We start from the raw sequence: 142,960 nt of genomic DNA, 5'->3' as shown, positions 1-142,960 counted from the left end.
TTTACTATGATTTTCAATTTACGGGGCCGGGAGCTATCAATTTCAATTTTCTAATAATTAGTGTACAATAATGTTTTCCAAAAATAGTACTTTCGAGCTATAATTATTGTTCATGATGCTCGATTTCTTATTAGTTCTTTGTAATTACTGTCTCAGTATTTTTTTGTGCAGAGATGGATCGAGAGTGGATGCATCTGTCCCGAATGGACAAGCGGTACATGCATGGCGTCAGCCAGTTTATCACCGATGTCAAAGCCCATGCTGAGAATAGGAACCATGTCTTCTGCCCATGCAAAGATTGCAAGAATCATAGGAACTTTCGTTAAATTGAGTCTATACGATTGCACTTAATTACCAGGGGGTTCATGCCAAACTATACGATATGGACTATGCATGATGAGGTTGGTGTGAATGTTCTGCAGGAAAACAATGATGATGTGGACATGCCTGACGTAGCCATCCACGATGCTGACAAGGAACCCGGTGTCAATATGGAACCTATGGCCATAGTTAATAATGTGCTTAGGAACACGCTAGCTGACGACACCAAGGATAACGATGGTATTTCTCAGCTGCTACATAATGTAGAGACCGAATGTCTTAGTGAAAGACGGCTGAGAAAGCTAGAGAAAACGAGTCAAGATGGCAAAACACCATTGTATAGGAATTAGTCCAATGAGCAAACCGGAAGCCGACATCATGCTGTTAGAGTTTAAATCGACAAACGGATTGAGCGATAAAGGCTTCAATAAGTTGTTAGGTATAATAAGAAAAATGCTCTTAGAAAAAAATGAGTTACTAGAAAAGACATACTTGGCCAAACAAATGATCTGCCCCATCGGCCTCGAGGTTGAAAAAATCCGCACGTGTTCCAATGATTGCATATTGTGCCGTGGAGAAAAATATAAAGACTTGGACAAGTGCCCTAAGTGTGAAGCTCCATAGTACAAAGAAGGGCTGTCAGATGAGGGTACCAAGACCAGAGGAGGTCCCGTAAAAGTCGTTTGGTATTTCCCTATAGCTTCTTGGGTGCATAGGTTGTTTGCATGTGCAAAGTCAGCCAAACTATTGCGCTGGCATGGACAAGAGCGTAAGAAAGATACAATGATGAGGCACCCCGCCGATGGGCATGACTCGAGGACTATCAATACTATGTTCTATTAAGGACATCGATGGAGAGGTAAGGCACCTTTGGTTTGCTTTGAGCACAGATGGGATGAATCCTTTCGACCAGGTTAGAAGCAATCATAGCACCTGACCAGTGACGCTCTATATATACAACCTTCCACCTTAGGGTCTATATGAAGCGGTCATACATCCAGATGAACACTACTAATCCAAGGGCCTAAGACAATCTAGGAATGACATTGATGTGTTTCTAGGAACCAGTGATCGATGAATTAGTGAGATGTTTGAAAAGGGTGTGCCAGATATTTGGGACGAGTACAAAAAGGAACATGTCACGATCAAGGGAGTACTTATCGCTACAATCACCGACCTGCCAGGTCAAGATTCATTGTCAGGAGAGAAGACAAAAGGCTATACTGGATGTGTCGAGTGCTTGGATGACACCAATGAGGATAAATCTACCAAATAACTCAAAGATAGTTTATATGGGACACCAGTAGGTTCCTACCTAAGGATCACCCTTACCGTAGGAACAGAAAAGATTTCAACGGTACTATTGAGAAATGCTAAGCTCCAAAATATCGAGACGGGTCCTGAGATACTTCGAGAACTCAACAAACTAGAAGGTTGTCCTTAGGAAGGGGGACAATGCAGTTGCAGTGCCTGATGGGAGCGTTTGGAAGAAAAAATCAGTTTTCTAGAAACTACCTTACTGGCCATTTTTGAGTGTACGCCACTGTCTTGATCCCATGCACATCACTAAAAACGTGTACGCTAACACTCTTAACACCTTGATGTACACCGGGGAGACATCGAAGGATTCACTAGCCACACACCTAGACATGCAACACTTGGGAATCAAGAAGGAGCTGCATCCCACGGAGCTAGAGAATGGCCAGTTCGAACTTCCGGTTGCATCATGGACATTGAAGAAGGAAGAAAAGTGTGCTCTTATTTCTTTCTTCAATGAACTCAAAGTCCTGACAGACTACTGTGCGAACCCGAAGAGGCTAGTGAACATGAGAGAACTCAAGTTCAACTATGGCCCTATGAAGGCCCATGACTATCATGTTATTATGACTCAGCTGCTCCCTGTTGCCCTGCATGGTATCCTCCCCCCAAAGGTTCGCGCCCCAATCATAAAGCTTTGCTTGTTCTTCAACGCGATCTCAAAAAAGATCATTGATGTGTCCACGCTAGAGCAGCTGCAGCGGGACATAGCCAAAACTCCGTTAGGCTTGAGATGCATTTTTCGCTGACTTACTTTGATATCTCATTGCATCTGCTCATTCATCTTGTTGACCAAATTAGAGCCCTTGGCCCAATGTACCTGCATCAGATGTTCCATTTCGAAAGATTGATGAAATTTTTCAGGAGTTATGTTAGGAACAGATTCAGGCCAGAAGGGGGCATGGTTGAAGGATGGTATGGGGGTATGGCCCCCGATATCCACAAGACAAGACATGGGCCGCACTATCATAGGTGGCCCAGCCCACAAGATCAAGGCGTGCACGGTGCTGCTCGACGTGCACCATAAGATATTGTATAATACCAAATAGGATACTTTTCTTGTAACCCTACCCCTCCAAACTATATAAGGAGAGGTAGGGGTCCTCTAGTGGATAGACAATATCAAGATACATACATATGCAGACACGCAATATCATACGATAGCTAATATAAACCAATAGACCCCAGGAGTAGGGTATTACGCCATACTGACGTCCTAAACCTATCTAACTCCTATGTCTCTGTTGCGTTCTTGTTCTTAATCTCACGCTTCTCTGCCGATCAATCTACCTTCATGGGATACCTCTCGGAGGACTGCCGATGATATTCTGTCTACAAATTTGTATTGCAGGATCATTGTCCAGGTGATCAGATCACCTGGTGCTCGGACTTCACCACCGATCAATTGGTTGGACCGCTAAGATCATCGACTTCGTTGCCGACCAATTGATCGGACTGTTCACTGGTCGCTTGTACTTAATGCTCACTTCACTGCTGATCAGTTGACTGGACTGTTCGTCTCTTGTGCTTCATCGCCAGATACATCGGTTACTCCTCGGTGCTCGGATTCTTCATGCTCGAGGACTAAGTGGGCACACTTCACCGCACAGACGTCGCCAGCTACGCTGAACATCGCTAGCTACGCTGGGTACTCCTCGGTGCTTAGACGTCGCTAGCTACACTGGTGTTCAGACATCGCCAGCTACATTGAGGACTCCTCGGTGCTCAAACCTCGCAAGCTTCATTGGGAAGTCCTCGCTGCTCGGACGTCGCTAGCTACTCCGGGGATTCCTCGGTGCTCGGACATCGCCAACTATACCGGGGACTCCTCGGTGCTCGGACGTCGCCAGCTACATCGAGGACTCCTCGGTGCTCGGACATCGCCACCTACGTCGGGGACTCCTCGATGCTCGGACATCGCCAGCTACGCCAGGAACTCCCTTGGTGGTCGGACATCGCCGGCTACGCCGAGGACTCCTCGATGCTTAGACATCGCCAGCTACGCTGGGGACTCCTTGGTGCTCGGAACTTGCTACGTCTCATCGGTGTGCTATCAAGCTGCTCCTTGTTGTTCGGATTAGGGTGCTGATCTTGGGCAGCACGTCTGGGGTCTTGATACGCGCATGTCAGACGATGTCCCCAAGCTTTTAGACTTCTTTTTCTTTGACCCTGCTATAAGATTCATTCTTCATCTTCCAGCAGGCTTGGGGACTAAGTGGACACACTTCACCTTCCGGTGAATGTGTGCTTTTCTCATCTCATGGCTATGCCCGAGGACTGGCTGCCTGCTCGGCTGGTCTTCTACTTTCTAACCCTGGCACCACGTGACTACGTCACCTACTGTCAGGCTCGGGGACTAGCTATGGGGGTATGGCCCCCGATATCCACAAGACAAGACATAGGCCGCACCATCAGAGGTGGCCCAGCCCACAAGATCAAGGCGTGCATGGTGCTGCTCAGCGTGCACATCAAGATATTGTATAATACCAAATAGGATACTTTCCTTATAACCCTACCCCTCCAAACTATATAAGGAGAGGTAGGGGTCCTCTAGCGGACAGACTACATCAAGATACATACATATGCAGACACGCAATATCATACAATAGCTAATATAAACCAACAGACCATAGGAGTAGGGTATTACATCATACTGATGGCCTAAACCTATCTAACTCGTGTGTCTCTGTTGCCTTCTTGTTCTTGATCTTACGCTCCTCTGCCGATCAATCTACCTTCGTGGGATACCCCTCGAAGGACTGCCGATGATATTCTATCAATAGATGGTCAACGGAGGAGGCCATTGAGTTCTGTAGATATTATCTAGACATCAAAAGGGTTGGAGTTCTAGAATCTCATCACGAGGAAAGACTACGTGGTAAAGGAACAATTAGGGAGAAATCTATTACAGTAGACGACCCTATTTCTTTCAGACAGGCATAGTTCGCTATTCTCCAACAAGCCGAGGGTGTGATGTCATACATTGACAAGCACAGGCAGTCGCTGTAAACTCTGTATCCGAGCATGTCACAGGCTTGGCTAGATAAAAAACATAAGGAGGAATTTGTCAACTGGTTGCGACGTCGCTTGCTTGGAATAAAGTTGGGTAATCAACTGGATGTCTTAGCCAAGGGACCTTCGAGTACATATCTTAAGTACCAAGGGTATAAGATCAATGGATTCATATTTTACACAAAAAAGCAAGATGGAAAGAGCACATACCAAAATTATTGTGTTCGTTTTGATGCTCACGACGAAAATGGCAACATGCAGGCGACATACTATGGTTTCATAGAGGAGATATGGGATCTAGCCTATGGTCCATTGAAGGCAGCTCTTTTTTGCTACCAGTGGGTTTGGCTCGAGGAAATCAACACTGACAACGAAGGTTCACTACTGTTGATCTCACTAAGACCGCATACAGAGATGACCCATTCGTCCTTGCAAAAGATGTTATGCAAGTCTTCTATGCAAGGGACAACAAGACAAAGGAAGGCTAAAAGGAGTCCTAGAAGGGAAAAGGAAGATTGTCGGTGTCGATGGAGTGACGAACAAAGAAGACTACAAGGGGCTATCAGGAAATGCCTCCATTCAGGGCGAACGTACCCCTACCTATCCTTCAAGAGGGTGACGAACCTTCTTACGTATGGCTTGATCACAATGAGGCCCTCATTGTTGATGCACGTAAAGATAGTTAGATTATTGTTAACTATGTAATCATTATGCACATAACCGTGAAGGATGGTTGATCCTGATGAAACTCTCATCTCCTCTCTCCTCCTCGTCAATACTCTGCCAACTCAGCAAATATGCCGACGTATCATAAGCAATTAATGAGAATGAAAGTTATTTAAAACTACCATTGAGACTCATCTTATTACTATTCAAACACTCGATTAGACACCGGACGTAACATTTCTATACTTTACTCTCTGAATTTAAACACCAACTAAATATAAATATATATGTCTTAGACTTCCGATAGAAGGACATTGGGGCGACCATTCTCTTCTGATCTACTACTAGTAGTGAGGGATCCATAGCTCCTCAGCGCCATTAGTCCCCAACCAGTTTGTAGTCCCTGCTCGCAATACTCGAAGGAGCCCAGCCCACAGTCGGCATTGAGCAAAGGTGTAGTAGCTCCATTCCTCCTCCAACCTTCATTGACCATTGATGTATGTGCTCCTGGAGATGTGAATGGGAATGCATGTGGCTTGTGTGTTGACTGTTGAGTGATCCATTTACTTGATGCATGTACTGTTCTAGTCTCCAGATTAGGCCGAGATGAAGAGGAACGCTAAGAAGGCCATGGAGAAAGAAGGTGCATAGAGAAAATTCATTTAATAAATTATAAAATAGAACAAAAAATTTGGGTCGCCTAGGACTCGAACACGGGTCTCAGGGGCTAAGTTGAGGGGTCTTAACCGTTGCGCCAGTAGGAAGAGTTCAAAAGAAATCTAAAAGTTATCCTACTTAACACCTAACTGCTACACCACATCACTGCCGGTTTGGAGAATGGCCCGGCAGTTATGTACCCCATCACTGTCGGTTTACAATCAAAACCAGCAGTGATGAGCTATTTTTGAAGTAAAATAATAATTTATTAAATAGACCAAAAAAATTTGCCGCCTGGGACTCAAACACGGGTCTCGGGGGCTAAGTTGAGGGGTTTTAACCATTGTGTCAGTTGGAGGAGTTCAAAACAAAACAAAAAGTTATCCTACTTAACACCTAACTTAACACCTAACTGCTACACCACATCACTGCCGGTTTGGGGAATGAACCGGTAGTGATGTACCCCATTAATGTTGGTTTACAAGCAAAACCGGCAGTGATGTACCCCTATTTACTGTCGGTTTTTAAACTAAAACTGACAGTGACGTGTAGATGCTCCTCACATGCCAACAGTGCTCCCACTGACCACAACAGTTGGAACACTGCTCCAACCTACCCCGACAACTTTAGTTCAGAAATAAAAATATACCACGACTGCTAGCCCCTATAAAATGGCCCTCGTCCAGGAGCTAGCCTCTTCATGCATGTTGGTTTAAGGCAGGCCTTATCAGCCATGATACAATGTTTTTCTCTCACAACAAACCACAGATATCATTATGCGTCGTAGTCCACCAAAATGGTGCACACAAGAGGTACTAGAAGCATGCTACTGAAGATAGAGCAACGCCGAAGATTGGAGATGCCACAAGGTTCACAGAGCCATCCGCTGTGGTGCGCATCTGGAAAAAGGCCATGTACAGATAACGCGGGTTCATCGATGCCACCTTGTCATCTCCAACCGGTATAGCTCGTAGACCACCTCGGTGCTACTGTTTACCCCTAGTTGGTGCTAGAAGAATGCTACTAAGGTGGTTACATTATAATGTATTGATACACATTGATTGTAACATTAATCTGTACGCAAATAGGTCTTTGTTATCGTATATGGAATTTTATTGTAAGGTCTTTGTTATCGTATATGTAATTTATTTCTAATATTTTTGTTATTTTTTGATGTATTTCATTACTATCTAAATAAATATATCATTTTGTTAAAACTTTCCCACTGTACTATCTAAATAAATATATCATTTACATATATGCATCTTCACTGTCGATTCTACTTACAAACCGGCAGTGATGTCCATGCCCCCCTTTATAAAACAAACCGCCGACCACATACATCGATCCCACCCACCCACGAACTCTCACAGTCTCATTTCTCACGTTTCACTCTCACTTCTCAAGAAATCCACTCTCTCTACGTGATTTGGTCATGGCTCCTGCATCTTTCATTGGTATTGATATGTTGTCTTCTCCAATATTCTATCTATATTCATTTGATATATATTTATATTCATGTTTCTTTGCATTCTACATTTATATATATTCTTATTCCTTGCATTCGATCTATATTTAATTATGTTGCCACATTTTACTTGGAAGAATTTTTTGTGCATATATTTTATGTTCATATTTTTTTGGCATTTTATCGATCAGGTGGTATGAACAACGGACCTCTCCCACCACAAGAACTAGGTTTTCACACTGGCGATGAGCCATTCGCTCCTAATGTGGTCATTCCATGGTTCCCTGTTCCAGCTATTGTATGAAATATTTTCTAATATCTTTTGTTTTTTTATGCTAACAAATAAGTGTAATTAGTTTAATATCATTGTTGCATACATATATGTCGCAGACTATATCCCCAATAGATTGGCTGCGAATAGCACTTAGCTGGTTCTTTATCTTAGACATCTTCGAGAACACGGCATCTAATGCAAGTGGTCAGCTATGGACGTGTGAACTCAGTTTTTCCATCCCTTTGAGGGGTGTAAATCATCGGAACCATATCCACGAGACAGGAAGACAGAGCTTGGACTGTGATAAGCGCCCAATTTAGTGTCGTGCGCATCTGTTTAGAGGCACTTTCGACATGTTTGCTATGATGTGTCCTAATTTCCACCACTTAAGGCACTTGCTTTGAATGCTGGTGATATCCACGTCCCACAAGCAAGCGAATGGTTTACTGAGCTACAACCATGGGGATGTAGGTAAAATGGTCACTTATACCTTGAGTCATGGTTATTTATTGTTTATTATTGTAATAATATTCTCTAATTTTTTTTCTTTTTCTCCGCAATGCAGATTACTGCTCCAGGACCTTACCTATGCTGCATGTGGCTTGTGGGCCATTCTAGACCAAGCTACAAAGTAACTCGGGTATGATTGGGACTTCTGCAATGGTAACCTCGGTCAGCTCACTATAGAAGGATGCCAGTACTGCATAAGGATTACCAACAGGGGCAGTGGTAGTTCAGTAGGTTACATCTATGGCCGACCATTCTTTCGATATTGTGAGGCACGAGAGAGTACACTCATACGGGCAATGGACTTCATCGATACAAGCGGGCAACTAGAAATATACATTCTAGTGTTGTATTTATCTCAAACTTTTTTCGGCTTTCACGTGCCATGTGTGAAGGAAACACCTAGTTTGGGATTTTCCGGAGATGGTTTGCTACTTTCTGAGGTTTAATTGAATTTTCGTGCGACGACACCGTTTAATTATAGGTTGAACTGAGTCTACCCATGAAATGATCCAAAATGGCGCTAAACTTTTACAGAGACTCTAATATGCTCTAGGGATAAGAATTTTGTGGAGGCGGATGACAAAATCTATTAGGTCCAAGATGAAATTCATCCTCTTTTGTCTCATTTAGCACAGAGAAAAATATAATAAATAAAAAAACTGATTAAAAAAACCTCAGATCTTATGTGGGGTCTTAATTTGGGTGTACATGCTTCCCAAAAAAAAATTCAAGCCATTTCGACATAGGCAGAGTATACATGCTTCACAGAGGTACATGTGCCCTTTCATCGAACCATGACTATACACATAGGTTATAAAGTTTTCTGTAGTTCATAGGCATTCTAGTGTCATATTAGTCTAAAACTTTTTCTTAGGCTTGCACGTGCCACGTGTGAAAGAAACACCAAGTTTGGAATTTTCCAGAGATGGTTTGCTACTTTATGAGGTTTAATTGAATTTCCACGCGACGAGACCGTTTAATTATAGGTTGAACTAAGTCTACCCACGAAAAGATCCAGAATAGTGTCAAACTTTTACACAGGCTCTAATATGCCATAGGGATAAGAATTTTGTGGAGGTGAATGACAAAATCTATTGGGTCCAAGATGAAATTCATCATCTTTTGTCTCATTCGGCATAGAAAAAATATAATAAATAAAAAAACTTATCAGAAAAACCTTAGATCCTGTGTGGGGTCTTAATTTGGGTGTACATGCATGCCAAAAAATTTTCAAGCTATTTTGACATAGGCGGAGTATACATGCTTCATAGAGATACATGTGCCCTTTCATCGAACCATGACTATACACATAGGTTATCAAGGTTTATTTGGTTCATACGCATTCTGGTGTTGTATTAGTCTCAAACTTTTTCTTAGGCTTGCGCGTGCCACGTGTGAAGGAAACACCAAGTTTAGGATTTTCCGAAGATGGTTTGCTACTTTCTGAGGTTTAATTGAATTTCCACGCACGAGGCCGTTTAATTATAGGTTGAACTGAGTCTACCCATGAAAAGATCTAGAATGGTGCCAAACTTTTACACAGGCTCTAATGTGCCCTAGGGATAAGAATTTTGTGGAGGTGGATGACAAAATCTATTAGGTCCAAGATGAAATTCATCCTCTTTTGTCTCATTCAGCACACAGAAAAATATAATAAATAAAAAAACTGATCAAAAAAATCTAAGATCCTGTGTGGGGTCTTAATTTGGGTGTACAAGCTTGCCAAAAAAATTTCAAGCCATTTCGACATAGGAATACATATGCTTCTATATATTCAGTATATAAAAGAAATTTTTTAATATATATAAACATCACTGTCGGTTTCAAAAAACCGGCATTGATGAGAATAAACCGACAGTGATAATCACTGTCGGTTTATTTTCAAAACTGACAGTGATATTTAAAAAATTAAAAAAATTATGCCAGCCCTCGAGTTCAAGCTCAGGTCTTGGGCTGTAGAGTTTAGAGACTTAACCGCTACGCCAGTATAGGATGTGTGCTTAGGGTTATTTACTTTTTCCTTTTGACCTTGAGACCGCTTAATAAATTATAAAATAGAACAAAAAAATTGGGAGGCCTGGGATTCGAACACGGGTCTCGGGGGCTAAGTTGAGGGGTGTTAACCGCTACGCCGGTAGAAGGAGTTGGAAACAAAAAAAAAGTTATCTTACTTAACACCTAACTACTACACCACATCACTACCGATTTGGGGAATGACCCGGCAGTGATGTACCCCATCACTGTCGGTTTACAATCAAAACCGACAGTGATGAGCTATTTTCCTAAATAAATTAATAATTTATAAAAAAACAAAAAAATTTGGCCGTTTGGAACTCGAACATGGGTCTCGAGGGCTTGGTTGAAGGGTCTTAACCGTTGAGATAGTCGGAGGAGTTCGAAACAAAACAAAAAGTTATAATACTTAAGACCTAACTGCTAAACCACATCACTGTCGGTTTGAAGAATGACCCGACAGTGATGTACACCCATCACTATCGGTTTGGGGAGTTACCCGACAGTGATGTACCCCCATCACTATCGGTTTTGACTTACAACCGGCAGTGATGAGATACTGGTATAAAAGGGGCGTGGGTTGAAATTATCCAAATTCATTTCAACCCCACGCCAACCCCTCCCCTCGTGCCGCCGGAGCACCACCCCACGCTGGAGCACCGCCCCATGCCATCCATCGCCCCACGCCGGAGCACCGTCCCACGCTGGAGCACTGCCCCACGCCGGAGCACCGCCCCACGTCATCCATCGCCCCAAGCTAGAGCACCACGCCTTCTGTGCCCTCGTTCGTCGTCCACAACGTCGGCCGTGCCCCTCCTCCTTCCTGGTGAGTGCATTCAGGAGCACTCCCATCGCCGAGGCCTTCAAGAGCGCGCAGACTGCTGCTTTCCCTCCCCCACGGTGAGTGCATAGCTCACTACCTGTTGTGTGTTTGATGAAATACACCACAGCGTTAGCGCCTCATTGTAGCGCTTCTCCCTCCTAGTTCCTACCTTCCACCACAAATGGCTAGTAACATTGCTGATTCTTTTGTATCACCCACATCACACATATAATCATGGTCATCTCAACTCCATCTTCTATGAGTATTAGTGGTCTCCTTAGACCACGTAGGCTCGGATGTCAGGTAAAGGAAAAAAGCAGGGACCTCGGTGGCTTCGTGGATTGCTAGATAGAGCACGGGATGAGTAAAGTGACCGAGTCACAAGATGGCATAACATAGAGTGGTTGGGACAAGAAGAAAGTGACAAATATACACTGTGTTAGGAAAAATTAGTTCTAATACATCCACTCCTATGTGTATTATAGTTTTTTAAGACCGTTGATAGTGATGTCCACATTGATGATGCTGTTAGGGTATGTTTGTTTGTTCAGGCAAGAATCCTAGGCATCCGATTTTTAAATTTCTGGAATGAAAAATAAAGAACTACCTTGTGACTTCGGGGAGCATTTGCTGGTTTTTATGAGCTTTCTAGCATCTTTACTAGGATAGTCTTTTCTAGCAGATTTTAGATGATTACTGATGATGATGTATTATGTGATCTTGATACAAACACTGTTGCTACGTATTTGATGTTCAAGTACAAATTTGTGTGCTCTCGCCTCTCTGTTAGTCAGGAGAAGAAATGATACATTTCACTGGCACAGATATGCACCAGCATCCCAAAAATGCATCTAGTTGATTTTTTAATTTCCTGGAAGATGTGGTTTTCTATTATTTGTTCATCAACCCTTTTAAAGCAAAAGCCCCATTAACATACCTACAAATATTGTTCATTAGAGCAGTGGTATCCATAGCCTCATGTTTCATGTAGATTTCGATATAACAGTGTGTGGATTACCAATGCATCAATGAGAGGTTTTTTTAGATACTAATGGCAATGTAAAACATGACATAGATAGGTGACACCTGAATAAGTGGATTTTATTAAGATATGACTATATAAGTCAATTTCAGCTTCCTCCAAAATTCATAAACCAATCGGTATAAATGACTATTGGGAGCAATAAAGAATTTGGTTATTCATCTTGCACATGAGCAATACTGACAATGTATTACCAAACAATGTTCTTACTCTTAAGCTTCCCTAGTTCAGTGAGTTACTATTACCACTTACCACATGCCTAATTTACTTAAATGTATAGGTAACCATGGCATGATATGTAGTGCATGTTGGTCACATGCCTGGGATTTATCGAACCTAGAAAGATTGCTATACTCAAGTTAATCGCTACCCTGGTAATTTGCACAAAAAGTACAACACAGAAGCTGAAGCTTTGAGGGCCTACTATAGTCATCCGGCCTACCTTACAAACTATGGGCAACCAGCCTACTATGGTCCAATGAATGCAAACTATGGCCATCCGCTGGCACTGGAGATTGAAGAGAAGCCACCCGCCGAAGATGTGAAGATTAGGAGAATTGCTCCTTGGTCTTGAAAGATGTCATGCTATTATTTATGGCTATAGTCATTGCTTTTCTTATTTGGAAGTTGATGTAGGCTTAGTTTCATAGAACAGTAGGTGGACTTTGTTGGATGTGGTCAATCAAACAATGAATTTGTTCTAGGTGAACATATACTATTATTTGACTTTGTTGTATGTGGACTTATTATTAGACTTTGCATTAAACATATTATATATATATGTATATATATGAACATATGCTATTAGTAGTTGTCCGCATCCAAAACTAACCACAATCGTGTCACAGCCATGACTCATCATCGCCTGTTACCCCATCGTCGAAGAACAGATCGACAACAAGAAGCGGCTAATATCGCTGGGACAGAAGAGCCGCATGATTTGACAAACGGTGACGATGTTAATCAGGATAATGAGAACGAGCAACCATGGACCCCATCTGGCCTGCTCGATCTGGGTCAAAATGACCAAGATGGCCAGATAACTTTGGTATCATGTGACTATGTAGCCACACAAGCTAATCAATTGAGAGGGTTATAACTTACTTGGTGTCTCTAGCAGGAGCCTCCGTCGACCAAGGAGCCAGAGGGTTTAGGTAGCAGGAAGGCCAGATCCAAGCGAGGTGTGTTAAAGATTCCTGTTGGTAGGAATGCACACTGGCACATTACTGAGTTCAATGAATTCAGGGATCCACTCTAACCGCCTATAGCTTTGACCAAATACAAGACTATCCTCGGGTTACTTGTTAGGGACTTCATCCTGATTAGGTACAGGAAGTGGATTGGAAAAGATGATGACCCATGGAGGGTTCCCAAAAGTGAGAAGGATTACATATGGAATGTCAAGATCCTAGAGTATTTCACTTTCCCAAGGGAGTATGATAGGGAGTTAGTCAAGAAAAAAGCAAAAGAAATCATGGGGACATGCTTCAAGAATTTCAAAGGGACATTGTACAAGAATTTTGTCCTCCAAAATAAAGAGCCAGATTTTAATAGTGGATAGTTTAGCAAGCAGAAGGACTTCTAGCAGGATTTTAAGGAATACAGGTTATCCGAGGAGTACTTAGAACTGAGCAAGAAGAATAAGGAGAACTCGTAGAAAGCGATGAATCCTCATCATCTCGGCTCTCGTGGCTACGCCAAAAAGATGTCAGAATTTGAAGCAGAACTTCAAAAGATAGATTGCCTTGCTGAGGAAGGCGTTCAGGTTGAGACCACCGATTGGGAGCCCTAGATCGGTAATATACTATATGGGGAGGAATGTATGGCATGCCAAGGATAGGAGCTTTAGCTCTACAAATGAACCCATGAGCGAACTCATCCAGAGAATCTCCCTAGTAACTGAGGAAGGTGAGGTAAGGGACTCGCACTTCTAATAGAGAGAAAGACGTGCTCACCCAAGTACTCAGAAACTAAGGAAGCACCTTGGTCACACTAGAGGAACCTGATGTTGATCCTTGGAAACTAGCATTTCCCTAAGAATCTAACACTTACTGAAGCCGCTCGAGGGGTAGAGCAGAATAGGAGGCAGAGTATTTGAGGCTGACTAAAAGAGATGGAAGACATAATGAAGCACGGAATTGAGGCGACTGTTGAAGCGCAAGCTGAGCAAATTTTGCTATCCAAGGGCTCAGGAGTACCATAAAATCCTACTCCTACTGCCTTTAGCCCATAGTTTAGGGGTCAGCAGCAAGCTACGGATCGACCCCGCTCGACGAGGAAGAGACGAATGTGCCTCATCCGGTGGACGGCATCACTGAACCCATCAATGTCAAGTTGTACATCTATCAGGAATGGATAAAGGACAAGGTGACACTTGGCCAGGCCTGGCCTACGGGAGATGGGACAATTAATGGCCGCCCAATTCCACAGGGGTACGCTTGCGTCACCATTGACAGAATACTTGATAAGAAGTATAACAAGATACCTATTAAGTACCACATAGCGGAAGACAGGCCGAAACTTGGTCAAAACAATGGCTCTCAAGTGGCCTGGCACAAGCGCTTCATTAAGCTTGACCATCAATTGTCCTCTGATGATGACGACGATTGTGAGTCTTCGCCCACCCGCGATGATCACTCACCATCTCCCAATAGAGATCACTCCCCTCCTCATCTGGAACCATCACCCCAGAGAAGACAGAGGTCTCCTTCTATTCCTCCTCGTCTGACTCAATCTTCATCAGCCCCGAGAAAAGAGACTTCTCCTCCTCCTCCATCTTCATCAGTGTTGGGAAAACAGAATTCTCGTCGTCATCCTCCTCCTCCTCCTCCACCTCAGCCCAAAACAAGATCAAAGACATCCTCGCAGTCGTAGAAAAAGGTCCTTGGATTCGATCGCTAATGCTCCCAAAGTGGACCAACAAAAAAGAAAAAGGTCGTTCAGTGGCAGCGTTACCACCTTGATGAAAAAAAATTACAGCACGCATCTCGAAGGAAGATTGTGTTAGTTTCTTCAATCTCTGTGCCTCACTGTCTTCGTATTTGTTGAAGTCCGAATTCGAAAGGCAAACACAGAATAAATACGCTACAACAAGATAAAGAAATACACAATAAAAATTTAAGGAACATACAAAAGTACGTCGAAGATAACTCAGGATTAACCATGGAAGAGGCCGCAAACATCTATTTTGATGTACAAGAGACGAGAACACCGGTAATGAAGTATGAAAGGGGCAATCTTTTGGTTCCCGATCATGAGTATAAAAATCTGACTACATATGTGCACCAGTTACATGAATATTACATGGCTCAAGCAACAGAGATGGACGACTTTGGTTTTGAGGTTATTATCCGTTCGCCACATATTTTTCATTATCCTGAAGAAGAGAAGTTCGATGTCGAGTGGGAGTGCTTGTTCCAGCTATACCAGAAATGCTCTCTCAATGTTTAAATGTTGACGCTGTGGACTATGTAAGTACCCTACACGCACGATATTACAATTAACTACTCTCTCGAGACATAAATTGTTAACTTTTGAGCACTTCCCATGATTTTATGTAGGTATATAGTAAAATTTTGCATTCTAAAAAGTAAATAGGATTACATAGGCTTCTTGGACCCCTTGCGAGTCAATGAGAGGACATGTCTAGGCATCCATGGATGTGACGTGGAAGATCTAAAACAGAGATTGATTGCTGTTTTCGACGAATTCACGATGAAGAATAAAACCCACATACTTCTAGCCTACAACTGCGAGTATGTGTTCTTGGCTTTTAATTTTATGCTTCTTTTTTCGTTAAGATTATTCGATAATTAGGATTTTATGATTACAGCAACCATTTCGTCTTTATTTGTGTGAATCTTGCTAAAAATCTGATCGAGGTGTGGGACTCGAAGAAAAAACCATTTCATCGTCTAGATGCTCTGGTGGTAGTGCTGAATTAGTAAGCGATCCTAATAACATATTATTTTTTAATCACACATACCGCTTTCTAATGTTTCTCCCTTTAATGTTGCTCAATGTCCGAAGAAGATATATCGATGGGACGCAGGTCCCATTTAAGGTTGTCGAAATAGAGGGGAAGTACATATCGCAGCCGGCAGGAAACAATGAATGCGGGTTTTATGTAATGTGGGCAATGCTTCACTACATCGGCGAGAAATCGAAAGAAGCCGATAAGTTGGTGTGTATAATCCCCATTTCATTTATGTCTGTTAATAATTCAACAAAATGATTTGTTATTCTTCTTTGGATATCATCTTTTTTGAAAGACAACGCAAAAAATATAACAACGAAAGACTGTTAGACATAGAGATCGTCGCACTGCAATCGGAGCTGGCAAAATTTATCTTAGTCGAGGTATTCGAAAAAGATGGAGTATTTTCCATTGCACAATCCATGAAGTACAAGGACCAGTATGGCACAGAGCGGCTCACCAGATTATTGTAAGAAGTCCGAGAAGCATTGCACAATCTGTGAAGTCCGAGAACATTTCTTTTTTTTATTTTGAGGGATCAAGATCTAGATAAGAACATTTAAATTGTAACCGTAACATTTATAATGTTTAATATTGATGTACATGTCGTCTACATAGCGTATATAGAGCGAAACCCGATTTCACGAAAAAATATATATTAAAATAAATTATAAAACAATAAAATACGAACGGGTCCTCACTGTCGGTTAACAACAAACCGACAGTGTTGTCGTAACCATCACGTACTGCCGGTTAGCAACAAACCGGCATTGTTATCGTAACCATCACTGTCGGTTAGCAACAAACCGACAGTGTTGGCTTGCTCAATATTGCTGGCTTGAGCCATGAACCGACAGTGATGGTTACGACAACACTGCCAGTTTAAGCCATGAACTGACAGTGTAGGCTTGCACAACACTGCTGGCTTGAGCCAAGAACCGACACTCTTGATGCGACCTTCACTATCGGTTGGGACTACAAACCGACAGTGTTATTTAACTGGATACTGCCGGGTAGACTCAGGAACCGACACTGTTGCCTGTAGATCAGTGTCAGTTTTTAAGAACCGACAGTGATATCAACCCCCATCACTGCCGGTATACTACTGTAAGTTCAAAATCCAGCAGTAAAAGGGGTTTTTGAACCGACAGTAATATCCATATATGGGGTAATGTAATAAAGCAGAAGAGACATATAAGTGGTGTTTAAATCCATGGAGTAAAGTTTAGAGATGTCACATTGGATATCACATCAGGATATCACATGGGAGTGTTCGGACAGTAATAATAAAACAAATTATAGAAGTCATCGGTAATTCATGTGATGAATTTATTAAACCTATTTAATCCGTCGTTATCAGTATCACGTGGCGTTGCCGCGCGCGCGGTGTAAAAATTTGGGAGGGTGGCGGATCAGTCAGGGAGCTCAGGAGGTCGTGGACGCTGGCCCTTGTGCCGGCCGCTGCCACCACGGCAGAGCGAGCGGCCTGCTGCCGCGACAGCAAGGAAGTCCAAGAGCGCAAGCCATATGGTATGGCGACGCGTTACATGTGTTCACACGCATTAGCTACGCAGTACCTGACTACCTGCTAGCAGTCCGTGTGCCTGTCGGTACCGTGCAGGATCTCTAATTTAACCCCAATCGTCGGCGGCTCACAGTAATAATCACGCTTTGCTTATATATGCTGAGTAGTAATGGCAGTGATGAATCTTTAAGGATTTGATCGAGCTAGTGATCGATCGAGACCATGGACGATGCTTCTTGATGAATGGCTTGAAAGCCGCTGCTTCCCCTGTTCAAACACTTCAACCAGCGTTGTTTCTCTGGTTCACAGAGAACTAGTATAATGCGCGCGGACGCCATGTTTGCAAATGATAACGTGCTTAATTAGCATCGATAATAAAACAATTAGGTTCGATGTTATCTCTTCCCCCCGGACCCCGGTACTATTCAACACCGGCGGAGTTAGGCCTCATTTGGCTTACCCCATATTCGACTTGTTTGACTTGTTTTTTCAGCCGCAATATTATTTTTCTCTCACAACAATTCAGCCAGAACAGTATTTTTCAGCTAGAGCCAAAATTCAGACCAGCGAACGGGGCCTATATGCAAGCCAAAGAGGGCATGGCCCCTCCTTGCTCACTGAAAACTCCATTAAGTAGCTATTAAATTGGTGACTAAAATCAATAAATATGCATATTAAGTAAGAAATTAGTGCTGGTAGTCCCCTCTTGTTTTCCCATCAGGCTCCGCCACTGCTATTCAATGCGGATCAGCTGCTCTCCCGGCTTCGTCTTCCCCACGTCAGACCTGCTGCACCTCTCGGGTCTCGGCTCCAGTGCATGCCCACTCATAAAAAATACCACCACCGAACTGCCGATCGAAGGCGATGCGCTTGCATGCCCACTGCCCACTCATAAAAAGCGCATGCAACTTGTTCGAGCAGCGCTCAATGCTGGCGCCCTATATGCAGTCCATGGTCCACACCTCTCCTGGACTCCTGGCATGCGGTCTTGCGATTTCTACATTGAAGTACACACATACATGCATGCATGGTATGAACGGTGTCAGTCTCCAAAACTCCAGATTAGCTTCGCCAGGACTCTGTGACCTAATGCCCAAGAGGGACTGGGGCGGGGGATGGTACCGCGCACCTCATTTCTTTCTTAGCGTCTCCACCAGATTTTATTTCCACTTTCCTTTAAAAGTTGCTACAGGAATTAAGAATACAGGAATTCTAACTTTAGAGGAAGATTTTTTTTTCAGCATATTAAGAAAAAAAATCAATTCCCTTAAACTTTCTTACATGTGGAACCCACATGTAAGTGGTCATCTAGTACTCTCTTCCCTCTCTTATCTACGGTGGCTCTCCTCTCCCTCCGTTGATCAGCAAGGAGGAATGGCATCAGCAGTAGGCGGTGGCACGACCGGTGACCCGCGTGCTGGTCTGCCCGGCACGGCGGCGGCGCGGCTGGCTCACACGCTCATATCGGTAGCATCAACTCCACCTGTGTGGCCCCATGATGTCAATGAGTGGAGGAGAAAAAAAGGGGGGATTGAGAAAAATGGTGGCAGATCCCCTTCATTTGAGGGTTTGAGAAAAAAAAAGGAAAACAGGATTGGAAAAGAGATTGGAGTAGGGTTTTTTTGCTTCAATCCTCTTTATCGTTGGTTATAGGAAAATAGATTGGTTTTTCTCAGTTTGGTGGAGATGCTCTTAGAAAACTAGCAAACATACCCATACGGAAATGACTTATAGTTGGAGCTTCATTTAGCAATCACACCATGTGTTTTAATTGGTCTAGTAATCGAACTCCCACTATTACATGTCTACATATCACTGTCGTGTCCAAACCCAACATCACTACCGAATTGGACCTGACAACAGACAATCGTTAGTGATGGGGCTTGCCTATCACTATCAGACCCTAGCCCGACAATGGTTAGAAGATATCATTGTCGAGTCTAAACCTTAGTGGCTTTAACCAGGTTTATTTCCCTATTTTTATATATTTATTATATTTGAATAGAGGTAACTACCTTATATTTTACATTTGATAGTCACTATTATAGATTCATACATCACACTGTTCGGTCTAAATCCAGCATCAGTGTCATCATTGAATCCGGCAGAGGGCGATCGGTAGTGATGGGCTTGCTATCATTGCCGGATCCGGACCTGAGAGTAATAGGACCATATCACTGCTGTTTCTAAACCTGATAGTGATAAGATGATATAACCACAAGGAATCCAACTAGCTTACGCTTCTATTGTTTTTATGCATTATGCTGCATGCGTCGATCATGAGAAAATACAATGAAAAAAAACCTTCACTGTAATCTCGGCACCAGTGAAGCGATGAAGAGCCGAAAAGGTGCATGTGTGCATATACGTACGTCTAGCCGGTTTAGGGAAATTTACTATTTGATTTGAAGCAGCAGTTTGACTCCAGCAGTATGCAGTATATATGCTCTAGCTAGTATACGTATGTTCTGCCGGAAACCCGCCCGCGCACAGGCCGCCGGTACGTGTAGAATTAGAGTCCTGGTACGTGCAGGAAACCCGCCCGCGCACAGGCCGCAAGGGCTCAAGGGCATGCAGCAAGATTCTCGCGTCATTTAACCGCACGCGCGTTGCGCGTACGTGCGTATCTTTTGGTGTGCGTGCGTGGCGATGCTTCTAAACTTTTTTGGCAGCTAACAGCCTAGCTAGCTAGCTATGGCCTCCGTCCAAAATAAAAATTCTGGAATAAGCTAAGTATTAAGCTAACGATTCAAGTTTCATCAAATTTATATAAAAATATTAATATTTAATTTATCATATTAAATAAGTATCCTTAGATTCGTAATTAGACAAATTTTTATAGCATCTATAAACGTAGTTAAAATTAAGACAGTCTGAATTTGGTCGAATTGTATCTTTGATTTTTGGGACGGAAATAGTAGATGTATAGTAGTATTATTATAAACTTTCAGAATATCTTCTCGCCCGTATTATATTCTGTCGGGTATCGATATTAGGGATATCCAAAGTAAAAAAGTTAGCGATCCTGGATAGCTCGAGACGTATTAAAATGCCTCGCCCGACCCTAAGGCCGCGGGCTCCGTCTCGCCCGACCTCAAGCACAAGGGCTCTGTCTCGCCTGACCTCGAGGTCGTGGGCTCCGTCTCTCCCGACCCCTTGGGTGCGGGCTCCGTCTCGTCCGATCTCGAGGCCGCGGGCTCCGTCTCGCCTGACGTGGACCCATACCGCCGCCAACCACTCCAGGTCCAAGCGTATGGGCCTGGGTCAAAATTCTAACGCTAGGGAAGAGGCTGGCACGCCTCGATGTAACCCGTGGCCATGACAGGCCATACCTGGGGATTCACATCAAGAACAGTGTCGGACGTGCCGGTGCTATTCTGCATAATCATCGTACGGACGCTGACAGGCGCGTCAGTTCACCACGACGTCCGCCGGGTATGAGTGAAACGCTATGACCGGCAGATGACGCCTGCGCGTGGCGCCAGTGACGAACAGGGCCGTGACATGGAGCCGTCCCTGTTGACATCTACAGGATCAACGGGACCCGCATGAAGGAGAAGAAGGACTCGACAACCCTGAAAGCCTTCTTCTCTCTCGTTCTTCTCAGTTTTCTCTCATATAACCCGCGCTTTTCCTTCGCCTACAAAAGGGGAAGCAGTGCGCCCCACACTGGGAGATAAAAAAACACAAGAGCGCGACACGAGCACACGGCTGAGCGCAAGCGAGCTCTCAGCACCCGTTCACTTTTTCCACTAGAGACTTGGGATCCTCTCCCTCTCTCGCCTATTTGTAACCCCTACTGCAAACCAAGTGCCGGTAACACGAGCAGCAGTGAACTGGACATAGGGACGTTCCATCCGAAACAGTATAAACCCTTGTGTCCTCCGAGCACACTATCTAAGTCTGATGCGCAAATACAAATTTACTCGCCGGTGGTCCGAAAACACCGACATATTCATTCCTCTGTCCAGGAAAGATTTTGATTTCTGAATACTCTTGACCACACGGTGCGGTGATGTGGTCTCACTCTCACAGATCGATCAATTCTCATCACACGCACTTGACTCACTGTAGCCGTCGCCTTCGGTACTGAAATGTGCGTGCTGTCTCTCTTTCCCTTTTTTTTTTTTTTGAAAACCACCAGCGAAAAAATCGCCGGGCATATATTAATAGAGAAGGTGCTGTCTCTCTTTCCTGCTGCAGGACGGATCAAAGCAACATGTCTCGATCGAGCTGGAAGTTTATCTATCACGCAGACAGGAGTAAACATCTCTAATTATACGTGAAGCGGTCATTAATGCGGAAGAGTAAGTTAATCACTGACTGACTGCTGCTGGGGCAGAGAGCGAGAGTGGTTAATTTGATGCGTAATGTTACCATAAAGTAATCGAGACAAGACAAACTCATTAAGGATGGCCACGTGACGACAGCCAGCTGCATAATTTTTAAGGGCGTCGTGTTCGAAGACCGTTAAAGAAACTACACATCACACACCACTTGCTTATGCGTGCGTGCATGGTCAGGCTTGCAGCAGCCAGCAAGTGATTCCGATCCCTGCTGCATCTTTTCACAATCACACGATTACGATTTCTGAATATTTTTGTCCAGCCGCATGCCGTGCCATCCAATGCCAACAACGCCCACAGGCCGGCCACACAGAGCATGCACGTTCAAGCATGTGCTTCGAAATCTAGCTAGCATCGTCGTACAGATAAATCTCATCACGCACTGGCTGGAAGCTGGAGCTTGATTAGGAGCTAGTGCTCGAAAAAATACCCGCGGCTCGCCAGTTCGCTCAACTCATGTCCGGCTCGACTCGGCTGGTTTTAACTTTTTCACGAGATGAGCTAGAAATCTAGCTTGTTGTTTTAACGAGCCAGCTCAAGCCAACTCACGAGCTCAAATGAGCTAAGGCCTATCAACCCACCACCATGAATCCAGAAGATAATGATACTCAGGGCCGGCCCTGAGGGCGGTCGGACGGGGCAGTCGCCCTGGGCCCCCAATTCCCTGGGGCCCATCCCAGGTATATATACCGTATATTGCGTGGTTAAGGGCTAAGAGCTTTAAGCAGCGAATAGTTTCCGTCGTCGCTACCTGTAGGTATGCTGCCTCTCGCTGCAACTGCAACAACCTGACGATATTCATGCGAGCTATTTTTGTGAAGTCGTTTGGTTACTGCAGATAAGCGCGGTGGGTCCTGATGGCTCCAACATATAATTTAGGCTCAGTTATTATATATATAATATTATATATATTATTATTCTTTATTAGAGATAGCACATTACGTTGCATTTCATGTAACTGGCTGCTAACTTGCTTTCTTCATCTTCTTCTATTAAACCAAAATTTACTTTACTGCAATTTGCTAGCTTCCTTCACTATCTTCTTGCATCTTCAAAGCGCACATGATTATGCATGCACCCGTACAGTAAAATCTTAACCTGCTTCTTTTATTTCTTTTTTAAATATTTTGTACAAAATCTAGTCAAACGGAAAAAATAAAAAATGAGTATGAGTAGATGAATTAATACAATCACACAGAGAGATTTATAAAGAAGTTTTTTAAGAGTAATTCAAGCGCTTCAAGAGATCCAAACAAGATGGTGATATGGTTGTCAAGGAACCAGAGTATACCATCATTATAGTGACAGAAAATTTGAAGGTATTTTAATATATATATATATATATATGTGTGTGTGTGTGTGTGTGTGTGTGTGTGCGTGCGCGCGCGCGCGTGTGTTGTTTCTTTGAATATCGCTTTTGTATATGTAGCTAAGCGTTTATCATTAACTATTTTATACATATAAGTGTTTAAGCATGTGTATATAAGGGGCCCCTAGATTTTGGTTTTGCTCCGGGCCCCTAAAAACTCAGGGCCGGCCCCCATGGCGAGGTCGGCACACTCGGACACTCGGTAGGGTGTTGGCAATGACCTCCCGTGCCGCCCGCATGCAGTACTCTAGGTAGACAACGCCGTGGTCGTGTCTCAAAGGTCGCGCCTCTCCCTCCCGTTTCATGCCGTGGCACGGTGGCAGCACCGACGCACCGTAACGCACCAATGCTGCCTCCGCCACTCATCAGTCACCTCCCTACTCAGGGCCGGCCCTGAGGGCGGGCGGACGGGGCAGTCGCCCTGGGCCCCCAATTCCCTGGGGCCCATCCCAGGTATATATACCGTATATTGCGTGGTTAAGAGGCTAAGAGCTTTAAGCAGCGAATAGTTTCCGTCGTCGCTACCTGTAGGTATGCTGCCTCTCGCTGCAACTGCAACAACATGACGATTTTCATGCGAGCTATTTTTGTGAAGTCGTTTGGTTACTGCAGATAAGTGCGGTGGGTCCTGATGGCTCCAACATATAATTTAGGCTCAGTTATTATATATATAATATTATATATATTATTATTCTTTATTAGAGATAACACATTACGTTGCATTTCATGTAACTCGCTGCTAACTTGCTTTCTTCATCTTCTTCTATTAAACCAAAATTTACTTTACTGCAATTTGCTAGCTTCCTTCACTATCTTCTTGCATCTTCAAAGCGCACATGATTATGCATGCACCCGTACAGTAAAATCTTAACCTGCTTCTTTTATTTCTTTTTTAAATATTTTGTACAAAATCTAGTCAAACGGAAAAAATAAAAAATGAGTATGAGTAGATGAATTAATACAATCACACAGAGAGATTTATAAAGAAGTTTTTTAAGAGTAATTCAAGCGCTTCAAGAGATCCAAACAAGATGGTGATATGGTTGTCAAGGAACCAGAGTATACCATCATTATAGTAACAGAAAATTTGAAGGTATTTATATATATATATATATATATATATATATATATATATATATATGTGTGTGTGTGTGTGTGTGTGTGTGTGTTGTTTCTTTGAATATCGCTTTTGTATATGTAGCTAAGCGTTTATCATTAACTATTTTATACATATAAGTGTTTAAGCATGTGTATATAAGGGGCCCCTAGATTTTGGTTTTGCTCCGGGCCCCTAAAAACGCAGGGCCGGCCCTGATGATGCTGACCTAGAAGTGTACACATATTCCATTGATATGTAATCCTTATTTTCAGCTGTTTCATATGAATTTTGATTTTATAATTGTTATGGTACTTAAATGTTGATTTATGGATTGTTTTCCAGGAAGAAGATGATTATGCTGACATTGAATTTATGGACTTTCCTAGGTCCGTGGTGGGAAGCAACTAGTAAGTATGCTGGAACTGCATGGATTATGGATGAACCAACTATGTTGCATGGTTCATACTTTTAATGAACCTGATATGTATTAATCGTGTATGATTGCATAATAATGGATGTCACCTTCTGAAATTATTATGGCATGAACATTATAAATATGTGTGTCCTATTTTTTAGTAGCTCACGAGCTAAACGAGCGAGCTCGAGCTCACTAACGAGCCGAGCTAAGTTGGCTCTCTAGCTCGTAATATTAACGAGCCGAACCGAACTGGGTCGTTAGGCTAACAAGCCCGCTCGAGCCGGATCGAGCCGAGCCAAGCTGCTTTTTTTTTTCTCTCCCGCGCTAGCTCGTCAGCCATAATAGCTGATCGATTCACTGGGATTCTCCTCTGACTCTGATCGTGAAACAGGTATGCATGCACAGTTGAACAACATGGGAGTCATGGGACGGCCGCAGCACACACAAGAGGGAATAAGAAGCATCGTCCTACCATGTGCCACCTAAGCATAGCATGCATACTATAATACAACATGCAGATAGTACAATTAATTATACGAGTACTTGTTAATATATATACTTAAATAAGTAGCTGACACTGACTGTTCATTTGTTTTATATTTAGAGTATAATTAAGAGCACCGTGTGTCGATCTGTTCGTTGCATGTGCTGTACTTCTTCCGATCCTCTCTCTGCAGGCATCCCGGCATAGAAACAGTACAGTGAGCTTTACGGTTCACTGATTGCTCACTTCTCAAGTTTATCGACTATCGAGCCTAGTTTTTTTTTCAATTACATATAGGTACTTAACACAGAACGATCTCTCGCGATCATATCCATGTGTAACGAACTGATTTATGTAAGTGGTGACTTAAGCGATGTTGTCATGGTTGTCGTCTACAGAATGTGCCATCAGGCTTATTATTACAATTCCAAATGCTCATATATATACCATGTGATGTGCGAGACCCTCAACGATCGAATTAAGCAAAAAAAGGCCTTGTTTAGTTTTGTTCACATGCATGCATTCTCACCTTGTTATTTTATTTCCTTGGGGAAGGATGAATGAAATCAATAAATATCTAGCGAAAACGGTGTGTCTGTGTGTGCATGATCATCCGTCCACTGCAATTTCTTTACATTGGCATCATGTCTGGAGCAAAATTTAAATGATGCAGTATGTGAATGCAAAAGGCTATTTTTGTTTGTGCACTCTTGACTTGTGCATGCTTATCCTGACGACAAGCCGTATCACATTCGTTCAGCCACTGATTATCTTAGATTAGTTACAGATCAGTCCAAATATGCTTCCGTAATCACAACATTAGTTATTTCCACCAAGATATTGATCGTTGGTGTTTTCATTCAATTCTCCACTCTAATCAATATCTATCGATCGATGTATTATGCGAGCATATATGAAGAGACCCCTTTGCATGTCGATGTATACCTGACGTAGTGACGTCGCTTTAGCTGATAATGCTTAATGTTTCAATAATTAGTTAAAATTAAAACTAGGAAAACAAGTTGGTAAAGCCAAAAGATGTTTCTTAAAAAAAAGCCAAAAGATGAACATATAAAAAGTAGCTTTTAAAATTGTCTTCTAAAAGTAAAAGATGTATTGCTTTTTGTTTGCTTATGGGAGATTATATTTCACAGTATACATCTCATTTAATTAATAAGAAACCAATAATTCAAAAGAAACTATTTGTTCTCCTCGGATGAGCTTTTCATCAGAATTTTCTAAAGAAAACATTAACCTAGATAAATAGACCCTAAGTGTTCAGTGGTGTCAAGAAGTTCATGTAAACCCCGGCAGGGGAGTCGCTGGTACAGAACTGAGCATCAGTCCCGGATGGAAAACCCCTTTTAGTCCCGGTTTTCCAACTAGGATTACGAATCTGGGACTAAAGCCCCCTAGTCCTGGTTCTCAGAACCGGGACTGATAGTGGACCTTGAGTCCCGATTGCTATTACCAATCGGGACTAAATGGCCCCTCAGACATTGCACCGGGACTGACATGTTTAGTCCTGGTTGGTGTTTTCAATCGGTACTAAAGGTTTTTTTTTCATTTCATTTCTTTTCATTTTATGATTTCTTTTCAATGCAATTCTTTTTCAATGCATTTTATACAAATTCTGCGCTGCTAATATACATCCACGTATAAGGTTTCGTTCGAGCATTATACATAAATAACACACTAAAATGTATGAAACTACATACTCCCTCCATACTAAAAAATGAAGTCGTTTTGTACAAGGTTTGGGTCAAACATCGGGAATATAAATCATGAATAACTTTTAAGTTGTTGAGTTTGGAAATGTGAAAGCCATATGTATAGATTTGTCTTGAAAAATACTTTCACAAAAATTTACATATATCACTTTTTAATAAATATCTTTATAAAAATAAGTAGTCAAAGTTATGCTTTGGAGACCGTGTCGCTGTCCAAAACGACTTCATTTTTTAGTATGGAGGGAGTATATACAAATATTTCAAGAGGTTGTACATGTATGGAATATGTACATAATAAAGTCACAAAACCTTGTACTCATGTCCTTGGGATTTTATTCAACCCTAATCTTCAGTCGTATGGCTACTAGGTATTAATTCTTTAGGGTCATAGTGGTACGCGCCTTTGGGATCTGACACCTCATCCATAAGAAATCCTGACAATGCCTCTTGAAATGCTTTAATCTGGTGACATCGCATAACCTTTTGCTTCCTCCATTCAATCTTCAATTCGAATGAAAGGAAAAGTATGAATATATATATATATATGATTATATATATCAACACAATGGTAATAAATAAATTGTGTATATTTTTTACGTACTTCGAGGATCTCTTCACTTGTTCTCCTTGAGTACTCCATGATGAACTCGTAGACGTAGTATTCACATAAGTTGTTCCCTAATCCCTGCTGCAGACACCACTTTACGAGAAAAAGATTCATCATCAACCAAGGAAGCATGGTAATAATGAATTGAACTAAATAAAAATGCGGTGACCTAGCTAGTATTTACTGGGTATTGGACTGCATTCAAAGGCACATTCCATTGACCATAATGGCGTTTCTCGGTGAACCTTTTCCAAGCACTACCCAACAAAATAAATAAATGGAGTTATATCAATAAAATGGCATAAGAGAGTATACAGTGTGCGAGACCAAAATCACCGAAGAATATCTATCATTTCTTGGTAATCTTCTCGGGGTTTTATCGCTGAGTCAAAGATCTTTACAATACTCCTGGGTATATCGATGACCAGCAATATCCAGTGATAGCTGCATGTTTATAAGCAGACATAACTCATTAACTAAAGTCAACATGGAGTAAGCAAAATAAAATGGACACAAGATATTAACACTTACTTGAAGTTGTAAGGGAAGAGTATCAGTGTCTTGTCATGTTGATTATCTAAGAACCTAAACAAATTATTCTCCACTTGAGGTCGCCATCTATCATATCGAGTAAGCGTGTCCTTGAATGTGCATTTCGGATCCATAAAACCAATATGAGTTAACCCTTTTCTCTTTAGTTTCAGCATCTCATATCTACATTTATATAGTACAAAAGAATATTAGTGTGAGGATAACTATATATAGACAACAAACTAACATGCAAGTTACTTCAATTGTAGAAAGAATCACTTACAGACACCAACAGTTGAGGAGAGATTTGTCGAGAGCATCCCGGTTTAATAGTTGGTGTAATTCATTGAACTTAATATGTAAAACATCATAGCCATTAAGTAATGCTCTAGTCTAATTCTGACAATAAGCCATGCCTCATCGTTGTCACACACTCTTAAGTACCACTTGTTTATATTAACAAGAACATTTGCATACCCAGTGATGACAAGGACATAGGGTTGACAAGACTCATGCCATACTCATAGGTTCGGTAAATATCAAAGTTGGTTATTGGTATCGATCCTCCCCCAATGAGTTGTTGAGGTGTGAGACCTGTTGTGATCATGAAGTCTTGGAGTGTCTCCCTTTCGATTTGGACCACCTTGTGCTGCTGTACAATCATCCTCAAAAACTAGCGGGTCGATAGATTGCTTAGATTGCAGCCCGAGCTGTACAACATCTTTTCCTGCTCTCTTCGCTTTCTGGGATGTCTTATATGACTTTATCGAGAGAGCGTTCATAGTCCGATAATGGCGAGAGCTTACATGCATCACGCTGCTTTTTCTCGCACTCATTGATTTTTTTTCCTTAGTTCTCGTTGAGCTATGTAGTGCGGCTTTGGCGGGTTTTTTCTGAAGTTCCAACCTCGTTGCTTTTGATTCTGCTAAACTTTTCCGCCAGTTATCCAAATCTTTTTGTGCCGCCGCTTTTTATTCCTCTTCAAACTTCTCATAAGGTAGCTTTTACAATTTTTCTATATATATATATATATTATACTACACTACAATATTTCTATCTATTTTTCTATTTTTTCTATGCAAAAAAAAATAACAAGCACATCACACACACACTCACTTGCTCTCACTCAGTCACTTACACACACTTTATTGATCATCACTCACACACATGTACAACATGATCATCATATTATATCACACATATATACACTATATACTCACCCACTTCAGCAAGGACGAGGAAGGAGAGGATGCCCACGTACAGCGTGCGTGGACGACGGTGGTGAGGCCGGTGGGGTGACGAGCACGAGGTGGGGCCGACGTGGGGTGACGAGGCGAGGCCGGTGTGGGGTGATGCGAGGCATGGCCGGTGGGGTGACGAGCAAGGATGACACGAAGACGAGGCGGTGATGGATCGTCGGAGATGATGCAGACGAGGATGACGCGCTCCGACGACGGGGGCGACATGCGGTGAGGCGCGCGTGCTCATGGAACTGGGGATGAAGAGCGTGCGCGTGATGAGGTAGTCATGGAGGTGATGACGAGGACAAGGCGCTCCGATGAGGACGAGGACGAGGGGCTCCGGCGAGGACGAGGGACGAGCGGTGAGCGGCGCGCGCGTGGACTGCTGGCTAGCCTGAGAGACAAGGCGCGCCCATGCGCATGGAGCCAGGGACGAAGTGTGCGCGTGGCGAGGTGGTGCTAGAGGTAGGTGTGTGGAGCCGACGATGACGAGGACGAGGATCGATGATGGTGGCGAGGATGACATGGCGAGGGCGGTGGTGGATCCAGATCAGATCTGGGCGAGGACGAGGACAGCGATAGATCTAGAACTGGGCACCGCGCACGGACAGGAGAGGCGCGAGCCAGGCCACCGGTGGAGATGGCAAGAGAGGTGCGCGTGTGTGGAGGAGGTGCTGGAGACGATGAGGAGCGGCAGTGGCGCGGTGGCTCTCGATGAAGAATGAGATGATGGAGGGGGAGAAGAGAGGAGGCAGTATTTAGGGGGACCTTTAGTCCTGGGTGAAGCCACGGCCTGGGACTAAAGGTCTGACACTAAGGGTTTGACCTTTAGTCTAGGGTGTAGCCACGACCCGAGAGTAAAGGGAATTTTGGCGAGCCGCGAAAACGCAACCCATCTTTAGTCCCGGGTGATTGATCCACCCAGGAGTAAAGGTGGGTTGTAGTTTGGTTTCCCGTCAGTTTTAAGAAGTTTTTTCTTTTTTATATATTTCTTTTATATATATATGCAGAGAGTTGTTAATTGCCTAGTAAATAAAATATTAGCCAAAAAATACAAAAAAAATCCTGGACCTGATTTTGCATTATTGTACACAAGAAAAATGTGTAACCTAATCTCTTTTGTTTTACCATATAAATATTTAACATAGTGTAAATAATAATCACAATTTTCACCATGCAAAAATGTACTACTTAATTAAAATCATTAAAACTATTGCTTTTCGATAGAAAATTAGTTTTCACATCTTATTAGTGTTGATCATTTGATTTTTCATCGCACATACTCCACAGGAAATTCACCGTCAAGCAGAAAATTCATTTAAACCATAGAAAATATGAAAATACGACAAAAAATCTGAAGTCACAATTATTACATAACATGTCTAATACATCACCATATCAAGTGGGAACAACAATAAACTTCGTCTTGACGTATGTCCCTTGGTTATGATCGTGTCGTAACCATGGAGTGTCCTCATTATTTAGCAGGATGCTTGGGTCACTGTTTACTATAAAGGGTGGAATTCTATCATTCTTTTCATAATCTTCTGATATGTTAGATCTGTCCTCGATTCCCACGATGTTTTTCCCTAAAAGAACTATGTGGCGCTTTAGCTCATTGTCTGAGTCGTTGTCGTTGTTTTTTCCTTTCTTTGGTTTAGTAGACATGTCCTTCACATAGAACACCTGATTCACATCCTTGGCTAAGAAGAATGGTTCATCTCTGTACCCAAGATTGTTGAGGTCCACTGTTGTCATTCTGTACTGATGGTCCACTATTACCCCACCTCCGGTCACCTTCACCCATTGGCACCAAAACAAAGGGACCTTAAAATAAGGTCTATAGTCTAGCTCCCATATCTCCTCTATGCGTCCATAATATGTTTCCTTATTCCCATTTGGGTCAATGACATCTACGCGGACACTATTGTTTTGGTTGGTGCTCCTTTTATCTTGGGCTATCGTGTAAAATGTATTGTCATTTATCTCGTACCCTTTGAATGTCAGGATATGCCAAGATGGTTCCCTAGACAACAAGTATAGTTGCTCATCCGGACTCTCATCACCCTGACATCGTTTTTGCAACCAACAGCCAAAAGTTTCCATGTGTCGACGCATAATCTAGGCTTTAGTCCTCCCCAAGAATTCGGATCATACAATGTCCTTGTGTACCTCGATATACGGATCCACCAAGGAGGAGTTTTGCAGAACTATGTAGTGTGCTTTACGGAAATAATCATCCTCCTTGCCAATATATGCTTTTCTTCCCTAGTGTTCTCTTTTCACTTAGTCTCTCCTCATGTCATGATTCAGGAACACCAATCGGGTCGAGGTCAGTAATAAAATTAACACAAAACTCAATGACCTCCTCTGTTCCGTAGCCCTTGGCTATGCTTCCTTCTAGGCAAAAATGGTTATGAACATATTTCTTCATGACTCCCATGAACCTTTCAAAGGGGAACATGTTGTGTAGGAACACAAGACCGAGAATACAAATCTCTTTGATCAAGTGAAGTAGAAGGTGTGACATAATATTAAAGAAGGATGGTGGGAACACCAACTCAAAGCTAATAAGACATTGGACCATGTCATTCTGTAGCTTTGCTTGATGCGTTGGAATGATTGCCTTCTAAAAAATTACGCTGAGGAATGCACATAGTTTCACGGTGGCTAATCGTACATTTGGAGGTAGAATCCCTCTCAATGCAACCGAAAGCAATTGTGTCATAAGTACGTGGCAGTCATGAGACTTTAAGTTTAGGAATTTCTTCTCTACCACATTTATTATCCCCTTTACATTCGAGGAGAAGCCATATGAGACCTTGATGTTGTTTAGACATTCAAACATGCTTTCCTTCTCTTCTTTGCTAATAGTGTAGCTGGCAGGACTTAAGTACTGGCGTCCATCATCAACCTTCTCTAGATGCAGGTTCTCTCATTCTTTCATACACTGTAGGTCCTGTCTTGCTTCCAGTGTGTCCTTTAGCCTTCCTATACACACCCATGAAGCCTAGCAGGTTCACATAAAGATTCTTCGTCAGGTGCATCACATTGATCGCATTGCGGACCTCTAGGACTTGTCAGTAGGATAGCTCCCAAAATATGGACTTCTTCTTCCACATGAGTGCATGTATGTTAGCATCATTCAGAACAGGTTGGCTGTCAAGTCCCTTCCCAAAGACTACTTATACATCCTTGACAATATTGAATACATCCTCACCACTATGGTTGTCAGGCTTTGTTCGGCGCTCTGCCTTACCTTTAAAATGATTGCCTCTCTTTCTTAGGGCGTGATTCAATGGAAGAAATCGATAATGGCCCATGTACATGACCTTTCAATATTTTTTCAAAAATATACCTTCTATGTCATGAAAACAGTGCGTGCATGTATTATATCCCTTGTTTGGCTGTCCTAAAAAATTACTAAGAGCAGACCAATCATTGATTGTTATGAACAACAATGCTCACATGTCAAAGTGTTCCTATTTGTACTTATCCCACATACGTATGTCTGTGCTGCTCCACAAAAGTAGAAGTTCCTCAACAAATGGTCTCAAGTACACATCAATGTCGTTTCTAGGTTGCTTTGGGCCTTGGATGAGCACTGGCATCATAATGAACTTCCGCTTCATGCACAACCATGGAGGAAGGTTGTAGATACATAGAGTAACAGGCCAAGTGCAATGACTGCTGCTCTGCTCCCCGAAAGGATTCATGCCATCTGTACTTAAAGCAAACCTTAAGTTTCTTGCATCATCTGCAAACTTTAGGAATTCTCTATCGATTGTCCTCCACTAGGACCCATTAGCGGGGTGTCTAAACATATCGTCTACCTTATGGTCTTCTTTGTGCCATCACAACAACTTTGTATGCTCTTTGTTTCTGAACAAACATTTCAAGCGTGGTATTATAGGAGCATACCACATCACCTTAGCAGGGATTCTCTTCCTGGGACATTCACCATCGTCCTCAACATCACTAGGGTCATCTCGTCTGATCTTATACCGTGATGCACGGCATATCGGGCATGCATCCAAATTCTCGTACTTGCTGTGGTAGAGGATGCAGTCATTAGAACATGCATGTATCTTCTGGATTTCTAATCCCAGAGGGCAGACGACCTGTTTTGCTGCATATGTGGTGGTGGGCAATTCGTTTACCTTTGGAAGCATCTTCTTTGTGATAGTCAATAACTTCCCAAATCCCTTGTTAGATACACTATTCTTTGCCTTCCATTGCAGCAATTCAAGTGTGGTACCCAACTTTTTTTGCCCCTCTTCACAAGTCGGGTATAGCAATTTCTTATGATCCTCTAGCATGCGCTCGAACTTGCTCTCATTTTCACTTTTATAGTCTCTCTGTGCATCACAGATGGCCTGACCAAGATCATCAGTGGGCTCATCTTCTACCGCTACCTCTTCTTCAATAGCTACCTCTTCTTCAGCTTCCCCCATTGTAGTATCATCAAAGGCACCGTATTCTGCAAAACCATGAATAATAATGTTTTCATCATCCCCTTCTTCTTCTTCATCTCACTACTATAGATTTGGACATCATTGTCGGCCTCATCACTGTTGGATTCGTGAGAACCGGCAGTGATGTACGCTTCCAAGCTTGAAAACAAGAAAATAATTGAGTCTGGGCTAAAACCAACGTTAAAGGACCACATCACTGTCGATTGTTAATACAAACCGGCAGTGGTGTCTATTTACTATCGGTTGAATTACCAAACCGGCACTGATGTGTACTTCCAGACCCAAAAATTTTATCAATCCCAGTTAACTCCGCATGTCTCCCAACTCCCTCCCAACTCCTAAGCCGGACGAATAGATAAAGCGTCTGAATAGATTAGAATAGGCAACCCAACTCCACCGAATCTCCCCATGCCTCCACACCACACCCGCCTCCACTCCATCGAATCCCTTGTCGGAGAGGGGCTTCTTCCTCCACCTATCCTCGATGAGTGGTGCCAAGCCCCCACGCCTGCTCCCGCTCTTCTACATCACCTCCGCGGCGGCACCGTTCAAGTGAAGATGGAGGACGCTCAGCCATCTTCGACGGAGGTGCTCGAGCATGTGGTGCGGACCCATGGAGGCCGCGGTAGTGACGTGCGGGCATGAGGCCACCCCAGCACAGTGACGTGCTGCCATGGGGAGGCCGGATCCGACCTCCACGCCATCGGATCTGGCCTCCACGCCGCTACTGGAGTTGGAGGGAGAGGAGCGCCGCCGTAGGGAGGCCGGATCCAGCCTCCACACCATTGCCGGAGTTGAAGGGGAGGAGCGCCGCCATGGGGAGAGGGCCACCGCCACCACTCGCTCGCGTTGCTCACGCTGCCCGCACCGCTGTCGCCTCACCCGCTTTCGGATCCGGCGGTGAGGGCGAGGAGGAGCCTAGATCTATCCTCCCCACCACCAGATCTGACTTCCTCGTCACCGGATCTGGCCTCCTCGCCCGCATCGCTTGTGGGAGAGAGGGAGGGGAGAGGGCCGTCGTGCCAGAGGGGAGGAGGGGCGCGCTCACCAAAGGAAGAGGAGGCAGCCACATGTGCCCGCCGGAGAAGGAGGAGGCAGTCGCACTGTGTCTCCTCAGTAATCTCCCTTTCTAGTGCTCCTGTGTCTCCACCGGTGTAGATGAGTTTTTTTGTTGTTGTTGAACCCTGCTCCTTTGTTTGTGATGTACGAATCGATTTATGGATGGGTTGATTTGTGATGTGTTGAACCTTTATCTTTCGTCTGCGATGCACAAATCAATTTGTGGATGAGTTTTTCTGATGTTTTGAATCCATTCTTGGATGAAATGCTTAATGTAGTGGCAGTGGTAGCCAGCGAGCATGGTGGCGGTAGCGGCGGTAACGAGCATGCTCCAGCCAGCATGCTTGTTGGATTGTTTTTTTTTTGTTTTTCTAAATCTTATCACTACTAGGTGAAGCACCGGTAGCAGTAGCCAGCGAGCCTCACTGCTGACATGCCACTGCCAGTTCAAAACCCAGCAGTGAAGGCGGATTTTGAACCGGCAGTGATGTCGATAACTGGGGTAGTGTCTTCTTCCATTACAACACCTCTTTCTCCATGCTTAGTCCAATAAATATAGTTTGGCATGAAACCCGACATGAACAGGTGTTCGTGCAGGATCCTTGAGCAAGAATAATTCATCTCATTCTTACATAGAACACATGGGCAGCTGAAAGCTCTAGTTTGGTTTTGGTTAATTGATGAAACCCTAAGTGCTAACCTAATTTATCAAAGTGATTATGAGATAGGTAGCACTACTCCAAGTAATGAAGCAATGGCGAAGATCATGATGATGGTGATGGCATGGTGATGATCAAATGCTTGAACTTGAAAAGAAGAAAGAGAAAAACAAAAGGCTCAAGGCAAAGGTATAAATAGTAGGAGCTATTTTGTTTCGGTGATCAAGACACTTAGCGAGTGTGATCACATTTAGGTTAGATAGCCATACTATTAAGAGGGGTGAAACTTGTATTAAAATGCGGTTATCAAAGTGCCACAAGATGCTCTAACTCATTACGTATGCATTTAGGATCTAGTGGAGTGCTAACACCCTTGAAAATGCTTATGAAAATATGCTAACACATGTGCACAAGGTGATACACTTGGTCGTTGGTACATTTGAGCAAGGGTTAGAAACTTCACCGATGGAGTGTCCGTCCGTAGAGTGCGGATAGTCCATCGGTGCCACCGGCGCCCTATACAGAAAAGACAGGGGTTCATAGAGTAACCGAACGCTGGTGGTGCAGTGACCGGATGCTGGGTTCAGAGTCTGGTCAGTGACAGCAGTAAGCACACGGTCTTGGTCTTGTGACCGGATGCTGGCGTGTAAACTGACCGGACACTCATGGTCTGAGTCCGGTCAGTGCTGACGTACGCTGACGTGAGGCGCACAGAGTAAACTTTGAGTGACTGGACGCTGGGTGAGTCCGATCAAGCATGACCGGGCATGTCAAGTCGTGAAATTTCGTGTTTGGAACCTTACTAGAAACGATCGGACGCTGGGGTCCTACGTCCGGTCACTTTCTAACTGACGCGTCCGATCATCACTTGACCATTGAGATCGGGCGATTGGCGTTTAAAGCCAATGACACATGGCAAGCATCGGGCGACCGGACGCTGGGGTCCTGCGTCCGGTCGAACTGACCGGAGCATCCGGTCACTCCATGTTGTGCCCAGTGAAGGGGTACAACGGCTCTATTTCGTGGAGGCTTCTATTTAAGCCCCATGGCCGGCTTAAGCTCACTCTCTTGGCTATTTGCATTGACATAGCAACCTTGTGAGCTTAGCCAAAGCCCTCTCACTCATCTCCATCATTGTTTCATCATCATTGTGAGATTGGGATAGAATCCAAGTGCATTGCTTGAGTGATTGCATCTAGGGGCACTTGGTATTCATGTTTCGCTGCGGGATTCACTTGTTACTCTTGGTGGTTGCCGCTACCTAGACGGCTTGGAGCAGCGAGGATCGTTGAGCGGAGGTTGGTGATTGTCTCCGGCTCTGATCGTGGTGATTGTGAGGGGTCTTGTGCCTTTCCCGACGGAGAGCCAAAAGGTAACTCTAGTGGATTGCTCGTGTCACTGAGTTACCTCACTTGTGGGTAGGTTCTTGCAGTGTCCAATTGTGTGGACGAGATTCGTGCAACACCTCTTAGCCGCCGAACCACCAAGTATTGGTCGACACAACGGGGACTAGCGTGCCGGCAAGCACGTGAACCTCAGGAGAAAAATTGGTTGTCTCTTGCCCCTTGGTATTCTCTTGGTGATTGATTTAGTATTTATCTTGTGATTGGTTCACTCCTCTACACGACGGTATAATCACCCTACTCACTCATTTATATTCTTGTAAACTAGTTGTGGCAAGCTCTTTAGTGTAATTAGAATTGAGAGCTTGCTTTGTTATTTTAAGTTCATCTAGTGGAGCTCTTTAGATTAGCAAGATTGAGAGCTCTTAGTGAGTAGTAACATTGCAAGTTGTGTGCCTAGTAATCATTGCAACTAGAATTGTTGGATAGGTGACTTGCAACCCTTGTAGAGGTAAGCAAGTTTATATTTCGCTATTTGTCATACTAATCAAATTGCTCTAGTTGATTTGTAGATTTTTAAATAGGCTATTCACCCTCCCTCTAGCCATATTAGGACCTTTTAGCAGCACATGAAACCATTTCGCGTGTTTGCCTTGGCCACATTTATGAATTCATGCACGCCCCTAATGAACATTGGGGAGCGATGATCCGTGTTGTATTGCCGATTCATCTACATTACATGACATACACCACATCAAAAACTTGAAAAACCCATATTATACAACATGCATTAATTAAAAGATCCAAAATATCCATCAATCAACATGATTAATTAATATCCTATACCACACAGCTGTTTCACGTACTCTCGAACATTAATTTATTAAAGCCTTGATACAATGTAGACAATCCCAAATAGCACTAAACAAACTAAACCTACAATGCACTTCAGTAGAATAAGGATTTCGGAACCAATTCCAACTAAAATAGATAGATCATTCTTCTGCTGGTTCATTGCCATATCATACAAAGGTGCACTCTCATTAGTCGCCTTAGTAGCCTTTGCAAGAGATTTTTGGACGTGCTCAACATACTCTTCCTCCCAGGACAAACCGTCACATGATCCAGTGCCATCCCACTAAAATTACAACAATAAATCAAGAACTTTAATCAAAATTATCATGAAAAATGGCTACAAACCATAACAAAATATGACAAAAAAATAACTCACTTCGTGATCTGGAGATGTGCAGAAGATGTGCCCTTGGTTGGGACCCTTCTTCTTCACCCTGTACTCCCTCACAGTCTTCTGCCCACACTTGTCGCACACAATGAGAGAGAGGTCCGGCCTCAATCGCTTAGAGACCCCATGTGAGGCCGAGGACCCGGAAGCAGTCGTCATCTATGACTCTCTATACTCATTTTCATCAACTACTATAAATTTCTTATTTTGTGAACTATGAAATTAAATGAGCTATATACTAAAAAAATCTTATATTTCTCTATTTATAAACCATGAAATGAGGCTAGGTGCATACTATCAAGTGATTTTGAGCTCAAATGGCATATAAATAAAAAATACCCACCATTATTCCCAATCTAGAAAACCAAAAATTCCTATATTTCTAGACCATGAAATGAGGCAATGAAAGGTGCATACTAGTTTTGATGTACTACTATAAGCTTCCTTCATCTTCATATTCAAGCTATCAAGCGATTTTGAGATCAAATGGTGTATAAATAAAAAAAATCCACCATCATTCCTAATAAAAAAACCACAAATTTCTCTATTTCTAGACCACGAAATGAGCCATGCTAGTAATGAAACATGGGAGGATGAAGTTGGTAACCTTTAGAACCGAAGAATGGATGGAGGAATGAAGTCTTCACCAATCCCGCAAGCATGAACTCCTTCCACGAGGAAGAACAGAGAGCAGGCAGAGAGCTTGAAATGGCTCGGGCTGGGGGAGGAAGAAGAAGAAAGTATATAGCCTAGGACATGTAGTCCCGATTTGTGGTATAAACCCATATTATAGGTAGAATTCTAGTCCCGGTTGGAGCCACCAACCGGGATTAAAGGTTTAGTCACGGCAGGTAGCTCCAACCGGGACTAGAGGGTGACCTTTAGTCCCGGTTTGAGCCACCAACCGGGACTAATGGTCCCCTCCTGCTCCCCTCTTGCAAAAGCTACGCCTCTAGCCATTGGGCAGGGGACTTTAGTCCCGGTTGATAGCTCCAACCGAAACTAATCATTTCTTTAGTCCCGGTCTAAAAATCACCGGGACTAAAGCCTTACACCGAAAGTCTCTTCTCTAGTAGTGAGTCATCTCTCCAATAATAAATAAGGAACATTAACATGCATGGTTTTCAAAAGAATACTTTGGCCAGTATTTGTTTGTTACATATGTTTAAAAAAACATTGTACAAGTATACTTTTATGAAACTAAATTTCAAAACAACAAATATCCGAGGTCAAAACATATAAAAAGTAATAATATACAACCAAAGTTTGGAATAATTGACTTATGACACCCTGAAAACATCAGTTATTTAGAACTGGAGGGACTAATAATTTAATTATGTATCACATCCCTTGGTGCACATATATTTGCCATCTCTTCAGATCTAGCAATTAATACGCAATATTCTTGATTAGTAAGCTAGGTGGCTAGCTAGCATATATATATATAGGCAAATCGTACTTTAGTGTCAAGGATAACTGTATAGCTAGCTAGCTAAGCATCACACATTATACAAACTGAATAATTAGATTATCTCTTGCCAGTGGGTAGGGAGTATAATAAAATAAACTAGTGACGCTAATGAGTGGGGTACATCACCTATCCTGTCCATACGCCAATGCCCTGTTCACACTTAACTAAATCTGCCCGGGTTCTGACGTTGCTCCGAATACGTGGATCAATATTCCACTCAAAATGCCCAAAGGTGCTTGAAATAAAAAATATACTACTGGTTTCAGTCACTTGAAAATTAGGAAAACTGCCCATGAAGTTTTCCCATAAAACTTGTGTTGTGTGTGAAGCCCAATTAAATACTACGATCGATGGATCTGTCCCTGTACTACATCGATCCTTGCATTGGTGTCATTTCGATCTGCAGCTGATTAAGGCACGCGTGAATCGAAGTGCCTTGCGGTGAGACCAATATATGGAGTGATCCAGCTTGCCAGCTTGGGGAGGCGTGTGAGTACATGTGAAGCACGCACTTGATTTTTGATTAGGTTGCCGGGTTGGTTTTAATTAGGAAGAAGAAGACAGCGGAGGTCACCTTTGCTTCCAATGACAGGCATCTTCTCCCCTCGATTTCAGCTTCTCGAACTGAGCTCCAGATCCTTAAAAATCGTTGACTTGGGGGGCCGGGAGCAGGAGTCAAAACCTGGACCCCAAGTCCGACTGGATCGAATAGACTGGGCTTTCGAAGGCCTTTGGGGTCTCTGGCTCAAGAATGATAATCCGTGGGCCCTAAGTTCAAAGCCCATGGACATATATAAGCAACAGGTCCATTTTACCTCTGTATTGTCATGGTCAGATTTTCCTTTTTAACTTAAAAAACTAGGCATCTTCCCCTAAAAAACAAACTAGGCATCTTACCCCTCAACAACTTTCAAAAACCATTTACATTATATCCTTGATCAGGTTAGAAGCCGTTTGAGACGGGTTTACCAATTTTTTTTCAAAAAAATCAGTAAATACATGATAAAATTTTTAAACCATGAAAAATGTCTCTAAGGTTTCTAAAATTTATGAGAAGAATCTTAGAAATATATTGGGACACAAAAAATATAAGTAAAATATTTAGAGTTTGTGAAACATATCTCTAAAAGTTTCCTAAATATATATTTAGACATAGGTAAATGGGAAAATATCTAGAAAATTTTGAAAATTTTCTAAAACATTATAATGATGTCTAAACATGTTTTAAAAAACTTTTCACAATAGAAATATGTTATGTAAATATCAAGTATTCTACATTCATTTAATGATGAATGCATTGATGCTATTCATTCATGTTGGTTGTAAATTTCAACACATTCTTATTTATCAATTAGAATGGTCTAGTAATTTTCTAGATTTTTTAGATGTTTTTCCTATTTTCCTAAAGCTAAATCTAATTTTTGGAAGCTTTTAGAGATACTTTTCAAGCTATAACTATTTTATTTGGGTTTATTGTGTCCCAATATACATGTAGGGCTTTTATTGGAACTTTTATAAGGTTAGAGACAATTTTATGGTATTTATTGGATTTTTCTACTAACAAAGGGTGGACCATCTTAAAACCCACTTTTAACATGAGTAAGTAGGCAATTTAAATGGATTTTGAGAGCCGATAGGATAAGACATCTGATTTTGATGCTTATAAGAAGAAAAAATATAATACAAAAATGGATATAAAAGGACTTTTTTCCTGGACATAGGTCCTGTTTGGATGAGCTAGGGTTAGTTGTTAGTTGGACAAAAAAATAGATTAATTAGCCAAGGTTGGCTAAAAAATAGTTGAAGACTTTTCTAAAAAATTACCCTACCTATTAGCTCTCCTATCTAGATGCAGGTACCATAGATAGAGTATAAACAGCCAGCCACAGATAAGTGCCCAGTGCGCACTTCCTCGGGAGCCCATAGCCCAGTGTGCACAGAAGCCACCGTAGCAAAAGGAAAAAGTCCATTTTGCCTATCGCAGAAATCAGTTTTTCCTCACTGAACTCTAAAAATAGAAATAACTCCTCCCTCATCTTAAAAAACCGGCCACTTGACCCCATGGTTGTTTCACTGGGTGGTTTTCCTTTTTCTTTTATGTTTATTTCGACTGAATTTTGAAAAAACGTAGTAAATCACAGAAAAATCATAAAATAAAAAATCCAATTGTGTTGGACTCCGCATGATTAGATCTACACAGTGAACATATGATATGGTATGTTTTAGTATAAAGTTTTTGCTGTAACTTTAGATCTATGTTTTTCTATAATTAATTCATAGTTGTAGTTTCTCTAGTCCAACTATGGTGAAATTTTTACGGTGGGCTATCATTGCATGTTTGAGTTGTAATAAAATTTTCATGTTCATTAGATCATGTATCATTAGAGTTCCTGGACATAGGTCTTGTTTGGATGAGCTAGGCCTAGTTGTTAGTAGGACGAAAAAACAGATTAAATTAGCCAAGGTTAGCTAAAAAATAATTGAAAACTTGTCTAAAAATTGCCCTACATATTCCGCGCACTGCCTTCCGGCCCGTTTGGCCCAGCACTTGACAGTCGTCCGTCGCCTGAAGTCGTCATCAACGTTAACGTTTGGCCCAACGCGGCTGGGCGTCCCCAACGGTTGTCCTGCCTGCTAGGAGGAGCAGCTGGCCAATCACGAAGAAAGATAAATCCAGAATCCATAGCGCTAGCGAGCTAGCAAGAGCTAAGCTCGTACAGTTCCCAAAAAATTTGTACCACTATCTGACTTCTTAGTTTTTTTAATTGTTTTAGGCTCCACCTCAGCTAGTGTTTTGGAAGGCCTGTTGAGGACGCCTGACACCAACGTCCAGTTCGCTTAAAGGAATTTTAAAGAAAATCTGGATGCTTGCGAAAGAAAAACACTATTCTAAAAAAAAAGAAAAAAAGGGATAAGTCGGGTGGCACGCGAACGGCCGCAGGACACCAACGACACTCCACTAAAAAAACCAACTACAGTGGGAACCACAGTGGGGCCACCAGGGACCGCGCACTACCTAGGCCTCCTTTAGTTGCCCGAAATCAGCAGCGGCAAAATCAATGCACGGCACTTGCCGTGTAGTATTTTATTTATATTTGGTAATAATTATCCAATCGTTGATTAATTAGGCTCAAAACGTTCGTCTCGTAAAGTATAACTAAACTGTACAATTAATTTTTGATTTCATTAATATTTAGTATTCCATATATGTACCATAAATTTAATGTGACGAATAATCTTCTTCTTTTTTTTATAGTATCAAAGTTTAGATTTTGGGTAACTAAACACACCCCTAGCCTTCCTGCGACGCGGAACCACAATGAAACCGCTTGAGACACATATGCTCACCGCCGGCGGGCCCACGATGCCGGAGTTCCGCGACTGGGGCGGTCTGCCCGAGCTGCCCCTCTCGGAGTTGCTGCGCCGCCTCCTCCCCTGCCTCCGCTCGATCTACGCCTTCGCGGCCACCTGCCAGCCCTGGCGCCGCCTGCTCCGCGCCTCCGCCGCCGATCTCCTCAGCCCCGGCCTGCCCCCGCTCCTCCTCGATCCCAGATCCCGCAGCGTCGTCCCCTTCTCCCAGGCCGTCCTCGCGCAGCCGCTCGCGTACCGCGCCGACCTCACCGCCGCGGAGGGCGCGAACCTTCTGTCTGCCTCTCGCGGCCACCACCTCCTCCGCCACCGAGGCGCATCCGATTGGGAAACTCGCATCATCATCATCGACGCTCTCACCGGCGCCGAACGCCGCGAGGTCACGCTCCCGTCCCCTCTCTTCGCGTACCATTACGCCGCCCTCACGGCGTCCCACCTCCTCGTCTTCCACTCCAAGCACGCCTTCTTCTCCCTCCCCTTCCCCGACCCAAACCCCAACCCCAACGCCAGCGCCTCCGGTCCCAGGTGGACCAAGCACAGCCTCCCCCGTTCCGCCTCCTACGTCACGGGCGTCCTCGAATTCCGCGGCCGCGTCCTCGGTTTGACCGATCGCGCGCAGCTGCTGGAGTTCCGCCTCTGCGGCAGCCCCCAGAGCCAGACCGTCCAAATGCTTCCCGCCGCCGGCCTCCCGGACGCCACCGCCTTCAATCAGTGGTGCTTTGGGCCCCGTCTGGCCGCCGCCGGGGACCGGCTGCTGCTGGTGCTCTTCATGCTGGAGCCGAAATCAGGCTCCATCGTGCAGACGAGGAGGGTGAACAAGGTGGCCGTGTACGGGCTTGACATGGCGCGCATGAGGTGGGAGGAAATGGAGAGCATCGGGGCGTACAGCTTGTTCGTGGACTGCACTGGGAAGACCGCTGCTGCGTGCCGAGATGTGGGGAGCTGTGGCGTGGAGGAGAACCGAATTTATGTTGCGTTTCCTGGGCGCCGCTGGCGATCATTCCCTCCAGGGTGGGAGGTGCCTCCCGGGGACGCTGTGTTTGGCGTCAGAGCAATGGCAAGAGCGATGGGTACATGTATATGGCCATCGCAGATATTGGTTTACCCACGGCTCTTCTTTTGATTTATCTGTGTGGCCAGAACAGTACTAGTACATGATGCTTATATGAAATGTAGAACAACTGATCTGTATTCAGCTGCTGTATTGATTGCTGAAGATGTTTGCTTTTACAGTTTTCGTGTGTGATACTGAAACGATGAATAATTTTGAGTTGTTTTCTTTTTCGCTACTCTCCAACGCCTCTAATGGTTTTCCATTAGTTGTTTATCTCAACATATTATGTTCTGTACCACTTCTGTCTTGGAGAGAATAACTCAATAAGCTTTAACCATGATCTTTCATGACTACTTAGTGAGTACTGATCCACTGTTACTTCATTGTCGCAATTCTGGATCCACATAATTGGATGGGATGGCCAGAACATCAATGCTCCTCGTTGCACCACTTATTATGAATTTACTCTCTATTTGTCCATAAAAAGAGAAGGTTAACCAACAATTTATTACATTTCTAGTGTATGAATTTATTATGACTGGTCTTGCACGAATGTTGCCTCCTGGCCAGAGAAATAACCAAGAGCGAGAGATCCGTACCAAATGCAATTTTCCAAAAAAAAAACATAAAATAGCTACCGGAGAAAGGATTTTTTTTTTTTTACTACCGGAGAAAGGATTTCCAGAGACGAACAGTAGACACATCAATAGTAGGATGACAGCCTTTGTTAATGGTCTTAATCCAACTTTATACGAGAAAATTATGGATTATTTTTTTACTACATCTATTTCTAGAGCTAGACCTCTCACAGTATATCCGTCTTTGTTGATCTATTTCTGGAGGCGGACTCTTAGAATTCCTTCCTTTGAAAACGGTTAACAGAGGTGGGATTTTACCTAAAGGCCACCTGAAAATTTACAGAAATGGTCTCTAGATGCGCCCATCATGAGAGGTTGTCTCTTAAATCATTATTGTACTAGTAGTGCCACTTCGTCGCGTTTTGAGCTGAGCCTCCGTCGCCTTGGCCTTTCGGTACCAACCGGGGGTGGCATGCCGGAGTACTTGCCCAGTTGCCCATGGCGAGGTCGGCACACTCGGACACTCGGTAGGGTGTTGGCAATGACCTCCCGTGCCGCCCGCATGCAGTACTCTAGGTAGACAACGCCGTGGTCGTGTCTCAAAGGTCGCGCCTCTCCCTCCCGTTTCATGCCGTGGCACGGTGGCAGCACCGACGCACCGTAACGCACCAATGCTGCCTCCGCCACTCATCAGTCACCTCCCTACTTGGAATCCTGAGAAAGACACCTGAAGGCTGAAGGAAGCGAAGAACATGCAACAACACGGTTTCGAGCAACTTCCAAGCTCGAGGCCTGCGAGTGTTTGCCCGGGACATGAGGGCCAAATCTTTGACAAAGTTCAAATTTCGCCATAACTAAAGATGCAATTTCGTTTTCTTTCATGTTATTCCGCATTTAATGAAGAGAGTTTATTTCTTACTATTAGATAGTGCCATGTCAGTGTTTATAGGGCAAGGCAAGTGCATATGTGCACTCTCCAATATAGCATAACTTTGTCTTTGAAACAATGCATTGGAGCTATTTCAACTACTCCGTACTAACTAAATACTGTACCTTCTTGCTTATTATGTGACACACTTAAAACACATCCGCTTTGAATGGCCTGACGTTTAGTTTCAACCTCTCCTCTCGGCTAGCAAAATGGTTCCAAAAATCACCCCGTGCTGGTTTATTTCATCTGCATTTTTTTTTCAATAATAATTGTCAACCAAGCCACGTCAGTAGTGTTGCAAGCAGCAGCAGCAGCAGATGTGAATCGGTCGTGTTGATTCCTTGCACAAGTACTACTGGATTTGTTTATTCGCACATCTCACTGGTGCGACGATCCTACTGGTGTACCAGAAGATCCTAGTGTGCCACCACCAAATAAAGAATGGAAATACAGTTTCAATCAATCGGCAATTCGGCATACACATGACCGTGGTACCAGAAGAGCTCCACGGCCCCACTTTACATCAACCAGCCCATGATTTTTTTTTAATTTTAACCCCTTTTTAAATATAATTTTAAATCTAACATTGTCGTTTTTTTTTAACTAATATTTTTGGCCGCGCCTATTGCCCTGGTGCGGCCAAATGCCTGTGCCGCGCCATGCATGGTGGCGCAGCATAGGGCTAACGTGGCGTGGGCCGGCCGGGGGGCCACTGACGTGGCGGGTCCTGCCACGCCACCGATCATAGCGCGGCAGTGCCGCGCCCTGATCTGTGGCGCGGCAGGACCAGATATATACTGCGCGTGAGCCCGCCCGACGCCCGAACGCCACCGCCGCCGCCGCCAGCGCCCTGCCTGCAGCCGCACGCGCTCGCGCCTGCTCGTCCACGCCACGCACGCGCCCGCCCGGCCTCGCCTCGCCCCGTCCGCGCCCGCACGGCCCGGCCTCGGCCGCTCGCCCACGCCGCGCCCGACCACTCCCACCGCGCAGCGCCCTAGCCGGCCAAGCCACGAACGCCGGCGCGTCAAGGCCGCCCGCTCCTAAGGTACCTCCCTCTCAATTTCATATTTTTTTTATTATTATGTAGTATAGTTAGTATTTTTTGTATCTACTATTAGTGTCTTTGACCAAATTTATATAATAGCGTACTAATATTTATGATACATAATATGTACTATTACATTAAGCATGGAGTATACTTTCGTAATAAACTTATTAGGAGATAAAAATATTGATACCGTTTTTTTAGTTTTGATCAAACTTAAACATATTTGACTACTCGAGAAGCAAGATGTGTATTTATTTTGAGACGGAGAGATTACTTGTAATTTTAGAACCAAAGTTTTATATGGATTGATTATGTATTTATTATCTAGTATAGTTAGGATTTTGGGTTTAGAGATTTAGGCTAGTTAGGTTAGTGAATTTGTTTGTACACTTACTAATGTTAACTTGAATTTTGTTAATTTGAATACTCTAACGCTTTGTTTATCAATTTGTAACAGGATGGCCCCTTCCACGCAGCATCCGACGCAGAGGTGTCCTTGCCTCCTTTGAGGCCCCGCACTCACACCAGGGCGCATCAGTGGGACGAGCGTTATACGCCGTACATACGGCGTGCTGGCTTCCTCGAGCTTATCCGTGTTGTCAACCACGGTCTTTCGCCTCTTGATCCAGCACTACTTACTGTAGCTGTAGACAGGTGCGAGTGCATTCTTTGTACGTAAACTTTCTTGTAACAAATTGGAGATAACTAATAGTCGTTCTATTCTTATAACAGATGGAGGCCTGAGACCCACACGTTCCACCTACCTTATGGCGAGATAACCTTGACGTTGCAGGACATCAAGGCTATTTTAGGCCTTCGGTTGGGGGGACTTCCCGTGACAGGGATAGTTGACAACGATCACTGGAGAGAGCTGGTGGCTCAGTTTACTGGTTTTCTTTCACCGGACGACGATGCTTCTAAGAAAAATATGTGAGTAATTCAACCCTATTTAATACTTGTATTGCTTTACAGCTGGCATCGGGTCTCATTTTCTTTAACCAATTACAGGAAAAGTTTCGGTGTTTCGTCGTCCTGGATCATAAAGCGCTTTGAGTACTTAGACCCACAAGCTGAGAAGGCACAGATCGACGGGTTCGCTCGAGTGTAGCTCTGGCACTTTCTTAGTGCTTTCCTCTTCCCAGACGCCTCGGACAACACCATCAGCTGGATCTTCCTTGACATACTTCGTCAGCCGTGGGAGAACATAGCGGGGTACAGCTGGGGCAGCGTAGTCTCGGCATGGACGTATCGACAGCTATGCGTTGCATGCCGTCGCACCTTAGGACATACGAACCTTGGGGGTTGCTCCTACCTACTCTAGGTTTGGTGTTGGGAACGATTACCCGTTGGGAGGCCCCTTAATAATGGTTTACCGGTAAGTACTTCGGTTCATTATATTTGTCGGGGACCTAATACCAGGGTACCCCAGAAGGTGGAACCAATAACCATCGAACGTTAAAAACTTCTGGACGGATAAGGGCGCCGCTATGTTCCTTGCCCGAATGACGGGAGTTTGGTTCCGCCTCGCCCGACACCTTTGGGCCAGCCCCGCCTCGCCCGAGGGCTAAGGGCTAGTCTCCACCTCGCCCGACACCTTTGGGCCAGCCTCGCCTCACCCGAGGGCTAAGGGCTAGTCTCCGCCTCGCTCGACGCCTTTGGGCCAGCTCCGCCTCGCCCGAGGGCTGAGGGCTAGTCTCCGCCTCGCTCGACGCCTTTGGGCCAGCTCCGCCTCACTCGAGGGCTGAGGGATAGACTCCGCCTCGCCCGACCCCCGAGGGGCGGGCTCAGTCTCGCCCAAGGGATAAGGACTGGTCTCCGCCTCACCCGACGACCGAGGACAAACCTTGCCCCGCTCAATGTCTAAAGACTAGTTTCGTCTTGCCTGACAACTTCTCCCCGTTCCCTCATGATGATGGGTACAGGGCAAGACAAGACGTTTAGGTCAACCATGGCTTCAAGGACCATACCCTACGCCTCGGCAGGAAAGGTACTGCCAGGGACGATGGGACGGGGGCTTTAGACCCTTCCGGGCATAGCAGAGCCTGAAAAGTATTTGCAAGTGCGTGCTCTTCGCCCTGTAGAGTTGTAGGCGTCGCCTTCAGCTCTGGAACACGGAACCCGACGAAGATATACGAAAACCACTACGCTTCAGAAAAGGATTTACGATCTTCATAAATGACGGATATGCCGTCACCACGTTATGGTCCCAAGGGAGCGGCGCCTGCTTCCCGCCCCCTCGGGTTCACCGGATCAGAGCACACGCTTCAGCCTCCGGACGCCCTCTTTGATCGGAAGACCTTGCCCACAGCGCTACTCCAGACCCCGACCCCACGTCCCTCCAACAGAGATTCATAGGAACCAGAAGGCGTGCGGAGCAAGACTGGGCAAGGCTCATAAGTCAAAGCCACTATACTACAGTCCATACCCTATGAGGGGCAGTACTCTGTAACAATCCTGACATTCTATAGAGGCATCGATAGTATTGTAGGCGCTTATCATCCTTCCGCACCCATCAGAATGGGTAACTAGGCTGGGTAGACACGAGCCACAAGGCTAGGTAGAGTACGCATCCTAGCCCTCGCACTTGTAAAGTTGTTCCCTTCATCTATAAAAGGGGATGCGCTTCCTGCAACAAGGGGACCGACTTTTGACGGCACAACACACACAGTTAAGCTGCTACTAAGCTCTTGGCCTCTGTTCGACCCTTCCATCAGAGACTTGGAACCAGTCCCTCTCTCGATCGTTTGTACCCCTACTATGAACCATTTTCGGTGCTAATAACACAAGCAGCAACAAACTAGACGTAGAGACATTCAGCCCGAACCAGTATAAATCTTGTGTCCTTTAGCGCACCATTCGAGCCTAACGCGCATCACTATAAATTTACTTGCCGGTGCTTGTACGAAACACCAACAATATTCTTCCAGGCAGTTAGATATGATGATATTATTTGTTGCTAATTCATTATCGTGTTCAATGCAGCAATGGAACGGGTATGATACACTCCATACAGCTCTGTATATCTAGACGGAAGCACAATTCGTTAGAGGGAATGCGTAGCGCAAGTACAGGGAGTATACGAACGGTCTCGATGTCCTGACACAGCACCAGGTTACGCTCTCTATACTATCGTAGCAGTGTCTTCTTCGATGTACACTATATCACAACCTAACACAATTACGAAATTTCAGGTGTTTTGGTGTCCTTGGAATTCTTTGGAGCTCCAAGACTATCTGAGTCCTGTCACTAGGGACGAGTCACACGAGTATCGATGTGATGTCTCTCTTATTTTCATCCATGTGGTCAAGATTCACTTGTCCATTCGGGTCAGCAGACAGTTTGGAAGAATGACAGGCTGCCCACCACCGCTTTACTCCATCAATCAAGTATTGCACGGGTGCGTTATCGATTAATAACAATGTTATAATTTAGATGTGTGTTTGGTACAACTAATATCGTTTTGTTGCAGGTTTGACCGCACGAAGAGGTACAAGACCAAGGATTGGCGCGTGACACACAGCTCGTACATCCATTTGTGGTAGACCAGGGTACCACATGCGGTCCTTGCAGGTCCTCCACACGACCAGCACACCTTCGATGAGTACCTGCAGTGGCTTCATAGGTCTACGAGGACACATATCAAGCCTCCGTACACTGACGTGGTGATTGACGAGGACTCGGAGGAAGATATCATCAAAGATGTGTACGACGTTACCACTAGAAAGGACACACAGCTACAGAGAGCCCCGCTTCAAAGATACGTGGTAAGATACTTGAATAGTATAATTTGTTATCCTTTTGGTATTAAGTATGTATACTAAAACTGTCCAACCGCGTTTCTGTACCCAGGCGACACAATTGGCAAGGTTGTCCAATGAAGCAGCGTTCCAGCTTCACGAGTTTAGAGGGCAGGGGCCAGACATTCTCACGGTTTTTGTGGAGGTAAACATAAACTTGTCCGTTTCGAAAATATGTCTTTATTGTATATGCGTTTGGCTAATGAACTAACTTTAACGTCTATTTATGCAGAAGGTGAAGAAGAGCTGTAGGAAGCTAGCTCAGAAGTTAAGCTGCATGAACACTCCTTATGAGGAACCGCCACTCCCCGCGTGGTCGGATGGCACGTCTTCAGCCTCTTTGAGGACACCAGCCGACTCTTCTCAGCCGATGACGCAGGGTGCCACTTCCGCGGTGCGTATACCACCACATCATAGCGCTGAGAAGAACCCTGCAACCGAGGACGAGGAGGAGTACGATGACGACGATGACGAACCCCTGGGCTTCCGCGGACAGCACGTCTAGTGGGATGAATGGCCGCAGGACAAGATCGACATGTCTCAGCTAGGTGGTGTCCCGTGCATGGAGGCTCACAGGTACTAACAAAGATAGTTTGTTTTAATACGTAGGCTCCATGAACTAACGATCATAAAGAATTATAAGTAATCGTGTGTATCATATACCTACAGGGTACGAGTCGTACGCACCGTCGACGCGACCATACCGACGTTGGCTACACTCCCAATGTGTTGCCAATAAATCCGAAGAGACAGAGGCGTCCGAGGGATCCTTATACTCCTAGGTCTTAGTTTGTTTAAGTCAAACGAATATTGGCATCCAAAACTTGCGGGGTTATTTGGTTATGTTATGTCAAACTTATGTCAAAACAATGAATATGTTATGTGGCAGCTTGTCAACTTGCTTCTTGTTCGGTTTGTTGAGTCGTGGCAGCACTGCCGGCGAGATTAAGTACCCTGCGTTCGGGAACCGGCAGTCCCGGCGTATCTGGACACCGGTGGCAATTTTTCGTATTTGATTAGTTAAAATGGTGCATAACCGTATTATGAAAGACAAAAAACTAATCATTGACTTATCAAATTCTGTATTCGGCCGTGAAAAAAACTCAATAAAATACGGGCGCGACGCGTTTCAATTCTACCATCCAGGTAGCCCGGGCCGGCGACAGGCGCAGCGGCCAGGTGGTGTGGCTACTCGTGCGGTATGTTTGGTCCAACCATGCCACGCAACAAGACGCGACACTGCCGCGCCAGGGTCGAGGGCGCGGCAGAACCCGCCACGTCAGCGCCCCCCTGGCCGGCCCACGCCACGTCAGCCCTATACCGCGCCACCATGCATAGCACGGCACAGGCATTTGGCCGCGCCAGAACAATAAACGCGGCCAAAAGTGTTAGTTTTAAAAAACGACAGTGTTAGATTTAAAATTATATTAAAAAAAGGGTTAAAATTAAAAAAAAAATCCCAATCGACAACCTACAATCCTACATGGTTGTAACACCATGAGATGAGATACTCCCAAACAGCCCACTCGTCCAGCAACACTTTCAAATTCCTTGAATCTCCAGAAGAGACTTGAGCAACACACTGGAAGATGCAACTGTACAGATTAGTACATACATACGAAACTACATATTTATCCGGACGTAGATGTTTATATAACAGAGGCACATAAGTTATTGGACTGGTGCAACAGGGAACAGGAGGGGAAGCGACCAACAGGTTTGCAGTTTTGCGCAGCCATAAAAGATCGGCACATCTAGAAATGCAGCTGCTTGCAATGCGACGCCACAGCCTCCGAGGGGCAGTAGGGGCACTTGAAGGGCCTCGAGCTGCTTTTCGACAGCTTCATGATGGACTGCTTGGAGACAACATGTCCACAAGGCATCCGCATTGGGGGGTTCTCGTCACTGGACTGCTCCCTCAGCACCGGGCACACAAAGACAGAGTGATACTGAAATTCTGGCCCGATGTCTATGGGGACAGGGAGCTGCTTCATAACTTGCCATTCCTGCTTCTTCGCAGCCATGACTTGTGTCAGCTTCAGCAGAGTCGGTAGTCCTTGAAAACCAGCTGATACTGCAACACTCAGTGGGCTCTCCCTAGACTGGCCCAGAAGGCTACAGAATTGATAGGTGAGCTCCTCAGCTAACTTCTCCCAATGCGCGGATGACATTAACTCAGAATATGGGGATTGATCCAACCGGCCAACCCATAGAAGGCAAGCCATTAGCTTCTGGAATTCTTCCTTGTGCACGGCTGCAAAGGGGACCAAGTGAGTCCTAGCATATAAAAGAGCGTCATCTTTGGCCTCATCCCTACTTCCTTTGGACAGTATTTCAACAAACTGAAGCTGATAAAGCTTGAACTCCAGCATAGACCCATTCTGCAACAGCTGGTCATGGTTTTTGGCAGCCCAACTGAGGGCAGGCTCGAGGTTTCTCGCTTTCATGGCTTCAAGGATAGCATACATCTCCTGAAATGGTAGCTTCAAGGAAGCTCCACCTAATTCCCCACAATCATGGACGAACGTATCACCAAGATCAAAGAGGCCTTGGCGGTAGAAATGATTCGCTATGATATTGTTTACTGTATGAACCTCAAAATCCACATTTCTGTATGCCTTAGATATATCTGGATTGAAAGACTTCTCAAGGACCTTGAGATATTTGCTCAGGGCACCATTGAGCTCCTTTTGGCTGCCTTCAAGTTGGTTTAAAGGTGCCATTTCATTCAGCTTAGCTTTCAGTTCTGCGAGGATAGATGGGTGGTCAACATTTCCAGTAGAATCTGTATTCATCATCTGCAGCTTCACAATAGCCTGCTCAACTTCATTCACTATTTGATCAACAGCTTCCAGAGCTTTAGCAGAAGATAATGAACGTTTCTCAGCAACTCGATCAAATCCCTCTCTGAGGTTGTCGATCTCCATTAGCAGCTATCTGGATATGACCAAAAACATGTAACCAATTATTTCATTAAGAAAATCACTATCAAGAACATTAGAAAGATGCATCACATAAAATCAAACTGCTAATAGATCACTATACTTCAGAAATAAAAAATCATAGCATAGGTTCAACATGGAGACCAGCCCAATGCATGACTGACCTCGAGTCTATCTATACATATGTCAGCAGATAGGCTAGCATACAAGTATACGGTCTGCATTTTAAACAGCAGATAAGTTTGCAAATCACATTAACGCAGGAACTAATATGTTTTCATGAAGAATATTTAAGAGCTACTAGAAAGGTAACAAAGCAATGAATGGCCAATGGTCTTAAGGTTGGCAAGGCAAGAAATGGTAACAAATGCCTACGTGACACCATACACATTGTAAGAAACAGCAAAACAGAAGCAGGGAGAGAAGGAGAAGAAAAATGAAAAGGAGAAAAGTGAAATGGCTTGCTTGGGACTGAAGGGTTTTGTTGCTGTACTAGTAAAAAGATGAGGAAGGAAAAGAGATGGGGCTGGCCCAGACCATACTTTTAGCAATAATTTTGTGCGTGCATGAATGTGTCCAGGTTCAGCAAGTGTCTAGGTTATTTGCTATTATTGCTACCTAGATTTCAGCTTATAGATAATAATGGGCAGATCATAAAGGCATTGAATGCGTTAATTAGGATATTATTATACCATACTTGAATGTAACATTCAGCTCTGTATAAATAGAGGAAAAAACAGAAAAGCTGCAGGCATTCCACCAGCAACAATCCAATGGCCGTGTTTGGGACCGCGTATTCGGCGGTGACGGCAGAATGAATCGAACGATCGCGCCAAACGTCCTGCGGCCGCGACGATTCTTTCAACCGCACTCAGCACGGGAATCGCGAAAATGAACTAGCAGCTCGCGGTGCTCGCGTTTACGCCACCATGGCTCGGAGCTCGCGGTGCCCATACCGCACCGCGCGGTCGACGACCGCGGTCCCAAACACGGCCAATGTCCGTTTGTCTTGTGTGAGTGTCCTGGGCATAATCTTGGAGGGCTGTGGCTGTCAAATAAACCCCTTAAACTACAGTAGATATGATGTAGGCCCCGACCTTCAAGCAGCGCTTTTGCCTCAATGCGATTCAGCGCCACCACACCACCACTCCCCTCCTCACCCCAGCAGTCCGACCATCACTCATTTTCCTGCTGCTCCCCCCACCCCTCACCCCAATGCCACCGACAGGATGACTACCCCTTCTTTGATTCCCTCTCACACTTCTTTCTTCTACACTCTTCACTGCTTTGGCAAACTATCAGGAACACACCCAGGCTTGTAGGAGAGCCTTATCGCCTTAGGGAACAACACCCACGAGGGGATAAACCTTGCGCAGTGGTTAGATGAAACTATGCATTGTGTTCTGGTAAGTAACTCGGATTTACACCAACTCCCATGTCCCTCTAGAATTTCCTTCACGTTTTTAGCACCAGTATACTCGGAAGTATGCACTGACCTCTTCTCATCATTCAGGCATTCAAGTATGGCAGGAACAATGATAAAAAACAATTCATCATCATCTTCTTCTTCCATCTGTATGAATTTCCTAATTTTCTCCTTCCTAGAGCCCATTATCTAAAAGTTGCAAATAGAAACAAGCTGAGATATTGGCCTACTTACGTATTTATAAATTTAAAAATTAAGCTAGCTGACATAACTAGCTACAATCTGCAACACAAACTGAACTGCAGAGGGGTCAAGTTAGACTCCATCTGCAACCAGCAAGAACTAAACTTAACTAGCGCAAGAAGAGACAAGTTAGTTGTTGTTTCGAAAACTATTGTTTCAAGTTGCTGCTGTTTCTGAAAATTGCTGTTTCAGAAACACCAAACAGACAAGAATGCATAGTCTTAATTTTTGCAGAAATAAAAAAAATGCAGAAATCAATAAACAAAGAAATCAGCACAGAGAAATCAGTGACCAAGCCCTTTAAATAACAACTCAAGTTATATAATAGCACATAAATGATCAGGTTGGCTAGTTAGTTTACACATGGCACTTTTAGTTCTCCAACAGCAACCAAAATAACGTGTCTAGGAAATATATACAGTGAGTGAAGTACTGCTGTTTCAGAAACACCAAACAGACAAGAGCACGACTTGATAAAGAAAATATTAATTGGCATGCATAGTCTTAGTTTTTGCAGAAATCAGCAGCCACTACTAGTAATGAACACAGAGCACATCAATCAGAACTGAATTACACTACTAGTATTCTAGTAATGAACACAGAGCACATCAATCTGACCTTGGCCCTCTCCTTGATGCACAACGAATATCACTTGGTAAGCCTCACCTTCCTTTGGTGGATCAGGAACACGAAATTAATCTGTAAAAGTGCACAGGAAAGCGTCACATTCAGCTAGCTTGTACACAAACAAGATCCACTGCTTTTAATCATGATCAATATGTGGCAACATAACAAATATGTGGCAAAAGTTCTTAATCAGTCAATTAATGTAATTTCTGGGACCCACCATCTCCTGCTGCTAAAGCTTGCAAATTTCTCCAGAAAAAGCTTACTAACGCCTGACTAAGGTGTTTTTTTTTTTAAAAAAAAAGAACCGTAGTGACCAAGCCTTTTTTGTGCTCTCCTACAGTCCTACATGTGTACATGTATTGGACATAGACTGGAAGGACCTTAGCCAGCAATCACGCAATGCAGTAGCAAATCAGCACTTGGAGCGACTCAATAAAACCTACTGGATCAGACTGGAGTTCCTAATGATAGTGCAAAAAAGAATATTTTGTTCAAGATAGACGCTTGCTTGTGGACTGTTTAATATATACTAGCCTGCAATAATTGATCGATAGCTAGGCACACATAAATTAGTTTGTTCAAGATAGTTAGCAGAGGAAGACGGCAGGTATGTAACGATAGAAAATGGTACTGCTGGAAATAATAGATGAACACTATTCAGAGGGGACAGTACCGCAAGCAATTTGCTCTTTCCAGTGAGGAAAGCTTCAATCTTGCGGCTTCTATCTTGTCAATTTGGCTACCATGGTTGCCCAAATGAGTGAAAATCTCTAAGCTCTATATATAATGGAAGAAGCCCTAGTGAAGCACTAGTAATTGCAAGAACCACCGCCATTCATCCATGCATATATAGCAGATCTATCTAACAACAAAAATAGAATAGATGAGGACGCGTCCAGCATGTGACTAGCATACCACACACGGGTCAACTGGCCGAGGATGTAGCGGCGGCGGCGCGACGAGGGTCGCAGCTGATGGCTTGGAGACGTAGGGAGCAGCGACCGGTGGCGTTCAAACCCTAACCCCCATGGCAGTGCTCTGCGAGGAAGACGAATTAGAGATCTGGAGACAGAGGGAGCGGAGATGGGAGGCGCACGAGTAGGAGAGAGGTGCCGCTCAAACCCTAGCCACCATGGCTTACCGTGCGAGGTGAGAGGGCGAGCAGGCGACGCCGACGTCGCACGCGAGAGAGGAGCGACAGGACGGGGAGGAGAGAGAAATTTTGTATTTAGCCCCTCAGTTCCTTCCAATTCGCAAGCCCTTCCGACCCCGTGCACGCCTCTTTCAATCTGAAGGGATTTATTTTCCTCTCTTTTATTTCCAAATATCTCTACCCACTCCTCAGGGCACGGGAAAAGACTGAAATACCCTTTTCTCCTGTGAGGGAAACTGGACGCACGCCCAACCATCGGTTCGCTCGCCGGCACCTCCCTGGCCGGCGGCGGGGGGGTCACCCAAGCGTCGGTGCAGGGTGGCCGCCTGGCCGGCGCGGGTACTGCTACCCTAGCTGCGGGCCGGCGGGGAGAGCGGGCGGGGGGGCGCGTGAGTAGAGCAGACAGGTGGCCGGCGGCGGGGCGGCGGGCGGGCAGGGGCCGGCGCCGGAGTAGCCCGCGACGGCAACGTCGAGCGCTAGCGGCCGCCAAGTCACGCTGCCCGCGACTCTGAGTCGAGCGAACGAGAGTCCCGAGGCAGTTTAGTCTCTTTTTTTTCTGTGGCCGGAGTACAGAGGATAATATGTTGGAAATAAAAAATAAGGGTAAATTTGAGAAATCCCTTAGATATAAAGAACTGGCCTGCACACGGTCAAATTTCGAAAGGTTAAGGAATCAGGTGAGGCGTGCAAATTGAGGGTTAAATATCGAAATCTCTCGGGGTGAGTTTTTTAGCCTGAGGAAGGGATGGATGTGGATGTCCCAGATATCCAAAGTATCGGACATCCGAATCTGCTTTAGTGTAAATATGGCATCCGTATTCATATTTGATTTAAATATGGATTTTAAATTGATGTATTTGTATTTGTTTTGTAGATTATTCTCCATCTGAACTACAAATTATTTTGAAACCATCTAAATCTTATAATTTTGACTAATTAACTATATAAATAACAATAATTCTAATATAACAGATGGTATGTATCATTATTTAAATGTCATCTATGGCTAATGTAATTTAAATATTATAAACGATATATAAATCTTAAGTTTGTCCAACACAACGATGATATATGTGATAGATTAGGGGTAGCATCAATTGAAGAAAAGCTTGTCCAACATCGGTTGGGATGGTTTGGACATGTTCAATGAAGACCTCTACGTAGTGGAATCCTAAGCCAGGATAGTAACGTAAAGAGAGGCAGAGGAAGACCGAAGTTGACTTGGGTAGAGGCAATAAAAGAAGACTTGAAATGATGGAATATACTCAAAGACTTAGCCTTAGATAGGAGTGCTTGGAAGACAGCTATCCACGTGCCATTGCTTCTGCTGGGTTTCAACTCTAGCCTACCCAACTTGTTTGGGACTTAAAGGCTTTGTTGTTGTCGTTGTATATAAATCTTAAGTTTAATAATTTTAATATGGCTAATCATATTAATTAGTATTTTATTTTTAAAATCTTAAGTTTAATCAATTTTAATATGTATCATTATTTAAATGTCCATAAAAAGAGAAGTTTTAACCAACAATTTATTACATCTCTAGTGTATGAATTTATTATGAGTTCGTTCTTGCACGAATGTTGGCTCCTGGCCAGAGAAATAACAAACAATACAAGTATGAATTCAAATTCCTACACTTGATAGTAGTAGGCACTTTTATTTTAATTTCTTTCTGCAATGAAGCATGGAAGAAGATATACGTCTAAACAAGTGAAGAAGCGATATATAAGACCGCCCTCCAAGGAGAGGGATTTCTAGAAATTCCATTGCACGTGGTTTTCCTGAGTTTCTGCAATGACATTTCTTCTACCTCCTCCTAGCTTGCCATATATCCGAACTAATTACAAGAGATGTGAAGGTTGTTGTTCTCATTGAGCTTGAAGAGTTGTAGTTTTAGGAGATCTGAATGCTTGCATCATTAAACTTTCGCTGCTTCCGCTGGTACACCAGCCCTCTCAGCAACAATCTGTTCATAGAGATCCCTGATCTTCAGCCCAATGATGGTCTGGAAGAGACCTGTTCCGTTGTTGCTTCCTGGGAAGTCTGCATGCTTTAGCATTTGCTGTGTCACCTCTCCGTAGAACTTGGTTGAGAGGTTGCTTAGATGGCTCTCCACGTAGATGAGCTCATCTAGCTTGTCAAATTGCCCATCCATCTCCAAAACAGATACCTGAACACATCAAGCAAATGCTGACTCTGTAAAGCTAGCTTTGGGTCAGCCAAGCAAATTCTTGCTCACTAGTTTAAAAGAGGTAATTTAGACTACCAGCTCGGTTGCTATCAGTGTCAATTTAGTTTCCAATTCCAAGTAACAGAACTAATTTTTGCATGAGCGATTGAATGAAGAGGAGAAATAAACAGAGATAGATTACCTCATTTCCAAAGTAAGTGTCTGGGCCGTAGGCAAATTTGATGCCAGGGTAAGAGCATGTGAGCTTTCTTCCACAAGGCACCCAGCTGATGCTCGATCCTTCATCAAAGAGATAAACTGGGTTGAAGAACTTCACCCCTTCTTTCATGATGAGCTTAACACGCAGCACCTTTCCTTCATTGTCACCGGGAATCAACTGGGTCGGCAGAACTTCAATCACAGCATCAGCATACTGCTTCTGCGGATCTGTCACACACCAAATGGCAAGTAGTAAGCTCTAACATGTCTTCATTTGTTGACTATGTATTTGATTAATTGATTGATGCGGCATTTTGCTGTATATATATGCTAGGTTTATTCAGAAACACTCTATGCTGATTATATATAACATAGTTGGAAGAATGCTGTACCAATATAAGCATCAAAATCTGGTTTCCTGGCCTCGATACTGGCCTGGATGCTTTCAAGGCTGTGCCCACGCTCTGCCATGTCCCGCTGCCAAAGCAGTACCGGTAATCTTTTAGAGGATAGTAGAAAACAGCAGAAAGATGGATACCCTTTACTGACTCATGTGGTACAAGAAACATAAAAGTATTTCTGCTCAGCTGACCTGGATTTTCCATGCAAACTTAACTTCATCACTGATGTCCAAGTAGATGCTGAAATCTAAGAGGTCCCTCACACGCTGATCGAACCTGGTTTAAGCATATAACTAGTTGTCATGGCTTGTATGTAAAACAATCTTGTTATTTCCAGTTGTTAGATTTTGTGTGGGGATCGAAAGCTTATTGTAGCCATTTTTACCTGACAACAACTAATCAATCAAATATACAGTGAAGAAACAAAACAACATACACAATATTCTATGACAGAACTGACAGGGGTATGCAGTAGCGTAAGTGGAGGAGCATGGGCATAGACCGTGAGCTTACATTGGGTGCAGACCTTCAATGACAAAAATCTTTGGTGGCGTGATAAGCTCCGGTGGGTCGAGGAGGCCAGTGACATGGTTGTAGATCGGCTTCTCGACTGCCTGGCCATCTTTGATCGCTTTCACCTGCTCATACATGAGATCAAAGTTGTTGGCCCTTGGGTCGAGGGCGGTCACACCATACTCCTTCCTGCCGTTTCTGTCCAGGGAATGGTAGTCATCGAGGCAGATCACTGTGGTGGTGTCACTGATGAGCGTGTTGGAGTCTGGGTTCCCGCCCTTGGGTGGCACCGCGGCGCCACCAAAGACGCTGGTGAGCCGGCGCATGAAGGTGCTCTTGCCGCACCCGGAGTCTGCCGCCAGACCAATCACCACCGGCTTGTCGACGGAGCATGAGACCTGGAAGCAGGTCCTTGCCCCTCCGTGCCTTCTGCCGCCGCTCCTCCTGTTGCTGGTGAAGAAAATGACTTGCCTCTGTCTGAAGCCTGCGTTCGAGACGGTCGTGCATGGGGAGTGCAGGGAGGTGGTGGTAGTGTGCGCGCTGCAGATCGCCATCTCTGCGTGCGTGCCGGCGTCTGGTTCTTGGCTAAGCGGCTAAGCTTGTCTTCTTCCCTCCAAGCCAAGCCGGGGAGTGGGACTTGAAGAGAAGAAGAGAAACAGAATGGGATGGTGGATGTGGAGCTACAAGCCCACATACAAGAACATAAGGACGAAATGAGGATGGCAATTATGTGGTGTCCCTATTTTTCAATTTCTTTTTTTCCCTGATAGCTTATAGTGAGCTGAAAATGAGTTCTTCCTTTCATTCATTCGCAGCTAGTGTATTTTGTCACTATTGAGTTCTTCCTTTCATCCATTTTCCTTTCATTCATTCGCAGCAGCGAGTGTGTTTTGTCACTATTGAGTTCTTCCTTTCATTCATTCAATTCGCAGCGAGTGTACTTTGTCAGTATTGAGTTCCTCCTTTCATTCATACGCAGCGAGTGTATTTTGTCAGTTTTCCTCCTCTGGACACTAAATTTTCTTGTTGAGAAAAGGCTTCAATATTTTCATGACCATCCTTCCTGGCGATGCTTCTAACATGCCGTGGCAATAGCGAGTTATATGCAGAAAATCTTTTGCTTATTGCTCGTCTGCTAACTGCTAGATGCGACGTACATCGTACACTACGTATTTGAGATTTCCGTACTTGTCTGTATTTTTGTGCCATGGACATTACTTGTGCTTGATTTTTTTTAATCCCATTGCTGATTAGCTGATGCCTGGCTAGTGATGGCCACGGACGCTTGTGGGAAAGCGGAAAGCTTGGTCGAGGTTTCATGAATTTAGATATGGTTTCTCCACGTGGCGGCGCAAGGGTGGCTGGTTGCAGATGAGGGAATGATGGGTGGCTGGAGGATGTTGCTGATGATTGCCCCGTAACATGCTGTGCACCATTGTACGTCACTCGACGGCCAGGACTTCGGCAGCGTCCACATCACCTGATGTCCCAGACCTGTGAGAGAATTTCTCTTTCGTTCTTTTTTCTTCTTTCGAATGCGCCAAACCAAATCATCTGTGTCGTATATGCATCGAGGGAATTGCATTAAATCGATTCATGTGCCTTTATTACAGGATCCTATAAATGACATTCGTTTGGATTCATGAGCCCAAACAATACGTATTAGCTACGGGGTACATTTTGTCTGTTCGTCACACAACACCCTCCATATATAAAAGAAGTAACACGATCATGCCTCCACTGTGGACAGGTAGGGATGCTGGATCAATCTGCGCAGCCTTGGTAGCAAACAGAAGTGCACACAAAGCGCAATTTGTATATATGGGCAAAGAATTGGGGTTTAAAACAGACCAGTCCAGAAAGACACTACAATATAATCGTATATACCCACCGCCATACAAACTTTAAAGGGAAAAATATACATTATCATAACATACAACGACAGACATGTACTTATGTGTACGCACAAAACCACAGAGCAATCAGATTGTACTTGGTTGACTATTGCAAGTGCCTCCATAGCCTACTTGTGCCCTCTGAAGTACATGTATACTTTCTGCATGCACCAAACGAGATAAAGATCAAACCAGTGTTGGTATCAGACAAACCAAGTTCTTCAAAACATGTTGACAATTTAAAGAAAAAGGGAACATCGTTCACAATGACTGACTCCTGATGTGACATCCTTGCCCAACCTACCTTTATTTTTTTACGAAATATGTGTGTGTTCACTTATGTACACTTGCACAAACCCTTATTAAAACAAATACTATGAAGACAAATTAACATAGAAACTGCAAAGACAAGAACTAGAAATAGAAATAGACACGCTGACATGGAAACGCAAAGCTGCTATTGGAACTTATGAACCATCCAAAAAATTCCAAATGCAAAATAAGAAAAACTCACAGATTCATAGATTTAGAAATTTTAACTGTACTGGACCCTAATTTTCTAATTTTAAGAGAACTTCATTTTGTTGAGAACTATGCGTAGATTTGGATAGCTAGAAGCCTGGAGATAAATGTAGTCACAGATAATAAAAAGGATACTTATTCTATAGAAGATTATCAGGTAACAGCAAGATATTTGGAAGGCATTAATTGTTTAAAATTTAAACATTTCCAGTTGTTCCATCCGTAACTATATTAATCCCAAATGGGCATAACAAGAAACAGAACACATACAAATCACTGTAAATGATCACCAGTGAATACCCATGTGCCCCATGTGCAACAGGTACCAAGATATAACATAAAGGATTTTCCTAATACCATGAAAATTAAGAAATAAAAGGAAAATGCATAGGAGGGAAGGGATATACTCGAATGGCAAACATGAACAATGGATAGGCTACATACCTGAAGAACCCATATGCTCACAAGTGTCTCCAAGCAAAACAAGGCAAATCCGACAAAGTAAAAGATCTGAAGGGGAAGAATGATTTACATGTCAGATTCTTGCACTTTTTACCTTCTAAAATTGTAATGAAAATCCTTTACAGACTAAGAGCATAAAGCTCCTTGAAGAAAACAAGTACAATTGCTCGTTTTTATAGCTACGAGGTGAAAAAGGATTAAAGAAACGTCTCTAGATGTACTCACCCCAACTATTGCATGATCAGAAAAGGTGTCAATTGCAGCCAGTATACCCCTGATGACAAACAAAGTATATTTCTCTTAGAGCAGGATAGACAAACCAAAAACCTTATCAATCTTGCATAAGTACAGAGACAGCTAATCCATCTGAATAGTAAGCATTAAGAAAGGTAAATAAAGATTAAGCAGATAATAGACATCACCCTGTTTGGCAGTTGGGACAGCTTATCCCTCAGCTTTTTCACAGACTAAGCAGAAGCTATGCCAAGTGGCAGGATTTGTAACAGCTTATCAATAAACAGAAACCAAGAATGAACTAAATAATACTTTCAAAAAAGAATGAACTGAATAAGACGAAATTGCTTTTGACAAAAAATTTCCAAAAAGCATATTCTGTAAAATCACAAGCTGTGCCATAAATAGGGTCTCATAGTAGAGCGAAATGAAGCTCAAAACTTAATAGCACAGCTGTCTAGGTGCTGCTAATTGGTATTATGTAAGAGTGAGCATACAAAATACTGTGGCGATTATATACAGGGGATGGTGGATGATGAAATTTCTTTACTCAATAAATGTGCAATGCAATCTGTAAGGAAGCTTACGTTAATGATTTTCCGCGGAATACCACTGGAGGAGCAATGGCAGCAAATATGCAAAAACCAATGTGGAGCTGTGCACAACCAAAGATACACAAAGTGACTAAACAAGGTTTATAGCATAAATAGCATTTCAATGTCAAGAATGTGGAAGTCATGTCTTGATCTAGAAATTACCAGGTAACAAAGGAAAAACCATCCAAAGCTGAAAGCACTGTCAGTTCTGTTAAACAAGTTGGCAGAGAATTAGTACAAAACCACTGGTAGTGCCATAGAACATAAAGCAAAGGTCTATCAAGTCAATTAAAGCTAAATGCATCTGTCAAAACATGTATCCTACTTGACTTCAGTTGGATCAGAATATCAATACTGTTCTATAAAGGGCGTACCCAGTGCAGAGCGCTCTGTGCGGGGTCTGGGGAAGGGTGTTAGTGGCAAGCCTTACCCTCGCCTGTGCAATGCGAGGAGATCGCGACTCGAACCCGGGACCTTCCGGTCACAGGCGGTAAGACTCTACCACTTGCACCAGGCCCGCCCTTCAATATCAATACTGTTCTATCGCCTAACTAAAATGTTATGCATGCTCAGCTAAAAGGAAATGAAATACATAAAGTTAGCATCATGAACTAGTGTATATTAATCAGTATTTATGGCACGAAGCATCAAGCAATAGCCATATACCTCATTGCTCGGTATAGAGGTCTATACCACATCAAGTAGGACAAAGGGATGCCAAGCATACCATAGATGGTAGCCAGGAAAAATAGTTTGGAATCTGCAAGCATAAAAATATCCATGATTTAGAGGTCTGCTGAGCTAAAGACATAGCAGTGCAATAAAAATGAGCACTTGTCTTTATTTAAACTGCAGGTCTAGTACAATCAGTGTAGTAAATGCAGAGGTGCAAGGAGAAACAGAAGATATGAACGGTACAAACTAGCTACAATGAAATGCTGAGCTTACCTCCCCCTCTGATCCAACAGACTATGACAGCAACAAAATTCCAAAAGAGGCAAAGCACAATACCTGTACATCATTGCAATAAACAAACATCCTCCGTGAGATAGTAAGTACAACTGTACAACAATGCAAACTCCTGAAAACACTACTAAACATAGAAATCCAACTATTCAGAATGCATGTATACCAAGCCAGCTCGCGAATGCAAGATACTGCAACTTCTGAGCGTTTGCCGGTATCTCATTGGCAATATCATGGTGGATGATTGGGAAGAAAGGCGGCCAGTTCTTGTCCTCCATGGGCACCCCAGCTACAACATCAGGATACAATAAGCCAACAATACAAGACTTCATATTCATTGTTCCATGATAACATAAAAGACAACCATTTAGATAAGTTCAATTTGCATAGAACGCGGAAGCATACCGCTCTTGAGAGCTTCCTCCCTTCTCCTGATATCCTTGACCCCCGAAAATTCCAGCAAAGAATAGAATATTCAGTCAACATCCATGTCATGAATAAATTAATAGCGAGAATCCAAGGGAACAGCAAAGCAAGCACTCATACCGACTCTCGCCTCCTGAGATCTGACTCCCACTGAGACAGCTCCTTCGCCTTGCCCTTCGAATCCTTCATCCCAAAACAGAGCCACATTACCACGCACGCTCCGTCGCTCCCTCGATCACTAAGCAAGCAACAAGGTAGTAAAGAGAAGGAGGAGCAGGAGCCTCGCTTACGTTCATGGTGTCGAGGGGGATGTCGACGGTCGCATCGCCCCTGCCGCCGCCGCCGAACCCCGCGGGCTCCGCCGGCCGGAACCCGTACTGCGACTTGACGCCTCCGCCACGCGCTCCTCCGCCTCCATTCTGCACAGCACCAAAACAGCACCTCATTAGCACGCTCCATAAACCTAACGCCCCCGGAGCCAAGTGAGATCTCTCTCGTCCGAGATCTGCCGGCCCCCTAGAGCCAAATCCACGCAAAATGTGTGCGTGTTGGTTGGTTGGGTGGGTGGGTGGACTGGAGGAGGAGAGAGAGAGCAGAGCAGAGAGGAGGGCGGTCAGGGGTTACCGAGAAGGGGTTCTCGTCGGCGCCCTCGTCGAAGGGATTGGGATCGTGGTGCATGCTCGCTGCCGTGGACAGCTCGGCCTCGGCTTCTGGCGGAGCAGCGAATTGATCGGTGCTCGGTGGGCTGTGGTCGTTGGCGCGGGGAGAACTGGAGAGGGAAGCGGTGGGAGGAGTGGGCGTGTCGGGCGTGGTGGAGTGGACTGACTGACCGACTACCCAAGTCGCTTCCGGCTCAAGTTGCTCTCATCTCTTTTCTCTGTTTTTTTTTTCCCTTCCGTTTGTTCGCAGTTCTCAGACTTCGCGCTGGCAGGCGGGGGAGGCCCCGGGAATCGGACAGGACACCTCACCGTCATTTCCGTAGTTTTCAAATAGATTTAGGGAGTGTTTGGTTTTTTTTTAGTCACTTCTAAAATTTATATCACATCAAATGTTTATAGGCTAATAAGGAGTATTAAATATAAATTAATTACAAAATTAATTACATAGATGGAGGCTAATTTCCAAGACGAATTTTTTAAGCCTAATTAATCTATCATTAGCATATATTTACTGTAGCACCACGTTGTCAAATCCTGGACTAATTAGGCTTAAAAGATTCGTCTTGCAAATTAGTCGCAAGTTGTGCAATTAGTTTCGTAATTAGTCTATATTTAATACTCCATGCATATGTCCAAATATTCGATATGACAGAAATTTTAGGAGGAGTGGAAGGAACCAAATAGGCCCTTAGAGCATCTCCAAGAGTTTCTTATTTTTTTCTTCTAAAAACACGTAGTTTCCAAACTTCTAAAATGGTATTGGAAGAAAAAAAAAAGAAAAGCATCTCCAGCAGTTTCCAATGAATAACTTTTAAAAAATGAGGAGGCTCGCCGGAGTGGGAGGCTGGCCGTAGAGCTGAGCTGATGCACGTCTTCCTCCGTTCCCAATCCAAGAAGCTTGCACGCTACTCCACTGGACCATTACTAATGCAGTCAGATCAGCGAGTGACAAGCCATGTAGCCGTTGCAAAGCCACGAATACGGAGCCATGGACGACGGCGCAGCCACCACGTTCGTCCAAGGCGGCGACGGTGACGGCTGCGGCGCGCACGTCCTGCTCCTACCGTTCCCTGGGATGCAGGGCCACGCGAACCCGATGCTCCAGCTCGGCCGGCGGCTGGCCTTCCACGGCCTGCGCCCGACCCTGGTGGTCTCCCGCCACGTCCTCTCCACCACCTCCACCTCCAGGTCGTGCCCGTTCCCCGTGGCCGCCATCTCGGACGGCTTCGACGCCGGCGGGATCTCGTCATGCCTGGACGTCGCGAAGTACGTGCGGCGGATGGAGGCCGCGGGGTCGGACACGCTGGCGGCGCTCCTGGACGCCGAGGCCCGCGCGGGGCGGCCCGTCCGGGTGCTGGTGTACGACTCGCACCTGCCGTGGGCGCGCTGCGTGTCGCGGGCCGCCGGCGTGGCTGCGGCCGCGTTCATGACGCAGATGTGCACGGTGGACCTTGTCTACGGCGAGGCGTGGGCCGGGCACGTGGTCTTGCTGCTGGCGGACGGCGGGGAGCTTCGCCGGAGTGGGAGGCTCGCCGTGGAGCGGGAAGCCGTATCCACGCGAGGTCGCGTCCGCGTAAAGTTACGTGGAATGGGAGAAGATTTACCAAGTGCGTAAATTTTAGAAAGAAGTATTAGGAGTTGTTGAAGAGGGTATTTTTCTAATCTTTCTAAAAACTAAGAATTAGGAGGGCATTTAGGAAACTCTCGGAGATGCTCTTATTATGGCCCTGTTCTTTTCCCGCGGCTAAACTCATGACTTTAGTCATTGGCCCCGTTCGGCTTGCTGAATCTTGGCTGAAACTGGCTGAAAAATACTGTTCTGGCTGAATTGTTGTGAGAGAAAACACTGTTCCGTCTGAAAAAACAAGCCGAATATGGGGTAAGCCGAACGGTGCCATTTATATTTGGTTCTAGTGATTAAATACCATTAAAGTAGTTCAACAAAGATCAAATTATCCCTAACGAATGTCCTAATCAAGGTGGAGGATAAGCAATAATGAGGGGCAGCCCTTGTTCATTGGACACTTTAGCCCACTTTTAGCTACTCTCGGATGACTAATGTGACTAAACTACTTTAGTTCCTTTTTATTCAGTTTGTTTGGTAGTTTAGTAGCTAAAGTGACTAAAGTTTAGTGAAGGGTATATAAAAATATTTTGTAATTAAATTGGTGATACTTGTCACATAACATAAATATTAATAGTTACCTAAAATATAGTCAAATTTAGTATTATTTGATTCCCCATGACATATTTTTTTTTTGAAAGGAGAAGAGTAAATTAGTACTACCTCTATCCCAAAAAAAAATGTAACTATGAGTTGCGTGCCATATAGAGTGGTTTATGTTTGACCAAGTTTTTAATGAATTATATTCATGTTTATGTCTATATTTTTTTATAAAAATATAATTCGTAATTAATCTAATAATATTTATTTGATATCATAAATATTTATTTATTTTATTTATAATTAATTAAATTTAAAGTACTAAAATATAATACTGTGCTATAATTATATTCCTTCTGGTACGGAGGTCGAAGGATTGGCGGATCCAAGAATTTCCTTGACCTGGACAAGTACAATAGTGGGTCTTGTTCAATTGTCAGTTTTCTCTGCCTGACTGAGCTATGCAAGTATGCTTCCACTAAAAAAAGGAGCTTGTGCAGCACCCTACTAGCGGATTCTAACAACTACCGTTAAGAGCAACTTCAACGGTCATTCTAAACTCATTCGTGAAGTTACATTTAGCAATCGTGGAAAAAAAAGAGAGAGTCCACAGTCTTTGTATCTTGTTTTACTTTTTTTTCCTGCTCGGTATCTAAGCAAACTAATTGTCCATATTTTCCGAGTTGCTCCTACTCGCTATCCACGGCGCCGTGCGACTCTCGCGTGCGCCCTTTTCCTCTCCCGCATGCGTGCTTGTTCTGCCGAATTTTTTACTATTTGGCTATTTTTTCGAAAGTTTCTCACAAATAGATCCCTAGCGGAAAGAATTCCGAAAATGGATCCTTGGCTCGGCGCCAGAGTGAATAGCGCCGAGTCACCTGCATTTAACCCAGCCCACCCTTCTTCCCCGAGCGTTCTTTCTCTTCTTTCTCCTCCATCTCGGGTTTTTCTCTCGCCACTTCACCCTACCTTACGAATCGACATATTGGACCTTGAAAATCTTGATTTGATCCGTAGATCTTCGAGAGCAAGGTATACTCGCTCACCTCCTTATTTTTTTCGCATCGATTCGGTACATATTAGTCGGATTTTTGAACCTAAGAATCGTCATCACTTAGGGTTTCATTGTATCCCTCAATATATGTATTATACAACCGTATGTTGATTCCAAGACGTGAAAAAAGCTAGCAAACAAAGCCGCATGTAGTTATGTTATGGGTTCATTGTTGTGGATCAAATGAGAAACCCTAGGTTTTGGGTTTAATGTTAACTGCTTTTGGTTCTTAGAACGAAATTGGTTGTATTGTAGTTATAGTTCTCATTGATATTTATTTGTGATGTTTTGATTTATGTTTGTTAAATTACATCCGTTTTGTTAGATGCAAGAAATGTTTCGGGAGGAGTTTTGGCGAAAACGGGGTCGTCCTCGAGAATTATACCCCGACTCGTCTAGCAAAGATGCCCCCGTCCCTCTTGACCTTCCTGTCCCTAACTGTGACTGTGGTTTCCTGGCCCATGTTTTTTAATCGAAACATCCGGACACAGCCGCGCATTGCTTCTACACATGTAGTCGGTTTAATGTAAGAAATTGTTTGTACTATCCTTTTTCTTTATTTGTTTAAGTATGGTACTAATATTTTGTTGGAATCTCGTTGTGTAGAACTATGAGAGGTGCTTTTTCTTTCAGTTGATCGATGGTGCAGACAAGTTTGATCCTAGGTACCTCTTTTTTTACGATTGGTTTAGAGGGAGACATCCATGTGAGCACTTCAAGCGGTGGGTTCCACCCCCCTAACCCTCCGGCAATGACGGCTAAGGAGAAGCACCTAGCCGCAGTTAGACGACTCGAGGAACCTCCTCTGTGCGATTGCGGAGATTGAGCTGTGATAAACCCTGAGAATACGTTGGAGTTTGTATGTCCAAACAAGCATAAAGTAAGTGCAAAGTGTATGTGTTAAAATCTTGAGCTATATGTGTTCATGTACTAATGTCTCATTATTTAGGTGTATTCAATGGCGAAGTGTCGTTTTAAGGAGTGGTTGTATGGTCCTAAGAACCAATAGCCGGAAGAACCACGGAGGGTTAAGGAAAAGAAGAAAGAACGGGTAATCTACAAAGCACCTCCTGTCATGTGTGAATGTGATGTAAAATCTAACTATGGCCTAGTCCCTTCGGAGCTTGGAATAGGCCATTATTGCGGCCATATGATTGGGTATGATGAGGTTCGTTATTTTTCTAGTAAACATAAAATCGTATTTTGTTTGTTTTGCTAAGACATATATGATATAATATTTCTTTTGAACAGAGCACTAGGAAATGCAGTTGGGAATGTTATGATGGTCAAGCTAAGTTCTTGAATGAACTGAAGAAGAGACAACTAATTGCACAAAAGAGGGGATATAGACCTGACTACGTCAACCTATTCATTAAACATCACAAAGAAAAGATGTGTAAGTTTGCTAGACAGCGCGGTACTTATAACCCGATCGATGTTGGGCTTAACAAATGAGGATTGGAGAGGCGGATGACGTTAGAGGAGGAGAGGGCAAGGAATGAGGCAAAGGAGGAGACAAGAGTACAGATGCAGGTCTTGAACGAGCATGTTGCTACATTATGTGCCAGTGAGTGCTTGAAAACCTTTTTTCGTTGCCTGGTTTTAAATATAATATAATCACATTGCTAACTGATTGCATTTTATACATGAAGGGATTGGTTGCAGCGGGGAACATGCTGCAGAGGTGGCTTGTGCAAGGTATGAGGAGAAGAAGTTAGATGGCCATAGATCATGAGCTGGTTGCACCGTTCAATCACCGATTGTGTTGTGTGATGACGGAGACGAGGATGAGGATGACACTGGCAGACTAAGTGAGCTCATTGCTCTAGCAGAGGCGGGCATATAGGCACAGGAGGCTGAGGACAACACTAGCAGACTAAGTGAGCTCGTCTCTCTAGTAGAGGCGGGCATTTAGGTGCAGGAGGCTGATGATGACACTAACAGACTGAGCGAGCTCATCGCTCTAGCAGAGGTGGGCTTACAGGCAGAGGAGGATGACGACGCGTTCTTCACTCAGGCCATAGCGACCGCAGATGAAGCAGAGACCGCTTACTACAAGCGACAGGTAGGTCAGAGCAACACAGTTGAGCCTAGCCACAGCAACAGGGTTGTAGTAGAGGGCTGGTACTCAGATGATGAGTTGCTTACTCAGTACGTTTCAGACTAAGGATTTGGAAGTGCATTTACCCCTATGTCTACTGTCGGCACGTAGTTGTAGTATTAATATGTTGTGTAATGCGGCATAGTATCGAACTTTTCATTATGTGGTTGTTTTCATTATCAATGGTCTTAATATTCCGCTTAATGATACGGACGTATTTCCATTTGAACACGTGCTGCAAAAAACACTTAACGACGTACGGCATTATAGAAATCAACACGCGAAACACATTAAATGGCATGTGACTACATGTATCGAACCTGGGTACAAAATTTTCTTTGACTAAACCTAACATGCCTTAGGTAATTAAACCTAACATGCCTTAGGTAATTAAACCTGGGTATATGTGAAAAAGATAAAGCCATCCTAGTAGTGTGGCCACATAGCAAATTATGTTGCACCTTCTCCATAGTAGCCTCCCATTGTTGGTGGTGGTGGTGGTGGCGGGGGTGACAGGGGAGGCCCCTTTTTCTTGTGGTTAGGGCAGGTGCAATATGGATCATTGCAGAGTGCCTCCTGTGAATTGGCACCATTGTTGTTGTCGTCCTGTTCGTCGTCCTTATAACCGCTGCTAACTTCCCTTTCTAGATCAAAGATACGGTCTTGTAGGTAGTAGATGTACTCCGCATGTGGATAAATAGGTCGAGGATCGACCCACCTACTAAACCCACAGTTTTCTTCAGCCAAGGAAGACTACAAAAAGTATGTCATGTAAGTGATATACAAGACAAACATATTGAAGAAACAAATAGTAATAGCAATTACCCATGCTCGCGGCATTTGAAGAAACGACGACCTCCATCTATTCTCTCGGTGGACATCTGCACTAGGCAGTCCTCACCATGCATGCATTTTGGCCACTCTTCTTTCCTTTCATCGTATCCTCTCAGTGGTGCCTCTTTGGTGAAATCACTTTTGCTCTCAACTGGGAACCTCTCATAAAGAGCTTTCTTAAAGAAATCAAGACCAAGAGGACCCTCCCACCCCTAGGTAGTTTTTTTCCCCTTTCCTCTCCCTCTGGACGACCCTCTAGACATTGTTACTACAATGAAAGCAAATGTTGAGGAGTGTTCTTCTTCCTTGTTGTTTGTGTGAATGAGAGGGAGTGAGTGATTATTTATAGATTGAGAGGAGGAATGGAGGCCTGTCAATGTGCCATGTCAGCGATCCATGTGCCTCTTCACCTCAGCCCTTGGATCAAATAGTCATAAGATGGATGGTGGAGATAGAGTTGAGTTGTGCTTCCTTGCATGTTGTCTGTGTATTTAAAAAGTCTATATCAGTGATGTGATAATTCGATGCTGTCTGTGTATCTAAAAAGTCTATGTTTATTGTCTAAAAAGCATAGATTCGTTCACTGTTGCTTGGTAATCCTAGATTCTTCTACACAGCATATGTACAAAATATTCTTGGATTATACACATAATAAATTTATAGTTAATCTGTGTACTACATTTGTGCCTTTGTACAAGTGTAGTATGATTAAAGGTTCACGCAAAAAATTCGCAAGATACGGTCTTGTATTAGGAGCATCCACAGTTACAAACAGAGACATCAATATATATTCTAAATATTTAATCATCCAATGAGCATAATGCAATCACAACGAATATCACAACCAACATAATATGTCATGCAAAGTCCAAATAGTCCACAATGTTCATACAGTCCCGAATAGTTATAGAAAAGTAAATACAAAATTCACAATAGTTCATAGTAACACCTACCACGTCCCTCACTGTCTCCTACTCTTGCCCCTACCCTTGTGACCCAGAGCGCTGGTGCCTGGAGTGTAAGGGTCATGCGGACGGCGTCGCCTAGTGCCTAGAGGCAGTGTAGGATGAGTCGATGGAGCGTCATGAAGCTGAGAGGGCCTAAGCTCGTCGTGCCTCTTGTCCATGTCATCATCATCATCGTCCTCCTCGTCCTCATCCCCATCCCCTGTAGCTGCTTGACTAGAGGAACCCAAGGCTCCTCTTCCTATGGAAGGATCGTACACGTCATGCGTCGTGTTTGTCCTGCAACCACAACGACCAGCCGTACGACGTAGACGACGTGACAGCCTCTGTTGTACAAAACTATATTAACTGAAAGAATATAACGTATTAATGATTTGTTTGAAAGAATATTTTAAATCTTATGTCTAGGAAGCCAAGTATGTAGTCGTCATTGACTCTCGACCGAACGCGCTCGATCTCTTCAACTGAGCTTCTTAGTGTATTGCCCTGCAGCAAAGTTTTCAATAATAAGACTTCTGAACAGATAGCATTTAGTTTTGTTTTCTTTTGTATAAGAATGTAACTTATTATAAGGGTTATATGGCTCGAAGGTTGCAATAACTACAATAGATAACTCCTAATGTCGGTCCAAGAACGCATAATATATTGTTATGTAACTCAACATAACAAAATAAGGCGATTGGCTTACCACTCTGTCCAAGATCGGTCCTGCCTCCACCTGCCTTCCTACACGAGTGGACTGGTCGTACGTCATGTCTTCATCGTCGGAGGACTCGATGTCGGCGTAGTCAGTTTCAGTCCACTATAGCCTGAGCCTGCACCGTTCGTGTGTGGCTCGTTGTTGTCGTCCAGGTTGTCATGCATCTCCTCCCATTCCTCAATGTAGGACTGGTGGTGTCTCTCCTAGTCAAAAATCTTCTTGTTCCTCTAACGATCCAACCTGCACGTATGTCATCGTTACATTAATCCATGTATGTGGCACCATATTATAAGAAATGGACCATCATCATGAGACATTTGAAATATCAAAACACTTGTGTAAGTCAACGCTAGTCAAGAACAGAGGCATAGGCCAAAGCTGTCTCGCTCCAAATTGGTGTGCAACCCTATCTGGCAGGTGGTACTCGACAGCATAGAAGCAGATTAGAGGGCACCTCATCCTATAGAAGTAGTCGTTGGCCCCACATACGTTGCTCAGCTGAAAAGGAAGTGCGTCCTCTCCACCATACGACTCTCACTCCACCTGCAACATGTCCAAATAAGATGTTAGATGGTATACTGATCCTTTTCAAAGCAGCATGGAAAATAAAATTTACTTACACTAGACACCGTCAGCGAATCTAGCTCGTTCGTGTACTCAATGTATGCCCAGTCTATCCTTGTGTGCGGAACCCTGACCTGGTCTCAAAGGTACGCCCACATCGGCTAGCGACTTAGAGGCTGACCTTAGAACCACTCACGATGAGCCAGAACCTCTGGACGACCAACTAGAAAATGAGCCCACACCCACAGCTGTAACAGGTACACGCATCCACCAAGTGACGGGTTCACCATAGACTGACGACACCCCTCGCATAGCTGCCGATATAGAAAACACAAGACTACAGAGCCCCAGCTGTACTGACCCACCTGGTCCCAGTCACTGAGGCAGTGGATCCACATCTAGGACGCATTGTCACCCATCGCGTCAGGAAAGAGAACGTAAGCAAAAAGGTGTAGGATCCACGTCCGGCAGTAGTACCCAACCGTCTCCTCATTTGCCTCCTTAGGGCACTGTGCGAACTATGTACGTAGCCATGAGATGGGAACTCCAGAAGTGTGAGCCCCTTGCAGCTGGCTCTTCATAGCCGATCTCACATAGTTGTCTCACTGATCCGCACAACCAATTGAGATCATTCACCTGAAGATGTTCGGAGGACAATCTAGGTGCAGTACACCATCAACTGCAATGTCATCATCTCCAAAGCAATGCAGCTCCTCCCGAGCCCTTGCAACCATCTCACTAAATGAAGGCCTATCATTGAATAGCACAGGCACGCTTTGCATGTTAAGAAACTCAACATATCCATAGCGATCGCTTTCAACCGTGCCTCCATGATATATGGTCACTAGGTTGTCCATCTATTTAAAAAATGTAACGAAACACATGTCGTTTAGTCCAAATTAGACGATAGATAGTACCTAACAAGTACTTTCTAACTACAAACTAAGTAATCAAGATAATAACTATGTATATATAGTGTACTCACTAAATAGCTAGATCATATATAGTTAACTATAAATATAACTACATATCTAAATAGCTATCTAACTATATCTATTTACCAATGTATCTAAGTTTCTATCTATCTACATATATATCTCACTAAATCAACTAACTAAGTCATCATAGTAACTAGTAAATAACAAACACCAACTGAAACAACCCGATTTCCATGAAGGGAAATCCACAGAGTCGAAGTGTAATAAGACCGTTGTACATCATATTACCCAAATTCCAGTCGAATATCACATCCATACAATGATAATATCAGAGTACAAATAGTGCGGAAATACATAAATTATTACATCGCCGCATTAGCGGAATCCAAAAAAAAGTAGCATTCATTCAGAACAGCTTGAAGATAAGATCGCCAAACTAGAGCGTAGGAACGAACCTCTCAACCGTCAAACTCCTCAGAGCTATACTCCTCAGTAGAACCTATGTGCCAAAATTTATCAGTACGATTTGTACTAGCCACTCCCAACCCTATGAGCATTGCTTTGTGGAAATTAGATGCAAGTTGGATATAATCAAAAGGAACCTATAAGGCTGGGGTTTCCTATGTTATAGCATATCAAGTATATAATAATAGTTGGTCAGGTTTTATCACCATTCCCACACACATTCCACACCATTCCCGTCCAGAGCTAGGTTTCGATCCTGGGATCGATATACCACCATCTCCACACCATCACCACATTTCCACCATACCATCCCACATCATCTCTACACCATCGCTCAGTCGACAAGCCAACTCCCTCTCGGCACTGTCTCAAGGCCCGTAGCCCCTGGCTACGACCGACACTCTCTCACGGGGGGAGAAGAGAAGGACTCATCTCGCTATCTAGTTTAAGCGAATCCTAGGAAAGGTCCATAGCCGACAAGTCGGCATATGTATCGATCGATCAACCAAACACTCTGCAGAGGTTTTACATGCCCACAAGATTAGCCATCCTTGGAGTCTAGAATCTCCTAGGTAGAATTCTGGTCGCTTGCTAGCCTAGAACGATGCCACCCTACCTCTCAGCCCTGGAACATCCCAAGTCTAGTCTAGGATGGCTGATACTGTGAGTCGTAGATAGAGACGGGGCCCTCCGGATGTCAGGAACCAGGTCCACAAGGCCTCCTAAAGTCTCGGTAGGGTGTGGGGGGAAACCGCGCACCCCGTACCTCCTTGCACACGTTCGCCTAGCAGTAGTGGCACCGCTCTACCAAGTAGTCCGACCATCCCGCACCATATAGGGCGAGTGGGATGTAAGGCTTCCCGGTGAATCTGAGTACTAGTAAGTCCTTAGGGATGACCAAGCCAGAATGTCTTCATCAGGGTTTCCAATTACCGTGCCACCACAGCACCTCTACCCCGGGCTCCACCTCTCCGAGGTTCACACCCGAGGCCACCTCCAATTATCATTTACCTACCACAGGTATTCCATATCCAAGTGCCCAAGTAGCACCATATGGTAAGACTCACCCTAGGCTTGTCGTTATTCTAGCTCGGTCGACACAACCCTCACCCTCCACGCACCCAAGTCACACATGCAGCACTCTTCCCATAGTCCAGATAACACCAGTTTCCTACCACGCATCATTGTAATGCAAGCATAGTAGTAGTAATAAGTAATGAAGTATAGCAGCGAGCGTGTGACTAGCCTAATAGCAGGGTGAGCAAGGGTAAGGTTGCGTCAAGGTAAAGGCCATCAAGAAAGCATACTACCATGCAATTCCTATCATAGTGTGTATATAACATTAAAGTAAAGTAATAGCAGTTCTACGTAAGCCATGCGTAATGGGTGCTATGAGATTAGGTGGGATGTGGCACCTTCAGTGTAGTCGTCTCCGTACTCCTCATGGTACTCTCGGTCCTCGTCCATCTAGTTCTCCTCTGAGTCTACAAACGATCGCATTATAGTCACGTTAGCGACATCTATAGAATAGCACAAAGAAGCAATAAGAATTCGAAAGAGCCAGATGCACTCAAACATGGGTTCATTGCGTAGGGCTCAATGAATTTTGGTCCTGGTCTGGTGTTTTTCTAAGTTCGTATGAATTTGTTATGAATTTCTGAAGTTTTAATCATTTCTGTTCAATGGGAAAAAGGTTGAACTAATCTTGGGCTGACATGTGCCACGCTATGACTAGTTCACGTGACGTGTGGGAACTTGGAGTGGTGAAACAGCTGGTGAGGTGGTCGGAGAGGTCACCGAAGTGGTCGGAGGGATCGCCGAAGTGGTTGGAGAGATCACCGAGGTCCCCGACGCTGGCATGGTCACATCGTCGGTATGACGTCGGCATGGCGTTATCAGGGCTAAACCTTGGCTGACAGGTGGGTCCTGCTAACGGTGTCACTGACATGTGGGTCTGGTCTAAGTGAATGTCAAGTCAACCGGTGAGTCAACATTCAACGAATCACAATCACTAACATGTGGCCCCAGTCAATGTTGACCGGTCAATGGTCAATACAGGCCGGGTCCAAACTAGGCTGGTTGAGCCTAGATATGGGCTAGACCTTGGTCCACCACATGGCGCGTGCTGGTGCGGCCACGTCATCTTGCTGGGCCACTAATGGGCTGTGGTCCACGGGCGCAGGTGAGGCGCGGTTCATGGTGAACCAGCCTGTGTTGGTCCATAGATCGCAGAGCCGGTCTATGAAGGACTTGGTCCACTTACTCCTTCCTAGGGTTCAGTTCACGTGCATTTCATGGTCATGGTTGGAGCTCGGCAGAGCTACTCGGGGTGTGGTCGACGTGGTCATGGTCAGAGTGGTCGGCGTGGTCGACGGGGTCATGGTCGGAGCTGCTCGGCGAAGCTACTCGGGGTGTGGTCGACATGGTCGTGGTCGAAGTGGTCGGCGTGGTCGACAGGGTCGTGGTCGGAGCTGCTCGGGGTGTGGTCGACATGGTCATGGTCGGAGTGGTCGGCGTGGTCGATGGGGTCATGGTCGGAGCTGCTCGTCGAAGCTACTCGGGGTGGTCGACATGGGGAAAATCCCCTCCTCTTCCTCGACAGGGCTTCCACCGGCGGTGAGGTCACCAGCGAGCCTCTCGGGCAGTACTAGTGCATGATTAAGGTAGGCAAAAGCATCACCAAGCCTCGGTGAGTGCAGTGGTGGGGTCATGGTGGCGGCTGGGGCTTCCTAGGGTCCTGGCCACGGTGAATGGCGGCATGGGTCTGTCGGCATGCATGGACAGGGCTGTGGTGGTAACGAGAGTCCAGTTGGAGAAGCATGTGAGCTCCATGGTGCTTCTACGGCCATGGTGGGCATGTTGAAGGAGCTCCTGGTGCTCCTGGTGGCTCTGGCCATGGTGGTGAGGGCAACACAGAGGCAGTGGCACTCCGACAAGGTGTGGTGCGGTAACGCAGGGCTCTGGTGGGCTTCTTCCTTGGCTAAGGTGAGTATGGCGTGACTCTCGTCATGGCAGGGCCAGTCGGTGTGTCAACGTCGCCTTTACCGCGACGTAGAAGATGTGGTTGTCTCGCCATGGTTGTGCTCTCGGCCATGGTGATCGTGCTCGTGCATGTGCGCTCCTGCTCTGATTTACTATGTCATGGCTGGGGTCCTCCTTTTGGCTGATGACAGCGCGCACGGTGCGTCCTGGGTCTTAGTACGCATGGCCATGGTGGTCTCCCTAGCTAACCAGTTGGGCTAGGCCAGAGCTCGAAGCTTCAGCAAGGTTTCAATCATGGTGGTGCGCGTTCCATTTGGCTAGGGAGGTGGTCTCAGCAAGTTGGCTCACCATAGGGTTCATGGCGGTAGGATGGCGGTGCAGTGGCGAGGCGAGGCCATGATGAGGCGATGCAGTGCCGTGCCGAGCAGCTACGTCGCTGTAGCTGATCGGGGCGATGCTCCTAGATCTAGCGAGCTCCTCCTTGCAACGGCCTCGTTCTCCTCCGTGCTTCTCCCACCTCCCTCTCTCTCAACTTGACGCAGTGTGGTGCTGTGCCACCAGTGGCGGCGGCGAATGGGCTGAGGGTTAGGGTTCATGGACGTTGGCTTTTATAGCCGAGCTCCAAGGGCTTCAATGGCGAACAACGATGGGCGGTGGTGATGCACCGAGCGCATCCGACGGCTCACGTGTGGTAGCGTAGGCACGGCACAAGGGGAAAATAGGGTCATGCGATTTGCGTGACCCTAGGCCTGCGCCTGCTCTGTGGTTGGCTCCCGATCGCATGGTGGAGGGAGCGTGGGGAAGACGACGATGCTGTAGCTGGGCGGTTGACAGAGGGGGCCCATTTGTTAGCTTGTCCTGATGCGGCGGCATGCGGTGCGTGATGTCTGACAAGCAGGTCCGGCTCGTCAATGGATTGTGCGCGCGCGGGCGGTAGGGCGTTGCTGGGTCAGCTTCGTGGGCCACGTGCGCATGTGGGAGGGCAGGCAGGCTGGTTCGCAAGGCCGAGTAGGCCTGGGCTGCTGCTGCTCCCTATTCTTTCCTTTCTCTTTTATTTATTCTTTCTTCTATTTTGTTTTCCTTTCTCTTTTATTTGCACAACAAAAGATCAATAAAAAGCAACTCACTTGTTTAGAATTAAAATGCATGCAAGAATGTAGGTGTTAGGGATTCTAAACACACACCTATACAACAAGTGACATGCTATGCTTATGACTAATGCAACACTTAGGGTTAGCTCCTACAAATGTTACTCATCATCACATGGGGTTAAAAACAGAAAAATTTTGTAGTTGGGATTTTTGGTGTGTGGATTTTTTTGGGTTGTTACAGTCCTACCCCCTTAACAGAATCTCGTCCCCGAGATTAAAGCGCAATGTACTGTTTGAAGAGGTAAGGATATTGTAGCTGGAGGTCAGACTCTTTCTCCCATGTTGCTTCTCTCTCGGTGTGATTGCTCCATTGGATCTTGCACATTGGAATAGTTTTGCTTTGGGTCTCTTTGGTCTCTCCCTAGAATTCTGATAGGATGCTCTTTATACTCGAGAGTGTCTTGAATGTCAAGTGCATTAGACGGAACTACTTCATTGGGCACTCTCAAACACTTGTGTAGCTGTGAAACATGGAATACGGGATGCACACCCACCAATTCCTCAGGTAGCTCAAGTTTGTAGGCGAGCTTTCCAATCCTCTTGCGAATCTTGTATGGGCCAACAAATCTAGGGGCAATCTTTCCTTTCACATGGAATCTAACAGTTCCATGTAGCGGGGATACCTTAAGATAGACAAAGTCTCCCACATTGAACTTAAGTTCTCTTCTTCTTTTGTCAGCATAGCTCTTGTATCGACTTTGGGCAATTCTCAAGTTCTCCTTTACTTGGACAACTCCTTCTTCGGCATCTTGAATCTTAGTAGAGTCAAAGAACGATCTTTCCCCTAGTTGAGACCACATCAATGGTGTCTTATAAGGTCTATCATATAGAGCTTCAAACAGTGACATCTTGATACTGGCTTGGTAGCTGTTATTGTAAGAGAACTCTGCATAGGGTAGGCATTTCTCCCAATCAGAGCCATAATTCAGTACACTAGCACGAAGCATGTCTTCTAAGATCTGATTCACTCGTTCAGTCTGTCCATCTGTCTATGGGTGATAAGCGGTACTGTAATCAAGTTTAGTTCTAATGGATTTGTGTAAAGCTTCCCAGAATCGGGACACAAACTGAGGACCACGATTAGATACAATACTAGAGGGAGCTCCATGCAATCTGAGAATATGCTCAACATATAGATCTGCTAATTTTTTGGCATCGGTCCTAGTCTTAACGGGTACAAAGTGAGCAATTTTGGTCAAACGATCAACAATCACCCAAATGGAATCATTGTCTTTCTGTGAACGGGGCAATCCAACTATGAAATCCATGGATATGCGCTCCCATTTCCACTCGGAAACGTCAAGAGGCTTTAGCAAACCTGCAGGTCTTTGATGTTCAGCCTTGACTCTATTATAGGTGTCACATCGTGCCACATGTCCCGCAATGTCTGTCTTCATGCCTTTCCACCAGAAGTGTTTCTTCAAGTCTTGATACATCTTTGAACCTCTAGGGTGAATACAGTACTTGGAATCATGAGCTTCTAATAGAATTTCCTCTCATAGTACTGGGTCAGATGGAACACAGATTCTATTCTTGAATCAGATGGTTCCTTGTTCATCTTCTTGGTGGTTGGTCTTGTAGCCTAGTTTTATCAGACCACGGAGATGTTCGATCTCTTCACAACTTTTCTGAGCTTGATGGATACGATCTATGAGATCATACTGTATGCGGAGCTCATTCAACAAGTCATGCGGTAGTATCTCAAGTTGGAAATCATCAATCTCTTCCTTGAGCTCAGGTGGTACGGATTTAGTGATAAAAGTGTGACAGTAACTCTTGCGACTGAGGGCATCTGCGACTACATTAGCTTTTCCTGGATGATAGTGAATTTTTAGGTCATAGTCCTTGATCAATTCTCACCATCGGCGTTGCCTCATATTTAGATCTTCTTGAGTGAAGAAGTACTTCAAGCTCCTGTGATCGGTGTAGATATCACACTTGTTGCTTATCAAGTAGTGCCTCCAGATCTTCAATGCATGCACAACTGCTGCTAACTCAAGGTCATGGGTAGGGTAATGGTTCTCGTGTTCCTTCAACTGTCGAGAAGCATAAGCTATCACTCTTCCTCCTTGCATCAGCACACAACCAAGTCCTTGATGGGATGCATCACAATAGACCATGAAATCTTTGCTGATTTTAGGCAATGCTAGCACAGGAGTTGTGGTAAGCTTCAATTTCAACTCTTGAAAGCTTTGTTCGCACTTGGGCGTCAATTCAAACTCCTTGGTCTTCTTCAGAAGGTTGGTCATTGGACAGGCTATCTTGGAGAAGTTCTCAATAAATCAGCGATAATATCCAGTCAATCCCAAGAAACTTCTGACTTCTATCACATTACGGGGTTGATCCCACTCTTTCATAGCTTCAATCTTGGCTGGGTCAACTACGACGCCTTCAGCTGATAGTACATGGCCCAAGAAGGCAACTTCCTACAGCCAAAACTCGCATTTGCTGAACTTTGCATAGAGCTAATGTTGGGCTAATTTCTTAAGCATGGTTCTCAGATGATGTTCATGTTCTTCAGCGGTGGTTGAATAGACCAGGATGTCATTAATGAATACTACCACAAACTTATCCAGTTCATCCATGAAAACCTTATTCATCATGTTCATGAAGTATGTGGGAGCATTTGTGAGTCCAAAGGACACCACAGTGAACTCAAACTGTCCATACCTAGTCGCAAAGGCTGTCTTTGGGATGTCACTCTCTCGAATCTTCATCTGATGATAACCAGATCTGATGAGGACATGGCACCTTCGGATACGAACAATGATTATAAGGTGCGCTCGTTTCTATATTTGCATAGTGGCTTTGGTTATAATTCACTTGGTTCCACATGTACATGTCACTATTTGATTGTAGGTTCAAATGTGTTTCATAATGGAAGTTCATCAAAGTTGAACTTTTGGTTCGTCGACAGCCCGACAGTGCCTCATTGGAAAGGCCATAACTCATCCATTCGGAGTGCGATCAAGGTCAATAAGCACTTGATGGAAAGCTTGTTTGATAAGCTTTCAAATAGATCTAATTCCATCTAAATATCACGTCGTCAAGACCTTCAAATCACCAATATATTCTATCGCTATTTCTGCTAGAAGCTACACTGTTATTATGGGCTTGTTATTCATCCTTGGGACCCTGGCCCAAGTGGGAGCACGCCCCAAGGACTTGGAGAACCCACCAAGAAAGCCCTTGGACGTCCTCCTCCTTGGCCACCACCTTAGAAGGCCAGCAAAGACGTCCAAGCCAAGCCAGAGGCCCAGTCCAATCCGAGTTCGAGTCTGCCTCGGCCATCAAGACCAGTCTGCAATAAAATGGATGCCCAGGACGCATCCGAACTCCGTTTTTGATGATCCACATATGGATGGAAAGATAATTTGATAAGGAAGCCAATCCAAGTGGTTTCACATCAAAATCTCTTCGGAATCAACAGGAATCGTCGAAACAAGTCAGCATCCAGAATCTGTCAGGGTGCTGCGACACCTTCTTTTGGGCCATTGGGCCTTGTAACGTGTTGGGACACCTTTAGGACGTGAAGAGGGATCCTTGGACGTCCCTTAGGCTATATAATCAGTAGCCACCACCTACTTTAGGGTTTGGGGTTTTGCTTAGATTATTCTGTCAAGAAACAGTTTCGCCGTTCTTCGGTTTGTGAGACCCCAACTCGTGAGATTAATCATTCATCTGCAATTTGGTTGCTTTCTTTCTCGTTCTTGCTTGTGTTCTTCATTGCGCAGGCAGGGATTAGCCTTTTTGGCGAGGTCAACCTGGTCTGTGACTTGGTTGATAACCAGAGGAGCTATGGTGCTAAGATTATAGGGTTCGATCTGAAGCCGGATCGGTGTGTCATTCTCCGCCACAACGATAGTTACCATCACCTGACGGAAGATCGAGATCCCCGTCTCCATCATTTGGTATCAGAGCTGGGCCCTTGTTTAAGGGGGTGGGAATGATGAGGACATCCTCCACTATTAACCGCTGGCAAAGACGCAACAAAGGGGCCAAGTGGCCTAGTTGTAGTCGGGCGGCGACCGTGTGAGCCTCTGAATAATCCCACCTTGCTTAGCTCGGGAGGAGGAAGCCACCTTAAAAGGGAGAGCCACCCTTCCCCTATTGGACTAGTCTTTTAGGGATATTGAGCCTTTCCCCGAGTGGGTGTGCCTGAGAACTGTTGGAGTCCGGGCAGCCTTAATTTATTGGGCCTCGGCCAACCCCACTTGGGCCGGATGCATCATTTGGTATCAGAGCTAAGGTATACCGTCAGGTTCACATTTATTCCCTCGTTTGAGTGTTTCACATTCATCCCATAGTCCAGTGCCATACTTGTTTTTCCTATCCTAGAACCTTCTGCGCCATAGCCTTTGCATATTTTAGTTTCAGAGTCCGTTTTGTTGAGTTTGTGTCCTAGATCAGAGTCTTGTTGCTAGTTTAGATTGTGTTCTTTTCTAGTTTGTGTTGATCCCTCCACTCGCCGCTATTCCGTATCACTATCGGTTTGCATCTTGTGTCCACTAAAACCCTTATTCGAGCAGCTTCATTAAAACAGTCATAACTTTTGCATCCGAACTCGAAACAGGGAAAATTTTATATCTACGGAGAACACCAGAAAATTTTAGATCTATTTCATCCCAGCATTGCTGGGTTCGCAAAAATTAGATTTGTGAAATTCGATAAGGAAAATTGAGTTTCTGGGCCCACAAGTTTTGGTACGCTTTTTAGAGCATAGTCCTAATTTTCTATAGGCCATATCTTTTATTCAATTGAGCTCAAATTTTTTATGGTTTATTCTTGTGTGCTCCTTGCTGAGAAAAAAATATCAAAAGAGCAAAAGCAAGAAAAAAAAGATTGCACAAAAAAATAAAAGAAAAAAAATAGTAAAAGAGAATAGAAGATATCGAAAAGGAGCACATAAGGAACACTCAATAGCTCTATTGTTTGTGGTATCTTTTGCCTTGTTCATATCCGTTGCTACCTTTAATACTTGTTTCCTTTCATCCTTGTTTCCTCTCTTGTTTATCACAACTGGTGATAGAAACACGTATAGGCCAGCAACTAGGACAAGTGCTCTGGACATTTATTCAATATTGTTGTCTGTCACTGACTTGTGTGCCATATATACATATTTGTTCTTTTGCGTGCCTCCCAAGCTCCACATATACTTCAGATCGGTACAGAAAAAGACCCTTGCAATCTCGGTACCACTGCCTCACAGGTATCACGAACCAGCCACCGGTTGTACCGCCCACTGCTTGCATTGGTAAGAACTTTGTAAGAGCTTGGTAAGATGCTTCCACTTGCTGTCAAAAGTGACACCACTGCAACAACGTAGTCATTTGATAGGGATAACTTTCACCGTTTGTTCCTTATTTTTGTGTTTACAATGATAGGTTGTTTGTATCCACCGACTTATGATGGTATAGGTGCTGATGAGTACATGGAGTGGGAAATTGCCATCGATAATATATTTGCTACTCGCTTTATGTGTCCAAGGAGAAAGGTAAAAAATGCAGCTAGTGTTTTGCTACATTCTGCTTTATCTTGGTGGGAGTCTTTAGATCCTTCTAATAAGCCTCAAACTTGGAATGATATGAAACTTCTTATGCGAGAAACCTTTGTTAATCCACCTCCTATTTTGACTTCATATGATGAGGTGCACCATTTAGAGGAAGAGTCTGTTGTTATTCCTCCTACTATGCCTAACCTTTTGCAGGACAATGTAGAAAAGAGCAAGGATGACGTGATAGAAACTGAGAAGCTCATAGCCTCATGTGAAAATTCAGAACCATCAACTATTACCCCTACTGAACATGAGAGCAAAGGTAATGCCCATGATGCTAAACTCACAGAAGGTGTGAGTTCTCTTGATGTGCTGAATTTTTCTATCAATCATGCTATGATAGAGCAAATTTTAGTGGAGCATTCGCTTGATTTACCTTTGTCACAAGATGATTTGCTTGATGTTTCTTATGACGAAGATGACTTGCATGATGATATTTATGTTATACCCATGCAATCATTGAAGAATGATCACGCTATATGTGTGCTGAAAATGAGCACTTGTGCTAAAAATAGACTTGTTATTCATAATGCTAGTGAAGTTGATGAGCTAAAATTGTTGTCTTCTATAAATACTTTGGGTTACATTGAATTTGATGTTCCGTATAATCTTAGTTCTTTAGAGGAGAAACTTTATGCATATGCTGATTTGCCATGGTTCTCTAGACATACATATCATTTTATTGGAAAATATAATTGTAAAGGAGAGTATATGGTGCATCGTGTCTATATTTGTTCAAATATGAAATCTCCTTATATTGTGCAAAAGTATGATCAACCAAAGGATTGCAATTGTTATAATCTTGTCATGTCGAGTTTCCCTAGTTTTGTCATAAAGAAACATGTTAAATTTCAAGAAGGGGAGCAATGTTGGCTACTACCAACAACGTTTCCTTCAGCTAATCCCAAACCGAGGACGGTTTGTTGTCAAGAAGGGGAGGATGATGAGGACATGGCACCTTCGGATATAAACAATGATTATAAGGTGCACTCGTTCCTATATTTGCATAGTGGCTTTGGTTATAATTCACTTGGTTCCACATGTACATGTCACTATTTGATTGTAGGTTCAAATGTGTTTCATAATGGAAGTTCATCAAAGTTGAACTTTTGGTTCGTCGGTAGCCCGATAGTGCCTCATTGGAAAGGCCATAACTCATCCATTCGGAGTGCGATCGAGGTCAATAAGCACTTGATGGAAAGCTTGTTTGATAAGCTTTCAAATAGATCTGGTTCCATCTCAATATCACATCGTCAAGACCTTCAAATCACCAATATATTCTATCGCTGTTTTTGCTGGGAGCTACACTATCATTATGGGCTTGTTATTCATCCTTGGGACCCTGACCCAAGTGGGAGCACGCCCCAAGGACTTGGAGAACCCACCAAGAAAGCCCTTGGACGTCCTCCTCCTTGGCCACCACCTTAGGAGGCCAGCAAGGACGTCCAAACCAAGCCAGAGGCTCAGTCCAATCCGAGTTCGAGTCTGCCTCGGCCATCAGAACCAGTCTGCAATAAAATGGATGTCTAGGACGCATCCGAACTCCATTTTCGATGATCCACATATGGATGGAAAGATAATTTGATAAGGAAGCCAATCCAAGTAGTTTCACATCAAAAGCTCTTCGGAATCAACAGGAATTGTCGAAACAAGTCAGCGTCCAGAATCTGTCAGGGTGCTGCGACACCTTCTTTTGGGACGTTGGGCCTTGTAATGTGTTGGGACACCTTTAGGACGTGAAGAGGGATCCTTGGATGTCCCTTAGGCTATATAATCAGTAGCCACCACCTGCTTTAGGGTTTGGGGTTTTGCTTAGATTATTCTGTCAAGAAACAGTTTCGCCGTTCTTCGGTTTGTGAGACCCCAACTCGTGAGATTAATCATTCATCTGCAATTTGGTTGCTTTCTTTCTCGTTCTTGCTTGTGTTCTTCGTTGCGTAGGCAGGGATTAGCCTTCTTGGTGAGGTCAACCTGGTCCGTGACTTGGTTGATAACCAGAGGAGCTATGGTGCTAAGATTACAGGGTTCGATCTTTCGATCTGAAGCCGGATCGGTGTATCATTCTCCGCCACAACGATAGTTACCATCACCTGACGGAAGATCGGGATCCCCGTCTCCATCATTTGGTATCAGAGCTGGGTCCTTGTTTAAGGGGGTGGGAATGATGAGGACATCCTCCACTATTAACCGCTGGCAAAGACGCAACAAAGGGGCCAAGTGGCCTAGTTGTAGTCGGGCGACGACCGTGTGAGCCTCTGAATAATCCCACCTTGCTTAGCTTAGGAGGAGGAAGCCACCTTAAAAGGGAGAGCCACCCTTTCCCTATTGGACTAGTCTTTTAGGGATATTGGGCCTTTCCCCGAGTGGGTGTGCCTGAGAACTATTGGGGTCTGGGCAGCCTTAATTTATTGGGCCTCGACCAACCCCACTTGGGCCGGATGCATCATTTGGTATCAGAGCTAAGGTATACCGTCAGGTTCACATTTATTCCCTCGTTTGAGTGTTTCGCATTCGTCCCATAGTCCAGTGCCATACTTGTTTTTCCTATCCTAGAGCCTTCCGCACCATAGCCTTTGCATATTTTAGTTTCAGAGTCCGTTTTGTTGAGTTTGTGTCCTAGGTCAAAGTCTTGTTACTGGTTTAGATTATGTTCTTTTCTAGTTTGTGTTGATCCCTCCACCCGCCGCTATTCCGTATCACCATCGGTTTGTATCTTGTGTCTACTAAAACCCTTATTCGAGCAGCTTCATTAAAACAGTCATAACTTTTGCATCTGAACTCGAAACAGAGAAAATTTTATATCTACGGAGAACGCCAGAAAATTTTAGATCTATTTCATCCCAGCATGGCTGGGTTCGCAAAAATTAGATTTGTGAAATTCGATTAGAAAAATTGAGTTTCTGGGCCCACAAGTTTTGGTATGCTTTTTAGAGCATAGTCCTAATTTTCTATAGGCCACATCTTTTATTCAATTGAGCTCAAATTTTTTATGGTTTATTCTTGTGTGCTCCTTGCTGAGAAAAAAATATTAAAAGAGCAAAAGCAAGAAAAAAAAGATTGCACAAAAAAATAAAAGAAAAAATAGTAAAAGAGAATAGAAGATATCGAAAAGGAGCACATAAGGAACACTCAATAGCTCTATTGTTTGTGGTATCTTTTGCCTTGTTCATATCCGTTGCTACCTTTAATACTTGTTTCTTTTCATCCTTGTTTCCTCTCTTGTTTATCACAACTGGTGATAGAAACACGTATAGGCCAGCAACTAGGATAAGTGCTCTGGACATTTATTCAATATTGTTGTCTGTCACTGACTTGTGTGCCACATATACATATTTGTTCTTTTGCGTGCCTCCCAAGCTCCACATATACTTCAGATCGGTACAGAAAAAGACCCTTGCAATCTCGGTACCACTGCCTCACAGGTATCACGAACCAGCCACCGGTTGTACCGCCCACTGCTTGCATTGGTAAGAACTTTGTAAGAGCTTGGTAAGACGCTTCCACTTGCTGTCAAAAGTGACACCACTGCAACAACGTAGTCATTTGATAGGGATAACTTTTACCGTTTGTTCCTTGTTTTTGTGTTTACAATGACAGGTTGTTTGTATCTACCGACTTATGATGGTATAGGTGCTGATGAGTACATGGAGTGGGAAATTGCCATCGATAATATATTTGCTACTCGCTTTATGTGTCCAAGGAGAAAGGTAAAAATGCAGCTAGTGTTTTGCTACATTCTGCTTTATCTTGGTGGGAGTCTTTAGATCCTTCTGATAAGCCTCAAACTTGGAATGATATGAAACTTCTTATGCGAGAAACCTTTGTTAATCCACCTCCTATTTTGACTTCATATGATGAGGTGCACCATTTAGAGGAAGAGTCTGTTGTTATTCCTCCTACTATGCCTAACCTTTTGCAGGACAATGTAGAAAAGAGCAAGGATGACGTGACAGAAACTGAGAAGCTCACAGCCTCATATGAAAATTCAAAACCATCAACTATTACCCCTATTGAACATGAGAGCAAAGGTAATGCCCATGATGCTAAACTCACAGAAGGTGCGAGTTCTCTTGATGTGCTGAATTTTTCCACCAATCATGCTATGATAGAGCAAATTTTAGTGGAGCATTCGCTTGATTTACCTTTGTCACAAGATGATTTGCTTGATGTTTATTATAACGAAGATGACTTGCATGATGATATTTATGTTATACCCATGCAATCATTGAAGAATGATCACGCTATATGTATGCTGAAAATAAGCACTTGTGCTAAAAATAGACTTGTTATTCATAATGATCACCCTGGCCCAAGTGGGAGCATGCCCCAAGGACTTGGAGAACCCACCAAGAAAGCCCTTGGACGTCCTCCTCCTTGGCCACCACCTTAGGAGGCCAGCAAGGACGTCCAAGCCAAGTTAGAGGCCCAGTCCAATCCGAGTTCGAGTCTGCCTCGGCCATCAGGACCAGTCTGCAATAAAACGGATGTCCAGGATGCATTCGAACTCCGTTTTTGATGATCCACATATGGATGGAAAGATAATTTGATAAGGAGGCCAATCCAAGTGGTTTCACATCAAAAGCTCTTCGGAATCAACGGGAATCGTCGAAACAAGTCAGCATCCAGAATCTGTCAGGGTGCTGCGACACCTTCTTTTGGGCCGTTGGGCCTTGTAACATGTTGGGACACCTTTAGGATATGAAGAGGGATCCTTGGACGTCCCTTAGGCTATATAATCAGTAGCCACCACCTACTTTAGGGTTTGGGGTTTTGCTTAGATTATTCTGTCAAGAAACAGTTTCGCCGTTCTTCGATTTGTGAGACTCCAACTCGTGAGATTAATCATTCATCTGCAATTTGGTTGCTTTCTTTCTCGTTCTTGCTTGTGTTCTTCGTTGCGTAGGCAGGGATTAGCCTTCTTGGCGAGGTCAACCTGGTCCGTGACTTGGTTGATAACCAGAGGAGCTGTGGTGCTAAGATTGCAGGGTTCGATCTTTCGATCTGAAGCCGGATCGGTGTGTCATTCTCTGCCACAACGATAGTTACCATCACCTGACGGAAGATCAGTTTCGCCGTTCTTCGGTTTGTGAGACCCCAACTCGTGAGATTAATCATTCATCTGCAATTTGGTTACTTTCTTTCTCGTTCTTGCTTGTGTTCTTCGTTGCGCAGGCAGGGATTAGCCTTCTTGGCGAGGTCAACCTGGTCCGTGACTTGGTTGATAACCAGAGGAACTGTGGTGCTAAGATTGCAGGGTTTGATCTTTCGATCTGAAGCCGAATCGGTGTGTCCTTCTCCGCCACAACGATAGTTACCATCACCTGACGGAAGATCAGGATCCCCGTCTCCATTAAGATCTAAGATCAATCTTGGAGAAATACTTGGCACCTCGAAACTGATCAAGTAAGTCATCAATTCTTGGCAGGGGATACTTGTTCTTGATGGTGACTGCGTTCAAGTTCTGGTAGTCAATGCACATTCTCATCGAGCCATCCTTCTTCTTAACAAACAGAATAGGGGATCCCCAGGGTGAAGCACTAGGTCTGATATACCCCTTCAAGATGAGCTCATCAAGCTATTTCTTGAGCTCGGCCAGTTCGTCAACTAACTTGTGATAGGGTCTCTTAGCAATGGGTCCTGTTCCCGACAAAAGATCAATGATGAATTCTACATCACGGTCTGGTGGCATACCCGGTAATTCTTCGGGGAATACATCGGGATAATCTCTAACCACAGGCACATCATAAACTGTCTTCTCCTCTTTTTGTGATTTTGAACTTGCTTTAAGGGCACATAGGATAGAAGTGGACTTTTCGGATTGAGGTTCACATCTAATGACTTGACCTAATGGGTGGGTCACTTGGATGTATCTAGGTGAACATGATATGATACCTTGGTGAATAGTTAGCCAATCCATGCCTAAGATAACATCTAGGCTCATGGAAGGTAACAGGGTTAGGTCGGCTTTAAAGATAAGACCCTCAATGGTAAGACTCACTCCCTTACAGATGTGGGTACACTTTAGGTCTCCTAAAGGTGAGCTGGTGATGATAGGCTTTCCACGTGGGGTTACAGGCAGGTCATGCTCTCGTGCAAACTTGGATGATATGTAAGAACAAGTTGCTCCAGAGTCAAATAAAACTGATGCAATATTGCCATTAACTAAAAACATACCGTACACAACATCAGGGGTAGCCTGTGCTTCCTCGGTGTCCAGATGGTTGAGACATCCACGAGTAGCAGATCCCTTGAACTGAGACTTCTGAGCAGCTGAGTTCTGAGGGCACTCGGTGGCTCTGTGACCCGGTTGGCCACAAGCGAAGCAGGTGAAAGGTGTACCGCCTGTAGGGGTTGGCGCAGGTGCCTTCCAGTTTCTAGTGCCTGGTGCAGAGTGGTTCTGTGCTGGGCATTCATTTGCTGAGCGGGGACGGTTGGAACGGTCCTAAGTGTTGCGATCCTAAGCATAACGGTCCTAGGTGTAACGATCCTGATCAGGGCAGAAGTATTTGGTGGTGTAGCCTCTACCACCCCTACTCGATCTAGGGTTGTCATCCCTGTTGTGGCGAGAGCGTTCCCTAGATGGTGCATCTCTACGGAACCTCTTGCGATCATGGCCATGGAAGGACTCCTCAGGCTTACGCTTCCTCTCCTTGTACTCCTCTCTAGCTTCAGCATGGTCCTTCTCAATCTGGATGCAGCGATCCACCAGAGCACGCAATGTGCTACTCTTAATACTGCCAAACTTTAGCTTGATGTACGAGATAAGTCCCTTGCGATAATAGTATAGCTTCTCCTTCTCAGAGTTCACAACATAGGAAGGTGCATAGCGTAGAAGGTTGGTGAAGCGAGTGGTGTACTCTGTCACCCTGTCCTTTCCCATCTTGATGTTGCAGAACTCCTCAGCTTTGGCCTCCATGATACCCTTGGGAATGTGATACTCAGTGAATGCTTCGGCAAACTCATCCCACGTGATGTTGGCAGGGTCCTCATGGGAATCACTGAAACTATCCCACCAGGCGTGTGCTGTACCTATGAGCTGGTGTGTGGCAGCTCCAACACACTCATTGTCGGTGAAAGTAGTGAGGTCAAGCTTCTTCTCCATCTCCTTGAGCCAGTCATCGGCTACCAGTGGGTCAAGGTCGGTGCCATCATAGGTAGGTGGCCTTAGCTTTAGAAATCCTTCCAGCTTCCTTTGGAAGTCATTCTGCTGTCCTCCCTTGTGACGGTTTGCTCCGTCAACAAGAGCTGTAAGAAGCTGGGTCTGTTGTACCATCACCTCTGCCAGAGTCGGTGGTGGTGGTGGTAGAATGTTCTCCTCATGCGGTGGGGTATTCTCTAGGTTGAAGGGTATCCCTTCACGTCCATAGCCACGGCCATGGCCACGATTGTTGCCACCACGCCCCCCATTTGGTTTGACTGGTTCGGGAGTGGGCGCATGTCCACGGTTCATCAGGCGATTAGATCGTCGGTTCGGCATCTGCAACACGGATCATAGGAATTTTGTGCTTGTGCCATAAGTGCTTATAATTTAGTACAATTACATGATTTTGATGATTTAAAGAAAAATATTTATACTATCCAACACACATTACAAAGAAGCAATAAGATCCATAAGATGCAATAAGATCCAAAACATTCATTACATGGGTTTTATTACATAGCATCATCTCCAGTAGCTACACTTGAAGATTTGCGAGAATCGTACTACGCACAGGGTCTCATATTACATCTCATAAGGGGTACATCATGGGGTACAACTTATGGAAGCCACTGACATGACTCATGACCACGCAGGGTCATCTACTCTAACTCGTATACCATAGCTGGGATACGACTATTCTCGATCTCGATCTCCTCATCAGACTTGTGAAGTCGGGACACGTACTTCAAGGCCTCGGCGATCTCCTTAGTAGGCTTGGCTCCAGGTAGGGTAGGGCAGACGTCTAGGTTGAGGCGAGTGGGGCTAACTCAAACTCCTCTATCCTAGGCTTCGTCTTGCTGTGAATCTCCTTGGGTAACTGATCCCACATACCCTTCATCTCCCTAAGGCGATTCTTGTCAGACTTTTGCCAAGCCTGCCATGTCCTCTCACACTTGTCCTATAGGTACTCATTCTGCCTGAGTGCCTCGATCAGGTGACCCTGGTTATGAATGGCCTTCTTCTTGAACTCCTCTAGATCCTGTGTCATGGTCTTGTTCTAAGATTGGATTTTCAGCATATCAATCCCCTTGGATCTCTCTCTGTCTCCTCTGCGGTTGAACTCGGCCTTCTTGTTGTCCAACTCTCTCTACAACTCTAAGACCTTGCTGTCGAGGTAGCAGTTCCTATTGCCTAGGTTGGTGGCTTTGTCCTGTAAGTCCGTGACCTTGGTTCTGTGGACTTCTTCATGACGGTTGAGTTTGTCCTATAGCTTGGCAACTGTCTCTAGTAGGCTAGCTCGCTCCTGTGCTCCCTGTGAGTCTCGCTCTTGGTACTCCCACTGAATGGCCTAGTCCTGACATCTCCTCTACTCCAGCTAGGTCACGTACCTATCCTGCTCCAGTAGGTGGATAGCTGAGACATGAAGGCATCTGTCCTCCTCGGCAAAGATAACTCTATCGGCTGCGAAGCTCTGCTAACTAGGGGTAAGGCTAAGGTCGAGGGCCTAGGGAAGTAGACGGAACTCTGTCATCTTTAGGTGCTCGTAGTGGTCCCTCATTACTCTACGAAGTGCCTTATGTGAGATAGCTCGTAGTCCCTCCTTGACTGTGTCCTCTATAGTCAACTCGGTGAAAGCTAGGACAGAAGGTAAGGTAGTGCTAGCTAGGAACTCGACTGAGGTGACAATCGGTCCTTCGATTCCTCCTTCCTGAGCTGGCTTCCCGGTGCAGGTGACCTTGACAAGCTCGTCGGGGACACCTAACGTGACGAGAACTCGGCAGAGGGTCTGTGCAAATCCCCCGAGCTCACGTAGGTTGAAGGTAAGCTTGGCATGGTCTAGAGGTAGCGGTCCTAGAGGCGGCCAGTCGATGTTCGTTGCCATCTGTAAATTTTAAGGAACAGGTGTTAGCAGGTCCATAAATAGATAAGCCTTGCATAAAAGTAGATGCAGGGTCGGTATATAACCGAAAGAAGGGTTGTTCATGTCCTATTCTATCATCCATTTCTAAGGGTTTTGTCCTATGGTCAAGTATGGCTCTGATACCAACTGAAACAACCTGATTCTTGTGAAGGGAAATTCATAGAGTCGAAGTGTAATAAGATCGTTGTAGATCATATTACCCAAATTCCAATCGAATATCACATCCATACAATGATAATATCAGAGAATAAATAGTGTAGAAATACATAAATTATTACATCGCCGCATTGGCGGAATCCAAAAAAAGTAGAATTCATTCAGAACAGCTTGAAGATAAGATAGCCAAACTCGAGCGTAGGAATGAACCCCTCAACTGCCAAACTCCTCGGAGCTATACTCCTCAGCAGAACCTATATGCCAAAATTTATCAGTACGATTTGTACTGGCCACTCCCAACCCTATGAGCATTGCTTTGTGGAAATTAGATGCAAGTTGGATATAATCCAAAGGAACCTATAAGGCTGGGGTTTTCTATGTTATAGCATATCAAGTATATAATAATAGTTGGTCAGGTTTTATCACCATTCCCACACACATTCCACCCTATTTCCGTCCAGAGCTAGGTTTTGATCCTGGGATCGATATACCACTATCTCCACACCATCACCATATTTCCACCATACCATCCCACATCATCTCTACACCATCACTCAGTCGACAGGCCAACTCCCTCTCAGCACTGTCTCAAGGCCCATAGCCCCTGGCTATGACCGACACTCTCTCATGAGGGGAGAAGAGAAGGACTCATCTCGCTATCTAGTTTAAGCGAATCCCAGGAAAGGTCCATAGCCGACAAGTCGGCATATGTATCGATCGATCAACCAAACACTCTGTAGAGGTTTTACATGCCCACAAGATTAGCCATCCTTGGAGTCTAGAATCTCCTAGGTAGAATTTCGATCGCTTGCTAGCCTAGAACGATGCCACCCTACCTCTTAGCCCTAGAACATCCCAAGTCTAGTCTGGGATGGCTGATACTATGAGTCATAGACAGAGCTAGGGCCCTTCAGATGTTAGGAGCTGGGTCCACAAGGCCTCCTAAAGTCTCGGTAGGGTGTGGGGGGAAACCGCGCACCTCGTATCTCCTTGCACATGTTCACCTAGCAGTAGTGGCACCGCTCTACCAAGTAGTCCGACCGTCCCGCACCATATAGGGCGAGTGGGATGTAAGGCTTCCCGGTGAATCTGAGTACTAGTAAGTCCTTAGGGATGACCAAGCCAGAATGTCTTCATCATGGTTTCCAATTACCGTGCCACCACAGCACCTCTACTCCAGGCTCCACCTCTCCGAGGTTCACACCCAAGGTCACCTCCAATTACCATTTACCCACCACAGGTATTCCATATCCAAGTGCCTAGGTAGCACCACATGGCAAGACTCGCCCCAGGCTCATCGTTATTCTAGCTCAGTCGACACAACCCTCACCCTCCACGCACCCAAGTCACACACGCAGCACTCTCCCCATAGTCTAGATAACACCAGTTTCCTACCATGCATCATTGTAATGCAAGCGTAGTAGTAGTAATAAGTAATAAAGTATAGTAGTGAGCGTGTGACTAGCCTAACAGCAGGGTGAGCAGGGGTAAGGTTGTGTCAAGGTAAAGGCCATCAAGAAAGCATACTACCATGCAATTCCTATCATAGTGTGTATATAACATTAAAGTAAAGCAATAGTAGTTCTACATAAGCCATGCATAATGGGTGCTACGAGATTGGGTGGGATGTGGCACCTTCAGTGTAGTCATCTCCGTACTCCTCACGGTACTCTCGGTCCTCATCCATCTGGTTCTCCTCCGAGTCTGCAAACGATCGCATTATAGTCGCGTTAGCGACATCTATAGAATAGCATAAAGAAGCAATAAGAATTCGAAAGAGCCAGATGCACTCAAACATGGGTTCATTGCGTAAGGCTCGATGAATTTTGGTCCTGGTCTGGTGTTTTTCTGAGTTCGTATGAATTAGTTATGAATTTCCAAAGTTTCAATCATTTCTGTTCAATGGGAAAAAGGTTGAACTAATCTTGGGCTGACACGTGCCATGCTGTGACTAGTTCACGTGACGTGTGGGAACTTGGAGTGGTGAAACAGTTGGTGAGGTGGTTGGAGAGGTCACCGAAGTGGTCAGAGGGATCGCCGAAGTGGTCGGAGAGATCACCGAGGTCCCCGACGCTGGCGTGGTCACATCGTCGGTATGACGTCAGCATGGCGTTATTAGGGCTAAACCTTGGCTGACAGGTGGGTCCTACTGATGGTGTCACTGACATGTGGGTCCAGTCTAAGTGAACATCAAGTCAACTAGTGAGTCAACGTTCAATGAATCACAGTCACTGACATGTGGCCCCGGTCAACGGTCAACGTCGACTGGTCAATGGTCAATACAGGCCGGGTCCAAACTGGGCCGGTTGAGCTTGGATACGGGCTGGACCTTGGTCTACCATGTGGCGCATGCTGGTGCAGCCACGTCATCTTGCTGGGCCACTAACGGGCCATGGTCCACAGGCGTAGGTGAGGCACGGTTCATGGTGAACCAGCCTGTGTTGGTCCATAGACCGTAGAGCCGGTCTATGAAGGACTTGGTCCACTTACTCCTTCCTAGGGTTCGGTTCACGTGCACAACATGGTCGTGGTCGGAGCTCGGCAGAGCTGCTCGGGGTGTGGTCGATGTGGTCATGGTGGGAGTGGTCGGCGTGGTCGACGGGGTCATGGTCGGAGCTGCTCGGCGAAGCTACTCGGGGTGTGGTCGACGTGGTCGTGGTCGGAGTGGTCGGCGTGGTCGACGGGGTCATGGTCAGAGCTGCTCGGCGAATCTGCTCGGGGTGTGGTCGACGTGGTCATGGTCGGAGTGGTCGGCGTGGTTGACGGGGTCATGGTCGGAGCTGCTCGAGGTGTGGTCGACGTGGTCGTGGTCAGAGTGGTCGGCATGGTCAAAGGGGTCATGGTCGGAGCTACTCATCGAAGTTGCTCGGGGTGGTCGACATGGGGAAAATCCCCTCCTCTTCCCCGACGAGGCTTCCGCCGGTGATGAGGTCACCGGTGAGCCTCTTGGGCGGTACTAGTGCGCGATTAAGGTAGGCAAAAGTGTCGCCAAGCCTCAGTGAGTGCAGTGGTGGGGTCAAGGTGGCGGCTGGGGCTTCCTAGGGTCCCAACCACGGTGAACGGCAGCATAGGTCCGTCGGCGTGCATGGACAGGGCTATGGTGGTAACGAGAGTCTAGTTGGAGAAGCATGTGTGCTCCACGGTGCTTCTACGGCCATGGTGGGCGTGTTGAAGGAGATCCTGGTGCTCCCGATGGCTCTGGCCATGGTGGTGAGGGCAACACAGAGGCGGTGGCGCTCCGACAAGGTGCGATGTGGTAACACAGGGCTCCAGTGGGCTTCTTCCTTGGCTAAGGTGAGTGTGGCGTGACTCTCGTCATGGCGGGGCCAGTCGATGTGTCAATGTTGCCTTTACCATGACATAGAAGACGCGGTGGTCTCACCATGGTTGTGCTCTCGGCCATGGTGATCGTGCTCGTGCATGTGCACTCCTGCTCCAATGTACTATGTCATGGCTGGGGTCCTCCTTTTGGCTGATGACAGCACGCACGGCGCGTCCTAGGTCTTGGTACGTGTGGCCATGGCAGTCTCCCTAGCTAACCAGTTGGGCTAGGCCGGAGCTCGAAGCTTTAGCAAGGTTTCAATCATGGTGGTGCGCGTTCCATTTAGCTAGGGAGGTGGTCTCAGCAAGTTGGCTCACCGTAGGGTTCATGGCGGTAGGATGGCGGTGCAGTGGCAAGGCGAGGCTGTGATGAGGCGATGTAGTGCCGTGTCGAGCAGCTACGTCGCTGTAGCTGATCGGGGCGGCGCTCCTAGATCCGGTGAGCTCCTCCCTATAGCGGCCTCCTTCTCCTCCGTGCTTCTCCCACCTCCCTCTCTCTTGACTTGACACGGTGTGGTGCTGTGCCACCAGCGGCGGCGGCGAACGGGCTAAGGGTTAGGTTCATGGACGTTGGCTTTTATAGCCGAGCTCCAAGGGCTTCAATGGAGGACAACGATGGGCGGTGGTGATGCGCCGAGCGCATCCGATGGCTCGTGTGCGGTAGCGTAGGCGCGGCGCAAGGGGAAAATAGGGTCATGCGATTTGCGTGACCCCGAGCCCACGCCTGCTCCACGGTTGGCTCTTGGTCGCATGGTGGAGGGAGCGTGGGGAAGACGATGACGCTATAGCTGGGCAGCTGACAGAGGGGGCCCGTTTGTCAGCTTGTCCTGATGCGGTGGCATGCGGTGCGTGATGTTTGACAGGCGGGTCTGGCTCGTCAGTGGATTGTGCACGCGCAGGCGGTAGGGCGTTGCTGGGCCAGCTTCGTGGGCCACGTGCGCGTGTGGGAGGGCAGGCGGGCTGGTTCACAAGGCCAAGTAGGCCTGGGCTGCTGCTGCTCCCTATTCTTTCCTTTCTCTTTTATTTATTCTTTCTTCTATTTTGTTTTCCTTTCTCTTTTATTTGCACAACAAAAGATCAATAAAAAGCAACTCACTTGTTTAGAATTAAAATGCATGCAAGAATGTAGGTGTTAGGGATTCTAAACACACACCTATACAACAAGTGACATGCTATGCTTATGACTAATGCAACACTTAGGGTTAGCTCCTACAAATGTCACTCATCATCACATGGGGTTAAAAACAGAAAAATTTTGTAGTTGGAATTTTTGGTGTGCGGATTTTTTTGGGTTGTTACACCAACTAAATAGGTACATTGCATATTCATATTTTTTACCTTTCTGGGTCGATGGACGACGGGCGTAGGTCAAGGCGAAGATCCAGGCCCACGGTGGCACGACCGACGACAGAGGTGGCGCGCGGCGGCTGCAGGGTGCCCGGTGCTACACGCGGCGAGTCCGGCTCGACGGGCGCGGGAGGCCTGGCAAGGCGAGGCCAGCGGTGGACGACAGCAAGGCGGGGCAAGGCCGGCGGTGGAGGGGGCAAGGCGGGGTGAGGCCGAGGCCACCGGTGGAGACCAAGGCGTGGCTAAGGCGAGGACGGTGGTGGAGGGCGTGGCGGCGCGGCGCTGCAGCCAACCACGGGCAACGGCGCGAGGGCACGTCTACGCGGTGCGGGCTCGAGCGAGGGAGCAGTAGCGGCAGCGCAGCGCGGCGAGGGTGCGGGCTCGACCACCGGAGCAGCAGAGATGACGTGGCGCGGTGAGGGCATGGGCTCAGCCGCCGGAGCAGCAGCGGTGCGGGCACGGGCGCGCGCGGCACGGGTGGGTGGGCGCGGGCACGGCGGTGGAGCGGCGACGGCATGGGCAGGGGCAGCTAGGGTGAGATGGAGAAGAAGAAAGGTGGGACGACAGATATTTAGGGGGCTCGGCGCCGAGCTCGGCGCCATTCACTCTGGCGCCGAGCCCCCTGCCCTAGGAGCTCGGCGCTAGTGACCGTGGCGCCGAGCTCGGTGCCAGTCACTCTAGCGTCGAGCCAAGGGTCCATTTCTAGAATTCTTTCCGCCAGGGGTCTATTTGTGAGAAACTTTCGAAAAAGGGCCAAATAGTAAAAAATTCGGCTTGTCCTGCATGCATCCCTCATCGAACCCTGTCAGGGTCTTCTTCCATGTAGTAGCACATATGCTAGGGCTAAGGCCTAGGGGACAGGCAGTGCTGCCCAAGGGACGGGCCTTGCTGGCGGTAGCGTGTTGGCCAGCAGACGAGCGGTGCTGGCCACAACCAGAGGGTGTTTGATTGAGTGACTAAAATTTAGGAGGTCTCATATGAGATTGTTGTATGGAGTGTTCAGATACTAATAAAAAATAAATTATAGAATTCGTCAGTACTCCACGAGATGAATTTATTTAGCCTAATTAAGCCATCAGTAACACATGTTTACTGTAAGCACCCCATTGTCAAATCATGGACTAATTAGGCTTAAAAGATTCGTCTCGCAAATTAGTCGTAAACTATACAATTAATTTTGTAATTAGTCTATATTTAATACTCCATACATGTGCCAAATATCTGATGGGACAACGACTAAAGTTTAGGAGGAGCAACCAAACCCCCCCTAAATCTGGTAGTGGTGTGAAGTCCGATCTGAACCCACCCCTAACCATTAGTGTTGCTCAACCTTAAAACCCAACCCAGCCCACCAACTAGCACCCTGTTCGTTTGACTTATAAGTCGTACTTTTTCAGCCAACGAACAATATTTTTCTCTCACAACAAATCAACCAACAGTACTTTCAGCCATGACTTATCAGCCAAGCGAACAGGACATAGATTGTTCCAACCACACCAACCAAGTCCACTATGCTATTTGAACCCAAACCTGTGTGTGGGCTGAACTTGCTCCCTACGCTTGTAACAGCTAGCAAGCAAACTCATCGCTGCATCTTTAGACTATGCCTGCAACAGGCAGCAAATGAACACATCCCTGCAACTAGGTACTTTGAAAATCAAAAGATAGATAGGACATCGTTCCAAGATCACAGCCGCCAAGATCTCCGGTGCTGGTCACGGCCGCCACAACAGCATGCTCAAACTGATATGCAGGGAAGAGGACGGGAAAGGAACAAGAACACACAGCTAGAATCATTCCTCATTCAAGAACATGGGAGGAGTCGTTCGTACCTAGGTCGGTCACCGATGGTGGAGAACCCAAGCCCATGGAAGGAGGAGTCGACACCCCAGATCGGATGGTAAGGGATCTCGAAGAGGCCACCACGGTGCTGCCTCCACTACGATGTCCTAGCATTGGGAGCCCGCCGCCATGGCATCGTCGAGGTAGGAGTGAGTCAGGAGAGAGACGTCAGGACTCAAAGGCGGGGGTGAGTCAAGAGAGAGGCGTCGGGAGACGGAGGAAGTACTTTATGATCGGGAATCCGGAGGAAGCGCTTTATGCTCGAGAATCCTTTTCCTCTCACACTGTTAGCCCAAACCCAACCACTCCAATATAGTTACCACCCAAACTGAACCAACCCATTAGACTATCCAGCCCATTCTCATCCAAACCATAGAGGCCCAAATAAGAAACCAAGCAGAAAATCCAGTTTCACACCAAACCATTACCAGGTTTAGCCGCAACGCACGTTGGCTGGCCGGCGGCCGCTGCTAGCAACACGCACTAGTTGTCGTGGTCAACCGATCCAGCCCATTAGACTATTAAGCCCGTTCTCACCTAAACTATAGAGACCGAAATAAGAAATCAAATCAGAAAATCCGGTTTCACACCAAACCATTGCCAGGTTTAGCCGCAACACACGTCGGCTAGCCACCGGCCGCTGTTGGCAGCACGCACTAGCTGTTGTGGTCAATAGACTATTCAGCCCATTCTCATCCAAACCATAGAGGCCCAAATAAGAAACCAAACCACCGGTTTCACACCAAACCATTTCCAGGTTTAGCTGCAACGCACATTCACCCTGTTCGCTTGTTGGTTTCAGCCAGCCCAAACCAGCCAGCCAACAGTGTTTTTCTCTCACAACAAACCAGCACCAGCCAGCCCAAACCAGCCTAGAAACCAACCAGCGAATAGGCCGATTGGCTGGCCGGCGGCCGCCGCTGGCAACACGCGCTGGCTGTTGATGAGACTGAGGGCATGTTTAGATTCCAAAAAATTTTGTGCAGTATCCGTCACATCGAATTTTGCGGCACATGCATGGAGTACTAAATATAGACGAAAAAAAAGTAATTGCACAGTTGGGTGAGAAATTGCGAGACGAAACTTTTGAACCTAATTAGTCCATAATTAGATACTAATTACCAAATACAAACAAAAGTGCTGCAGTAGCCAAAATCCAAAAAAATTTGGATCTAAACGGGGCCTGAGACCCGGCCGTGCGACGTACGCATGCGTCAGGCGGTGGACGTACGAAGGCACCAAGCCGATCAGATCTTTAATGAAAAATCAGATACCGTCTTGGTTTTAAATATAGACAAGGAAAAATTTACCTATGCTGCTATAGAACTCTAGTTTTTTTATAGGCTTTCTATTTTACATAATAATTAAATCTTACAATTTGAGATTAATTTTATCATGGCTCAAGCATTGTACCATGGCTCAACAAAACAGGTCCCTAGTCTCCTCGAGTTGCCGAGGCAGAATGCTATTCTTTTACCGTGTTTGGTTTTAGGATGAGAATGGATGGGATGGACCCAACCCACTTTTTAGGGATAGGTCGGACCCATTTGTTGTTTGGTTAGAGGGTTCGTTTTAGGGATGGGTCGAACCCGTTTTTTATTTGGTTGGAGTGCTGGGTTGTGAAGGATTGAGCCGCTGACACATGGGGCACACATGTCATTGTCTAGGTCTTCTTCTTCCTTGCCCTGTTCTCTCCCCTCTGATTGCTCTTTGCATCCAGCGACTGCGCCTAGCACCGGCGACCGCGTCGGCGAGTCCTCCCCCGCGCCAGTGGGTCCTCCCCTCGCGCGGCGAATCATCCCCCGCGTCGTTGAGCGCATGGGCTGCCATGTCGCGGCTCCTCGTCCATCCGTCCATGCGCTGCAGCGGCTCCCCATCCGAGCTCGATTTGCCCAACCCAATTGAACCCGCACGGTCCCCTCAATTCGGAGGAATCAGATGAACCCGCATCTAGAGGGCATATTCCATCTGGGTCCGACCTAGTTCAACCCGACCCTAGTACCAAACAGCAGCCCATCTAGGTCCAACCCGGGATATCCCACCCCAACCCTCAATCCAAACACACGGTTTATTTATACGCTATATAAACATCTCGAAAGTAATAACATGGCACGTCGCTTTTAAAAGATGCCCATTTTATCTGTCACCCACTTTATTTCTAATGTTAGTTAGTAGTACTAATTAATAATCAGTTCACTAAAAACGTAGGAAAAAAAGAGAGATCGATTAATAAAAGTGAAAATTGGTTCTATAGCACCGAAAGAACTCCACTTTCCTAAAATACCATTGAAAGACGCTCATCACATAAAATACCACTGAAAGACACACCGTTACCTCTATCTAGCATTCCGTCATGGTGGGATAGCAACGTTGTGAGATCCAACTCCAAACACCTGAAAAGATGCTGGGTCCTGGTCCTCCCATGTTCGATGTGGAGCGCCAGCACCAGCTCATGCTCCTCCTCGCTGCCGACGGCGGATGCTAGGCGGAATTCCAAAGTTGTCTTAGGGTCGCACGAGGTGGCCGTCGAGGAGTGCGGCAAGCTGGTTACAAGTGAGACACGGTGCGACGAGTGCGGAGTGGCAGCGACAGCGACGACCTAGCTCGCCGGCTGACATGGGTAAGGACGGACCTCCGGAAGAGGCGGCCAAGGCCAAGAATTTGGTGTTGGCGCTGTTGTCGTTTGGCGGTGTTCATGCACGCGAACCCGGTGCTCATGGCGCTGGGCCTGGTCGGCGCAATAGGCGACGGCATGCCCAGGTCCGTGATGCTCTTTATCACTAGCCGCATCTTCAACTTCCTCTCCTCTCCTGCTTCTCGACAACTAGAACACACGGAATCTTGTCTTCTTAGCGCTTGGCAACTGGGTCATGGCGTTCCTAGGTGAGCCGGCCGGCGCTACACACGCATGCACCCGTGCCAATGCCGCCGCTGGCGGTTTGCTTGTGCACGCATGTTGGGGGCACGGCGGAACGGCATGCACCGTGCTGATAATTGTGGTCCACGAGTGTGGTCGGCCTCGCGCTCGAGGCGGCCTATGCGGTGGCGTCGTCCTTTGGCTAGGGGCGCACGTAGGGGGTAGCTTTGGTGCCAGCCACGGCAGTGCGGGCCAAGAGGCAGCGCAACGCTCGTTCAGGTGTAGCTAGTGTTTGTTCTCGACATGCACCACGTGTAGAGCTCGCACCCGTGGCGATGAGCCCAGCGCGTCGTTGCCATGGTCTAGGTCCCGACACTCTACCTCCATGACGTTCTCTTCTATTCCGTGGCCGTTCTCTGCGGTGTGTGAGTCCATCTCGGAGCTCTGGTGTCCTGTAGGATAGCTTCAACTCCCTCGAGAATGCAAGAACTCGCAAGAACCATGAGCACCACGTCTGCGACGTCCGCGAACACCGACGCGAACGACTGCAGCGCTGGTGCCAAATTCTTGGCCTTGGCCGCCTCCTCTTAAGGTTCGTCCTTACCCATGCCGGGCGGCGAGGTTGTCGCTGTCGCTACCACTCCACACTCGCCGCACCGTGTCTCGCTTGTAACCAGCTTGCCGTGCTCCTCAACGACCACCTCGTGCGACCCTGCGACAACTTTGGAATTCTGCTTGAGCATCTGCCGTCGACAGCGAGGAGGAGCATGAGCTGGTGCTCGGGCGCTCCACATCGAACCGAGGAGGACCAAGAGTAGGACCCCGTGTTTCTTTCTATTAGACGTTTGGAGGTGGATTTCACAATATTGCTGTGCCACCGTGATAAAATGCTATATAGAGATAACGATGCTGTCTTTCGGTGATATTTTACATCACGATCTTTTTCATTTTACGGAAAGTTCTTTCGTTGCTGTTGAACCAATTTTTCCTTAATAAAACCACTCGGACAGGTCAATCACTGCTAGTGCATCGATCAGTGCTCCCTGCGGACAAGAAAAGCGGACTGCTTCGTTCAAGGTTCAACTCCGAGAGAAAGCTTCGAGCCAGAGCGAGGGCCGAGGAGACGATGGTCGGGATCTTCTCCAGGTTCTCCGCCGGCGCCCACCGCCGCTCCAAGAGCGTGGCCGTGAGTTCTCTCCTCGCCCTCTTTCTCCTTTCCCTATCATGCCCCACTTTGTACTTCCATGTCGTTTCTGCTGTAGTTTACTTCCCCAACTCCAAGAAGGGATCTGCTTGTTTATAACCATATCAGGTCAACAGTAGGTTAGCTTAGCTTCTTCAAGCCGTGCAAGGGTCAGATTTGGGCTGGTTTCATTTGACCCCCTATTTGCTCATGGGAGAATTCTGCTGTCTCAAAGACTCGGTATCTCACCTTTTAGTTCCTCTTCTGATTCCTTGATCGGGATGGTTTTAGCTTGCCGTTTTTGTTGGATTTTATTTATGTTATCTTTTATTTTTCTGGCATTCCATTGAATTTGAATGGCCTTGCAGCTCAAAAATTGGGGAAAGTTGTGTGCTTTTGTTCTCACTATAAATCTCTTCATGAGAGATTTTACAATTACTATGTAGTCAGGTGGAATTATTGGTTGGCTAAAGCCAAGCATCAGAAGTAACCCTAGTGAATTTGTGCAATTGGACCTTACTGTGATCAAGTCTCGCCTAATTTATGGGAAATCCGCTTTCATCCTGCAGGAGGTTGTCGAGACGTTGGCCCCCAGCATGAGTACAGGAGAATCTGATCCAGCAGCTGTTCCTGCAGAGAGCCCTCACGGTATTGAGGTTGGCGTTGAGTTCAAGCCGGTGGAGCACCCTGTGGAACCTCCCAATCTTGATGAGCCAGTAAAATGCCCACTTCCTGAGCCATCTATACTGCATGTAAGCCATCCTCTTGGTGCTTATTGAAAAATCACTCTAGAAAATCACGTTGTTGATAGGGAGAGTAATTTTTTTGTCTTGCAGCATTCAGCGATGAACGTTACTAGGAAACTTTCTTTGTTGCGGAATGTAGTGTTAAACCATTTTAGGAATCTTAGTTACTCGATGCTTGAACTATCATTTCCCTTGTAGCAAAAGCATCATTCGGTGCAAACTTATTGATGCCTAATTGGTCCTAATTGATTGATGGATGCTAGGATAGGAGGATAGGAGGTGTTTTCAGTATCAAATGCAGACCATATTAGCAATCTTTCTTGTGTTGCAGACTTAAGTGTTAATCATATTAGCGATCTGCCTTGAGTTGCAGAATCGAGTGTTGTGCGAACAGCAAACTGCCAGATCTCATCTTACCTTTCTGATTATCAGTCTGGTCTTGTATGCTTGAAGTTCAATATTTCCTTAACAGCAAAGCATCGGATCTTTCAGACTTTACTTGTTCCCCTTACTGGTTTTATTGGCTGATGGTCTGATGAATGCTAGGATGGGAGGATATGGAAGGAGAAAATGTCTTCAGTCAGTACGACGGTGAGAACAGACTTGCAGGTCGTGAAGGAAGGGTCGCAGCTCGAGCCTGACAGTAGCAGTGCTAGGTCACGATCCGCAGTTCCAAGGCGTGCCATATTGCCCTCCGTAAGCGCGCCTGAGCACAACATCCTAGCGCTGCTTGACGAGTGCGACGTCTCTGGGAGCCGTGGCTCTGTTGAATGAGCTTGAGTTGGGCGTTGCCAGCACATTGTAGCTAAACTGTGTTTTGGCATTTGCCTCTGCCTGTATCTCTTCCACTTGTCAAGCGCCACGAGCTGATCTGAATACAGCAACCTTATGTCTGAAAAAAAATTAGAACTACACAACAGATCTTTTGTCTGGATTGTATCTATAAATACGAGTGAAAGCATTTTGGGGGGAGATGTCTCGCACTTGTCGAGGGCAGTAATTGTTACTGAAACGGTTGTGTTATAACTTTGCACTGTTGAGTGCCTCAACGTGACGCCCAGTTGTCAAGTGCAAACTGTACTGGAAAATTTGTTACGGGTAAGCAGTGTTTGCTATTTACAAATCCCAATTCGCTTGCCCGTAGATTTGCCTCTGCCGCCAAAGTCGCGGCGCCGTCCAGCAAGATGGCAGGCATCTGTCACAAAAAAAAACCGTCAGGCCTGAGTCACTGGGCTCGTGGCCATGACATGCCTGGCGTCTGGAGACGGTGGCGATCGGTTAGGGTCAGGCGGTTCGATGACCTGGCCACCTGGGAGCCGGTTGGAGAACAAGGGGGCTTGCCGGCTAGGCGTGTTTAGCCGTTTGGTTGTGACAAATGACAATGCTGCATCTACGGTGAGAGAATGTCACGTATACGGTATACCTATCGGCGGCGCGCGCCGCCGAACATGGGTGGACGAAACTGCTCAATTCAGGGCCTGTTTGGATTCCAAAAAATTTTGCGCAGTACTCGTCACATCGAATCTTGTGGCACATGTATAGAGTACTAAATGTAGACGAAAAAAAAAACTAATTGCACAGTTAAGTGAGAAATCACGAGACAAAACTTTTAAACCTAATTAGTCCATAATTAGACACTAATTGCCAAATACAAACGAAAGTGCTACAGTAGCCAAAATAAAAAAATGACCTAAACGGGGCCTCATTCACGGCCAGATCCGTACGATACAGATACAAAAGTGCAAAACAATGCCGAAACCATTACAGCTACTGCCGATTATTTGCCAGTAAATCAGACCATTTTATTACAAGCAATTAGTAAGAAGATAGAAGACTCACCAAAAAGTATCATGCATCAAAACGGCCAGCCTTTTGGGTGTGACCTATCGCCAAAGTGTCCATCACAAGCCACATGTAATCCTCATCTCTTATCAAGTTACCATCGCCTACCACCGAAGACCCTCTAGTAGGGTGAATGGAGCAAAAGAATAACACGGGGCATGGAAAACGCCTGCCCGATGAAGCAATCTATCCCGGGAAAAATCACAGTACATGCCACGGCAAAATGGGGATGAATGGAAAAAAAAAATGGTCAACCTAGGCATTCTGCTTTGGCTCCTCACCGGCTAATCTTCTCCGCTGCTGGTGCTCAGCGACCTTGTAGTCCACAACCTCACGGAACAGGCCTGGGGTGAGCTCGCAGTCCTTGCTCCCGTAGACAGCGGCCTGGACGCTTGCCATCATCTTCGCTATCTCTCTACCAGAGAAGCCCTGGGTCTTAGACGCTGCCTCCCGGATCAGGTCGTCAGTGATGCCTTTCACCTCGATCTTCTGGGGCTGGCGGCGGAAGAACCGGAGCCAGCTCTTCTCATGTTTGTCACCAGCTTTGATGATGTACTTGTCCAGGTATAGCTTCAGGAGCTTGAATCGCTCATCTTCCCCAGGCAGGGGAAATTCCAGGACCTCATCAATACGGTCAGCGACAGCAGAGTCAAGATCACCGGGCCTGTTGGTGGCAAGTGCAAGGACAATGTCCTTGGATTGGTCACCTGTGCGGAATAGGAGAGCATTCAGGGCACTCCTTTGAGCTTCACTCATGTAAGTTTTGTTCCGTCTGCAGGGTACAAAAAATCAGTCTGAGATGTCAACACTACAGTTTGCAAATTAAGGGTGAGAATACTACAATTTGCAAGTTCAGGGCAAGAAAACACGCCTGAAATATAATTGGATCTTAGCACACTCAAATATAACAATGACAGAAAATCATTGGTGCAATACAATTCTATTAGGGGCCGTTTGGATCCTTTCATTTGGAGGAATTGAAATCTACTTAATAAATTAGGTTATTTGGCTTGGAATTTGATATTCCACCACTTTCCAAAGTTCACATATAAGCTTATCTCAAATTCATAGGGTGGGAGATGGAAATTGGTTCTATAGATCACAATTCTATGTTTCTACTTTGCAACTTATAACACGCTCTTCAATTCACTCCCCTACGATAGAAATGCAACACATAAGTATCTCTCTTGTATAGCCAACAATAATATACAAATATAATCCATATTGGCTTAATTAATATACGTCTAAATTATAAAAAAGAGCGTACCCAGTGCAGAGAGCTCCCGCTCTGTGCGGGGTCTGGGGAAGGGTGTCAGTGGCAAGCCTTACCCTCGCCTGTGCAATGCGAGGAGACCGCGACTCGAACCTGGGACCTTCCGGTCACAGGCGGTAAGACTCTACTGCTTGCACCAGGCCCTGCCCTTCATACGTCTAAATTATAATTATATTAAAATGAATTCAATTCCAAGGATCCAAACGGGGCCTACAAAAATATTAATAAGTGCAGTGGGCGTTATGGTGGAGCCAACCCCCCCCCCCCCACCCACCCACCCACACACACACACCACCCACCCCCACACACACAAAAGAGAAGTTGTACTTAATTTCACTGCTTAACTGCCCCCCTCTCTATACATTTCAAGTCACCGAACAGCTGGTGATTAGTTATAGCTATAGATGATTAGTTATAGAGCCGCGCATTTCTATTGCAAAATCATTTATGATAGATGAATGACTAAATAACATCATAACAGTCAACAATGATAGATTTGAACCCTCTTGGTAATCACGAAAATATCGCTATAAGCTAGCAACAGAAGAGAATTTCTGGACTCCATGTTATGATGCTGAAACTTCAAATGGTGCCATGGAGGTTCAAACAAGAAAAGTATCTGAAGATTTTGTTTTCACTTACTCACACAAGAAAGCATCTGCTTCATCTATGAAGAGGAGCAAACCCCTATTAGATTTCTTCGCCCAGTCAAACAACTGATGAATCTTGGTGACTGCTTGTGATCCCAATGGTGCAACATCTCCACCAGTCATTAGTGCATAATCTAATCCCTGTAAGTGGCGACAACATTAGTGGGACAGTAGCATTTCAAACATTTTTATTAATGCTGAATAGGTATGGTCTATGAAACATACAGAATTGCGAGCTAGTTCTCGTGCTGCCATGGTTTTCCCTGTGCCAGGAGGCCCATAGAAAAGCATGTTCCTGAAAGGTGCTTGATGAAGTTTCGTATTGGCCGTGGCATTAGCAAGCTGCTTCACCCTCTTCTGGAGAGAAGGATTTAGAATAACATCACCAAATCCATTCCCGTCCTTCCCTAGGTTGCTTCCATTCTTCAATTTGCTAGTCAGGGTACTTGTAGCACGTGAGAGGGAGCCAGACCAGGGATATTTCCCTCGTGATGACTCCCTTATCAGTGATGGCTGACCTAGAATCCGATCAACATAGCCCCAGACTACTCTTGCACCCTCCCTGGGGAAAAATATGTGAATCTATGTAAGGGCATCAAGCAGAAAACAAAAATTATGTTCATTTGTGCAGATTCCTCTTGCATCATTTGAAATATATGCACTGGTCTTAAAACAAAATATGGTAGATACAGGAATCATCCAAAGCAAACAAAGGGACAAATTTAGAAGAAATAGAGCAACAAATCATACTGTGACTACTAGAATTCAAACCAGTATATTGCTTAAGATGTAACTCTGGCACCACAATTGGTTTCGTATTCATCATTGAGTTTAAAAGCTGAGATGGATACACAGCAGCAGTTTAATTCAGTAACTTATGAGCTCCAATGCAGAGTAAGAAACAGCAGAGTTATGGTGAGTGAACCACACAACTAAATCCAGAAATTGAAACATAGACCACCATGAACTTTACCTTGTTGTGTATATCCCTGCAGCAAGTGCTGTTATACCTCCCACTGCTACCACTAGCTTATTCTGATCAGTTAAGATCGTTCGCAAACCACCTAGGGAAAAAGGGAAATAAGATATCACACAACAAAGATGTCGATACAACATAGGAGTAAAAATAGAGTAACATTATGCTGGTACCCATATAGTATCCAATTACCAGTTTTAATTGCAAGTAATAACTATGGAAGTTTTATCAAATCACCCAAGTTATTTAACACAAACCATTGTAAACAGCTTAAGAGAACTGCAGAAAAAGGTCCAATAAAGAACTATTCACTTAGTAAGGCATACCTCCTATATGCTCAAAGGTTGTATTTATCACTTGGATCCACTTCTCCCTGTCAGCATTTATCTCCTCCAAAAGCAATCGCCTTTTCACATCTTCAGTTTGCTTTGTTACTAGTATTCTCCCCTCCGCCTCTGCCATGGCTTTCTTTGAAAGGGTCGCCTGCTCTAGATTGGCCCTATGCCTCTCTGTCTGTCTCCGTTGTTCCTGGATTTGCTCCTCAGTTGCCCGCCTGATCTGCTCTAGCCTAATCCCAGATTCCTCTTGCATCTTCACGAGCTCCTGGTTCCTTAACCTCTGCGCCTCATGTTCAGCCTGCAGTCGCTTCCTTTTTAGCTCATCCTCGTACTGAGCCGTCTGCGACTTAAATTTAGCTCGTTGTTGATCAAGTTTTTTCCTTTCTTCGAAATCCACCCGTTTTTGCTCCTACAAAATGACTCATGTTACAAAATAAATTTGAGCACAATATAATTCATGACTTAACAAATCAAAAGTACACTCCCTACATTCCAAATTTTAAGTCATTCTGCCTTTTCTAGATACATAGCTTTTACTATGTACTAAGACATATCTAGGTGCGTAGCAAAAGCTATGTACCTAGAAAAGCCAGAACAACTTATACAATTTAAAATGGAGGGAGTAGCTTAATATCACACCATTTATTATGAGAATGAAACAATCTATACAAATGTAATAAAAGTATAAAACCCCTCCAATAAAAAACAAGTATCTTCCATGCTTGCTGCAAAACTATTTCATTTTCACCAAATATTTTTACAAATACATAGGTAAGTCATATAAAGGGCGTACCCAGTGCAGAGAGCTCCCGCTCTGTGCGGGGTCTGGGGAAGGGTGTCAGTGGCAAGCCTTACCCTCGCCTGTGCAATGCGAGGAGACCGCGACTCGAACCCGGGACCTTCCGGTCACAGGCGGTAAGACTCTACCGCTTGCACCAGGCCCGCCCTTCAGGTCAGTCATATGAAAATAAAAAAAGAAAGAGATTTGTCTTGAAAAAACTATGTTATGGAGACTATCAGTGTGCAAAGTGACTACTTGTGACTGGAGAAATTATGCAACAGTAAACATCAATTTATCAACCCCTTCATCACAGATCCACACTATTCAATGAATAAATAAGGGTGACATGATCTGAATGAAGTACTTAATGTTTAATAGAACCAACACACAGACATAAACTCTGTTCAAGTTAATCAATAGCATTCTGACAGACTTGTAAAATACTGCAAAAATAGGAGCAGTAATGACTAAGTAAATCTAAGATGTTGTATGTTGATCACCAACATTTGTGTTGCAGACAGTCAAGAAGGTCAGAATCCGCACAATATGGCCACACAATTCAGGATTTCAAGAATAAAGAGTTATGTGAAGCAGTTTGTTAACTGCAGCACAGAATAAAACCAGTCATAAACAGGAATGCAAACACTATGGATATGGAAGCACATTACTGAAGGTCCTATATCCATGGCAATTATGAACTTGTGATGCTCATTTCTGGAGTTTCCAGGAGGGCACAGAATCGTCATTTACTCATTTGTAATCTTAAATCTCGAAACTATATATTTTTTCATGCAATGTTCTCCAAACTAGCTCCTTACTGCTTACCCCAGACGAGATGAGCTTGGGACTAAAAGGCTTTGCAGCTATTAAGTTAGTTCGAGTAAGTGATAATTCCTTCGTACAAAATATCATAACCAACAAATTGAAGGCCAACAGAGTGATGGGATGAGAGATGTCTCACAAGCTCGATCTCGGACAGTGCCTTCTGCAACTCGAGTTTCTTCGCAGCTATTTCCTGCTGGTGCGTCTCCTCCCGCTTCTTCATAAGCTCGAACAGCTGCACAAGCACAACCACGGTTGAAAACAGCCCCCAGTCAAAACCCGCCAGTAGAACGAAATAAGGAAAAGAAACAACGAGAAAGCCCCTCGGAAAATGCCGACCTTTTTGGGGTCCGACGACTTATTGAGCTGGTTAAGCGCCTCCACCCCACGCTCCAGCGGCGCGGGGTCGAAGCCCGCGGCACTCGTGCGAGGGTGCTGAGTCGAAACCTTGGGCGCCTCCTCCGAGGCTTCCTCGCGCCGCCCGCCCGACGGCGGTGGGGACTGCTGGGGCGGCGGCGCAGCGGGTGAAGGGGCCTGGGCGGGGGCGGAGGAGTAGAAGCCGGGGAAGCGGAAGGTGGAGCCGCCCCCGTCGGCCTGGGCCCGCTCGGAGGAGAGCGCGAAGGCGCCCCCCGCGGAGACGGCCGCGGCCGCTGCCTTCGCGGCGGCGGCGACGGCCATGGTTGTGAGTCGTGTGGGTTTGGATTGGGTAGGGTTTAAGGCTGGCTGGCTGGCTGGCCGTCCGTCCGTCTCGATCAAAACAGCTGTAGGAGATGCGAGTATTTGTGCGGGGGCAGGCGGTTCCGCAGGTCGTCTTGCGGCCCAAGAAGGTCGGCTACTCTTCTTTCTTGTTCTTGCCTTTTTGGGATACAACAGAAGCACGGGGGCTCTCTAGAGTTGGCTTCTGATATATTTTTCGGGGGGGGGGGGGGGGGGGGGGGGGGGGGGGGGGGGGTGTAGTTATTCTTTTTTCATTAGAGTTAGTAAAAATGGATTTTTATTGCGTTCCTAGATATACGCCTGTACGTTGCACCGGGGACATAGTTTTTGTATTGAATCTCGATAATTGGACGCAGACGCTAAGCTTTGAAGATTTCGTATCAGACTCGGACATGTGGGTCCAGTCTTCGTATCGAAACCGGACAGGACGCGGACACGTGAGCTCCAAGTGGAGGATGATTCGTATCTGACACGTGCGCATGAGCAGAGAACGTAGATCGAGATTTGATATCACTGGGTAGATGATGACGTTAGTCTTTTTAGGTGTAGAGAATTACGTTATGACAATGATTTATAGTTAGTAGCATTATTTATTTATTTTATTCATAAAAATCAAATAATTTATTATGGTTCGTAGATGTAGACATTGTTTATGTTTGGATACGCAGGGTCATCGCCAGAGTGCGACATGATACCCCATAGAGGATGAGGGTCTACTAACACTTCATTTGTTAGGGCACGTTTGATATAAAAGCTAATTGCCAGCTACATGAAAATTAATCTAAGGGCCTGTTTGTTTCCGCTCATAAGCGCGTTGACGACCGAGATGCGCGGAAAACGACGCTGGACGGTCTGCGGCGCTCGCGCGTTTCACGGCAGAAAATGAACGCGGCTCGGCGATTCCCAAAACGCGGCCTCGGAGCCGCGTTCGCTCAAACGCGAACGCGCGATACGGCATCCCGGAAACAAACAGGCCCTAAATTAGCTCTAGTGTGTCTAAATATGAGAGTTAATAGGTGGACTATTTTTTTAGAAAAGTCTTCAAATAGTTGTTAGCCAACTAACCACTCAACAATAGCTAATTTGAGCTATTTTTAACCTCAATTAGTAACAAGCCATGTGTATCTAAATAGGCTCTTATATACTATGGGTCGGGTAGAGAGTCAGAGAGGCAGCAATGCAAGCTTTTGTTGCCATGCTTAGACTGTCTCCAACAAGTGACCCATAAGAGCACCCAAACCCAAAATGGGCCTCCGACAGTACTGTATTGGTCTCCAATAGAGTATATGTACATGAGACCCATTTTAGGTGACAAGAGAGACACAACCTAAATCTGAGTATCCTCTCTCCTGGAGATCCATTTGCAGAAATGGTTTTCTTTTGGGTGTTGTTGTTGGAGAAGAAAAAAAATAAGGTATTAAACCCTTTGCCTGTAGCGCTACCCAAACATGAAATATGTTTTGTATTTTGCGTGCCATTGTTGGAGATAGTCGTTCAACGTCATTGAAACGAACGAAGAACTCTCTTCATTCTAAATTACAAGACACTTTTTAAATACTTAGCTTTTATTATATATACAAATAGTGTATCTAGAAAAAGCTAAACATCTTAATTTAAAATGAAGGCATTAACAAGAAAATGAAATAAACTGTCAATTTGACGCTTTTTTTTTTTTTGAGACTGAGAGGATGAAAGGAAAGAGCTCTTCTATGTTTTTTTTTTGGGTGAGAGAGCGCTCTTTGACTGACCCGATGGTCACTAGAAAACCGCGCCATCTTGAGCCAGCCGTGGTGATTCCGTGTGGGATTTACGATGTTTAGAAATTGATTTGTTTGATTGCCTAATTACTTCAATCAATTTAAAAGAAATGGAGTCACATTTTGTATCAACGAATACAAGGACATGAAAAGCAGCTGTGTACCAATAGCGTAAGCGCAAATATGTTGGATCATTTATTCTTCTAAAAAAATATGCTTTTAGTTGACATTGCAAAGTCTTTCAGCTTCATATCATACATTAAGCTCTGACATTATGTAAATGAAAGAAGAGAACGGCCCTGTTCGGCTTACCCTATATTCCCATATTCAGCTTGTTCGACTTCTTTTTTCAGCCGGAACGGTGTTTTTCTCTCACAACAATTCAGCCGGAACAGTGTTTTTCAGCCAGTTTCAGACCAGCGAACGGGCCGTAATTGTCTTCCAGTGACATTTGACTCAAACTGAGCAAAAAATGTTATCTCTACTACCTGAAATTGCATTGTCTTGTTTAAACTATATGATTTGAGCAGCAAGATCTCACAGCTGTAAAATTACAGTGCGATGAAATTTGGTTGCTGGAATGTAGATAGGTTCTGTATTTCCGTAAACATAGTCTGAATTTTATTATATTAGAGATATAATTAATTATCTACATACCACAGGCAATCACACATTAAGAAGAGGTAATATACATTACTAGCATGGCAAAAAAAAAAGATCATAAGTGAGTTTCTCAATGAGAATAAAGATAAGTACTATAAATTTTTAATAAAAATCCCTCAGCAATATCATAAACCACACACCAGGTCTTTGAGTAGAATGCCTAGAGGAATAAAGATATTAAATGAACTGACGATAGTCGGAGATGGTTTCATATGTATATAAGCAAAAACTGTTGTGTTGCTCTTCACTTCTCGAACATTGGGAACCTGAGTGTCCAATCTCTTAATGAAACACGTGCTAAGCACGTTCTCAAAAAAATATGTTCATGAAATCTTACTTTACAACTGAAAATAAAAATAACATAGGCTTAATTTATCTTGCAAGCATATCATATCCATTGGTCATCTTCACCATCTCAGTTCGGTAAGCTTCTTTCTAACTTATCCTATTGAGGTGCAGTTTGGGGCTAGGTTTGCTTCCCGCTGACAGTGCTGTCTGTATAACTTGTGTTATTTAATGGAAAATGTTGGCATGTACTTTTTGGTGCTGAATCGTTGAAGCATCCATAATTATTCTACTTCCTTCAGGCTGTTCTTGTCTACAGTACTCCAAAAAATTGCCCAAGGGAGAAGCCTAACAGAGATGAAGGAAGGTATACATGAGAAATCCATCACTTGCAGACTTTCTGGAAGCTGATCTTTAGTTATTTAGTACAGGTTATCTAGAAATGAAAATGTATTCTATAAATGAAGGCACAACAACATACCACTCCATGTAAGCAATAAAGTGATCAGGTTTGTTCCACAAAAGTAATATGCAAACTCCATTTGATTTGTAAAAGGAGGCTTCGGTAGATTCATCACAGAGCATCTACCTGAACTGTTGCGTGGACATAACATGGCATGTTCCTTCATCTTGCATTTTTACTATTTTGGAGAAGAACAGATATATAGGCACATTCTCAGGTCTACATCGTTGCTTAATGAAACATTGTAACTTTTGGTTCATATTTGAAATGAAACGAGGAAGTTCATTCACAGTAAACAATCTTGCTTTGTTAATTCATTAATCTTTCCACTCTGTATATGTGTATTTTAGGGAGCACAGAGAATTAAGTAACATATTAACATCAGTACAGGTTAATGGCAGTAGGAAATCATTTAAGCTGATAACTTGGTGCATGCTTGTTCAGGAAAAAAAACTGTGGTGGTAGTCTAGGATTTAATCAGAATCTTAGATTTAGATTTGTCTAACCCAATATTACAACAACAAACGCAGGGATATATTAGATTGGAAAGAAGTCTCAATTCATAATTCTCTATCTAGGAAAATGGATCACAATTTTAAATCTTCTATTTAGATTTTTTGCTAATTTAATTTGAACGCAGATATTTGCAGCCAGCATCAATGGAACTATGGAAGCAGCTTCTAAAATTCTCAACCAAATCAAGCAAAGATTGGTGAATATAAACAGCACTTACCTTATGGTTTGCAGACATGATTGGTGCTGGCTCCACGTGGACGACTACCGCGCCGGCCGACTAACAAGCTGAGGATATGAGAAGCAGCACATGCATACCACCCCCACATCATCTATTTGTGACAGCTGACGGGTACAGAAGATCTGAGTACTATGCAGTAGAGAAGATGGAGCTCACGGAGAGAGTGGAAGCGTCGGAACAATGCCCTTTTTTGGGGAAGATGGAAACTCTAATTAGAATTTTTGCTAGCAATGGATGAACATATGTGCTACATTTAATTATTAATGGATGAATATATGTGCTGCATTTAAATAAAAATAGTGAGCAGTGGAACTGTGCACGTATTTCGTAATAGATGATGCTATATTCTGAGAAAAGAACAAGCCATAATTCTCCATTTGCTTCTGTGTTCTTTTAGTTCAAACTGAATTGGTCACAAAAAATCAGAAATGTCTTTAGTTTCAGTTTGACTTTGAAGGCAATGACTAAATTCAATACTTATAGCAAAATGATTAAGTCTCTGAACAAATTTTGTACTTGCAATCTTGAAAGTTTGAGAAGATGTATACCTAATATGAAATCTGAATATTGTTGAATGAAAACATCTTTGCAAATGAATACCCATAGTCACTGATCCTTGTACCTGCTAATAGAAATTTGCTTCAGAGACTAATAGATTGAACTTAGGAATAATTGGATTCATCAATTTATATCATGATGATATGGCTATTTTATCAAACACATGACATACAAACTCAAGCTTTCCTGGAGTACGGGAGGGCAAAGACAAATTGGAACCACTTGATATTATGATTACCTCACCTGCAGACTTCATCACAGCCGCAGTACAAGCACGGAGATTTGCTATCTTCTATTCTTATCCAAGATGTACGGGCATATTGAGCATGTATGGAGGCAGAGTCCATGGAGATGGGGGCAGAGAAAGCACACACTTACGGCCTCGTCTCTGACGTCGTTGTCGGTGGGCCCTTTGCTAACGCCGGCGGTTCAGTGAGGCCGCGTCCATGCCGGTGGCACGCAGTCGCGGTGACGTGCGTCTCGTCGGGGAGCTACATCTGTGTCATGGCACGCCGCCTCACCGCTGGGCCGACGAGGAGCAGCAAGCCCCTGCGCTCAAATCTACGTGCCTCCGTAGGACCAACGGTGGAGGGCTACAACTACAACACCATTGCATCTGCAGGAAGATTTGGAGCGGGTGGAGGCTGCGTTGAGCAGGGGATGGGAGGAGGGTGGAGCGGATGACGGCCGAGCGCGGTGGACGGAGGGAGGCGCCGGTGTGGCAAGAGGACACCGGTGGTCAGCAGAGAAGGTGGAGAAGGGACCTTGTAGGCATTTTATCGAGCATGCGTTGAGCGCCATCGCTAGCAGCTGCTGGGGTGTTTTCTATCGCTCTGTGTGGCGTAGGAGCGAGCACAGGGGCGTGAGGATGGTGCAGCGCCGTCATTGCTGGCATTTTTTTTTCTGGCGCCAGCGATGCTTGCCTTCTTCCTCATGACGACGACGTCAGGGCATCTTTGCCTGCCTGCGTCCATCAGAAGAGGAGCCAGGCAGGGAGAGGACAGCTCGACTGCTCGAGCACCTGGAGCCAGTCAGGGTCTCCACCGCACTTGCCAGCGAATTGCTTCTGCCCGTCGCTCCTGGGGCCGCAAGAACTACTGGCGCGGTCTCGGCACGTGCCCGACGAGGCGGCCATGGCCATCACACGCGTTCGCTGAACACGGCTGAGGCATGAGGTAAATGGAAGAAGGAGAAGATAGAGCCATGGTCTCATGGAGAGAGGAGCGGGCAGGGAAAGCTTGAGGATGGTGCCGGCGGCGGCCGCAAGCCAACGCCTCGAGCTTTCGCGAAGAGTCATGAGAGCAGTATGGTCGAGGACCCGAGAGCAACGGCTCGATCGAAGGCAGCATAGGAGATCCAACGGCTGAGCTTCGTCAGTGACGTGGCCCAATGATAAGCCAGAGCTTGAACTCTGGATTCGAAAGTTAAAGATAAAGATACTAAAAGGCCCAACTAGGATAACTACCCAGAGAAAGTCACCCAAACGTTAAAGCAAGCCCATTCGCAGACAACGGCTGAAGCCCACGAGCCCGCTCGCGTTAACCCTTTCGGCGGCGTTTCGACGCGCCATCCCGGCCGCGTCCGCCGCCGTGCCTCATCGCCGAGCATGCCGCGGTGGTCGTCCCCGAAGGATCCCGCCCTGGAGGCGGCGCTCCGCCGTAACCGCCGCTGGGTCGTCAACAACCAAATCAAGCGCCTCCTCCTCCGCTTCCCGTCCCGCACGGCGCCCGTGCGCTTCCTCCAATCCCGCTTCAAGACGCTCGATCTCATGGGCCGCGCCGCCAACTGGCTCGGCAAGTACCCTTCCTGCTTCGAGGTCTTCTCCGCCGACACCGGTGGCGGTGAGCAGGAGCCCCACTTCGGCTTCACTAAGCGGATGGCGGCGCTCGTCCACGCGGAGGAAGCTGCCGTCGCGGCCTCCGAGCCAGCCATGGCGGACCGCCTCGCGCGCGTGCTCATGCTCGCCCGCGGCCGCCGCCTACAGGTTTCCAAACTCGCCGCGCTGCGGGGCCCTCTCGGCCTCCCCGACGACTACCTCCTCCGCCTCCTCCCCGCCAACACCGATCTCTTCCGCCTCACAAACCCCTACCCACACCGCCGCAACGCCGCTGAGCTAGAGCTCGTCAGATGGGCGCCCTCGCTCGCCGTCTCCGCCGTCGAGGCCGCCGCGGCCGCGAGCGACTCGCCCCCACGGTTCACCTGCTCGCTACCGGCCTCATGGATCAAGTCGCACGCCAAGATGGAGGATTTCAACTCCTCCACGCCTTACATCTCGCCCTACTCGGTGGAGTGGGCTTTGCCAGGCACAGACGCCGAAGCCGAGAAGCGAGCGGTGGCCGTCGTGCACGAGCTCCTCTCTCTCACCCTGTGGAGAAAGATGTCAATTTTGAAGCTGGAGCATTTTAGGAGGGAGTTTGGGCTGCCGGAGGGCACAGTGAGGATGCTGCTCTGGCACCCCTGCCTCTTTTACATGTCGAATCGGTACAAGATACATACAGTCGTGCTCCGTGAGGGCTACGAGGGGTCAGAGCTGAAGGAGAAGGATCCGGTGGTGTTGGCAAAGGATCGGCTCGGGGAGCTCATGCAGGAGGGGCTGCATGAGTATAACCAACGGCGGCAAGCGGTGAATTTTGAGAAGAAGAGGAGGAGAGGGGAGGTTGAGGTAAAGAAAGAGAAAGAGGTGGAGGATGAGGAAGCGGCGCGCTTGGATAGTGCAGAGAAAAGGGAGGAGAGGAGGCGGTTTTATAAGGTGTTGTTCGGTGATGGCAATCAGTAGTGTTGATATTCAGAGGCAGGTGAACATCATCAGTGCATAGCTTACTGATTGGGGTTTGAGCATTTTGCCATTATGTGATTTATGAAAACATTTGCCTGTGGTTGTGGTCTTATGGATGCAATAAGGTTGGCAAACTATTGCAGCTGAAAATGGTACCAATGTGTGTTGCTGTCTTGTCACAGGGAATGGAATTTGTTAACTGTTAACTAGAATATATGACTGAAGAGAGGATCCCCACAGGCACCAGATGCTTTGCTCTGTCCTCGACGATTGCAACAATGTAACCATTTTGGACCAAGGCAATAATATAAGTATTGTTGCAGAGGCAGCAGAATATATTGTGGCAAGGGATGTGGTTTGTGCTGTTGGCATGGGATGTTGCTGCTATTGCGGCCATCTGTTGCTGTGTTGACAAGTGTGCCATTTGCCTGAGTGGAGATAGAAAAGGTGGAAAACATACATGGATTTTGATGGTAGGGCTGAGTGCAGTGGGTATGTCTTGTCCAGGGGTATAAGGTGTGCTGCTCATGTTGTGCGACGCCGACGGTACAAGGTCTGCAGGGGCACCTGGTTTTCTTGTTGCTCGTGTCGCATCGGCCTTCCCGCTTGGTAGTGGGGAAAACAAAACCGGAGAGTTTCTGATCTGGTGTTAGGGCACAGTGATTTGGCGTGAGGCCATCGAGGGATCCTTGGAGGTGCCCGGTGTCCTCCCTGTTAGTGCCCTAGGCATCAGCAAGCAACTCCCGTGAGATCTCTCTATTCTCCTTTCTTTATACTTCCATTTCTCGGTTTGAATGTGAAATATCAAGTGGGTAGTGTAGCTAAACTATTTAGGATCCGAATCTGATGTGTTCCTTGTTGTTAGGGATAAGGAGAAGAAGATCCCGTGGTCCACCAGTATTTTGAAAGGACAAAGCAAACAGGGTGTTGATTTTGGAGTAGATAGAGGAAAAAGTACCCTAGCTGATAAATTAGCACTTCTAGTTTCATCCATTAGTTTGGTAATTGATGAATTTCTTGGCCTGTGCAGCAGATATTTAAGTTATGCTTTGCTAAAATAAGATCTACAGATATCTAAAATTTAGTATTTTTTATTGGTGGCGATGCTTGTTATTTCCTGTTCATTTTGTTTTCATCATGAACTTCAGGTTTGCTTCTATCAGAAATATCTTACGCACATGACTTGTCATCCTATGTGCTTTGTTAGGGTTATATGAAAGCATCATGTCAAGTTACCTTTTTTGTTTGTGAGTGATGTCAAATACTTAAAATAAGTAGAAAGCATGGTTTTCAGTCAAGTCTTCTGATACTTGATATAATTTATTTTGCTACTGAATGCCATGCAACTTCGCCTATGTTATCTCAACATAGCAGGTCCCAAGCCCTGGTAAAGGAGGAGGGTTGTGATAGGCGTGGCGAGCCAACATTAAATCTAGCCATTCTAATAGAGATGAAACCCGAAAGATTTTTATTGACTTGGAGAAGGCTTATGATAAAATACCAAGGGATGTTATGTGGTGGGCTTTGGACAAACATAAAGTCCCAACGAAGTACGTCGGGCTTATTAAGGACATGTACAACAATGTTGTGACTAGAGTTCGAACAAGTGATGGAGACACGGATGGCTTCCCGATTAGGATAGGACTATATCAAGGGTCAGCTTTGAGCTCTTATTTGTTTGCCTTAGTGATGGATGAGGTCACAAGGGACATACAAGGGGACATCCCTTGATGTATGCTTTTCGCGGACGATGTAGTGCTAGTTGATGAAAGCCGGGCATGAGTGAATCAGAAATTAGAGTTATGGCGGGAGACTTTGGAGTCCAAAGGTTTTAGACCCAGTAGAACTAAAACTGAGTATATGAGATGTGACTTCGGCACTACTACTCGGGAGGAGGAAGATATTAGTTTCGAAGGTGCCTAGGAAGGATACCTTTCGATATTTAGGATCAATACTACAGAGAGACGGGGATATTGATGAAGATGTTAGCCATAGAATCAAAGCAGGGTGGATGAAGTGGCGGCAAGCATCTGGTGTCCTATGTGACAAAAGGGTATCACAGAAGCTAAAAGGCAAGTTTTATAGGACGACGATTAGACCTGCTATGTTGTATGGTGCAGAATGTTGGCCTACGAAAAGATGACATGTTCAACAGATAAGTGTCGCGGAAATGCGTATGTTGCGTTGGATTTGCGGTCATACAAGAAGAGATCGAGTTCGGAACGATGATATACGTGATAGATTAGGGGTAGCACCAATTGAAGAAAAGCTTGTCCAACACTTGTTGAGATGGTTTGGACATGTCCAACGAAGACCTCCAGAGACACCGGTGCGTAGTGGAATCCTAAGCCAGGATAGCAACGTGAAGAGAGGCAGAGGAAGACCGAAGTTGACTTGGGTAGAGGTAATAAAAGGAGACTTGAAAGGATGGAATATATCTAAAGACTTAGCCTTAGATAGGAATGCTTGGAAGACAGCTATCCACGTGCCTGAACCTTGATTGCTTCTGCTGGATTTCAACTCTAGCCTATCCCAACTTGTTTAGGACTTAAAGGCTTTGTTTGTTATTGTTGCTGCTGCTACTGAATGCCATGCAGGTGAACAATTGAAACGAAGTACCACCTAGCTAATTTTTTCATGTGGACAACAAATCTTGGTGAAGAGTTTTCTCTTGGTTAGTTGGTTCCTTCTCTGATCTTGACCGGTTGGTTGCTCTCTTTATGGTCGTCGGTAAGAGTGACGTCCAAACTGAACCTGTGTTCTCATGCATCCTTTATTTCATTTTCCATCTAACATTATAATTTTCTGGGTCCAATCATAAATCCTCAATACTAAATCAGGGTAATTGTCTCAAATAATTATGCAGGAATCCTCCTTGCTTACTCTCCAATGTTGGGCTGCCAATGTTAGTCTGCAGAGAAAACATATTTTATACTTGGCCATGGTGCAAATGTAGAATATAGGAGGCATATGAAAAGGCTTCGGAGTCAAATTCTGATCCACACCCTGAATATTTGGATTTTTGGATAAATGAAAGTGAGGGGCTGAGGTGCGTGGCTAGTTAAGGAAAAGCTATGCATAGAGATCAGAAACTCTTCCTCACAGTGGCACATTGAGCAGTACATAGAAGATACTGAGGCGTGTGCTTCCAGTGCTGACTTTGAAAGTTCAAGCTATCTCTTTGGCTGTAAACCTTTAAATGTTTTTTTTTTCCTTCAAATTTTTAGTACATCTTTGCCACCGAGCATTTCTTGTCTCCAGTGATCAATTCATTATCATGAACTCTGAATAAAGGACGTACCCAGTGCAGAGAGCTCCTGCTCTGTGCGGGGTCTGGGGAAGGGTGTTAGTGGCAAGCCTTACCCTCGCCTGTGCAATGCGAGGAGACCACGACTCGAACCCGAGACCTTTCGGTCACAGGCGGTAAGACTCTACCGCTTGCACCAGGCCCGCCCTTCGAGCTCTGAATAAAGTATGAATTAATTATTTTGTACCAATGAAACCTTATATGTTTATGGACTTCAATGAAAAAAAGGCCTACATCCTATAGGAGTCGTGTGTGTTTCTATCTGTGGATGGTGATAGCCAAGAACATAGAGCGGCTCTTTGGTGCTCTTTCTGCACATATATGGCTTGGGATAATTCTGAATTCAGGAAGCGGAATTACTGCTCCATCCTTGGTTCAAAAGGATGGTAGGTTATGTCATAATGGACTAAATTGGCACTGGAGTGTAGGTAGCCTTGCTTCTTCTGTGCTGTGCTACTGAAAAACTATAGCATGGCATGCTAAGGTCCCTATCAAAGTAACTTCAGCTATTATAATTTGCTGACCATCTTTTAGAGAAAACATGTCGTGCAATCTCTACACAAGTATGCTACTATACATTATTCAATTTAAAATCATGTATTATATGTCCCTTATAATTCATTTTCATTCTGACAGAATCTACAAATGATGAATCCAACTATGATTTTTTAGTATGAGATCCTGTCCCATGGATCTTATGGCCAGTGGGGATTCATTATTGAGACATGTAGATCAGAAGCTTTGGAAGATCGGATGAGGCTGATGGTATGTAGGATCGCACAGATCAAGCTGTGAAGGCCAGCATCCAACCCTCTTCTGAGTGACACCGATGGAAACTGCTACAGAAAACAATGTAACTCAGCCACAGAACCGATGTATTTAGCGCAGAGGATCATCAAAGTGACGTTCCAGAGGCTAACCACCTTTTTGAGGACGAGCATTATGGTCTAGATGACATGGCGAAGTTGATATCGGAGGCTGGCAACATGTGATCCAACTTGCTCATGCCTGGTTGCCAAAGGAGGAAGATGACTTCGAAGCTAGCTATGAAAATGGTAGCCATGTTTCGTGACGATGATGAAGACGCATTTGAGGATGTCTAAGGCAATTCATATAATTCCACCTTAAAGATAGGGTCACAGATGATGGGGAGATCTGTATAGGCCGATGAGCTCCTCACTACCTAGGGCCTTTCTCATGATAATGTCTTTTTTTTCTGTGAAAATTCTGCGCCACCTGGTCGTTCCATATACAATTTTCTAAGCTTCTCAGTAATGTGGAAGGATATTAATTGAGGAAAGGAGGGGAGGGAGGAGGGCGGGGGGGGGGGGGGGGGGGGGTTGTCAGTACTCAGTAATGTGCAGTATTATTCAATTCAGAAGCTGGGCAAAAGTTAGCGAAAAACCAAACAAGAAGCTTTTACATTGCCGCAACTGTTAACATGTTTAGAGACTGGTAGGTGGGCCTATGCTGTCAATATGCAGTCTGGAATTGGACTGTTTGGTGGCTGCCCCGTTGGACTCGGACCTTATCCTGAACCTAATTGGTTTGTCGTGGCATCGCCTCCGCCCAGCTGCCATTTGCCCGCTCCAACTCCTGGATGACATTCAACAGCTCAAGAAAATCCCAGCGCTGCTCTCCAGCCACAAATCGCTTGCACGTGGGGCCCAATAGCGCGGTGTCCATATCTGCAACTGCAACCTCTGCACACAATGAGGTCGAGCAAGGCGACCACGGCGGCGAGAGAGACACGCGATTTTTACTCGTCGCGGTAACCGAATCTTGTGAACACAAGAGCTCCATGTGGCCACCGGCCACGGTTCGGCAATGGTAGTTTCGTCACACTGCCTCTGCTCCACCGCTCGCCGATGGTGCTAGCATGGTGGGAGGTCTAGTTCTGTCTCAGGCGCAGACGCACCAGGTCGCCACGCCAAGAACCGCCGCACCGGCGCCGGCGCAGGCGTTGGAGAAGAGGCCGAGGGACCAGGCGCAGCCATGTGGCACGGCGGCGGCCGTCTCGGTGCGGAGCTTGGACGAGGTCAGGAAGGCGCACGCGCGGCACATCAAGCTGGGCCTCGACCGCTGCCCGCGGCACGCGCGGCCGCTGCTCGCGGCGTGCGCGCTCTCGGGCTGGCCGGGCGGCATGGAGCTCGCGGCGTCCATCTTCGAGTCGCTCGTCGAGCCGGAGGCCTTCGATTACAACACCCTGATGCGCGGCCACGTCGGTGGCGGCCGCGGCGATCGTGAGCCGGCTGCCGCGCTGCGCCTGTACGTTGACATGCTGGAGGCGGGCGTCGGGCCTGACAGCTACACGTTCCCGTTCGTACTCAAGTCGTGCGCGCAGCTCGCGGCCTTGCAAGAAGGGAGGCAGGTGACAGCTTCAGCTCGCACTCGACCAAGCAGTGTGCTCTTCTGCAATCGTTGACACGCTAGCCGATGGGGTGTGACATTTCTTTGTTTACATTGGCAGTTGCAGGCGCACATCGTGAAGCTTGGGTTCCAGCACGACGAGCACGTGCAAAACAGCTTGATCAGCTTCTACGGCAAGTGCGGCGAGCCGGCGATGGCTCGTCTGGCGTTTGACCGGGTGGAGGCCGAGGAGCGGACGACGGCTTCCTGGAGCGCACTCCTCGCGGCGTACACGAAGGCCGGGCTGTGGCGCGAATGCCTCGAGTTGTTCGGCGCCATGGTGCTCGATGGGTGGAGGCCCGACGAGAGCTCCATGGTCAGCGTGCTCTCGGCGTGTGCGCACCTGGGTTCCTTCGACATCGGGCGGAGCGTCCACTGCGCGCTGCTGAGGAACACCGTGAGGATGAACACCATCATGCAGACGTCCCTGGTTGACATGTACGCCAAGTGCGGCAGCATCGAGAAGGCCACGACGGTGTTCGACGCGATGGACGGCAAGAACGCGTGGACGTACAGCGCCATGCTATCCGGCTTGGCGCTGCACGGGGACGGGCGGAAGGCGCTGCAGGAGTTCGACGCGATGGTCAGGGAAGGCCACGCGCCCGACGCGGCGGCGTACGTCGGCGTGCTGAACGCCTGCAGCCGCGACGGTTTGCTCGAGGACGGGCTGCGGTGCTTCGACCGCATGCGGCTGGAGCACAAGGTCGCGCCCAACGCGCAGCACTACGGCTGCATGGTGGACCTGATGGCCCGCGCCGGAAGGCTGGACGACGCGCGCGCGCTCATCGGGAGCATGCCCACGGGGCCGACGGACACGGCCTGGCGAAGCCTGCTGAACGCGTGCCGGATCCACGGGGATCTGGATCTCGCCGAGCGCGCACTTGAGGAGCTGAGGCGCCTCGGCGCCGCCAACGCCGGCGACTACATCATCGTCGCGGACATGCACCCCAGGGCCAAGAACTGGGCCGCTGCCGCCGCGTTCCGGACAGAGGCGGTGGACTGGGGCCTAGCGCAATCCCCCGGGTTCAGCGCCGTGGAGGTACGCGGTGTGCTGCACCGGTTCGTGTCGCAGGACATGTCGCACCCGCGGACGCGCGACATCTACGAGATGCTCCACCAGATGGAGTGGCAGCTGCGGTTCGATGGCTACAAACCTGACACGTCGGAGGTGGCGCTGGACGTGGGCGAAGAGGAGAAGCGGCGCGTGGTCGCCGCGCACAGCCAGAAGCTGGCCATGGCGTTCGGCCTGCTCAGCACGCCGGAGGGGGCGCCGGTGAGGGTCGTGACCAACCTCCGGATGAGCAAGGAATGCCACGCGTACAGCGCGCTGATCTCGGAGATCTTAAGGCGAGAGATCGTCATCAGGGACCGGAACCGGCTCCACCGGTTCAGGCGCGGCGCCTGCACTTGCAGACACTACTGGTAACGGTTCCGTTGGTGTGAACTGTGGATCAATGGTGTAAATATCAACAGCGATTTCTTTCTTTGTTTCTGCAATTCAGTGTATGTATGATTCCTTTGCTGTGAATGGAATACATGGTACACGTCTTCGACAAAAATGTTTGAACATTTGCTGTCACTTCAAAGGCTGAGGTTGCTATGTTTGATTCCATTTGGGTTAGTAGAGATATGGAAGTTACTAGCAGTATATTTCAGGTGCCTGAATTTTCAGGTGACAATTTTAATTAGATAACCAACTAGTACAGGTAAAATGATAACTCACAAAAGACAACTCAAAATTTTTCCTATAGTCAAACAATGATAAAGTACATGTTGTCTAAGCAATAATGAAAAATCAGGTACTTCAAATATAGGAGAAGTGAAGAGGGATAGCAAGCAATTAGCAGCGCCATGAGGCTCAGAAGGTAAAATGCTAACGGATGTAGCTAGTTTCTGTGCTGATGATCCGAATCATTTCAAACTGCGAATTTCTGTTGGCCAACCGAAAACTGGAACCACAAAAACCTGCTGCTAAGGACCAGCATTTTCAAGGCTTTGTTGGCAAAGAGGACACCTCAAATAACTGCATTGCATTATATATGAGGGGGAAAAAACAGGTCCATTACGTTTGCCTACGACACTAGTTCTAAACCCCCCAACTTTGCCTTGCACTTTTATGCGGTGTTTGGTGCCTGAAAATGACAATATTCCATGTAGGTCCTTAATGTAGTAGTAACACGTTTGCCTACGATACTAGTAACACTTTTACACACTCCGTACCGTCTATTTTTTGCTATGAAATAATCAATATTTGACAGTGCTGATTTTATTACTGTATATCATCGGTGTCCAAGAAGCTTAGTTAGCGCGTATGTATGTGCAGTAGATGTGCCTTCTTTTTTTGGGACACTGTATTACCAGTTTACCACCAGAGTTTTTTTCCCATCCAGTAGACGTGGTTCCAAAGTCCTGCTGCTATTTTCGATGTATTGAGCTAAACGGGAAACAGCCTGACACAGCAACTTCGTTCAGTAATCCAGCCGGAAACATTTTTTCTTTTTTGAAAAAAAAATAACAGCCGGAAACATTGACATGTGAGCTGAAACAGCTTCAGCCCTTGGGTACTACTCTGCGTAGCAGACCATGGGCTAGCAAAACAGCTTGAGCCTTCATGGCTAGCAAAGCGACTGAACAAAGCTGAGGTGACGGCTGCAGATGTTGCAGATCAGATCCCGATCGAGATCAAGGTCTGTTCGCTTGGCTGAAATTGGGAGACAAAACACTGTTGTGGATGAATTGTTGAGAGAAAAAAACACTATTCTAACTGAAAAAAGAAGCTAAACAAGGCAGATTATAAAGTAAGCCAAACATGGCCTCGTATGAATGCGCGTCATGCATTAACATCCCGCTTGATACGATCATAAACCGTTCCCAAGTCGATCTTGCCCGTTCCCAAGTAGTATTGCAGTATGGCGTTCATCTTTTTTTTTTCTTGGAACGTTTGTACAGTATGCTGCTCAACTTGGGCACGGGCCGGGCCCTGGGCATGGCATGTTCACATCGCGGTAGGGGACCCTCTTTTCTGACTCTTTTTTAAACACCGGGGGAGCTGAGTGGCTCCACCTGAATATATTCTCCATAGATTTCGGTAAGCCGGTAATGAAGGGTGCATAGCAACTATTATACGGGTGACTCTTAAAAGATCCAACAGGATACAAAGAGGGGGAGATAACAATGACATCAACAGTAACACAACACAACACAACACAACAACAATAACAACATGATTTAGCTAACTCAACTTACAAATCGAAGCGAATGCAAATACTACTTCCTAACATGTGCCACCATCAGTGACAGACTCCGAAGAACTCTAAACCACATGCAGTTGTAAGGCATTAAGTGGGATTTGACAAGCGACAGCCAGGAGGCAGTAAGGCATTGAGTTGAAGCCAACAGACAACAACCGAGATGCATCGCCTATGAGCGCATCTGGGCTCCAACCGCAATGTCCACCAGCGCCATTGGGGGGAAGGAAGCCTCAAAGGGGGAGGAACGTCAGGGGGAGAACAAGGAGATCCAGAGAAGAGACCAAGATCCCCACAACCTAGCATATTATGAGATGAAACACTCAAGTGATGTAAAGGACGACAGAGGGAGCCGTTGGTGGTGAGCACCTGACAGCAAGTGGTGTGTGCAGAAGCCAAAGGGCAGGATGGTAGCAGACCAAAACAAGATGGGGGAGAGCAACTTGAGAGAGCACTAGAGCACGCCAGCCACGAGCGAAGGCTGGTGTGCTTTGTATCGATGCCTTCAAGAAGGGAAGTGATGCCCACAGACGCCACCATCGACGATTGGAGCACCAGGCTCGTAAGGGCTTTCGCCTCGAGACCTGCCCAACTGAGGCAGCAATGCAAGCTTGGAGAGGCACTAGTGCATAGGTGGGCTTCAATCCTGATTGGGAACTGGCTTTAGTATGGATCCGGGACTAAAGGTCGTGACCTTTAATCCTGGGTCACGGAACCGGGACTAAAGCCCATCCTTGGAACTAAAAAAATAGTTTAAATCCTAGAAGACCTCTCTTGTGGTGTGTGAGATTCGAACCCAAGACCTCTTGCCTCGCGCGTAGGTCCCTTACCAACTCAACTGCACACTAGATGTGACAGAGTCCCAGGCGCTCTCCTTTTGAATTAACCAATGGGGGACCTTTAGTCCCAGGTGGGAGACCTTTAGTCCGGGTTGGTGGCACCAACCGAGACTAAAAGGTCAGAATTTAGTCCCGGTTGGTGGACTAAAGGTTTGAGGACCTTTAGTCCCGGTTGGTGTTGTCAACTGGGATAAAAGGGCCTTCGGTGCCTGTAAAATTTAGGCCCGGTACTAATGCTCACATTAATACCGAACCCCAACACAACCAAGACTAAAGGTGTGAACCGAAAGTCGTTTCTCTACTAGTGAGGCTTCCGCAGTAGCAGGAATTGAGAATCTACAGCGACGCTTTCAGGGACGGATATGACACCATTTGCGCCATCGTCGCTAGCCTGGAGCAATAGTTAGGTATGGTTTTCACCTAGATTTAATATGCCCGCCGAGGGCCACCCAAAGCGCAATGCAGCAAGCCGACTTGCCAACGACGAGTAGTGGGCGAAGGTGAACGGCAATGCCAGAACCTTGTAGGCGGGCGGGCGTACCAGGTCCCCATTGAGGCTAGACAGGCATACCAGTTCTCCGCTGAGGGACACGTTGGTGAAGACCATGGCGCGGGTGCTCGAGCAACGGACTTGTCTCTGTGCAGCGTCGACACACCATGGCCAAGCACCGCAGTAGGGCCTGCTTCTGACTCACGGCTAAGCCCCATCTAGAAGCCGCATTCGACATACGCCGCCACTGGTGTAATCGACAACAAGCTGCCCAGACAATAAAGCCGCATCTGGCCATGCTGTGCGAGGGCGACTACCTCGCCAGGCTCAAGCCGAAGACCATCCAGGATGTGGCAAAACCGTCTAATCTAATGACTCCTAGGAGCGCTCGTCTTCCATTAGACACTAAGCACTCAAGGGAGAACACTAAATTACGCAGTTCCGTCGGGCACACCCCAAGGGAGAACCCGAAAATCCACATTTTTACATCAAGATCACAAATGATAGAATAAAACTTACATCATTCTTAACCATTTCTTACATCACTTTTAATACAACATCAGAGTATAATATTTATTATTATAACATTGGAATGTAATCAGATTATCAGAGTTATGAACAATTTAATGTAACAACGGAATATAAACATGTGATCAGAATTACAACGGAAATAATTATCTATTCATGGCATAATGAAGCATTGATATGTAAACTATGACAACAGATTATAAAACTTTCCTTTATAAAATATTGGTGAGAGTTATAAATAAAAATTATGATCGTAGCGTAAGAAAATCCTCTCTGAGCCCACCAGGAGAAATCCACACACAAGAGTCAGCTCTAGCATCCACTTGTCACCTGCAACAGGGGGAATAAAACCCCGAGTACTCAATTGTACTCAACAAGACTTACCCAATAGAAGAAAAGAAAAGACTCCAAGGATATGCAAGGCTATCTGGCTTGTGGGTTTATTGCAATTGCAGGAGCATTACTAAAAGTGTGTCCTTATATTTGATTTTTATTAATAGCCACATTGGTTCATTAACTAACCATTCTATGTAAGCACCTGTGCTACTTTCAAGCAGGTGATAAGCAATCAGATTTCCTTTTTCCTTTTTCCATCCTCCATCTTTCATCTTCAGTTCTTACTACGGTGCTAGGCATGAAACAAGCCGCACCGGATCGTCCGGTGATTCACGAATCAATGCCTCCAGCTGGGTACCCCAAAAACACATGCCCCACTTATACCCAATATATAAGTAGGACCAACCCATCACCCTCCTGTCTTGGGTGTCTAGGTCCCCATCCAAACTAAGACTCCAAGCCCCCGCCCCTGAGTCCCGAACTCAGTGCGGTGCAAGGACCTCCTCCACTAAAAAAATACCCTGACAGTCGGTCCGGAAAGAGCTGGATCCATGATAAGAGAGCAACAAATCTTCCAAGCGCCCATACCCAGGTATGTGCTCAGGATAATAAGTCTGTGACTTGTCTCGATGGCTTATGCAACGACCGGTCCTTAACCGACACAGACAGGGAAAGCAGTGTAACCAAACCATGCCCCGCGTCCACGGCGACACAACCTCTTACACCCACCAATACCCAACCATATCCCTACCCAGTCATAATTTTCCTTTTCACCATTTATATTTTCCATGTGATAATAATCCAATTATATATTTCCTATCTCTCGCGAGTGACAGACAATCACTCGGCTTCTACCGGAGTCCTGTAGCATAGCAATCTACATGATCCTGTCGTACTAGTAAGACTCATGGGATAAAGGTATATATATATATATATATGCAAGTGGGTTTCATTCAACTCCTTAAAACTTAATGCACAAATATAATTTAAACTGTAGAAAAGTAGGGGTTATGCACTGGGGCTTGCCTGGGTAAGATATATATTAAAAAGTTAGTATCTGCATCTTCAGATCATCCACTATCTGAATAGAAAGCCCATCGCATCACCTCCTAGGGATAATACCATCACCCTATCTTTAGATTCTCAATCATCCTTCAATTGATTCGTTGATCCATCATCGTACCTATATGATATGCATTGATGCAAATGCATAGATGTAAATAATCAACGATAGACGAAATGCTTAGAAATCCGATTATGTCTCATAAGCTAACGAGATAGTTCTAACGCGCTAGTCTACATATTCATGTTGTCGAATACGATGTTACTTCCCAACTAAAGTTTGAGTTATCCAAACCAAATGTGTTTCCATTTTTCATTCTATCGATTTAATCATTATTCGAAATAGGGCATCATTATCTATTTAGCAAACTAATTATTCTATAGCTACAAAAATTACAGTGAGTACCTAATATTGCTAGGAGCCTACTGTACAAATTTTTGATTCCACAATATTACCAATTTATCACAACAATTCCTATAAATTTATATTTTTACAATATTAAGTACCTTAAACTAATTATACAGCTTCCAAGAATATTATCAAACTATGTGAACAAAATATACTAATAGGTAGATCATGATTTTAGGAGATTAACAAAATTGGTTTGACATTTTTATGATTTTTCTATGATTTACTACAAATTTTATAAATTTATTTACAAAACTAAATTAACAATGTCTTCGAACTAAATGGACCAGCAACCACCACTCGACCCAACGGTCAAGGTGGTGGCCCAGCAGCATGGCGTGGCCCAGCGCACAGTGCAGCACCAGGCCAGCCCAAGCGACACAGGCGGTGGCCCAACGCGGCGAACGACCCAAGCGCGTAGGCACAAGCTAGCCCGACGCGTGGTCGGTGGAGCGGACGACCCATACGTGGGCGACGACAGGCCAGCCTAGCGTGGGCGACACCCGTCTAGCCCAAATGGCGCGGACGCAAGTGAGAGTGGCCTAGGTGCGGCGGCAAGCACGCCGGCCCACACGTGGACGAGCATGGCCCACATGGCCAGGGACAGACAATGACGATGTTTTTGCGATTAGGCCCCTAAGCTTTCTCTAAATCAACTAAGCCTTTACTTGTAAATGTATGAGTCAAGCACTTTTGCAAAAAGAACATGGTAAAAGGTGCTATTTACGCTTAAGTCCTTTTTACCTTTTCATCCTCCTCAAAGAAGAGCACCGGTAGGGAAGACGGTGCGCTAGCGGAGGAGATGGAAACGGGGAAGGGGCGGTGCTGCGGGCATGGGCGCGGACCACAATGGAGACACGGCGCAGAATTTAGGCGCACCGGCGTGTGCAACGGTCGGCATCGGGAACCACCATAGGTGCCAGCAGAAAGCGGCGAGAGCGTAGCCACCGGTGCTTCATGAGGAAAGAGCAATAGAGAGCAGCAGCGTGAAGTCGCGCTGGGCTTCAGACGCGGTGCACGGCAGCGCGAGCACGGGTGCACTGCGCGTACGGTGGTAGGGAATCGGATGGAGTAGTGCTAGGAGCGAGCGAAGACGCATGTGGACGGAGTGCATGGCCGGGCGATACGGGCGTGGACAAGAAGAGGAAGGGTGAGGGAGAGCAGAGAGCGGGCAAAACCACACACGGGTCGGGGGCTCACTCGTGTGGAAAGTCGGCACTAGCAGCGTGAGGTGGATGAGTAGCGCACGTGGGACTATGGGATAGCAACCGGCAACGGCGTTCAGGTGTAGTGGTAGGGCGGCGCTCAGGGCAATGGTGGGTGCAACCCTAGTGGGTATGCCGATGCACGGGCATGGGGGAAGCAACGCTGATAGCTATAGGAATGGCGTGGCAGTGGAGCATTGTGGCATGGCGTGGCTGCCGGCAGCAGTGGCTCCCCGCATGGACAGCGGTGGAAGGGGAGAGACACAGCACAAGGCCTCAATGGGCGCTGCTGAGCGATGCTCTAGTGGCAGAGGCATCGTGTGAGGCAAGTAGAGGAGGGAGTTGAGTGAGAGAGCAAGGAGAGCAAACCAAAGTTGGGACGCCTCCCATCTACAGCAGAGAAGAAAAAGAAAGGAGGAGACAGAGAACTCGACTGCGTCCGACAGAGACAACAAGGTAGGCCGAGACAAGCAAGATAGGCAAGGCAAGCAAGGTCAGAGAGCAGAGAGCAAGTGAGCAATGGCTCAGGATAGACAGACAAGACCAGTAAGGCAGGCAAAGATAGAAAAGAACAGGAGGAAACAACGGGAGTGATCAGCCAACTTCATTAACACCGGGACAGCACGACGTGTTACGGTAGTGCTGCAAAGCGACGGGACGATGCGAACAGTAGGCCGACCATCTTTCTTATAAGCAAAAGACAGTGGCTGTGTAGCAGTAGCAAGGATGCTCACACAAGATGCTGGTCGTAGGACAACAGTGGCATGGACGAGATGGTGCATAGTTTCAATGCCAGGCGAGTACGCTGCACGCCTGAAAAAATAAACGAAGCTACTGTGCTCTCTCTCTTGTTAGTTCATCCTTTAAAAATAGACACGCGAGCATATATACCTATATATATATCATTCTATTTATTAATGGGTTTTATTTTATTTATTAAAGTTCCTTTTCCTGTTTAATCTAATAGAACAAACCGTTCGCTATCCCTTGGCTAGAATTATTGCCAGGCATTCCTAAATATCTTTACGCACTGAGTAATTCGACTGGGGCGTTGATTCGGGTCCACAAAATTAAGTCACACATGATTCACTTATCGCTTCTCGTATGCTTTAAATAAAAAATCCGAGAAAATTGTTTTGAAAATTTTTTAGGCCTAAATCACGGTGCTAAATGAGCTCGTAACACCAGGGGTGTTATAACCAACCCCCCTTAAAAAGAATCTTGTCCTGAGATTCGAAGCAAGAACCGGAAGAGGGGGAAACACGATTACATGTCATAAATCAGGGATTACATGAAAGATTACACGACTTCAAATGCTAAACCACACGAGGATCTAGAGATACATGGTCAAGAGCAACCTGGTACAACCAAGACTTAATCCAGAAGTCAAGATAGGCGAGGACAATGGAGAAACAATAAGATAATGATTATCCAAAACATAGCGTAGCACCAATTAATCCAGAAACAGGACTCCCAAAACTCAAACATTGTGAACCTTAAGACCAAACTAACCAAGGGAACTTGAACTTCTTCGGAAACCAGATCCTTTGTTCTTCTTAGATTACACCATCACCTCAGACTGACGAACCAAGCTTTACAATGGCAACTGTATTTCATAACTCAGCTCCGAATGCGAGGGAAATGGGGATGGAGAAGAAGACCAAGGACCGAGGGCATTTTATAGTGGTGAATGGAGATGGGGCGCCACACCCTGAGATTGGAGGCGGCATGAATGGAATACACATATGTTTCATGCTGTGAAGATAAACACGGCCAAGGTGCGCTCACTGCACAAGCGAGCGGATGGGAAATAAAGGAGAGGAGATAAGAGGGGGGTTTGCTCGACGAGGGAGGTGTGAGGGCGGTCATGTCCCTAAAAGAAGAGAGAAGGGAGAGGATGGGGGGTCTAGTCTGGGGGACAAGACATGAGAGTCAAGAGCCGACCGGATGCTGGGAAAAGGAGAAACACACAGTGCACAAAGACGACGAGTGCGGCATAATGCCGTGGCCACGCGAGAATGGGGAGCTAAGGGCCCAATACAGACAGCATCCACAGGGCACGTAGCAAAAAACCCAGCATGCGTAGCGCGTCAACTAAACACAAGGCTTGGGATATGACATCCACTCAGGCTTTTACCATTACTCCCGACTATCCGAGGCTAACTTCCCTTACTACTCTTCTTTCTCTTTCTCTTCCTTGTCCACCATGTGTACCAACTTCTGTATGAATTGAGAGCACGACATAAACACTCCCTCCAAAACCACGTTCTCTTGCTTTCTTTGAGAGAATACTATTTTATCAACCCGTTGTGGATTTCCTGTTTGAACACCTAAACATTTCCAAGGAAATTATTTTGTAGCAAAAACGGTATGGTGGTGTAACTTGGCAAAGGCACTTGGTTAACAACCTCGATACCAGTGCATGTCGAGCCACGTCAACATGTGGCAGCTATTCCATAGGGAGCCCTCGGTTTCGTCGCGGCACCATAAGCTATTAACCAGGCAACCACTACCAACTTACACGCCATGAAGGCGGTGGGGTCATAGACCATAGAGTAAGGGGAGTATTGCAAGGGAAAATTTAAACAACAAAGGTTCCCTTTTACAACAAGGGACAATGAATTCAAATCCAACGGCGGATTTGATTTAAAGAGATTCAAGTATTCAGTTGGAACATCCACAATTAGTCGATACAGTGTCCAAAATTATCCAATCACAGCTGATCTGCTAGTGTGTGAATGGCAACTTCTCTTGTAACCCGCTTAATATTGTCCTTGAAAACTTTAAGCACGTCTAACTAAACTTAAGATAGATGAACGCAATAAACACAGCAAAATAAATAAAATGCACATTCCAATGGTCTTATATGGGTACAACGTACATGCATTTGGTCTCCCATTCACGGCACAACATTCACCTACGGTCGGACGATCTCAACAACTATGGACAAAAACAACAACATGAGTACAGTACTGAAGGACAACAATGAAAGACACTACTACTACTGGTAAAGCATCCTAAGGCAACTAATCTACTCTAGACCACGCATCTTCATTTCTGGGCTCGGTGGATTCTTCTACCGCCCAGGCTATAGATCTACCTATTCTCTTGGCGCTGGCTAAGTGAGAGGAACCAAGGGTTCTACATCTGACACTTCTAGCGGTGGAGGTGCTGGCGGTGCTGCAACACCAGTTCTTCTTTCTAGCGGGTGGATAGGAATCCCTTCCAAGATTGGGGCATCCTGCCTTTCAGCAGCCAGCGTTGTCCGTTTAGCCCTGGTGACAAGATAGGCCTCACGCAACTAATGGACATGCTGATCTTTAGCCTCCAAAGCTTTTGACATGGCAATCTCCTGGCTCTCAGTAGCTCTAGCACTGGCATGCGCTTTGACAAGTTGCACCTAAAGCATTCGGTTGAAGATCTCAGCTTCCTCCGCTTGTCGGAGGCAGATCCTCAATTCCAAGGTGGTCATACTGCTCATCCAGAGCAAGTAGGTACATGGTCAAGTGCACCATGATAGGACTATCTTCTTGTGCATCTCGCCCTTGCAAAGCCTCCATGCGAGCCCTCCATGCCCACCGATTCTTGTTTAAAGGTGGAAAGAACCTCATGGGGGTACGGGCAATGGGCTCCTCATAGATCTGGCAGAGGTACCACAAGGCTTTGTGGGCCACAACCTGGTAGGTGTCGATGAAGCTAAACCTTGTTGCGATCACACTCTAGGCTTCAGTGAGGTTGGGGAACTCTTCACTCTTTCTGATGTAGATGGTAACCTCACACCGCTCGGTGCCATACTCCTCATACTCATGACCCTCATACTTGGGACGATCTTTGACTCTGAGCTTTTGTAGGGTGGCATGCAGGATTCTAGGAAAACCCTCAATGTTTAGGCAGTAACTACTAACCCAGGCTCCTGCCATTTCTAGCGATGGTTGTGAGGAAGGCTGAGCGAAAAGCTATCTCAAAGGAAAAGCTAAGCGAGCTAAAGTGTATCGAGTGGTGGTACCAATGGCTAAGCCAGGCTTTGCTTATAATGGCGGAGCACTTAGTGGTCCTGATGTGGTTCACTAGGGTTCCTACGCAGGATCACTATGACTGAATCGACCAAATTCCACGCATATGAGGCGAGTGACATGCGATGCCACTACTGACTAGTATGACTATAGGGCAAGTGTCTAACAAGAGTGTAGAAAAGGGGTATGGGGAGACATGGGTCATGACCAGCATGAACCATGGCCGAACGCGGAGCACGAAGCCACAGTGCAGACCTAACTCTGGAACAGGAACGAGTCATTCGTGCCCAATATGACAGGCGTGACACCTATGGATGGCGTATCTGCCAGTAATATAGACACTACAATGCACAACCAGGATATGCATGAATGCACGTCCTATACGTCCTTTCATTGTTGCCAATATATAGGGCAACCGTTCTTAGATTTTTGGCATATCATTCTCTCCCTGTAACTAATCGATACTACCAGACTATGCTCGAGTCAGTGTACCTACAGAAAAATTGATTAAGCCAACCTAAGTCAGCAGAGTGCCATCTATCCTGGATACATAACCATAGTAATAGGGCTACTTATATAACTTCACAGTTGAACACCCTAACTTTTTTGCAAAAATACATTGTCAAATTTTAGTTTAGAAAAGGTTTCTAAAGCTTTATTTTATCATTTATGCTCTGATACCACCTGTGGCAGAACCACCTAATCTAATGACTCCCAGGAGCGCCCGTCTTTCATTTGACACTAAGCACTCAAGGGAGAATACTAAATTATACAGTTCCGTTGGGCACACCCCAAGGGAGAACCCAAAAATTCACATTTTTACATCAGGATCACAAGTGAGTGAATAAAGCTTACATCATTCTTAACCATTTCTTACATCACTTTTAATACAACATCAGAGTATAATATTTATTATTATAACAATGAAATATAATCATATTATCAGAGTTATGAACAATTTAATGGAACAACAGAATATAAACATGTGATCAGAATTACAGCGGAAATAATTATCTATTCATGGCATGATGAAGCATTGATATGTAAACTATGACAACAGATTATAAAACTTTCCTTTATAAAATATTTAGTGAGAGTTATAAATAAAAATTATGATTGTAGCATAAGGAAATCCTCTCTGAGCCTATCAGGAGGAATCCACACACAAGAGTCAGCTCTAGCATCCACTTGTCACCTGCAACAGGGGGAATAAAACCCTGAGTACTCATTTGTACTCAGCAAGACTTACCCGATAGGGGGAAAGAAAAGACTCTAAGGATATGCAAGGCTATCTGGCTTGTGGGTTTATTTGCAATTGCAGGAGCATTACTAAAAGTGCATCCTTATATTCAATTTTTATTAATAGCCACATTGGTTCATTAAATAACCATTCTATGTAAGCACCTGTGCTACTTTCAAGTAGATGGTAAGCAATCAGATTTCCTTTTTCCATCCTCCATCTTTCATCTTCAGTTACTACTATGGTGCTAGGCACGAAACAAGTCGTACTGGATCGCTCGGAGATTCGTGAATCAATGCCCCTAGCTAGGTACCTCGAAAACACATGCCTCGCTTGTACCCAAGGGACAAGAAGGACCAACCCATCACCCTCCTATCCTAAGTGTCCAGGTCCCTGTCCAAACTGGGACTCCAAGCCCCCACCCCTAAGTCCTAGACTCAGTGTGGTGCAAGGACCTCCTCCACCCAAAAAAACCCTAACAGTCGGTCCAGAAAGAGCCGGATCCATGACAAGAGTGCAACGAGTCTTCCAAGCGCCCATACCCAAGTATGTGCTCAGAATAATAAGTCTGTGACTTGCCTCAATGGCTTATGCAACGATCGGTCCTTAACCGACACAGACAGGGAAAGCAGTGTAACCAAGCCATGCCCCACATCCACGACGACACAACCTCTTACACCCACCAATACCCAACCATATCCCTGCCTGGTCACAATTTTCCTTTCCACCATTTATATTTTCCAAGTGATAATAATCCAATAATATATTTCCTATCTCTCGCGAGTGGCAGACAATCACTTGGCTTCTATCAGAGTCCTATAGCATAGCAATCTACACGATCCCGTCATACTAGTAAGACTCATGGGATAAAGGTATATATATATATATGCAAGTGGGTTTCATTCAACTCCTTAAAACTTAATGGACAAATATAATTTAAACTGTAGAAAAGTAGGGGTTATGCACCGGGGCTTGCCTGGGTAAGATATGTATTTAAAAGTTAGTATCTGCATCTTTAGATCCTCCACTATTTGAATAGAAAGCCCATCGCATCACCTCCTGAGGAGAATACCATCACACCATCTTTGGATTCCCAATCATCCTTCAATTGATCCATTGATCCATCATCATACCTATATGATATGCATTGATGCAAATGCATAGATGTAAATAATCAACGATAGCCGAAATGCTTAGAAATCCAATTATGTCTCACAAGCTAACGAGATAGTTCTAACATGCTAGTCTACATATCCATGTTGTCAAATACGACGTTACTTCCCAAGTAAAGTTTTAGTTATCCAAACCAAATGTGTTTCCATTTTTCATTCTATCGATTTAATCATTATTTGAAATAGGACATCATTATCTATTTAGCAAACTAATTATTCTATAGCTACAAAAATTACAGTGAGTACCTAATATTGCTAGGAGCCTCTGTACAAAATTTAGATTCCACAATATTACCAATTTATCACAACAATTCCTACAAGTTTATATTTTTACAATATTAAGTACCTTAAACTAATTATATAGCTTCCAAGAATATTATCAAACTATGTGAACAAAATATACTAATAGGTAGATCATGATTTTAGGAGACTAACAAAATTGGTTTGACATTTTTACGATTTTTCTATGATTTACTACAAATTTTATAAATTTATTTACGAAACTAAATTAACAATGTCTTCGAACTAAATGGACCAGCAACCACCACTCGACCCAATGGTCAAGGCGGTGGCCTAGCAGCGCATCACTAGGCCGACCCAAGTGACACAAGCGGTGGCCCAACGTGGCGAACGGCCCAGGCGCTTAGGCACAAGCCGGCCCAGCACGCGGTCGGTGGCGTGGACGGCCCATGCGTGGGCGGTGATAGGCCGGCCCAGCGCGGGCGACACCCATTCGACCCAAATGGTGTGGACGCAAGCGAGAGTGGCCTAGGTGCGGCGGTGAGCAGGCCGGCCCACACACGGACAAGCGTGGCCCACGCGGCCAGGGCCAGACAGCGGTGGCATTTTAGCTATTAGGCCCCTAAGCTTTCTCTAAATCAACTAAGCCTAGGCTTCGGATGTGGTGCACGGCAGCGCGGGCACAGGTGCGCTGCGCGTACGGTGGTGGGGAATCAGATGGAGCAGCGCTAGGAGCGAGCAGAGACATGCGTGGATGGAGTGTGCGGCCGAGCGACACGGGCGGAGACAAGCAGAGGAAGGGTGAGGGAGAGCAGAGAGCGGGCAAAACCACGCGTGGGTCGGGGGCTCGCTCATAAGGAGGGCCAACATCTGTGGCGCGAGGCGGATGAGCAGCGCATGTGGGACCATGGGATAACAACCAGCAACGGCAGCCAGGTGCAGCGGCAGGGTGGCGATCGGGGCAACGGTGAGCGTAGCCCTAGCGGGTACGCCGACGAGTAGGCATAGGGGAAGCAGAGCTGATAGCTGTAGGAATGGCATGACAGTGGAGCACTGTGGCGCGGCATGGCTACCGGCAGCAGCGGTCACCACGTGGACGGCGATGGAAGGGGAGAGACGCAGCATAAGGCCTCGATGGGTGCTGCTAAGCGATGCTCTGGTGGTAGGGGCACCACGTGAGGCAAGCAGAGGAGGGAGTCAGGCAAGAGAGCAAGGAGGGTGAGCTAGAGTTGGGACGCCTCCCATCAGCAGTAGAGAAGAAAAAGAAAGGAGGAGATGGAGAACTTGGTCGTGTCCGACAGAGACAACAAGGTCAGCCAAGACAAGCAAGACAGGCAAGGCAAGCAAGGTCAGAGAGCAGAGAGCAAGTGAGCAGTGGCTCGGGATAGATAGATAAGACTAGTAAGGCAGACAAAGATAGAAAAGAATAGGAGAAAACAACAGGAGTGACATGTGAAAGCATCTAGGCCCCTAGTTGAGTTTTAGTGATTAATGACAATACGTGATTACTGTGACTAACGTGTGTTTTGCAGAGGCAATTAAGTTAGGTCACGGTAATGGAGATCGATTAGGCAATCATGGTGGTCATGCCCCTACGATGGAAATCATTTTGGTTTTCAAAGGATGGACTACAAGGTTAAGGATGGACTAGTTCTAAGTGTCGTTTGGAGTTGAAGAGACACTTTGAGTAGTTTAGGACTTTGTTTTTCCTTTGGCCATACTATTAAGGGGGATATGGACGGGTAGCTTGACCTAGGTGAGTCTAGTGAGTTAGATGTAGTGCACACTTGCTAAATCTAGCACTAGGTAGCTCCAAAATAGCCCTTAGATCCAATGGAGCAAACTTCATTCACGTATGATCGAGAGTTGGAAGTAAATGGAGGGTCAAATACTGACCGGATGTGGGCT

At 45.6% G+C, this 142,960-nt stretch overlaps 9 protein-coding genes, 1 long non-coding RNA gene and 1 pseudogene across 14 annotated transcripts; 5 read left to right on the top strand and 6 right to left on the bottom strand.

The window, feature by feature from the left end:
• Positions 1-30,827: 30,827 nt before the first annotated feature.
• On the bottom strand, positions 30,828-33,883 carry LOC136470506 (uncharacterized; annotated as a pseudogene).
• Positions 33,884-42,959: 9,076 nt separating this feature from the next.
• Positions 42,960-44,369, top strand: LOC136474619 (uncharacterized). Its single transcript, XM_066472176.1, has one exon. It carries the CDS (start codon positions 42,999-43,001, stop codon positions 44,169-44,171), a length of 1,173 nt encoding a protein of 390 aa, XP_066328273.1. The 5' UTR covers positions 42,960-42,998; the 3' UTR covers positions 44,172-44,369.
• A 7,634-nt stretch (positions 44,370-52,003) lies between these two features.
• Positions 52,004-109,113, bottom strand: LOC136477943 (protein RMD5 homolog). 3 transcript variants are annotated; one of them, XM_066476219.1, is made up of 5 exons: positions 56,839-56,972; positions 56,613-56,735; positions 55,686-55,766; positions 54,895-55,013; positions 52,004-53,393 (listed from the first exon to the last, which is right to left on the bottom strand). In XM_066476219.1, exon 5 carries the CDS (start codon positions 53,381-53,383, stop codon positions 52,211-52,213), a length of 1,173 nt encoding a protein of 390 aa, XP_066332316.1. In that variant the 5' UTR covers positions 53,384-53,393; positions 54,895-55,013; positions 55,686-55,766; positions 56,613-56,735; positions 56,839-56,972; the 3' UTR covers positions 52,004-52,210. The 3 variants fall into 3 exon arrangements, with proteins under 3 accessions (XP_066332316.1, XP_066332315.1, XP_066332317.1); XM_066476218.1 differs by lacking the exon at positions 54,895-55,013; XM_066476220.1 differs by lacking the exons at positions 54,895-55,013; positions 55,686-55,766; positions 56,613-56,735; positions 56,839-56,972 and adding an exon at positions 109,009-109,113.
• On the bottom strand, positions 58,469-60,830 carry LOC136477942 (phosphoribulokinase, chloroplastic). Its single transcript, XM_066476217.1, has 5 exons — positions 60,154-60,830; positions 59,832-59,916; positions 59,632-59,716; positions 59,223-59,467; positions 58,469-59,020 (listed from the first exon to the last, which is right to left on the bottom strand). The coding sequence occupies exons 1-5, from the start codon at positions 60,705-60,707 to the stop codon at positions 58,769-58,771; spliced, it is 1,221 nt and encodes a 406-aa protein (XP_066332314.1). The 5' UTR covers positions 60,708-60,830; the 3' UTR covers positions 58,469-58,768.
• On the bottom strand, positions 61,873-66,084 carry LOC136477944 (secretory carrier-associated membrane protein 5-like). The gene is made up of 12 exons (XM_066476221.1): positions 65,879-66,084; positions 65,545-65,673; positions 65,375-65,437; positions 65,234-65,267; positions 64,995-65,117; positions 64,811-64,873; positions 64,529-64,622; positions 64,025-64,070; positions 63,854-63,921; positions 63,258-63,306; positions 63,015-63,080; positions 61,873-62,209 (listed from the first exon to the last, which is right to left on the bottom strand). Exons 1-12 carry the CDS (start codon positions 65,930-65,932, stop codon positions 62,177-62,179), a joined length of 822 nt encoding a protein of 273 aa, XP_066332318.1. The 5' UTR covers positions 65,933-66,084; the 3' UTR covers positions 61,873-62,176.
• Positions 66,828-67,528, top strand: LOC136470505 (UDP-glucosyltransferase UGT13248-like). The gene has a single exon (XM_066468335.1). The coding sequence runs from the start codon at positions 66,902-66,904 to the stop codon at positions 67,526-67,528; it is 627 nt and encodes a 208-aa protein (XP_066324432.1). The 5' UTR covers positions 66,828-66,901.
• LOC136474618 (uncharacterized) lies at positions 104,862-106,913 on the top strand. The gene is made up of 4 exons (XM_066472175.1): positions 104,862-104,889; positions 104,981-105,156; positions 105,723-105,905; positions 106,446-106,913. The coding sequence occupies exons 1-4, from the start codon at positions 104,877-104,879 to the stop codon at positions 106,671-106,673; spliced, it is 600 nt and encodes a 199-aa protein (XP_066328272.1). The 5' UTR covers positions 104,862-104,876; the 3' UTR covers positions 106,674-106,913.
• On the bottom strand, positions 107,815-113,340 carry LOC136477941 (uncharacterized). The gene is made up of 7 exons (XM_066476216.1): positions 112,921-113,340; positions 112,721-112,816; positions 110,967-111,387; positions 110,638-110,728; positions 109,890-110,226; positions 109,657-109,805; positions 107,815-108,513 (listed from the first exon to the last, which is right to left on the bottom strand). The coding sequence occupies exons 1-7, from the start codon at positions 113,257-113,259 to the stop codon at positions 107,997-107,999; spliced, it is 1,950 nt and encodes a 649-aa protein (XP_066332313.1). The 5' UTR covers positions 113,260-113,340; the 3' UTR covers positions 107,815-107,996.
• Positions 113,341-115,950: 2,610 nt separating this feature from the next.
• Positions 115,951-118,943, bottom strand: LOC136477940 (uncharacterized). Of its 2 annotated transcripts, XR_010764154.1 has the most exons (4): positions 118,017-118,943; positions 117,769-117,842; positions 117,200-117,405; positions 115,951-116,351 (listed from the first exon to the last, which is right to left on the bottom strand). It is a non-coding gene; the product is annotated as an uncharacterized lncRNA (long non-coding RNA). The 2 variants fall into 2 exon arrangements; XR_010764153.1 differs by having other exon boundaries at positions 117,769-118,936.
• Positions 118,944-119,130: 187 nt separating this feature from the next.
• Positions 119,131-124,045, top strand: LOC136477939 (protein WHAT'S THIS FACTOR 1 homolog, chloroplastic-like). 2 transcript variants are annotated; one of them, XM_066476214.1, is made up of 2 exons: positions 119,131-121,299; positions 121,420-124,045. In XM_066476214.1, exon 1 carries the CDS (start codon positions 119,385-119,387, stop codon positions 120,552-120,554), a length of 1,170 nt encoding a protein of 389 aa, XP_066332311.1. In that variant the 5' UTR covers positions 119,131-119,384; the 3' UTR covers positions 120,555-121,299; positions 121,420-124,045. The 2 variants fall into 2 exon arrangements, with proteins under 2 accessions (XP_066332311.1, XP_066332310.1); XM_066476213.1 differs by having other exon boundaries at positions 119,131-123,284; positions 123,421-124,045.
• Positions 124,046-125,469: 1,424 nt separating this feature from the next.
• On the top strand, positions 125,470-127,829 carry LOC136474616 (pentatricopeptide repeat-containing protein At1g31920-like). The gene is made up of 2 exons (XM_066472174.1): positions 125,470-126,232; positions 126,332-127,829. Exons 1-2 carry the CDS (start codon positions 125,741-125,743, stop codon positions 127,694-127,696), a joined length of 1,857 nt encoding a protein of 618 aa, XP_066328271.1. The 5' UTR covers positions 125,470-125,740; the 3' UTR covers positions 127,697-127,829.
• Positions 127,830-142,960: the final 15,131 nt, after the last annotated feature.

Source organism: Miscanthus floridulus, chromosome 8, assembly GCF_019320115.1.
Source record: "Miscanthus floridulus cultivar M001 chromosome 8, ASM1932011v1, whole genome shotgun sequence".
NCBI lineage: Eukaryota > Viridiplantae > Streptophyta > Magnoliopsida > Poales > Poaceae > Miscanthus > Miscanthus floridulus.
This window is presented reverse-complemented; position numbering and strand designations above follow the sequence as displayed.

Excerpts from the sequence above, each read along its gene's own strand:
- LOC136474619 (XM_066472176.1), top strand. The coding sequence starts at position 42,999 with ATGAAACCGCTTGAGACACATATGCTCACCGCCGGCGGGCCCACGATG.
- LOC136477943 (XM_066476220.1), bottom strand. The coding sequence starts at position 53,383 with ATGGAGATCGACAACCTCAGAGAGGGATTTGATCGAGTTGCTGAGAAA.
- LOC136477942 (XM_066476217.1), bottom strand. The coding sequence starts at position 60,707 with ATGGCGATCTGCAGCGCGCACACTACCACCACCTCCCTGCACTCCCCA. Across the intron at positions 59,917-60,153 it reads ATTGAAGGTCTGCACCCAAT|GTTCGATCAGCGTGTGAGGG; the intron begins GTAAGCTCACGG and ends TGCTTAAACCAG. Across the intron at positions 59,717-59,831 it reads AGTTTGCATGGAAAATCCAG|CGGGACATGGCAGAGCGTGG; the intron begins GTCAGCTGAGCA and ends CTGCTTTGGCAG.
- LOC136477944 (XM_066476221.1), bottom strand. The coding sequence starts at position 65,932 with ATGCACCACGATCCCAATCCCTTCGACGAGGGCGCCGACGAGAACCCC. Across the intron at positions 63,922-64,024 it reads GGTTTTTCCTTTGTTACCTG|CTCCACATTGGTTTTTGCAT; the intron begins GTAATTTCTAGA and ends GGTTGTGCACAG. Across the intron at positions 63,307-63,853 it reads TTCCGCGGAAAATCATTAAC|GGGTATACTGGCTGCAATTG; the intron begins GTAAGCTTCCTT and ends GTTTGTCATCAG.
- LOC136470505 (XM_066468335.1), top strand. The coding sequence starts at position 66,902 with ATGGACGACGGCGCAGCCACCACGTTCGTCCAAGGCGGCGACGGTGAC.
- LOC136474618 (XM_066472175.1), top strand. Across the intron at positions 105,157-105,722 it reads GCCGCTCCAAGAGCGTGGCC|GAGGTTGTCGAGACGTTGGC; the intron begins GTGAGTTCTCTC and ends TTCATCCTGCAG. Across the intron at positions 105,906-106,445 it reads CTGAGCCATCTATACTGCAT|GATGGGAGGATATGGAAGGA; the intron begins GTAAGCCATCCT and ends GATGAATGCTAG.
- LOC136477941 (XM_066476216.1), bottom strand. The coding sequence starts at position 113,259 with ATGGCCGTCGCCGCCGCCGCGAAGGCAGCGGCCGCGGCCGTCTCCGCG. Across the intron at positions 111,388-112,720 it reads CACTGTCCGAGATCGAGCTT|GAGCAAAAACGGGTGGATTT; the intron begins GTGAGACATCTC and ends GTCATTTTGTAG. Across the intron at positions 109,806-109,889 it reads GAGAACTAGCTCGCAATTCT|GGATTAGATTATGCACTAAT; the intron begins GTATGTTTCATA and ends CGCCACTTACAG.
- LOC136477939 (XM_066476214.1), top strand. The coding sequence starts at position 119,385 with ATGCCGCGGTGGTCGTCCCCGAAGGATCCCGCCCTGGAGGCGGCGCTC.
- LOC136474616 (XM_066472174.1), top strand. The coding sequence starts at position 125,741 with ATGGTGGGAGGTCTAGTTCTGTCTCAGGCGCAGACGCACCAGGTCGCC. Across the intron at positions 126,233-126,331 it reads CCTTGCAAGAAGGGAGGCAG|TTGCAGGCGCACATCGTGAA; the intron begins GTGACAGCTTCA and ends TTACATTGGCAG.